Here is a 127,321-nt window from a genome sequence, read left to right on the forward strand (position 1 = left end):
GCCCTTTAAGGAATTCATTTGATTAATTCTAACTCAATTCTTATATGTTGAATTTAATTAATAATATTGCTTGTAATCTGTTGCCACAATTGTATTAAGTAGATAGAGCGCATTACTTTTTACAGTGTACAATCTGGCATTCCTCTGGGATCGATTTTGGTATTTTTTACTCTTTAACATTTACATTTTTCGCACTAGGTCAACTCTTAATCTGTAATAATTTCATTTTTATGCAGATGACACTCAGATTTACATAAGCAAGGTTTTTGTATTTTCCCACATTGATTATTGCAATGCTCTACTGGTTGGGGTTTCAAAAGCTACCCTAAATACATTATATATTGTACAAAATTCAGCCGCTAGAATCCTGGCTAGGACTGAACAAAGGGTTACATCACTTGGAGTCCTTGCACTGGCTCCCTGTCAGGTTTTGTGTTGATTGTAAAATTCTCATTTCTTACCTAAAAGGCTTTGCATGGTTTGGCTCTTCAATATCAGAGCTCTCATACACCCCAATGTGTGAACTCTGCTCCTCTGAAACTGGTCTTTTAACTAAGTTCCGCAAACTAATTTCCCTTCATTGTGCTCCAAAATGGAAATATCTGCCTGTGGTAAGCAGGGCGAGGCCGAGAGCCGTGGGAAAGGAACGAGGCTGATGAAATGATTGCTAATGTGTACCACGCTGGCCTCGAGTTTCTCACGGAGGAACTCCGGAAGGATAAAAGAAGCAGCGACAACAGTGAAGGACGAGAGAGTGCGAGGTCTGGATTTTATGTTGTTTTGTTTTGTTTTTATGCAGCAGTCGTCCATGAGGGGCTGCCGCTTTACTTTAGTTTTGTGTTTATTTTATGATTAAATATTATGTTGAACATTCGCCGTTTCCAGCCTCCTTCCCCAAGCCGTGAACTTTGTTACACTTCCCCTAAAACTAAATTTTTAGGGTATAGCTTTCATTTGATTACTTTGAAATAGTTTTTACTCTTCTTGAATTGTTGTATTGTGTATTAGAAAGCACTTCTCTTTCATGAATGCATTTCTCTTATATGAATGTATTTCTCTTTTATTGTTTTGTTTTCTTGTAAAGCACTTTAAGATGCAACTTTTAAAGGCACTATATAAATATATTATTATTATTATTATTATATTATCCTTCACACCACTTCCAAGTATTTCATGTTTTCCTCTTCAATGACACATTCCCTTTTCAAGTTTAAGGTAATACTATGTATAAAATGGTAGCCCACAAAAAAATCAGTCAAGGATCAGTGATGACTTTAATGTAAGCTGTATACAAATACTCAAATACATTTTGATAGTATTAGTACAGAAGGGCTGCCCAATCCTGTTCCTGGAGATCTACCTGCCGGCAGAGTGCATATCCAACCTTGATCCAACAACACACCTCTCTGTAATTATCAGGTGTTCCTGAAGATTTAATGAGCTAGTTCAGTTGTGTTTGATCAGAGTTGGAGCTGAACTTTGCAGGAAGGTATATCTTCAGGACTCTAGCAAGAGTTTGTTTCTAGCACAATGATATTCAGATATTTTCAACATACTTTTTGGAACCAAATAAAGAAATAATTTAATTTGTAGAGCATGAGATTGTTTAAACCTGGTTATCAGTGTGCTGAGTAATCATCCCAAATAAGATTATTATTATTTTTTTTTAAATAACTGCAATACCAGATATCGCTGACAAAACCCCCTGAATCTCAACAGAATGTCAGTTGTTTCATATACATTTTTATAACAAAAAACAAACAAAAAAAAACCTTGTCAACCAGGATTTGTGTTTTATTCCCAGACTGAAAGTCAGAGGAGCTGCACCTAATTCTATCTTTAGTAACAGCTTTGCGTCACAAGGTAATCAAAAAGTGTAGTCATTATTTGTGGATTATTAATCAAAAAGGATAACTTTTAAACAGTTCTATTTATAAAGTCCATTGATAAAGAAACCTTTTGTGAGAGCAGGAAGTTTTTATGCATTATTTATGAATGCTTATTGAGTGTGCACTTGTAGTGTCCATCAAAATTTTTAAAGTATATATTTTTAAAAAAACTACTTAATAAGGAATTAAAAACAGAGTATGACTGGAAATTATAAAAATTACATATAAAGATGTACTGATAGTTCAAAAAAGCACACTAAAAAGTTCAGCTAATTACATTTAATATAAAATTAAACTAATACATTTTCATTCAATTGCAATTAACATGCAATTAAATATCTGAAAATATTACAATCAGTTTACACTTAAGTATATTCTTTTAAAGCATATTATTTCTGTAATAAGCACTCAAAAGTACGCTAAAGTGTACATCTCTTTTTTTCACAAGGGCATATAGATGAATCACCTGCTCTTTTGATAGGTGCTTCAGGTTGCTTATGTATGTTTTTAACACAAGGATCTGTCTATAAGTCAAGATATTTTTATTATTATTTTTATGATATGTATTTTAGCTTAAGGGTATTTGTCTGTTCCTGTGTTTCTATATAACCTGAAGTCTGTTAAACATTTATCTTTCATTATGCATCTTTACTGTGTGTGTGTATGTTTTTGAGAAAACTGCGAAAAACTGAGCATTTGTGTCAGATGAATGGCATCGAGATAAACATGGCAATTATGAACTTGCTACACATTCTATAAGAAGAAACTGAAAATATATAAATTTTGATAAAATAATTAAAAACCTATTTATATTATTTTACTTTATTACTGTTATAATAGAATATAATATTATTAGCTGTAATAAATTCAATTGGTCTGCAATTAATTTTTAATAACCACAATCAGCACTTAAAACATACCAACAATTCAGTTTGAGAATGTACAATATCACATCAGTTTTCTATGTCACATTATTTCACTCAAGATGAAAACGATGATACAGAAAATCAAATCACAACTGATGATACAGAGTGCAACAATCAGAAAGCATCTGTAGGCAGATATCACTCTGTGCTGAAAAGGGCATTGTTTTATTAAATTATTTCAAATTATTAAAACTGAGATAAAGTACAATGGATTATAACTGTATAAAAAGCACTACAAATTTAAATTAACCACATTTTACTTTATACTGAATGACTATTCTCATAAAAATACTTATTACAATACTATTTTTTTTACAGTGTACACAAGGTTTCTGAGACAAGGCTTCCCTTTACACAAACTTCAGTTAAGATTGTGGTGACATTCACTAAACAGCTGCATATTTTGTGTATAATTAATCAGACTGTATTACCAACGAACATCTATAGTATTTAATTTATATATGTGTTAGTATTATTATGTAAGAATGTAGTGAGAAGTTGATTTGTTATATAATTAACAACCATGTTTCATGTCCCTTGATAGTTGATTGAGTGAAAAAATTGAAAGGTTAGAGGAAATAGTGGATCAAAAGCAGAATTAGATACAGTGGAAAATACATCTCCATTTTCAACCCAACTTGGGTTGTTTTCAACCCAGAATTTTTTAGAGTGTGGTGTCATGTAAACTAGGCATTCCTTGAATCACCATGACAATGACAACTTAAGGTATTCTGTAGGAGAAAAAAGTATAATATAATATAATATAGTATAATATAATATAATATAATATAATATAATATAATATAATATAATATAATATAATATAATATAATATAATATAATATAATATAATATAATATAATATAATAATAGGTCATCCTTTGTCAAAACCACCACGACAAACATCATTTTACTGCTATAAGGTTCTTTTTATACACTGAAAAGATCAAAATGTGAAATAAGAAACAATAATGTCACATTGTTGGTGCATAAAAGTGGTTTAATAAGACCATTCAGCACCTAAAATACACTTCAATGCACGTCAAACACAATGAGAATGTGTTATTACAATGTTACACCAATTTCTTTGATCCCCATCTAGTGGAAACTGAAGTAATAGCAGCATGCTTAAGATCACAATTAAACAATATGTGACCAGAACAGAGCAGAAAATATACAGATGTTGTGTAAAAGAGGTATGAAAGTACCAATACAGTGGATAAAGAAAATACTTTGGTTTGTTAGATCTGTAATAAAGAATAGTTCCTTGGATTATGACTGTGTTATAACACTTAACTTTATATGATGAATGCAGATACTAGTGAGAGACTAAAAAATGACATTCTGTGAGTCTAGTGAGTGAGTAGCATACAACATTTACAATTAGCTGAACTATTAAGCCTATAATGGTAATCAAACAACCCAGCTAACAGGGATTGTTCTTAGAACTTTGGCTAACATTCTCTCAAAGTTATGAACAAATAGAATGTTTGTACAAAGTTATCTGGTCTTTAATAACATTATGAAAACATTTGCATCAAAACAATGCTATTTATACATTATTTACCTCTTAGTACTGTTTCAGATGGTTCAGAGAACATTCAAAACGTAATACTTGCAAAATGATCAAATACAGTTAACATTCAATATTTTCTCTAATGCTCATGTAACCAGAAATTTTAAAAAACCAACAAACAAAAACAAACAAAAAAATAGACATTTTAAAACGAGAACTTAATGGGAAAGTTAGCAAAACGTTCCTAGAACATATTTTGTTAGCTGGGAAAGGGCCAAAAACGACACATTAAACCCCTATTCTAACTCTCTCCATTTGATCAAGATAAAAACATGGTCGAGACACGACCTCATCTTGGACTGAAATGGATTTTCAAGATTTACTAGTGTACTAGCACCAATGACGTCACATTAGGAAGTATACATCGTATGTACAGAGAACACATCCTACTGTTTGATATTACCTGGAGAGCGCAACTCTTTTTTCTTTTCTTTTAACAGAGTGTAAAAGATTAAACCCAACTTGGGTGTATATTATTCTGTTAAGATATTGTTACTATTTTTTTATTCTCTTGTGAGCATAGGAGTTCAAGACATTTAATAAAGTCTATCAGATTTACCAGAATACTAACACTGAAGAGGCCAAATGAATTGTGGGAGTATTTTGCAATACATTAACATATCATACAGAGCATTTTTGTTTGTTGATAAGTTAGCTCCATGTATTTATTATTGGAAATCAGTGGTAAGATACCTTTTCTCAATTACCACAATATTACCTGCAGTATAGTTTTTGACAGCTGAAAATGATTTATAACTGATATACAGTCTATATCTAAAAAATGTAGCATCCTATTTACAAACTACTTGGTAATAATGTCTTGCATTAAGCGGATCCAACTGTGCATGCTTGCATTGTTTAGATACATTTTTCCCTGCCAATTTTTTTTTCAATTTTTTATTCTTTGACCTGCTGTTATATTTACATCAATAATTCGGTGATCTTTAATATTAATATTGACGTTATTGTTCATTATCTTAACTTTTTTTCTGGAAGACTCGCATTGTATTTTATTTCCTGTAGAAATTAGCAGTGTTTGTAAGGCAGTAGGGGCTTTCGCACCGGAGGAACCTTTTCATAGTTCCTAGAACTATTGGCTGAAGTACCCGGATCTTGCAGTGTTCGCACCGCAGGAACTAGGAACGATTTTAGTTCTAGGACTTGGGGGAACTAAATTAGCTCCTACATTAGAGTAGGGTCTAATGCTGCCTTCGCGTGCTCTCGGAATTGTCGTAAATACAAGTTTCTTAGGTAAAAATTGCACATGAACGCGCCCTCCCATTTCGAAAGTTGAATGTGATGAGCTCATAATGACGAATTATCGAATTTCCGATAGCACGTGAAGGCAGCATAAACCAGACCTATAGGAAATATCAGTTATGTAAGTGTACGTTGATTGGTCAAACGCATCTCAAACACCAGAACCTGGCATTTTTAAAAAGCTGTGTAAACATTTAAACTACGGCATTTACCTGTCGTCTGCAGGGTTGTGTTCTCTATGATATGCAATACTGAAAGTTGTCATAGGAGATTGTGTCTTAGCCCCACTTTTTGCTTTTTCGTCACGTAGATTATAAGTTTACATTCCATCTTCATTATCACGAAACCCACGACACACAACAAACACAGCTCTGATCACGGCATTATTCCATGCCGCGCTTAAAGGCGCCACTGTCGGCCGCTTCAGAGTTCCTATTACCGGTGCGAATGCAACCAGGAACATGGTCCGGGGGAGAAATTAATTCCCAGGGAACTATCTTAGTGGCTAGTTTCTATAACTGAACTCCTAGAACTATTTGGTGCGAAAGCCCTAAAGCCGGGCACACATTTAATGACTAGCTAAAACATTTTAAGACTGTGCTCAACATACAGCGACTGTTTCCTGCTACTGAAGCAGATTTATATACTTACACATGGAATTTGAACACTGACTGTAATCACAGACTGAACGCAACTGGCTCTGACTGGACGCGTTTTAGCGCGATCAGTCATAAGTATCAATTTACATTCATAATCTGCCTTAAAATCGTTAAGTGTGTGCGCGGCTTAAAAGAATGGTTCCCGCGCCCTTCAATCACTGAATTTCAATGATTTTCCATTAATTCTCCAGTTGTTGATTGTTAGATTAAGAATTTATAAAAGTCATTTTATAGAGATTGCACAAAACAAACAATATCGTGCATGACTTTCCCTGTGTCTGTGGAAACCCTGAATATGGTTACACTTTTACTTAGTCTCTGTAAAATTTATTTCACACAACCAATGTCTAAAATCTAAACACAGATTTGGTTCAGTGTAAATGAAATGCTACATAAGACCTGCTTTGCTATTGAAAGAATAAACATACACCTTACATTGTAAATGCTTTGAATCATTAAATATATGCAAGAAAGAATGCAAGCATGCACCAATCACAATTCAATTTTCAATCAGATAGAAGACCAATCACAAATCATAATGCAAATGTCATGATGATGACTTTACTGCCAGTTAGCATTCAAATAATGAAGAGTCAATCACCATATCAATGGGAGATTTTCAAACTTATACTTAATTACCTTAATTTTTTTTTTTTTTTTTTTTTTTTTTTAAGGAAAGAAGTTAACAAAAATAGCCAACACAAGCGATGAAATTAGTGGTTCGGGATAAATGAACTATAGATGCTTAAAGGTGCAGTATGTAATATTGACAGCTAGCGGTTCAATTGGGTTCTGTTGTCAGAATTGTTTCCCCCACCACCTCCTCAATTGAGGATTGAGGACACAAAACAGGAACAAGTGCAATTGACAAACAAAGGCGATGATCTTTATGCTGTAAGTTGATTTAATGCCTAATACAAGCTTTTTAGATGGATGCTGAGACTTTTTAGGTCGGATAGAATCTGCGTTCTCTGACCCAGTTCATATGCTGGCTTCCATGACTGTAGTACTCTGTGTTTTCCACCAACTGGCAACTTGGGGTATCGAAATAATCCTATTGGGTAAATTGGCAGTGGGCAGGATCACACAGATCAAAACAAAAACAGACATTCTGACATGGAACGCACATTTAGAATAACTGGATGTAGCATTGTTTTTCAGAGAAACAAGTATGTGAACATGGCATGTATCCTGAATCTCTGCAAACATATTATATTTTTATGCTTTAGTACAGTCAAACAATTACATACAGCACCTTTAATATTAGAGTTAGGGGCTGAGTCTGAATATTTGAGGAATATGAGTAGAGTACTGCTTTGCAAACACTCGGCTGATAGACACAGAGGATCTCTGCAGCTTTTTATAAGTAATGTAATGGAACGTAATGAAAAGGTAATGCAATGTTAAAGTGATAGTTCACCCAAAAATGAACATTCATTTTCATGTCTTTTGAAACCCAGAACTTTAAAAAATATATTTTTCATTAAATGAAAATTAATAATAATAACATAATAATAGTAGAATGTTCCCCTTTTACAATGAACGCGAATGGTGACCACAGCAGTCAAGCATGATTTTTAATGAATGATATAAATGCCTGTTACTCACTCAAAACTATATGACATTAAAAAAAAAAAAAAAAAACTTAGTTAAACTTAGTTAATTGATTTTTGACTTTTTTTTGTCCTTTGTGGAGCTTGACAACCCCTGGTGCCCATCCACTTCCATTGTAAGAAAGTGTTAAAGGTTTGGAATGATAAGGAAGAAAAATTATGAAGATTTTTCATTTTTGGTTGAACCTTCCCTTTAAGCATAATGACATATTATAAAGCCCTATCGTGTCGATTTCATATACCACTAAAATATAAAAACCATTGCTGCTAAAACCTCACTGATCACCAAAGCCCCCCTACTTACAATATACATACAGATCACATGAGCATGAAGTGTCAAACGTCTGTTAAAGAGTCAATGGGGGCCACTTGAGGTTCAGTGGGAGGGCTGGGGATTTCTTCTATTGGCTCAGATAGAGGTTCAGGCATGCGCTCTGGCATTGGCTCCACCTCTGAGACCACCACCTCCACCTACAGGATTTGAATGGAATGAGAAGAAACAGAGGTTTGATTGGTTGACAGATTCTAGAATTAGAACAGAGTTAAAGCCCCTTAACACCAATCTCTTTCTTTTTTTTTCTTCAACAATTTGTTTTTAATCTCTATAATAAAAATGTATAATTCAGATTTTGATCTCCATATCCATTTACATATATTATATATATATCTTCCAAGGGGTTTTTTCCCTCCTAGGACTTTTTTCCCAGTGCTAGCACGCTGGGTTTTACTCCTAGGGTTTTTTTTCCACCCCTGGGAGTCAGCCGACATTGGCTTAATGTAGCACCATCTTGTATATGTTACATATTACCACGCTTGTGTTACAGATCCCTTGTTCTCCTAGACTCCATTTCCCAAGATCCTCCTGTTCTCCACACCTGCACTCACTTCCCTCGTCATCTCCCCATCATCACGGATCACCTGCACCTGGACTCTATTGTTAGCACTCCCTTTATATGACACTCACTCCCTGCACTCCTTGTCCGTTCTCTGTTGTGTTAATGTGTATGTTCGGTGAACTCTGCCTGTGTTTATTAAAGATCATCTATTGTCTGTGGAAATCCGTATCTGCCTCATCTCTGCACCAGCATACCGTAACAGCTTGTTTGTACAGCTTATTTTTAACCACTTCCCTTTTTTCTGTGCTTCTAATATGTAAAGCTGCTTTGAAACAATTACCAATTGTAAAAGCGCTATATAAATAAATTTGACTTGACTTGACTTGACCAAGAATGATCAATATAAAGATAATTATACCATGTTTTGTCATGAAACTCTAGATGGGTACTTATCGCAACCTACTGACAATCACATTGTTAACAACACGGCACAAGCTGATTGGTTCCTGTTGCATCTGTAGCCGACGAGCTTACTGATCAACATTTAAATAGCTGGAAAATGAAAGTGTAGCAGTTGCAGTGCGCTTTCACGGTTTCTCTGAAACCCTCCACCTTAACCAGCTCCACCTGTATAGATCTGCTATGGGTCATTTCATATATGCTATCATCTTACATGCTCACAACAGTGTGTCTATGTACTGGCATTATCAAGTCTCTATACTTGCTCTGCAGCAACAGCAGCAATAATCCATAGCAGCAGCAGAGTAGTAGATATATAATGCCAAGATCAAATACATTATTATTGTCATATCCATTACCATGCTAAACTTTTTCATGATAGAAATAATGAAAACTGTACCAGCATACACACCAACATTCTGAATATTATAAGCACACACTGCAGTTATGTCATTGCTTTAAATGCTTGAGCTGTTTAAAGTTGAGTGGATTCAGATTGGCTGTCAATGTTTCCAATGATATTGTTCCTCTGTGTCATTATCGTTATAGATGTGTGGACTTCCCTATTCTCAAAGAATTATTAAAACTTTATTGATGTCATTATAGTTATTGTTCTTGGTTTAAATGGGCCTTTTACAAATGAGATAGCAATGGCTTGGCATGCTTTAGTTTCTTATTAGGCTGTTTTGAACCAACTGAAGGTTGATTCCTAAATTAAAGCTCATAAGCAATGTAGGTGAATTTGGTGTACCTGAGGTTGGGTGACCGCCTCAGACTGAGATGGAGCTTCACGCTGTCTAAAACCAGGAAACTGTAGAAAACACAGAATTCATCACAGTCTTAAATTAGTTTATCATGAAAAGGATTTGATCAGACAGTTTTGAAGAGCAGATTACAAAGACCAAATAAAGAACACACATGCTGAATTATTTTAGAAAAAAAATCCCGTTTATACCAAAAGTCTACCAAATTTATTTGCATTAAATGGGTAGTTCACCCAAAAATGAAAATTCTGTCATTAATTACTCACTCTCACGTTGTTCCAAACCCATAAGACTTTTATTCATTTTCTAAACACAAATGAAGATACTTTTAATGAAATCTGAGAGATTTCTGTCCCTCCCACTCAGCCTTACTTGCTTGATGCGCAAGAACAAATCTCATTGGTTCTTGCGGAAGCTCAATCATGCTGGTGTAACACGGAATCCCATTGGTTCTTTACATTTGAGCTTCTGTTTACCAAATTGAAGTGCTCTATGTATTAGCCGGTCAATGTTTATATGTAAATAAAAGTTTCATATGGATTTTTTTTACTATCTCTTTATGAATGTTCTGAAGAATCAGAGTTTTGGGTCAATAGGCTTTCAATGGAAAGACAGAAATCTCTCAGATTTCATTAAAATATCTTCATTAATGTTCTAAAGAAAGGGGGTTTGGATCTAGTGTTGTAAACCATTAGAGTAAATGTAAATAGTTTCTGGCTACTTTGTAGTTTGACTGAGTATTAAAGATTACTTGACTACATTTTTGAATAAGTACTTTGTACTCTTGTACTCCAATACATTTGTGATGAGTAATGCAATTACTTGTTACATTTTGCATGGCACAATTTTTTTCTGCAGCAGTGTATTTCTGCAACAAAAGAAGGTAATATATCTTGTGAGTTTTACACCCAAACTTGTCAACGAGGCTACTTAATGTGAAAATGTGAGTGTATAAGCAGGTAGTTGTGAATCGCAGATGTTTTGTATAAGATGAGGACATGACTGCAGCCGGTGATGAGGCTGAAACCAGCATGTCCAGTGCAAGTAGGCATCGACTATTTCATTTTACTTAACATTATCTTATTTGTCCGTAATTTTGAAGAGACCTTTTTGAAGAATATTGGTTTACTTATGCCCTTTTTGCACACTTGAGCTTAACTGAGACTTGACACTTTCTAGACTTTTAAGAGGCTTTTGTGGTGATCTTGATTTGTTGCAATATTGAGGTGTTCATTTTATTTCAATTTTAGAAAATTAACGCGATTGCTCTCCTCAAAAATCAACTGTTTTTTTTTTTTTTTTTTCACTGAAATGTCTCTTAGGTTTGAGGTCTAGTGCATCTTTGAGCCTCCATTCAGTATGAGTAAAATATTTAAGTACTGTTAAGTACTGCTGAGTTGTTTCAACCCATGTTTGGGTCAAATATGGACAAACCCATCCGTTGGGTTTAAAATTTAATTTTAAAAATAAATATTGAAACAACGCAGCATTTTTTAGTGTGCGAATATGGTTTTCAGGTACTCTTTACACCTCTGTTTGGAATGAAATGAGGGTGAGTAAATGATGACAGCAATTTCATTTTTGGGTGAACTAACGATTTAAACACCACACAATCTCCAAAATCATCACATACTCTCTTTAACCCTCCTATTCTGCATATGATTAACTGACCTTCATGCCATCTTTAACCAGAGCACTGAGTCCAAACAAAATGGTTACAATACAGATCGCCAACTCCACCACCAGAAACAGAACCAAGGTGGCCAAGAAGCCATCAATCAAGAGCTGACAGAAACCAAAAGTGACAGAAAAACAACACAATGGTCATACAATTTACCTAAAAAGGCAAAATAGTTATTATAGCTATCAAAACTGATGTGCTTGTCCACATGATTGTAAGTTGCCAAAGAGATCAACTCAACCAAACATGCAGACAAGCAGATCAGTAAGACAGATATTGTTGTAATATTAAAAAAAATGGACTTAAGATGAGCAAGAGTGACCATCAGAGTTTTCATAGCACATCTGCAAATAATTAAAGGTATCTTTCATTCTGAAGCATTTTCAGACAACTGGCCCAAAGTGCAAAACTGACCAAATAATCTTCAAAATGACCCACACGCTGCTTCCGCATGCATTCACTCTCCTACAAATTGGAAACACGAATATACACAAAACTACAGATAATTTTTTGATAAAAACAATGAAAAATAAGAAGATCCTGAATTATAGGATGAATTCAGGCATTTTGGACCACTGTTTGGGAAGCTGTCACATTGGTGGCTCAATTTACCTGAATTAACATTAATTGTGTTGTGCTTGAATTGCTGCAAAATATTTTTCACCTTAAAAAACAACAATACCTATTTTAGGAAAATGTTATTTTCAATTAACCTGTTTTTTTTTTTTTTTTTTGTATTTTCAGCAAATATGTAAGCACATTCATGTACACAAAGGAAAACATAAAGGTAAGAATTACTTACTTTATAATTTCTCTCGACAGTATAAGTGCACTTCCTGAAACAATATTGTTGCTTTGGAAAAGCAGACACAAAAGACAAAATCATGTTGAATTTTGCCAAAGATCAGGTTCACTTGACAAATAGCTATAAAGCTACTATTCATATACAAATGTAGCTGCAAGCACACCCAATTAGTCAATTTGGAAAAACTGTTACAGTTTTTTGACTTCCTTGACAAACTACAGTGCCCTCAGAAAGGTTTTGGACTTCTGAGATTGGGACAAATCCCATAAATACCCATTAATTGGACAGCTATTATAAGATGTTTCTTCTGATTTTTTTCAGGCACCTTTCGAGTTTTTGCTTGGTGTCAGACAAAACAGAGTGTTAAGGTGGCTGGACATCACTGGACTTAAAGGAATAGTTAACCAAACAATGAAAAGTATCCCATAATTTACACATGCTCAAGCCATCCTAGGTGTATGACTTTCTTCTTTTAGCCAAACACAATCTGAGTTACATTAAATAAATATTCTGCCTCTTCCCAGCTTTGTAATGGCACTGAATAGTGCCCAAGTTTTTGAAGCTCCATAAAGCACATCAATCCATCATAAAAGTAATCAATCCGATTCCAGTGGGTTAATAAATGCCTTCTGAAGGAGGATTTTTTGTAAGAAAAATATCCATATTTAAAACTTTATAAACTATAATCACTGGTTTCCAGCAATGGCTGTAGTTGAGTTGAGTTCCAGTGGAAGGGTGACCTCTGACCCGAATAGACGCCTATCGTGAAAAACAACGTAACTCTCTGTGGATTATTTTTATGATGAATGGATGTGCTTTTTGGAGCTTTGAAATCTCAGGCACTGTTCAATGCCATTACAAAGCTGGGAAGAGCCAGAATATGATTATCTCTGATTGTGTTCAGATGAAAGATGAAAGCCTTACACCTAAAATGGCTTGACGGTGAGTAAATAATGGGATAATTTTTATTTTTGGGTGAACTACATGAGCAGCCTCAAAGCCTAAAATTTACAGTATCACCACTAACCCACCAGCAAAAATCCCCAAAACAATAAAATACAAAATAAAAAACACACACAAATAAATAAATAAATAAATAAAAGCAAACCAAGAAAACGGCAATATTCCATACCCTAATACCCCTTAGATCTGAATCATGCATGTTTAATTTCAGATCTAAAATATTTTTTGTGTGTAAAAAAAAAAAAAAAAAAAAACGTTAAGTGTTATAGTCCAAATACCTTGAAAGGGCACTGTTTTTATTCATTCCTCCAGCATCAGAAAAAGTCTGTACCAAGTGCAAAGGATCAATATCCATTACTCTATTCTGTTATAAATATATAAGACACGTTTTACATTACAAAGCATAAACAAATGAATAGGAAAAATGTTAACATATTTTGCTATATCTTATGTCAACAATTCATATCCATCTATATTTCTCAGCAATTATAAGCCAACTAATATTCTACCTAAAATAAAAAAAAAATAAATAAAAATTCAAGCAAACTGCTTAAATTGCTTTCCAATTTAAAGCAATTTAATAAAGTGTTATATATTCAGATCCACATCAAATTATAAGCCAGTACCCCAAATAACAACATTACATTTATATTTCATCCAAACACTTTATATTCATTCCAACAACATAATCCTTCACTTCATCAGGCCCTGGTTAAAAAAAAATCACATTGCTTAAAAAAAAGAATCACAAACTATATATATATTAATTTAAGAAAAACAAAATTGTACTAAAACTTCAGCTTCCAACTTTGAGAGCACTTCTTATTTCACTGTTTAAAGAAAGAAAAACACATACAGTTCTTTAACTCCACTACACTGCACAATCTTAAAAAAATCTTCAACCACCTGAACCACTTGGCCTTTTGACAGACAAACACATCATTGTGCTTTTTATTGAAATTTTTGAAGATGCTATGTTTTGCACTTCGGTACAGTCCTTTGAAAAGGCATCAAGGAAATTTCTTTAAGAAAAAACTGTAACAAGAAAGTTGATGTGGCCAGTTCATCACATCATACCCACTTTGAAGTGTTTCATCCTTCCCCTGCACCCAAAACACACCCACATGCATTTATCATCAATATACTGTATGTATACAGATATCTGTAGGTCTACATATATGTGCTAAAATACACAAACCCATCTTCCTATAATGCAAGCTGTGCAGTAATAGAGTAGCAGATCTGTGAGCTCACCACAGCATAGATCTCCAGTCTCCTACAGTGCTCACAGTGGTAAGTGTCCTGACGGTAAGGCAGGTGACGGGACAGCAGCCCAAGAACAGCAGTGGAAAACGCTGCACTGACCAGGTGAGCAACCAGTGTGGCTTTCACCTTTACACGATAGGACAGAAGTTACTGTACAGCTACAACTCACTTACTATGTAATTTATAAAAACATTATAAAATGAAACAGTACTGAGAAAAGACTTAAATTTAATGTCAGTCAAAAGTTTGTACACACTTACTTTCTTTATTATGATTATTTTCCACATTTGAATAATCAACAGACTATGAAATAACACAAATGGAAGTATGGGAATTATGTAGGGATCATAATAAATAAGCAGATCAAAACTTGCTTGTATTTGAGCTTCTTTTTTGTGTAGATTAGATTAGCTGCCAATCCCTCGCTATCTGCTCCAAAATAAAAAACAAAGCAAAAAGCAAAAAAACCTTAAACAAACAAACAAACAAACAAACAAACAAACAAACAAAAAAAACTAAATGAATAACAAACAAAAAAACAAAACATTTAAGAAAAACAGAAACAATTTATATATATATATATATATATATTTTTTTTTTTGCGAAACAAATTTCAATGGTTTATGTTCGGAAAAGGTTTTGGGCCAAGCAATAATAAAAAAATAAAATCATCGAGATTAAAGTTGTTAAATTTCAAGAAAAATCTCGTTAAATTTCGAGAAAAAAGTCTAAATAAAATGTTGAGAATAAACTCATTAAATTATGAGAAAAAACTTGTTAAATTTCAAGAAAAAATTTGAGATAAAATGTTGAGAATAAACTCGTTAAAGGGATAGTTCACCCAAAAATGAAAATTTGATGTTTATCTGCTTACCCCCAGTGCATCCAAGATGTAGGTGACTTTTTTTCTTCAGTCGAATGCAAATTATGATTTTTAACTGCAACCGCTGCCGTCTGTCAGTCAAATAATAGCAGTAGATGGGAACTTCAACTATAACAGTAAATAAAACTTGCTTAGACAAATCAAAATTAAAACCTGCGGCTCGTGACGACACATTAATGTCCTAAGACACGAAACGATCGGTTTGTACGAGAAACCGAACATTATTTATATAATTTTTACCTCTAATACACCACTATGTCCAACTTCGTTCAGCTTCCTGTTAGTGAGGTCAAAAAACGCGTTCTGAAGACGGAAGTGATGTCTCGCCCATATACTTCAATGAGCGCGAGACATCACTTCCGTTGTCAGAGCGCGATCAGACCTCACTAGCCGGAAGCTGAACGAAGTTGGACATAGTGGTGTATTAGAGGTAAAAAATTATATAAATACTGTTCGGTTTCTCGCACAAACCGATCGTCTCGTGTCTTAGGACATCAATGTGCCGTCACGAGCCGCAGGGTTTAATTTGGATTTGTCTATGGAAGTTTTTTCGACTCTTATTGTTCAAGTTCCCAATTACTGCTATTATTTGACTGACAGACGGCAGCGGTTGCAGTTAAAAATCATAATTTGCGTTCGACTGAAGAAAAAAAGTCATCTACATCTTGGATGCCCTGGGGGTAAGCAGATAAACAACATCAAATTTTCATTTTTGGGTGAACTATCCCTTTAAATTACGAGAAAAAAAAACGTTAAATTTTGAGAAAAAAGTCGAGATAAAATGTTGAGAATAAAGTCATTAAATTATGAGAAAAAAGTCGTTAAATTACGAGAACAAATTCGTTAAATTATGAGAAAAAAGTAGAGATAAAATGTTGAGAATAAACTCATTAAATTATGAGAATAGTCATTAAATTACGAGAAAAAAGTTGTTAAATTATGAGAACAAATTCGTACGTTTTTTTCTCCTAATTTAACAAGTTTATTCTCAACATTTTATTTAGACTTTTTTCTCGAAATTTAACAACTTTAATCTCGAGAAGGTTTTATTTTTTTATTATTGCTTGGCCCTAATCCTCTTCCGTATTTATGTATGAGCATTACAATCATTAGGAGAAAAAGTCAAGTGTGTCCAAACATTTGTCTGGTAGTGTAGGTTCAGGGTGGGTAGATAAATAGGTAGGTAGTTTCATTGATTCTGCAAACCTTTTAACGTGTACTCACCCAAAAGAGTGATGGGAACCTTCCAGCATGGATTAAAATTGATCCAGACACAAGCAACTGATAACAACAGGTTAATGAAATTATTTATGTTTGCAACATGCATAGTAACAACTTAATTAATTAATAAACACCCTGTTTCTCAATGAATATTAGTACATTCAGCTTACCTGAGCAACAATTACTACCACAACAATGACATCAGGAGAGAAGTGGACCTCTTCATAGAGCTGAAGAATGGTGACGCTCAGACACAAGCACAAGACAGCAATAATGATCTGAATGGACTGAAACAACAGAACAAGATAAACTTGGTATGTTTTTTTTTTTCCAATAAGGCCATTAGAAAGGTTGTATAACAGAAAATAATTATAAATATAGCTGCAAGCAGTAATTACGGGGCCAAGCACAAAGAAGGCACAACAAGTCATGCCAACATGGCTGGGAGCATCAGACCAACTGCAATAGTGAACAATTAAAGAACTTTTAAAGGTGCCCTAGATTTAAAAATTGAATTTACCTCGGCATAGTTAAATAACAAGAGTTCAGTACATGGAAAAGACATACAGTGAGTCTCAAACTCCATTGTTTCCTCCTTCTTATATAAATCTCATTTGTTTAAAAGACCTCAGAAGAACAGGCAAATCTCAACATAACACAGACTGTTACGTAACAGTCGGGCTCATTATTATGTACGCCCCCAATATTTGCATATGCATGATTGAGGCATTAGACAAGGGCAGCCAGTATTACCATCTGGATGTGCAGAGCTGAATCAACAGACTAGGTAAGCAAGCAAGGACAATAGCAAAAAATGGCAGATGGAGCAATAATAACTGACATGATCCATGATATCATGATATTTTTAGTGATATTTGTAAATTGTCTTTCTAAATGTTTCATTAGCATGTTGCTAATGTACTGTTAAATGTGGCTAAAGTTACCATCGTTTCTTACTGTATTCACGGAGACAAGAGCCGTCGCTATTTTCATTTTTAAACACTTGCAGTCTGTATAATTCATAAACACAACTTCATTCTTTATAAATCTCTCCAACAGTGTAGCATTAGCCGTTTAGCCACGGAGCACTATCAAACTCATTCAGAGTCAATGTAAACATCAAAATAAACACTGTACTTACGCGATTAGACATGCTGCATGACGAACACTTTGTAAAGATCCATTTTGAGGATTATATTAGCTGTTTGAACTTTTTTTTAAGTTGTTTAAGGCAAGCGCGAGCTCTTGGGGTGTGGAGCACGAGAATTAAAGGGCCACACACCCTGAATTGACTCATTTCTAATTGTGCCCCAAAATAGGCAGTTAAAAAAATGAATTTAAAAAAATCTATGGGGTATTTTGAGCTGAAACTTCACAGACACATTCAGGGGACACCTTAGACTTATATTACATCTTTTAAAAAAAGTGGCATCAATGTTCTCAGCATGACCCATGGAATCTATTAAAACCAGTCTCATTACATTAGGCCACATTTATATAAAGCTATTAGCATTTTTTAAAAATTATATCACAACGTTTGACCACAAGGTGACGCTGTCTCAAAACCTTTTGAGTACCTTCAGAGCATGGTGTCGATAGCACATACTGAGTTTCATAATGGTATACCAATGCATTCATAAAATATAGCATTTTTTTTATCATAACAGTGTATTTTAGTTAATGGCAATTTCATGTTTTGTTCAATCCTAGTCCTCAGGGTTTCCCCATACATGTGTGTGTCAAATTTGGTGCAAATATCTAATTTCGTTTTGGAATTACATACATTTATATGTATGAGAACATAAAATTTAACCATGGGCGAATTTGATTAGATTTTTTTGCCACTCCCTTTTAAAAATTTTGACATTTGGTATTATCACTTAGTTAACCAACTATGGGTCCGTGTTTCCTACGCTGGTTTCGTCTCCATTGGACTAACGGTTTCGAAGATATTTGCAAAAGTGTTTTAAGCACTAAATCGCCATGTTGCACAAACCATAAGGCGAAAACTAGCATGTTTGGTATCTTTGGAATCAGCAAGGATTCAGGAGTCCAAACAGATGACTCCCGTGAAAATAAGTCAATCGCATCCAAAATTATAAGCATATAAAAATTATTTTCTTCACTCGGTGGTGCTGGTCCGAAACTTCTCAGACTCCTTCAGGGCATCGTGCTGATGACCCATACCAAGTTTTGTAATGATACGCTAATGCGTTCATAAAATACAGCATTTTAGCACAAAATTCAAAATGGCCGATATGGGAAAATTGGATACCTGAATCTAACAAGACCACATTTATGATTTTTGGACAAACCCATCAGAAGTTATAAGCAAAAATAGCCTTTTTTTGTATCTCCGGATGGTAGAGCTGCGCTGAAACACTGCATGTTGCTTCAGGTCATGCTTCTGATGACACGTACCAAGTTTGGCCTGAATACGATAAAACATTGCGGAGATACAACCTTATGTCTATATTCGCAAGTGCTGTGTAAAATTCGTCCATGCATTTTTCAAAAACAGTTTGAGAAATCGACTTGAATTCCATAACTTTTTGTCAGCATGGTTTGAAGTTGATCTAGTTAAATTTTCGTGAAAATTGGAGCAACGGCCTAGGAGGAGTTCGGTTTTTGTAAAAATCAAAATGGCGGGAACATTTTTATGATGGAAAATTACGAATCGAATCGTCTTGAGCTAAAGAATCAGAGGAAAAAATTTAGTTTCTAGCCCTTACAGTTCAAAAGTTATTAGCATAACCGTGAGTGCAAATTTGGACAGCTGGTGGCGCTAAAGGGATTGAGTTAGAGACTCCAAATTTGCTATGGGGACAGTTCAGACTGACCTCTATCTGTGTGCCAAATTTCACAACTTTCCTACAAGCTGTTTTATGGGCTGTCAATGACTTCCAGAGCAGAAGAAGAATAATAATAAAAAGAACGCCAACGGATACAATAGATGCCTATGCACCTTCATACTTACGCACCCTAAATACTTTTATTTGATGTCCAAGATTCAGTTTTGGGGTATATTTTTTAACACTCTGGATAATTTTTCATTATAAACTAAGCTATTCTTTTTTCTTTTTAAATCCAGTCTTTCATATTGCAAAAAATTTGCTACAAAGTAGCTTGTGAAATAACTGGTATATAGAGATATTCTGCATTCAGTATCAGATTTGTTGCAATGTTGAATGTGACACTCACCCCCAGTGCCTTCGGCTCCACATTCTGAAATGTCTTCACCTGCTTTGGCATCAGATTTCCTGGAGGGCGGGTGGGGCCCTGACTCTCAATGCCCATGTCAGTCAGTTTGAGGCGTGGCTATGCTAATGTCAAGAAATACAGTTTGAGATCTCTTGATATAGCTGGTTATGAAAAAGGAACCTGAAGTAACAGAGAAACAGAGACAGATGAGAACAAAGACAGATGGAGGCAGTGCAGGAAAGAATGAAAAAGGGTGTGCTGGAAAAAAATATGGCTGACTGAGCAATAAATTACCCTTAAAGCAATAGTTTACCCAAAAATGAAATTTGTCATAATTTACTCACCCTTATACTGTTCTAAAACTGTATGAGTTTTTTTCTTCTGTTGAAGAATTTACTTAAAAAAACTGTTTGATTATCAGCATTATTTAAAATACCTTCTTTTGTATTCAACAGCTTTCTGGGCATCTGAAAGTGTTCATTATCTTGCTGGCAATGCAGGCCTCACTGAGCCATCGGATTTCATCAAAATATCTTGATTTGTGTTCCGAAGATGAACAAAGGTCTTATGGGTGTGGAACGGCATGAGGGTGAGTAATAAATGACAGAATTTTCATTTTTGGGTGAATTAACCCTTTAATCCCATCATAAAGGGGAGGATTTGAGGTATAAGTCCAAGGTACAAGATAACCCCTCCCTTATATATTTTTTTTCTTCTCCTGACTAGAGATGACACAAAATCTCATCTCAGTTTGATGAGTGAGCACTTTTGATGAATGGCTACACTATTTTAAATTTTGTTATATACTATCTGAATATCAACATTTGTGAGATTTAGTCAGTTTTGAAGTTAATTTATCTAATTTTATGTCTCTGTATAATAATGATCTATGGCATTGTATATGTTGAATATCAAAATTTTTTTGTCTCGTATTAATGAGGGAATTGTGGAGTAAAAGTTAGTTTTTATTTTGACGTAAAAAGATACACTTAAGACCCATGGGGAAAGATGACCCCCCTCCCCCATCCCAATATATTCAGTATTTGCATAAATTTGATGTACATCTTTGCTTTCTTTGGAATGAAATACTTCAATTAGCATTTGTAATGTTGCTGTTATGACATGTCCTCAAATAAAATATGGGTAATTAAATATGTAAATAATCATATATAAGTCACAGAATAATTTTACCTTTCAGATGAATCTCTTTTACTGGTATTCTGCTTTGTCTTTCATTGGTTATTCAATTACTATCAAGTAAACTGTCAAAATAAGATGTTAAATATAATAGTTTTAATATTTTACATAATAGCATATTTTTTATATATATATATATATATATATATATATATATATGCTACATGTTAATTAGAATATTCAGCACATACACTTATATAACCATCTTAAAAAAAGTAAATCCACAATGCTTTTAAGGGGGCATCTTCACCCATCCAAAAGGCCTACAGTTCGTTTGGGAATTGTGCTGCATGGGTATTACACATTGACATTGCATCACCACTACCACTTCCAATCTGTATTAGGTTTCTGGACATTTTAAACATATTCAAGTGCACATTTTTATACATTTCTAGAGTGGAAAAGTGTAGTCTTTATCATATACAGCGCACAACACCGTATTCCACATTTTCAATTGATGAGATATTATATTTTAAGTGGTTTCTTGGCCCCGAGGAAAGAGGAGCAGCCAAAAATAGACGTAGGGCAAAACGTGCAGCTTCATCACTGTCCTCACATCCGCAGTGCCCCGCACTATGACAGAACATGCAACTTTATCACGAGCACAATACCTGCGCCATGAATTACAGACTCAAAGCGACTCACCCCAGTGCTGAATTCTGGTTTACAAATCCTAAACGCGTGTAACCTTCATAGGTGGGGCCGCGCGCATGTAGGCTATGTCCTGTCCCAAATCGAGATTCATTCAAAAACATGTGTGTGATGTCACTTACCTCTGCAGCTCAAGCAAAACGCGTTGCTTTGTGGTTTTCTCTTTAAAGGCGAAAGTGCAGCATTCAGTTATTCCATCCGCGACGAGGTTGAAGGGAAACAACTAGTTAATTCGGGTGTGCGACATGCGGCTTACGTACAGTACCGCAGTGAGGAGGAGGCTGGAGCTCTGCGTTGGAATGGAGGCAGACTGAAAGTGATGCGGCGCTATGGCAACTTCCATAAAACTCATTCGCCTCACACGCGACGCGACGCGACGCATCAGACCCGACACACTAGAAGAGGGGTTTACATTATTTTCTACTCACTAGATTAGGTCTACAGTGCTGTACTGTAGATTATTTTTTAAATCAGTTTATTCAATTTAGTTAACCTATTTTTAAATTATTTATTTTCACATGTGTATAGTTTTTCGTCTAGGGAACATCTAACAATCATGCGAGCAAGTTAAACACGAACACGAAGCTGATTTTCAAAAGCCATAGCCTATGGCAAAATGTGATGGGTTATTGCTTTTATAACAGTAGTTAGGCTGTGCAGTTTAATAAACAATATCTGATAGATATTCTTATCAGCCTGACTTTTCTTTCCCTGTTTCTCCCTGTTTTCCCTCACCTGGTCTTCACGGGTGCAGGACGGAGACTGGTTGTTATGGTTTCGTCACAAATCTGGTTTTAATGTACACAATGTATACACAATGTATATGTGTGTGTGTTTCTTGGAAAGCAGCCAAGAAGGGTCCCTGCTTTTTAGGCCTTACTGGAGCCCAAGGCAGGCAGGGGCACTGGACCAGATGTTGACCATATTTAGACCACATTCCTATATCATGAAAGTATATTCTCATTGGACAATTGTTACACCACCCCCTGAACATGTTTAGAAGTCTGGGAGGATGTTTTGTGAACGGATTGGCTTCATGTTCATGACTCTTTCCCATAGGCCTATGCATTCAATGAGTGAAAAAGACAAACTGAGAATGAGGCACGAATCAGGACCATAAATGTAAGATTAAATATGAGATAAAAAAAAAATATATATTAAAAATGTAAGATTAAAAATGTAATATCTATTACATTTGTTTCAGGCAAAATGACCAGTTAGTTTATTTCTTTTCCAATTATACTTAAGTCCAGTTTCTAATTAAGTCACTTAGTCACTATAATGCTCAGAGTGGAACTTCACTGCTAAAAACGAATATCCTGGGTACCAGTTAAAGGATTAGTTCACTTTCAACTGAAAATTACCCCAAGCTTTACTCACCCTCAGGTGTATGACTTTCTTCTTTCTGATGAACACAATTGGAGAAATATTAATAAATATCCTGACGCATCCGAGCATAATGCCAGTTTACACTTTCTTCGTAACTTAAATATGGAAGGCGGTCTGGCAGAAGCTAGATATTTTACTTAACTTATACACACTGATGCTCCAGAAGGAAACATGATGCATTAATAGATGGAGGGTGAAAACTTTTTGAATTCGAAGATCAAGGTAAATTGTACTCAATTTGTCTTCTGGGAAACATGGAAGTATCTTCTGTTGCTTCCGAAGAGCAGTACTAAACAAAAAAACTGATATTTAACAAAATAAGAAAAAATTTAACTTCTTCATCCTGTTCAAGAGTTTTCACCCCCCGGCTCTTAATGCATTGTTTCTCCTTCTGTAGCATCAGTGAATGTTTGAACCTTTTTTAATAGTTGTGTTTGAGTCCCTCAATTGTCCTCAGTGTGAAAAGACGGATCTCAAAATCATACAGTCACTGCTGGAAAGGGTTCAAACATGCAAAAATGCTTGAAAACTGAAGAATCTGCAGGACTTGGAGGATTTTTCTGAAGAACAGAGCTCAGTTTAACTGCTCAGAACAAACAAGGGATTCATGAATAACCATCACAAAACAAAAACATCAGTCGTGGATCATCAGGTAACCACACACAGTATTGAGAATCAATGGTTCACAAACTTATGAATGGGGTAATTTTAATAAATTCAGCTATTTTTTTGTCTTGTGAATTATATGTAAACATTTTTATGTAAAATATCTTAATCAGGAAAGTACTAAAAAAATATCATAAAGTATGATCTCTCTTATTTTGTTAAAATTTTTCACATTTTCACAGATTCTGCAAGGGGGTTCACAAACTTTCAAGCGGCACTGTAATATATATATATATATATATATATATATATATATATATATATATACACACAATTGTTTTTACACAAACGCATTACTTAGCTTCAGAAAAGCTTGGGCTAATTTTCATTTAAAAGTGAACTAATCCTTTAGTCTCAATTGACAGCATTTGTGGCATAATGTTAATTATCATAAAAATATATATTTCTTAAAAAAATGGTTACAGTGCATTTACATTTGAAATATGAAAGGTGCCCTAAAACATCACCAGATGAAGAGCAATTTAAATGGCCTTTGTAGTTGTTACTATTGACTGTGTGACTGTCTATAGATTTTTACTTTTTGTATTCTGATGCCACCTAGTGGCAATAAAATCAAGTTTTTTTTTTTAAGGACATGAGATGTAAACACTTTAAATCAATATCTTTTATTTTCAAAACAGCCTGCTTTATAGGCTATAAAAAAATAAACAGAATCTTTCAAAAACAGTGGCATGCAGGGAAATGCATCTAGTCCTGTGACAGACTTCACATATTGGGCTTCGAGTGGACTCAGATATCCAGCTAAAGACCAACAGAAAATTAAACTGTTCCTTGAACCACTAGAAAGAACATGTTCTCCTTTCTCTGATTATAAAATACAGATTTGGCAATATCACATTTTACAAGTGATTTCCCCAGAATGAAGACTTCAAATCCGTACCGTTCAGTGACAAAATCACAGGCTGGGAAGGAAAACAACAAACAAAAGATTGGTTTAGGTCACTCCCATCTAGAAGTAGCTGCAATCAGGCCCAATATACCGATGTGCAAAGACAAAACACAGCAACTACCATTTAAAAAAAAAAAAAGAAAAAAAAAAAAGACAAGACCAAAATCAGGTCTCTTTGACTGCAATTTGTTCTGTGAAGGATTTGGTTTGGCTCAACTTTGCTCAATTTACGTAGATTCCAGTTTTGATGCAGTTACTGTGCTTTGCAGTTAGGGTATAGTGAAGTGGTCAATAATGAAGAGGTAACCAGGCTACACGGTTCTATAACAGGTCCAACGTACCTAAAAACACTTGAGTATTATTTTTCATATTGAGATATTTTTATGTTGAAATATAATGATAGAGATACATCTACCCGTACTTACACATGACTGATCAGCAAAAATTTGTAACGCATTACACAAAATACTCAAAAACAAACCACTTGAAAAGCATCTTTGAAAGCTTCATTTTTTGCATCGGTGCAAAGATAAAGGTACAAGTCTACCCAAAAATGAAAATTCTGTCAGCATTTTCGCACCCTAATGTTGTTTCAAACCTTTTTGACTTTGTTCTGTGGAGCATTAAAGATATTTTGAAGAATGTTGGTAAACAGCTTCGGTTCCCATTGACCTCCCTTACATTTTTTGACCATGCAATGCAAGTAAATGGGAAGTGAAATGGTTTGGTTCTCAACATTCTTCAAAATATCCTCTTTTTTGTTCCACAAAAGAAAAAGTCATACAGGTTTGGAACGACATGAGGGAGTGTAAATGATGACAGAATTTCCATTTTTGGCTATGAAAGAAAAAAGAAAACATACCTCGTCTTGACATTTAAAATTTGGAATTAGACAAGAATAAGGAATAAAGGCAAAGACTAAAAATGTGCGATATAGCGACTCCGAACAAGGTAGACAGAGTACTGGAAACTGAATGGTTTATGTGAAGGGACAATCTGAAATTTGCAAATGTTGCAGATAATCAATTTAGTTAAGCTGCCTCTCTTAGGAAATTTTAGTCATTTTAAACTTTAAGGTCCATTAAAAATTGTGATATAAGACTTCAAACTGAGATGAATTAAATGTTTCCCATATCAATTAAAAAGGTTGAAGAGATCAATGAAAATCTTAAAATGTCCATCTATATATTTCACTTATGATTTAAGAGAGGCATAAAATCTGATACACTTTAAACTGAAACAAACAATTGTCACATAAATTACAGCTTAAATATCAACAAACTGAAAATGTACAATAGTACCTAGAGTTAAAGATCTTTGAGTCTTACAGCTTCAAAAGGTTTGGTCCAATGTGCCATTTTTACCAGTTTTTATTTATTTATTTATTTTTCTGACTGCAAAGTGATCCTGCAAGTGGTTCAGCGAAAGGGCTTGATACAGCAGAAGCCCAGTTTGGCTCAGAAAAGAGGTTTACAGTGAGAGGGTACCATCACAGTGTCCGCCCTCAGATGGGTGTGTTGGGTAGGTGACCGTTAGAGTTGTTCAGCATACTGTTGCTCAGTGTGATGGGAGATTTGCCGTTATGTGCCTGACCATTGTGGGATTGTCCGTTAGGAGCTTGTCTGTTCCGCTTTTCCAAACCTGGCGAATGCCCTCTGAGAGACTCTCTCTCCTGGGGCGTCGCACTTCCTCCCTTTTCGGCATCCCTGCGAGAAGTAATTTGTGGGACTGTCTTGCTCTGACAAAGATGCCTGAACCTGTTAAACGCGATGGTTAACAAGGCACTGATGCACAGAGCTAACAGAACGGACACCACCACTAGCTCCTTCAAGTAGGTGGGTTTGTTCACTTGCTGGAGGTTTTCGCCAGGCTCAATCATTGGTGAGTTTTCCTTTTTCGTTCCAGACCAGTGAGTGAAGTTTCTTTTGCGGATCGTGACCGCCAGCGAATCTTTGTGTGTGACAGTAGTAGGATCCACATCTTCTGGTTTAGGTCTCGGCTCTGCCTGCTTGGTTATCATCCACCTAGGAGTGGAAATAGAGGTTTTATTTTCCATTTCGGCAGGTGGGGTGCTCTGCGGGCGGCTCGGGGAAGCTGGTAGGATGGTGGGGCTGCTCTTTTGTTTAACGTGGTAGACGACCAGTGTTTGGCTATAGCCATTCTCCACAGCCTGACACAGGTAGTGTCCCAGGGTGGACGGGGTCGCCACAAAGCTGAGGCTGCCGTTGTCTGGCTGAATGTAGATTTTGGGCGAGAGCTGGCTGTTAAGACGCTCCCAGTGGCGTTTGGCGAGGAGTGATGCTTTTGGGCACTGCAGGTGCACTACCTCGTTTAGAGACACAGACACCACTTCACCTGGAGGACACACAGCTGAGGAGGTCAGGGGTCAAGGGTCAGTATATGACACCACGACAGCAACACAGGCATGCAGTTAAACCAGTACTATTTATGACACTTTCCATGAGTAAATACTAAACCTGGCTTGAAAAGGTGTTTAACCTTTGAAAATGTGAAAACGTTTCATGTCAACCTTAAGAGGTCAAATTAAATATATAAATATGTATAATATAATGAAATATATAAATTAAATATTTGTATAATATATTCTGATATCGTTTTATATTTAACTTTCAGTTTTTGTATATATATATATATATATATATATATATATATATATATATATATATATATATATATATATATATATATATATATATATATATATATATATATATAAAAACATATAATTGTTGAATGCAATTGTGTGGAAAATGCCATAAATAGTATTGAACACACTCAAAGGTCCAAGTAAAAATGAGACAAATAAGAATATTTCAGGGACTTCTATTGAGTTACCCAAGTACAACATTTGAACCTGCAATAAATTAAATTAAGGGGCTGTTTACACAACACTGTTTTCAACTAAAAACTGAAAAGTTTTTATGTGTTTTGGTTGTTCATTTACACAACGATGGCGTTTTGGTGGCCTGAAAATGCAAGCTTTTGAAAACGGGTTTCAAAGTGCAAGTTTTTGAAAACAATACTGTTGTCACCTCTGTGTAAACTGCAAAAACACATATCTGTGAAAACGGTGACGGAATGCACATGCATATTCAAGTTAAGTCCATCCACCTTATTTTTCAATGCAAAGGTAATGTGTTTTCTGTGAATGTGTGAGACTTCCGATTTATTAGCCATTATAGGGAAATAACGAGTGCAGTAAACTGTAAAAATAAGGTGGACAGGCATGCACGTTTGGCGCGAGCGCTCTGTAAAAGAATGCGTTGACATCGCCATCGCCATCTACATCTGTCTGGCATGTGTAATACAGCGTTTTTAGGCATTTCTGTGGATCTGTGTGAACGGGGGTAGTTTTGATAACGTTGTCATCTGTACAAAGAAAAAACTTTTCTGTTTTTAGTACATTGTTGTCGTGTAAACGTACCCTAAGATTAAATTAATGATACACAATTAAAAAGGATAAAAATTGAGCCTCTTGGGATAGAAACACCTATTTATACACTGATATCTACACATTATAAAGATGTACACATTAACTGTACTCACTTGAAGGGGTTCGGGACTGGCCAGAGCGTGACCTGGGGGTCACATTTTTACACTGCTCCGAAACATTACCCCCATCTACATCCTGGACACTGTGAAAAGCAGTGAAAGGAGAGATTAAAAACAACGGACAGTGGTATGCTGATGTAACCTAACCAATGTGAATTCTGAAATCTGGAATACAAGCTCAATAAAACAACCGCATATTTGATTAGGGAGTATTTGTTAGGTTTGAATACACTTGGCTGTGATGAAACTTACAGTTGGTCCTGACTAGTTATGTCTGTGCAGACTTTCATCACAGGGTTCCAGCCACAGAAGGGGTCTCTGGCTAGAATACACTCAGCACAGCTCCAGTAGTAAGAACAGTTGGACACTGGTACTGACACCACTCCTTCTGAAGAGCCTATCAGCACTGCACCCTGGGGGAGAGACAAACTATTACAATTAATCACAATTTTTCTTTCCTTCATAAAATCCATTTCAAATACATTAATACATATTAAATTTAAACTACACCTTTTCAAAATAGACTAGTTGGTGTTAAGGAACCCATGTATATTCATTTGAATGGATAAGATACAATTTTTCATAAATAAATATTATTAAAATTATGCCATAACTGTTCATTTTAAAAGTCAGTGAAAAGGTACATAGCATACAGCTCTCAGAAAAGCCATGTGTCTAAACAGAACTGCTGTCTGCCTTCTAAATTCACTCCAATCTAAGTTTATTAGCATGAGGCTACTTAGGGGGAAATTCCTTTTGAACAAACGTCTACGCAAATAAACACTACACTAGAAAACTTCTCACACACCTCCATCTAACCCAATTACTGAAGAAATGTGACTGCTAAGGTCAGTACGTAAAGATTTACGTGACTTGTGGGTCAGTGAAACAATCCATTTGAACACTTTTATACAGTTTACTTCTATTTAACAAACAATTCTCAGAATTAAATGTATCTAATAATGACAGTGTGCTGTGAACAACTGTGCTCTAATTGGCTGAGCAGCATGAAAGGAGTGATCTGACCCACCATGTACAGCTGGCACACCAGTCACTTGATAGACTTGATGCAAAGAGTATGAAATTGTGTGTGTAGTGAGTTTTATTGTGTATTAAATACAGACACACATAGATGGTTGTTCTTTGAGTAAAGCTAGTAAATGACACCTGAAGTAACGGGTACCTTAGAGACTGAAAGCAGGATGTTTTTGACCAGCTGAGGTTGATGAAACACTTGGATCTCCTCAATGATGTGAGCTCCGTTCTGTAAGATCACAGCTTTGTGCAGGTAGCCCGACTCTACAGGAAACAGAGTTAAATTGATATCAAGATAGTTAAAAAAAAAAAAACTTGAGAGGGGAAAACTATTATAAGAAACAATAATGAAGTCACACAAAAAAAATAAAATAAAAAATAAAACAATACATGTATTTCTTTGATGTCTGGGAAAATATGTGATGTTCTACAGTCTCAAGGGGTTTTCGCAGTTATAGGAACTAGCCACCAGTGTGGTTCCCTGAGAGCTAATATTGCCCCCTGGGCCATTTCCTGGTTGCATTCGCATCGGCAGAGGGAACTCTGAAGCGGCCGACAGTGGTGTCATTTAAGCGCAGCAAATCTTACAAACGTCAACAACTGGTAAATGGAGGACACCGTGATTGGAGCCATTTTTATTGTCTGTCGTGGGTTTTGTGATAATAGAGATGGAAAGTAAATGCATAATTTACATGATTGAAAGAGCAAAAAGTAGGGCTAAAGAGATGTAATCTCCATCACAACTTGCAGTGTGACATATCCTCGACACTGAGAAAAGAACAAACCCCCAGACAACAATACTGTTTTGCATTCTCGTGAAATAAACATGTTTACATGGCTTTTTAAAAATGCAGAGTGCCGGTGTTTCATATGCATTTGTGCAGGAAATTTAGTGCAGAACAGAAATAAAAGGTTGCTTCAACTTTTACCTTAATCCTGTTTGAAATACAATGCATAATGATACTTAGAATCATTTAAGCAATCAATAAACCTAGTGACAAAGAAAAACATCTCCAATATCAGTCCAACTGTGATTTTTGATGATGACTGTGATAATGACCAATATTTACCAGTAAGCAGGTAAAGCACAGTGTAATATCTGCCGCGTGCTCCGCGCACTCTCTGAGCTGCAATGTTGCTGTAGCTCTTATCAGACGACACCATGGTCAGGCCCTGATTTACTGGTGGAACACTTTTATCAGCCAGGAAGTTGTCCTTAACAAAGCGCAGAGTGTTGTCCGATGCATTATGGAGGCCACACTGCAGAGATTAACAGCAGAAATTTGAATGGTTTGATTTAAGGGCATAAGAAAAAAGAAGAAGAAGAGAATTTGGTTAATAATAAAATAAAATAAAATAAATATTAAGTGTAAAAATAAAAATATTTTGGGTTCAAACAGTAAATACAGTAAAAACAGTATAATTGTGAAATATTACAATTTAAAAGAACTGTTTTATACTAAGTTGAATATATTATAAAATTTAATTTATGATAACAAATCAGAATTTTCATCAGCCATTACTCGTCTTCAGTGTCACATGACCCTTCAGAAATCATTCTAATATTTTGATTTAGTGCTCAAAATACTTTTCTTATTATTATCAACATTGAAAACAGTTGTGTTGCAGTTTGGTTAGTTCACAAAAAAATGAAAATTCTGTCATTTATTACTCACCCTCATGCCGTTCCACACCTGTAAGACCTTTGTTAATCTTCGGAACACAAATTAAGATATTTTAGTTGAAATTCGATGGCTCCGTGAGGCCTTCATAGGGAGCAATTTACACTTCCTCTCTCAAGATCCATTTATGTACTAAAAACATATTTAAATCGGTTCATGTGAGTACAGTGGTTCGATATTAATATTATAAAGAGACGAGAATATTTTTGGAGCGCCAAAAAAAATAAATAACGACTTATTTAGTGATGGCTGATTTCAAAACGCTGCTTCAGGAAGATTCGGAGCACAAATGAATCAGTGTGTCGAATCCGCAGTTCGGAGCGCCAAAGTCACGTGATTTCAGCCGATGGCAGTTTGACACGCGATCTGAATCCTGATTCGATACACTGATTCATTTATGCTTCGAAGCTTCCTGAAGCATTGTTTTGAAATCAGCCATCACTAAATAAGTCGTTATTTTGTCTTTTTTGGCGCTCCAAAATATTATCGTCGCTTTATAATATTAATATTGAACCACTGTACTCACACGAACTGATTTAAATATGTTTTTAGTACCTTTATGGATCTTGATAGAGGAAGTGTCATTGTTCCCTATGGAGGCCTCATTGAGCCATCGGATTTCAACTAAAATATCTTAATTTGTGTTCCGAAGATTAACGAAGGTTCTACGGGTGTGGAACGGCATGAGGGTGAGTAATTAATGACAGAATTTTCATTTTTGGGTGAACTAACCCTTTAAAGTGCATATTGCAGGTTTAACATTTTTTTTCGAGATGAATATATAACCTTGTACAAAAATACCATATAAAAAGGTACTGCAGGGTTTAAAAATGTTTTGCGAGACATAAGGGCATTAATTTAGTAGATAAAGTGACGGTCTCTGTAAAAAGAGCGTCGCATCATTTTACGTCACTACAGGGAGATGTTCGCAGAGCTCTGTGTTGATTCAGTGCAACAAGAAAAACTACGCTGCCATCTTCTGTGCCGGGGTTTGTTTTGTGCAGGTGAAGAGACGGGGCTTCACTTCTGCATCTGCGTCGGAAAACGTGTTCATTTTAGACTGGAGGATGATCATCCTGGCGATATGATGGGAGTTCAACATTGTAATACTTCTGTAAATGATTATATTAAATTAATAAACTTACACACTATGCTTCTTCACCGTTTTTACTTGAATCAATTTCAACACTGATAAATACAAATTATGTACACATGCATACAGTCTCACACTTACACAAAACAGTTTTGAATGATGTGCTGGTAATGTAAATACTCCAATTTCATGCATGCCATGTATGTAAACTTTTATATACATAAGTTCACACAACTACATAATCACGGCGTCATACATCCTCACCTGATCCTCACACTATCAGTAAATGGGCACGGAATAAACTCATAACACAGAATTAATGAATAAAGGATAACATGAAATACATACAGTAAGTTAACACTATATGTTTGGCCGCCGGCGGGAGACATGATCACGGATCCGTCAGAGATGCAGCTCGATGAAGACTTACGGTGCACATTTTAAGTTTTGTGTTTATTACATTTGCTAACTACCAAATCAGTCGTGATGAGAAACGGCTATATCACGTAACGTAAGTGTGGACGGATATTAACGCGTGTGACATACGCCTGATCAAGGTTTATTAGTTTCTGTTATTAGTAATCAGTTAGGCCTACTCCTAGATGACCAATAGCTTTGCTATTGCCTGATTCATGATAATAATCTGTACAATATTGTGATCTGAGCACATGTCGTTAACGTTATATCTATAAGCTAACACCAGTCTCTGTCCTGTTCTCCACTGCTTCTCTTCACACAACAGCTCAATTTGTCTCTTTTGACCGTTATTCTGTCTAATTCTGGCCTGTCCCTGCTCTCTTGACCACATAGCAGGCTAATTGTATGGCTGTGATTATTTATACGAGTATAAATAAGCATTTACAATTTCCTCAGCATCCGAACTGTCATTGCGATCCATTGTTTTCCTATAGTTTATATTGATCGCATTCCCTTCAGTGACGTCACGTCCGATTTGGCATTTTTCAGATGCAGAAGTAAAATTCTCTCACAAAAAACGACTCCAGAAGCCTATGTAGCATATTTATGCATGTTTTTTCAAGAAAATCTATTTCATACATTATTTTTCTACACATTGAATCACTAAAGCTCTAACCTGCAATATGCCCTTTAATATACATGTGATACATTTTTTTAGGATTCTTTGATGAACAGAACATTCAAAGGAACAGAATTTATTTGAAATAGAAATCTTTTGTAATATTATAAATGTTATAAACTGTCATTTTTGATTAAATTAATGCACCTGTGCATTCATTTCTTACTGACCCTAAACTTCTGAACGGTGTATAATAAAATAAAATGACAAAAAAATAAAATAAAGACACTAACCTCTCCAGGGTTTGCCATTTGCTCCTGTACCCGTGTGCTCCATTTCAAAGTGTCCCGATTCAGAACCTTGTAACGTCCTGCAAACACCTTTTTAATATCTTTGAGGCTGAAAGCACACACAGCTGAACGACCCAAGTTTACTTGCCTAACAAACAAAACAAACATTGAGATAAGCTTTTTAAAGAAAAACAGCAAAATATAAAATATATCCAAACTCAGAATAATAAATTATGTTTCCTCACCACTGAGAACTGAAAATCCCATAGAATAGAGTTTCGTCCTCAGATGCGCCCTCCAGTGGTGGAAGGCTGACAATGTCCTGTAGGACGTTGTATGGCAGCTCTTGGTTGGCATGACATAGTAGCTGAGCCTTGGCAAAGGTGGTCCAGCGTTTCTGAAGAGTACGCTGCCCACCCACATCACTCTAAAGAGAGATTAACACCAACTGAGAATGACATTTTTAATAAAACCATTTCAAATTAAACAATTAATCATTCATATGAAATTGATGAATCTGTAAATGTGCTAACTAAAATGCCATGTTAAAAAAAACAAGCTCACAAATGCAAGAAACACATCAATAATCAACACTTACTGTACAAACTTGTGCAACACGAGACACCGTAAACTTGTCAATGAAGTCGTACTCTTTTCCAATCTCACTAAAGAAGAAATAAACCTTTTCCTCACTGGGAGCATACATGGAGCGGATGAAAGTAGGATCTGGAATTGTGTAGTGAAAAAGAAAGCAGTATAGTTATACAGCAAAGCAAAAGCAAATTCAGAATCATTAAAATCTCTGCCTCTCTCTTTGCTTTTGTGGCAGCATTAAAAACAAAGTTTTCTTACCTTCTAACCAGCCAAGCGTATCATCCAGTTTCAGATCAACATGGCTGCCTTCGCTCAAGTAGCGTGAAATGACAGGTCGAGTTCCCCTGTAGTCTGCCACTGTTCCTGTATACAGTTCTCCATCTGAAACAAATACACATGGCAGACACATCTTTATCTCACCTAAGCATTCATAATTTCAGTCGTTACCGTCAAGCTAATTTGCTTAAAATACAAGATCTCATTTGTGGTTTTAGAAAGTCATATGAACTCCTTTTATGATGCTTTTTGGATATTGGTGTCTTCCATTTTGCTTGTGTGGAAAACGGGGGGTTTTCACAGTGAACATTTTGGCTTCCACAAAGAACCTCTCAGTAAATAATTCCTAAAAGAACATTTATTATTATTATTATGAAGAACATTTTGATAATCAGAGGGACCTTTTTTTCTGCTATAAAGAACCCTTTGTGCAATGATGTTAAAAGGTCTTCATGGAACTACAGATGCCAATAAAGAACCTTTATTTTTAACAGTATATTATAAGCACACAACAAACAACAGTGTGTGCTAAGTGGGGTTCATGCATGGATTTAAACAGGCCTGTCCGACTGATGATGAGGTGAATGTGAAGTGAACATTCTCAGGCCTCATGTCTGAAGTCACATGTCAGCCACCCAAAGATAAGTAGATCAGGACCAGGATTTACGAACAAGAAGATTACCAGTGTCTGTTCACTGAGAGAAATCTGCTTGTCTCTCTCTTTTTCAATCTATTTTTCATTATAACTAGGCCAATTTCACACCACACACATAAGTAGCGTGTAGGAGAAGCATCAGCAATAACTACAGCGTAACTTTTCACACTGACTGTTTTTGCAACATAATGGAGATGATGCTCTATATGGAAAATGAAGTAATTTCTGGGTTGCTACTTTAAGTATTTCCTTTAATAATCCATAAATTATTAAATGATATGGGTGCTCCAATTGATCGGGCACAGATCGTTATCGGAAGATAACAGCTTTATAATTAAAGCTGCTGTCACAACTTTTTTTGTGTTCAAAATTTACAAAAATTATATAATGAGAATGTACAACATGAATCCATTTTCCAAACCGTGTTTTTGCTTACCCTGAATCATTATGGTACACTTATAATAAGTGTTTATATTCTGACTATTTCAGACCGGACTGGTAGGACCCGCCGCAGAGTATAACAGAAACTGCGTGACTCGACATAGACATAGACATACATGGAGAAAAGTAGTTCCAGCTACAATGTTCTTCCACAAGACGCGTGCAGTTCTGTTTATTAACCGCTAGAGGGCCAAAAATCACGGACTGCAGCTTTAATATAAATAATTTGGTGGTCTCTATGAAGGCCGATCAGATGACGCAAAACACGCAAGACAATTTTTCTATGAACAGCTAAAATTGCTTCACTACACTCACTGATCTGCCGGTTCAACCAGGTGTCTGAAAACATTTGCAACATCTTTGCAGAGAGCGGACACATTGCAATGACAGCCACCCTACGGCAATGACAACAAGAACCTAGAGCATTTTAGTGCATTTCTTTCCTTCACAGTGGAGCTTTTTCATTCGACACTAAAAGCCCAATCTTAATATCCAAATCAGCTAGATCAGTGATTGTCAAAAAATACAGTCAATTCAATAAAAAAAAAAACATTTATTAAAACTGCATTGAGCTGTAAATGTGATACTGTTCCTCACGCAGCTTTCTGTGCACGCGCTCTGAGACGGAATGGGACACGGACAAGGAAATTGAACTTTGAGCTTTGAGTTTGTGTCTGAATGATCAAATACACACAGAAATATGTTAAAATGGCCAGCTTGGTGAGCATTCGTTTATAACATCCGCCGGTTATGTCTTAAATGAACATAATCAGTTAGGAAATAAGTCACGTGTAACAGTATATTGTCGTCGGTGTCATTAATGCTAATAAAACAACAAAAGGTCAAGTGAAAAATCACTCACTGCTCTTTAGTAGATTTAGTAGGATTAATCTATATTTATAGAGTGAAAATAATGCAGTGTTGTTTTACATTACATTTTTACTTTCTGTTGATGAAGACTATTCTGTTTTTATTTATTTACTAATTTATTTCACAGGAATAAGCTCTAAGATGTTCCTAATCACTTCTAATAGAGGGAATGTAGTATGTTGCACATGTTGCTTGACAATCAGTGAGTTGTTAATTCACGATACTTTCTTATCTCTTATTTCTTTTATAATTAAAGTACATTATTGTTAAGAATGGTTGGCCTATTATCTGTGATCGCATCGGCTAATACTGCTTTCAGTGATCGGCCCGAAAAATACTAAATCGGAGCACCCTTATTAAATGATTATCGGGAAGAGATGTGTTTATTACAATTATTTTAACTTTGGTCATCAAGTAGTCTAATTTAGGATGATGACCATATTTAATTGCATCAAAATTAAATAATTTAAACATAATGGAACCCAAACCCAAAAGTGTAGCAGAAAAACTGCTTAAATCATCTGGTTTCAGTCAGATTTACTGAACACAGGGCTTCACTATAGAGGGTGCTGTCATTTTCTATTCACATATTTTATGCTTAAGCTGTGTTGGTACCCAGCGAATCACTATCAAATTCTCTACTAAAATACTTTATCACTTTAACTTTTATTATATATTTTTTTATTCACTTTTCTAAATTCTTTAAAATATTTTTGCGCTACTTGTTTGTATTAATAAAGTGTCAGACCAAACACAAGTCAAGCATGGAGTGCCACAGGGCTCAGCTATTTTTTATTTTACTTTCCCTTTGGGGAACATTATCAGGAAACAAGACTTTAGTTACCTCTGTTATGCAAATTAAACTCAACTTTATATTTCCTTCAAACCTGAGCCAAGTTAGCAGAATGTTTTTGTGATATCAAAGACTGGATGATTTCCTTTCTCTCAGTTCTGACAAAACAGAGGTATTAGTTACTGGACCAAAAATCTCTGCGCATAGAATATAATGATAATGATAATAGTTATATATAATGAAGTTTCATACAAGCCTATCATACAAGTCTATTGCAAAACAGTCATGAAACTCTAGATGGCACAGGCAAACGCATAATTTACTACATGGCACAAGCCGATTGGCTTCTGCTGATTATGCATCCAATAAGCTTGTTTGCGCAACATTAAAGTAGTCTAGTTCAGTGTTCACTTTAAGCTAGTCCTGCTATCAGAGTTCCTCTAAAAACCCTTTACCTCCCCCAGCTCCACCTGCCTAGATCTGCTACAGGATTTATGTATGCCTATTCATGTAGCAGCAGTAACATGCTCACAGCTGTGTGTCTGTGTATCTATTTGCAGAAGCATAGTTCATACTTGCTCTGAAGGAGCAGCAGCATAGTCCATGCATAGTCCATGAAAACCAAATGCATTAACAGTAGGCCTGCACGATTCTGGGAAAAATATTAATCACGATTTTTTAGCTTAGAATTGATATCACGATTCTCTACAACGATTTTTTTTCTCATGAAATGTAATGTTTATAGCACACATGAACCATGACAAAACAAAACAAATTGGAAGTAACGTACCAAAAATATTTGTTTTGGCACCTATAGAACATTGCACATCACCACAAGCCTGTAAACATAGAGGCTTCAATGAATAGAACTACCGCGCTCGCTCGACGAGTGAAACACGAGACTAGCGTTCACACCAAACGCGAATAGAGTCAAATTCGCGTCTACCGCGTCTAGTTTGCCACTTGAACATTTTGAATGCATTCGCGCGTCTAGAGCGAAATAGACGCGCGTAAAAAACAAGCGTTTGAAGCGAAATTGACACGCGTCCGAGGCGAAATCCGCTTCTTGTGTGAGGGGCAACTGCTAGGCGGTTGTCTGTTTGCAAGATGGCTGATGTTGATCGTGCGTTCATCGAGAGAGCCACCGCTTTGTATTTGCTCTGGAGAGCAGAACAGCGGCGTAGGGGTCAGCGTCGCGGGAAGGCTGCGGGTCGATAAACTTGTACGTGACTCAAAAGTGAAATGTGTATTTACAACTTACCAGGTAGCCCAATCTCCTCACCGACACTCTTCCAAGCGAGCTCCTTTTTATTCCTGTCTGAAGTATGAACTTGTGTCATAAATCTCTGGCTGACGCGCGAATGAGGCGAATTCGCGTCTTCCGCGCCGTGAGACCTCCAGACGCGCGTAAACGCGTCTTTACATTGACTTAACATTGAAATCATTCGCGCCAGACGCTCTATTCGCGTTTGGTGTGAACAGGCGCTTTGTCGTTGGCTGAGGGTGAAGCCCTGTGAGAGCGGTCCTTTCAAAATAAAGGCTGATTTTTTATTTTTTTTAAATCGAAGTCATTTAAAAATTAAATCGTGAACAGGGTGAATCGAGATCGCGATTTTATAACGATTTATCGTGCAGGCCTAATTAACAGTCATATCCATTAACATGATAAAACAATTCAAGAGTTGTCATGATTGTAATGTGTTTACAGCTATGTGTTTTCACAGTCTCAGCCACGAAATTCAACTTCCAGCTTTGCGTGCAGTGGATGCTGTTATGGACACTGAAATAAACACACACTACTAAGGTATGCTATGTGAAACAAGCCAGATAACCTATGCCAGCTCATTATGCTCATGGCAGTGGAGGGATTCTTACCCACAGTTATGGCAGTGTTCTTCTGGTACGGGTCGTAAGGGCAGCGACCTCTGCCTTCTTCAGGCTTACCGCTGGGGCCTGTAGTCATGGCCAATGACTTCGAATTCTGTGGTGGTGAGCACATAAAGCATATGAGCATTAATACAATGATAAACTTGAGGAAATTTCAATTAGGATCATTTGTACACCACACTTTTGACTTGCTGATTTTTAGGGCCGGGACAACATCGATTCTGATATTTCCTCTCTCAAATAAATTCTGAGCTTAGTTTTACCAGCAGATGGCGCTAGTTTTTAACCTCACATTTAAATTCTCACAAAGAAGAGTGCTGGACTGCGATCGTGCATTCGCACGTGCATATGTCATCCAAGATGTTCATGTCTTTCTTTCGTCAGTCAAAAAGAAATTAAGGGTTTTGATGAAAACATTCCAGGATTATTCTCCTTATAGTGGACTTCAATGGTCTCCAGACGGTTGAAGGTCAAAATTACAGTTTCAGTGCAGCTTTAAAGGCTTTAAACGATACCAGACGAGGAATAAGGATAAGACATCTAGCGAAATGATCAGTCATTTTCGAAAAAAATTCAACTGTATATGCTTTATAAACACAAATGATCGCCTTCTATTAGGGCTGCAACGATTAATCGCGATTAATCGTTTGCAAAATAAAGGTCTGTGTTTACGTAATATATATGTGTGTGTTCTGTGTATAATAATTATGTATATATAAATACACACACATACAGGTATAAAGTTTAGAAATATATGCATGTATTAGAAATATATATATATTTATATATATTTTATATTATATATAAACAAATATTTTATTTATAAATATAACATTTTTCTTAAATATATACATGAATGTGTGTGTATTAATATATACATAATTATTATACACAGAACACACACATATATATTACATAAACACAGACTTTTATTTTGCAAACAATTATTTGCGATTAATCGCTGCAGCCCTACCTCATATGTGCTTCCGCTTTCCGTATTCTTCAAAACGCTTACGCTGTATGTCCTACACCTTCCCTATTCTAGGGCGTAGGACACACAGCGTAAGCTTTTTGAAGAATACAGAAAGCGGAAGCACGTACAAGGCAATCATTTGTGTTTATAAAGCATATACAATGTTGTGTTTTTTTTTTTTAAATGACTGATCGTTATTAATCGTTATGATTAATTATTATACACAGAACACACACATATATATAACATAAACACAGACTTTTATTTTGCAAACGATTAATCGTTGCAGCCCTAATACGAGGCGATCATTTGTGTTTATAAAGCATATACAGTTGTATTTTTTCGAAAATGACAGATCGTTTCGCTAGATGTCTTTATGTCCTTATTCCTCGTCTGGTATCGTTTAAAGCCCTTTGAAGCTGCACTGAAACTATAATTTTGACCTTCAACCATTTGGAGTCCATTGAAGTCCACTATAAGGAGAATAATCCTGGAATGTTTTCATCAAAAACCTTAATTTCTTTTCGACTGAAGAAAGAAAGACATGAACATCTTGGAAGACATGGGGGTGAGTAAATTGTCAGGAAAATTTAATTTGAAAGTGAACTAATCCTTTAAGTGGTGTGTATAAAGGAACTGGAAGCAGGCAGAGTACGGGTGTTTTCTAAAGCACATAGTGCCATCTGCTGTTAAAAACTAAGCTCAGAAACAATTCGAGAGAGAATCGTAAATATATCGTGATGCATCGAAAAATATCAGAATTCTTTGTATCACGGATCAAGAATCAATGCACTGTCCCAGACCTACTGAATTTGTTTAAATCTGATATGAAAAAGACATTAAGAACAGTAATAAAATCCTTGATAGTGTGTGTGGTGCTTTCATTCAGCAGGTTTGCTTTTTGGCATGCACATCTCCCCTGATACACGCACACACAGAGAGATGTGTGAAAGCAGAGTGAGGAAGCAGCTCTGAGACCGCTGTGTTCGCATGACAGGATCGAAGAATGCTCAATGGTATGTGAAGGACAGTCACGCACGTTTCCATCTTAACGGTGTATAAGCCCAGAACATGTTGTAAACTAATAAAATCTGTAACTATAAAGCTAGGAGTAATTTAACATACACACCAGGGTTATGAAATATTTTAATATGTCATGTGACTGATGCTGAGACTAAGGCTATAGACTGATGCTTAAAACACAATAGAGGTCAGTGCAGAAGAGACTCTGATATGACTCATATGAAAGGAAACTACATAATCATTGGCCTTCTGACAGTAAAGCCACCTTTCCCACATGTACATAAAATTGTTGCATTTTGGCCCTCGCACAGAACTTTCAAAAGGGTTGTGAAGTTACCGTGGTAAAAATGAATAATGAGTATATGATTATATTCACACAAAACAGACCACTGCCGATATGTCTCAAAGAAAATAAAGTTTTTTTAGGGCTATAAATGTAAATAATTATAAAATAATTTTTTAATACATAATTATTTATAGCCACCTATTATGCTTACAAGAATTAAACAGAGGACCAAAAGAACTGTGAAAAGATGGATGTGCTCTGACTTACGATGTAGATGCAGCGGGGACTGAAGGCATACGTTCCACAGGCGTACATATGGGTGGAGTTCAATTCTTGCAAAACCCTTACAAAGTTATGACAATCCATCTGAGGGTGAATGAGGGAGTTAGGTTAAAGGCCAGCTTATGAAGACAGATATCTGCACAGTTTAACATAAGGGTAAAAAAGGTCAGATTGTTTAGCACTTAAAGTGGTTGTTTTTTTTCCCCTACCTTCATTTTGCCTTTCATGGAACAGTCATCAAGGTCTTTTTCTGAGGGAGACCAGTCCAGCTGAAATTTGAGAGTAAAAACAGGGTCAGATTCATCACAAGCATATACCACAGCAGAAAGAAAGCTGAAAATTGTTTATTTTACATTTAATTAAACTGTGAAACTTACTAAACAAGAAAGCAAACAACAAACCAAGACATGCAAAATTATTTACTTCCTAAAATAGTTTAATACATTTAAATGAAATAGATTTAAAATGATAAATAAAATTAGCTTTGAGGCAAAATGATTACTTAAAGGATTAGTCCACTTTTAAATAAACTTTTCCTGATAATTTACTCACCCCCATGTCATCCAAGATGTTCATGTCTTTCTTTCTTCAGTCGAAAAGAAATTAAAGTGAAAACATTCCAGGATTTTTTTCCTTGTAGTGGACTTCAATGGGCACCAGACAGTTGAAGGTCAAAATTAGTTTCACTGCAGCTTCAAATTATTCTACATGATCCCAGACGAGAAATAATGGTCTTATCTAGAGAAACCATCACTCATTTTCTAAAAAAAAAAAAAAAAAATTTAATTTTATACATTTTAACCAGAAATGCTCATCCTGAACTAGCTCTCTTCTTCTTCTCTATTAGAATTCCAGCAGTGTAGACACTGCTGAGCGTAATACTGCCCTCCACAGGTCAAAGTTTGAACTAATTGTTATATACTACTGAACTAGCATATTGCATATAAACATTTGTTCAAAACTTTGACCTGTTGAGGGCAGTAATACGCTTAGCAGTGTCTACACTGCTGGAATTCTAATAGAGAAGAAGAAGAAGAGAGCTAGTTCAAGATGAGCATTTCTGGTTAAAATGTATAAAATTATTATTTTTTTATTTTAGAAAATGAGCGATGGTTTCTCTAGATAAGACCCTTATTTCTCGTCTGGGATCGTGTAGAACAATCTGAAGCTGCAGTGAAACTAATTTTGACCTTCAACTGTTCCCATTGAAGTCCACTATATGGAAAAAAAATCCTGGAATGTTTTCATCAAAAACTTTAATTTCTTTTCGACTGAAGAAAGAAAGTCATAGACATCTTGGATGACATGGGGGTGAGTAAATTGTCAGGAAAAGTTTATTTAAAAGTGGACTAATCCTTTAAACACTATGCATTTAAGCTTACACATAAATGTTAGATAATTTATTTAATAAACCATTTTTTTTCTGTGAGGAAAAAAGCTAATACATATTGACAAAATTATTGTGATCAGCTCATTGTATTCAAGTAATAAGGTATGAGAGGTCCTGCTAAATTTTGAATATAGTCACAGGTAAAGCGCCTTATTGTTTTTATAAAATGTTTAAAATATTATATAAAATAAAAATATGGACACACATTTTCATTGAATCACTGAAGCCCCTAACATATCAAAAGGTTGCTATGCAACATAAATAATCATCTGCTATGGAAGCTGTTCCTTAGTCTTGAAATTTAAGGGAGATGGAATGCTGTATATTGTTCAATCAGCATCCAGGGACAATTTATAATTGCTTTTTTCCCAATGTTTCCATTATTCTAATTTATTGTGCTGACAAAATGAATTTCTAGGTTATATCCTTCAGCTAGTCACGTACTAAATCAAAAATCACACTGACCTTCTCCTTCATGGCCATAGTGTCAGTCTGACTGACATCAATTGAGAGAATGGCATCACGTGCTCCGACGAATAATGTGCCCTCATCATTGCTAAGCAACAGTGTGGTGGTGTTATAAACATCAGGGTTTGTGAAGACAGTGAGGGAACGACCTGGACTACCTGTGACACAGCAGAAAAGAAAAACAGCAATGAAAAAGCAGAAACACAAATGGAAAAATAATTCATCACAAATTACAGTCTTACTGTAGAGTTCCCAATAATTATCCCTATTTTTATTTCAATTGATGGGTGAATGAAAGGGTTGTATTTCCCAGAATCACAAAAGAAAAATATAAGAAATTATATTTAGCCATTAGCATAAAGAAAAAGTATTTTTAGGATCATTACACAAGAGATTTTAAGATTGACATTAATTCCATATTCCATTAATGACAGATGGGGTGGGGTGTGCATGTGATAAAAAAATAATCTAACAGGGAAAAAAATAAAATTAAATAAATAAAAAATGTATAAATAATAATAAAAAAAATATCCTAATTGTAATAATTTATTCCTAAATGTTCTGGAATAAAATCACTGACACCAGGGGGCAGCTAAGCCTCCACAAAAATATTAAGAAAATCTAAAAGTGCTAATTAATTGTAGCTAAAGAAAAAAACAAAACAAAAACAACAGTAGTTCTCATGACAATGACATAAATGACAGTGTTTTGGTGAGAATTTGACCCTTCAGGTGTTTTTGATGGAGAGATTATTAGTTTATTGCACACATGAAATGGCTTGATGTATCAAGTGGGGATGTGATACATGCCAAGGTTTAAATTTTAGAGGTTTGAGCAGAAACAGTAATAGTGATTGCCTACTTAGAAGATGTGAAAGAAAAAAAAATATTATTGTGGTTTTGTTTCAGCACAGCTGCTGTTTCTGAAACACCTGAGCAATGAATAGCCATGTCTGACACTAAAAAGAAAATCTTTAAATCTCATGTTAAAATTCAACTTATTGGGGAAGCATTTTAGAAGCATGAAATTAAACTACACAGAGGAAAGACAGTGTAATTTCGGAGAAGCAGGTTCTTGAAGCATGTGAAGACAACAGCAACTTCCTGTGCTTTTTTTATGCAGAATAGACTGCCTGCCACACGTTTGCTTGACTTTTATTAGACTTACACTGTTGCAGCGGTTTTTGTTTCACCAGATAGATGGATGGTTCACCTCAAGCTTGATGTATGTGTGAATTTCTGTGAGCAAATTTAAATGTGGTTGGTGTCATTTTCCCAGAGCAAAAGGCTGCTATAGAAGCTGATACCTATTTTCTGTACCATGAACTTCCCTCAAAAACCACACTATATCTCTGCTCAATCAGGTTCAGTTTAGACTGTTGAGATGGCGGCATTAATGCGTCTTCAGACATCCACCTATCATTCAGCCTCATGTGACTATGATTTCTTAAACACTCATACAAACACTGTATTATAAAGATGGTAGGTAAACCACGATGCACACCTTTGTAAACAGAACAATGAGAATGAAGACCAAAAATGAAAGCTGTGTGAATTATTGATTGTGCTTTAGTTTGGATGCCAGAACAATCAAACACAATAATGTGTGCCAGGGTGATCTACATGCCATGATGTACAGTCAGAAACAAGCATGCATGCATGCAATCAAGTAGTAATTTTGTGCATGGGTTGAGCATGTTAACTTCTGTATGTTGTACAGTTCTGGGTAGCATTTCCCAAAAGCATCGTAAGCTTAAGTTGATCGTAGCTCCATTGAAACGCTGCCCTGTATGTTGTGCAGTTTGTACGGGAATAGAGCATGTACACTACCGTTCAAAAGTTTGGAGTTGGTAAGAATTGTTCATGCTTCTTATGCTCACCAAGGCTGCATTTATTTAATTATAAATAAAGTAAAAACAGTAATATTGTGAAATGTAATGTATTCCTGTGATGGCATTACGGTCATTACTCCAGTCCTCAGTGTCACATGATTCTTCAGAAATCACTCTAATATGCTTATTTGGTGTTTCAAAACATTTCTTATTATAATCATAGTTGAAAACAGATATGCTACCTAATATTTTAAGAATCAGGATTCTTCATTTATAATTTGAACAATATAAATGTCAGTTTTGATCTATTTAAGGCATCCGTGCAGAAAAGTTTTAATTTCTTTAAAAATAAATAAATAAATAAATAAATAAAAATAAAAAAACAGAGAACCTGATGTACTGTATTCATATAAAGTGTCATGCAAAATTTAAAACTGTGCACAGCTTAATTATTAAAATATTGCTTGTGTAACTTGTTTTTTATGCAAAACAGCAACAGTGGCTCTTAATTTGGTTTCATTTTAACTGATCGCATGAAACTTTGTTAATATTTAAATCAAGAGAAACTGTTATGATGATGATGAGAGCCAAAATATGTACTCCAAATGGCTTGTGAAGAATATACAGGTCTCAGAATAAACAACTGTGTTATGTAATTCTCAAGAAAAGAAACTGTAAGTGGTTTGTTAAACAATGAATACCATATCTAAAAATGATCTCTCAAAAGCCTGTCTTATTCTGAGAGCACATCTATGGGTAAAGTCTACATCTACAAAAACAAGACACATGAAACGATAGCGACTGTTTCTCTGTTTGCATCCGGCACCATGTCCGCTCTGACAGGAAACTTGATTGGGTCAAATTTGAACACGGCAATACCTGAACTGAGAACATCAAACCAAAGACTTGAAAAAAACAAACTACTTTGGAAAGTGTTTTTATTCTAATCCATTAATATCTATGCATTAAATATAAGATAACAGGGTAATAATAAATGTAAGAATAATAAAAACTACACCATTCTTGAAATATTCACCTACTTTCCATAATTATTTTTTAATATTTTATTCCTTAAAGGTAACTTGAGAACTTTATAGCTAGAGTTAAACAAAGTATGCTCCGGATTGGTTAATTCTTATACTACTTAATTCTTAGTTGAACAGAGTTCAGCACTCTCTAAGAGCAAAAAAATATTATAGGAAAAATAGATGTCAGAACTGTGTGGATCCAACAAACTGCTTTCATTCACATTCTTCATTACAGAACGAAGAGAAAAAGAGGGGTGAGGTGGTGTTACGCAACTATTTCAGATCTGAAAAACTCCTGCCAATGCTTGCAGAAACACACCGCTATTTGGACCTTCACCGAGTGTTTGGAAAAGTGCCGACAGCAAGTATAGTGAGGTCATAAAGGAAGCTCTAAGACAAAGAAAGCTTATCAACTTCTAAGTCACATTAAAACATTAAAATCAACACATTTTTGCCCTAACCGCAGTTCTTATTCTGCTGAGAACACGTGAACAACTTCTCTGTTAGCTGTCATGATCCTGGGAAGAAAACACTCGGCTCCGTGGGGAGGCTAATCCTAAAGCTGAGCCGCAGCATACCAGCTGTCTTCTCCCAGCAGCCCTCTGAGCGAGAAGAACGTCAGCACTACTTTTCCTCCTCCTTCTCCACCCTTTTCCACTATGTATCATTCACATGACAACTTCTGTGTAATCATAGCTTTTCTTAGGAATAAACAGCCCGACGTGCACCCGTAGATCTTCACAGAAATCTCTGCAGAATTGCACAGAATTCACACCTCCTGCCCCTGGGTGTCAAATAAGTTTGTTCATGTGATAACAAAATTATATATATAATGCTGTTTTCGTACCAAGTTTAAAGATTTCAGACCACAGATTTCAGATAGAGTTAGCCCAGTAAATGCAGAAAATGTCTGCAAATTTGCAACAAAAAAAAGGAACAAATAAGCCGATAAACAAAATAAGGTCTTTAAAAATGTTCTAGCAAAAAGGGGGAAGGGGAAGGAAGAGAAATTTCCAAGAAAATCGTGGCTTATTAGCAACACTTAATGGCAGTTTTGGCCTCATAACCATTTCACTAAAGTCCTATAATTCCTCATATGAGCTGCTTTCTTGTCTGTGAGGCCTGTAAAGAATGTGGATCTGACAGTCAGCACGCGGCTGTGAAATTATGCAACCCCAGGGTACATACTCACAGTACAGACCAGAGAAACTAAAGCAGCGCTTCAGTTCATTTGTAAAGACCCAAAAGCTTGAAACCTCCTTGAGAATGTAGAAAAATCAAAGTCTTGGAACTGTAAATGCTCCACAGACACTAAAAAACAAACACAGAGGTACAGACTGCAGAGGAAGTTTGCTTGACTACTTACCCATGCTTCCTTATTCATGATAATGTAAATTAAGATTTTATTTACGGCCAATTCACAGCGCAGACAGACGTCTAAAAATGGCAACAGGCACTTCTTAGGGTTGTCAAATCAGTTTGTAACATTGGTGTGTGTTGCTGTTGGTCTGTGCTTGTTATTACTAACTGAACATACTGAATCTGCGTTTGTCGGGTCTTGGAATGTCCAAGAAGTGACGTACTGTAATCTGGTGATTGGTCACCTGTCAGTGCAGTGTGAATAGTCCTTAAAGTGCCCCTATTATGCTTTTTCGAATAATACCTTTCATGAAACGTGTAATGTAGCTGTCTGTGAATGTAAAAGTTCTGCAAAGCTGTGCAGCTGAAAGTGCAAGATAAATAAAGATATTGTCTCTCAAAAGAAAGTCGACTCTGAACAGCCTGAACGAGTCGTCAGGACCACTTCCGTGATGGCCCTCAAAAACTGAAGCTGCCTGGTTCGTGTACATATCGAGAAGACGTTGTTTTTTGCTCTTCAAAAGCAAATTCTTATTGCAAACACTTCCAAAGGGTTAGGATATGAAGAGACAGTGGTTACAATTACCACAGCAATACAACAGCAGTGTAACCTGTTGATGATTAACTAACATTAATATAGATTAATAAATACTATAACATGTATAGTTCATTAACTAAAATTAACTAATAGGACCTTATTGTAAAGTGTTAATCTTTATTTTAAATATATTTTAAACATACTTCACAACTTTCAGAACTTAAAAAATTTGATCAACTCCCCAGAGTAAAAAGACCATTTTCTGAAAGTAAGCAGCCAAAATGTCTGGTTCTGAGCATCTACTAACAGAATAATAGACAGACCATAAAAAAAATGCTCAAAAAAACTAAATTATAACTATGGCTCTAAAATGTGATGCATTTAATATAAAATAAATTGAGCAAATTACCTCTAAAATGTCCACAACTTTCTAAATTACTGATGTAAATTTATCTTGCATGCATTTTGCGGAAGAACATTGTTTTGGTTGTGCTTCGGCTCTGCGTGACTGTGCGGATGAATATGGTTATCCTACTGCTCATAACAGATTCACTACTAGGCTTAAGAAATATACCTACAGTAGTCAACATTTGAAGTGGATCAAAAAAGTTGTCCTAAGACCTAACTAACTTTGATGAAAGGTTTTGATGCACTTCAAATGTTGACTACTGTAGTTTAGATGGAAAGGATCACAAGCCGACTAGCTGAAAACATTACTGTAGCTATACCTATATACAAAACATCCTTGAAAATAAATACCAGTACAGCACTACAACAACCATTATGAAATTACCCTTCACAATAGATAATGCTTTACAATGAACTCTGTTAGAGAGCTATATGGCAATTTATCGGTTCAGTAATGTACATTATTCACCTGTTGAGTAATAAAAAAAAAACATCTCAGAGTTGCTTTTACAACATTTCAAGTCAACCTTTCTAGCTCATTGCGACAACTAACCTATGCCACTCCCACACCATACCAAAGACTTTAGATATACAAAGACAGTGCAATCATATTACTTATGAATGGAAAAAAATCGCAATGCACAATATGGCGGAATAAGTTCCGCCTTCAAAATAAAAGAGCCAATCACGATTGGTAAAGTCACTGCAGCTGCTGTTAGAAGATTCGGTTGCTATATAAACATTCAGTGCTCAGAGACGTGCGCTTATGACTGCACATGTGCATCATTGGTGATTTCAAGTATGAAATTTAATCGTAAGCTTGGTCAACAGCTTGGGATAATTTGATGTTTCCCCATTCAAAGAGATAGGAGCTGCAAGTCATGCCTAAAATAGCAGTCTGAGAGGCGTTTCAAAGATGGCCGCCGAGTGAAATGACTTGCCTTAAAAGGAACTTTGACTATAAACATGTCAAAGTGGCCTGAGCAACTTTTCTCTATTTACGGATATGACGAGACACACATAGACATAGACACACAGAGTGACGTATGCATGTAATTTCCAGCGAAAACCATCCTGACAGGTCTAAAATATGAACGCTTATAATAGGCTTACCATGTTTGATCAGGGTGAGACAAAACACATTTTGGAGGAAGGATTGATGATGTATTGACTCATTACTTAAATTTGTTAATTTTGAACAACAACAACAACAAAAGTTACATAGTGTACCTTTAATTTTGCTTCAAAAAAATATAAGAATACAGAAAGCATATTGAAGCACCATATTACTAATTTATCATACTACAACAACGACAGCAGCAATTATAAGTTTGCATATGTCATCATCAAATCAGGCTCAAACACCTGCAAAAGTGTGATCTGACTCATTCTGGCATCCGCTGTAATTGGTACTGTTGGGAAACAGAGACTCAGAGTCTGAATTAAGCCCTGTAATCTTCACAAACTCACATCTAGTCATTTAACAAGGTGAGTGAGTGAACAATCACAGGTCAAATGACTGATACTGAATCAGCAAAGGTGATGTATCTGCATCGTACGTAGCACCGTCTCTCAATTGTTCAGATAAACACGAAGATTATTGTAACTGATTTATGTGACTCTCACTGAAAAGCCATTTGCCAGGTCAGCCTGATTCTACCCTGCTTTGCCAATTCATGGACTGACCTCGTCTTATCAAATAACTGTGGTTCAGAGAACAAGGGCCTCCATTCATTAAAAAAAGAGAAACAAAATAACCACTTTCAACTACATCAGCAGATTAATCAGCTTACTTTCTTGCTTCTCAAAAGTAGACAAATTGAATTTCCTTGTCTGTGACCTAAATTTATTACCCTTTTTTTTTTAATCCCAAAAAAAAACAAAAACAAAACAAAAAAAACAATACTAAATCAATATAGAATATTTTTTATTTTATTTAATTTTTTTCAGTTTTTAGTTTTTGTTCAAATATTTTTTTTTAAAAAATAAATTAATAATTCAGCAAGGATGCATTAAACTGATCAAAAGTGATCATATATATGTGTGTGTGTGTGTGTGTGTGTGCGTGTGTATATATATTTCAAATAAACGCAGCCTTTTACAGACTGGTATTTTCTTTTAGAAGTCATGTTTTTTTTTTTTTTGGCCTTATCTTTTAGCTGATACTGTGGCAAATGTTGTATGTTATACAAATGGCAATAAAGAATTTGAAATTAAAAATTCAAAACAGTAATGTGCGGCAAAAATAATAATCACAATTATTTTTGGTCAATACTGAAATCATGATACGATTTATGATATTTATAAATTTAAATATCAGTGAAATTTCACAATTATCGATACAGCAAAAACTAATACTTTACTAGATTAACTATATTGTAAGAAAAAGGTCCTCAAAATAAATGACATAAGACAAGTAAACAATCAGCAGTTGTAAACTAATTACAAACAAAACAGACAAACAAATACAGCAGAAGGAAAATACTAATTAAATGAACAGTGTTTTCAGTTTTTCAGGAAGATGTATTAACAGGTATTCAGATAAGTAATAGCCTACAACAAAAATTAAATAAAAATAAAATGCTACTACTACTAATAATAATCAAATGTAAAATATCACTGCCTATTACGCTGCATAGTCTTACTGTACACAGCAAGCAGCACAATAATCATTTTACCTCAATTATCTTATTTTCCAAACCACTGGAAGCTAAAATCAATTACAATTAACTGCACAGCCCTAGCAGCAATGCAAATAAATAAGAACAATATTATTCAAAAGAGACACATCAATGACAATTTTATATGGCAATAAAGTTTGCTACAAGTTCCTAGATTTTAAGAACTTGAGAGAAGAACCTTGTTTATGTAAGTGAGGGGACACAGGAGAAATGAAACCTAATCTAGAAGTTTCGGAAACATTTCAAGAAGCCATTATAGGAGGTTTGCATCAAAGCTCCCATTGAGGTGAAGGACATATGCTTCCTCATAAGAGAATCCAGGCAGGATCTTTCATTCTTATTACATTTTCTTTATTCAGGGCAATAAACATGATCTACATGGAAAGATATTTGTTGTAATGATCTCTCTCTGCTTGTTATCTTTTCTTGTTAGTAAAAATAACTTTTTGATGCCCTGAAAGTTCTAGCCCTGTTGGTATTTAAACATACACAAATGATTAAAGTAGAGAAACATTCTGTACAATCGGAATCTGTGCAGACTCCAAAAGTTGTGGACTTTGTTGTGGACAATAACCTCTTAATAAAGTAAATAAATAAGGTCTCAGAAATAATGTATTCTTGATCATTTTTAAATATAATTTACTTTTTTTATATATTTCTACTAAACCAGTCACTCTAATGGAATGATTATTATGACGTTATGACAGTCACATAATGCTTAAAGCAGTGTATTAAAAATATTATTTTTTCATAATAGCATTATTAATAATAATAAAAAACAAATAACTTGCATATTGCATATATGTGAAAAATAAAAATACTAGCCGGTAGGTCTTTGGCATACTAGGACTTTGGCATAATCACAGCTAAGCATCTCATCTAATCAAAGTCTTTCAATAAGTACCTGTACCAGTCACTGCACTGCACAGCTAAACCAAGTCCACTAGGGTCATTCGACAACTGTGCAGGCCATTTCGTTTGTCTTGGTTTTCATTTTAAACAAGCTTAATTCCCAGTACTTTGTCACACATTATTAAAAAGGTAATAATCAGCAACACTGACAATGTCACACTAATTTCATGATTCAACAGGAGAGTATTAAAAAATGCTAGCATTTAGATAGCTCCAAACTATTTATGATATTAATTAAAAGCTATTATAATTTGATTTAAAAAAAGACTCTTTTTAAGTGATATTTAATGAAATTGCAGCATGTTGACCCTATTATTTAGTGATTCATGTTTTGAAAACATTCGTATTAAATTAGTGTCTAAAGCATTGACAAAAAAATCTTATTTTTATTAAGCTTACTAAAAAAAAGCTTTTTTTTCAAACCCAATTTGAAGCAATGTTGTTATTGTTAACTAAAACCAAATCTAATTGAAATTTATTTGAAATAAAGGCAAAATAATATAAATATTACATGAAAAACATAAAAAAATTATTTCAGTTAATTTCCAAGGCAACATTTCTAATTTGTGTAAGTACTAAAATTACTAAAACATAAATCATCATTAGTCGACTGGAAGAGGCTTAGTCGGCCAAAAATTTTATTAGTCTGTTAGTCAGAGAAAAAAAAAAACTCTTGGAGAAGTCACGCAGTCGGCGTGGGACAGAGTTAACGGCAGGTCCTTGTGGTAACTACAGTATGTCGGGTAGGTAATCCAAACATTCGCCTGTCATCAATCGACCTCAAATATGGCTTACCATTTGAAACATGTTAATAAAGAAAACAAACATAATGCGCTTTCTGCTTTCTTGGTCTCTGTGAAATGAGCAGCCCTAATAAAAACAAAGCTATATAATATTTAAAAAAAAATATATATATATACACAAAAGCCCATACTAAAGCTTAAACTAGAATTTAAATTAATAAGTCAAAATACTAATAAATACTATAATAGTATAATATAATACTATACTATAATAGTATAAAATATTAAAATAGTAAGGGTATATTTTCATGCTATTACAAGATATTTACAAATACAATTATTTACAATTTACAATGCTGATATGATATCAACAGTGGAGTACAGTACAGTATTCCAAGTATATGTCTACTTATGTTTAACTCAAGTGGCACAGAGGTTAATCTCGCTATACTTGATTATGTAATTCAACTTAATTCACCTTCTGTTTTTTTTTTTTATTTACCCTAAAAACAACTACAGGCAGAAGGTAAAGAGGACAACAGAAGTTTCTTAAGCTATTCAAATAACTAATAGTATTTGAAAAACAACTTCTTGCTCTAAATTCAGTTCATAAATCTTCAAAAGTTTAAAAAAAATGACTTACCCATGGGAAAAGAGAGGCGGGGGAGGACATGAGAATGACAGCTGAGGACAGTCAGAAGAGACAGACAGGCACAAAGTGACGCTGAATGCACCATCCTGTTGGAAAACCAGGAGGCCACGGAGTACAACAGATGAGCTAAATCCAAAGACTGGTCTATCTGTCGCTGTCGGGTTCTGCGCTTGTCCTTTCAGCACCGAGCAGCCCACAAGGACACCACTTCAAACAGCCAAAAGAGTCTGCCGTCATCTCATCTGCTCAGAAAAATTAAGAACGTGTTAGAAATCGGAAGGCGAGTTCTTTAAGTCATCACTTCCTCTGAAGTCGCCTCTTCCTCTTTCAGAATTTTGCATACGTTTAAGAAACACAGTCAAAGGACGACATGCATCAGCACATGATGTCTTCATTTGTGATTGGGGAAGGGGGATTTAAGTTCCATTTTTACATTCATATTTTGGAGACAACAAAGACTGACCACCATGCAGAGAAAGTCTGTGTGCAAAGAAAAAATGTAACCTGACCAGACTATCAGTGGTGTGGAGTGGAAACTGGGCAATATGCTTTTTGCTAAGTACTGTTATTTTTTTTCTATTTAATATAGCCATATATCTTATGGCCTAGATATTAAAAATATTTTAATATATATTATATTAATATTTTAATATATATATATATATATATATATATATATATATATATATATATATATATATATATATATATATATATATATATATAGTAAGAACTTTACAGTGATTAACTGGGCGCAAATGTTGCTTTGGCACAAACATGGAGTGGGGTTTCTCTCATCAGTCAGTGTAGAGCAGGAAATGGAAAACTGAAATGGAGTGGATGAATTTTTTTTTTTTTTTTTAGAATAACATTGAGTCATGTCTAATGACTATATGATGGAAATCCCTGTGACCCAAAAACAGAAACATGGTGACTAGTGTCTTGTGCTTGGACAACCATGATTTACTAAACACTTGTTGATGTGGACTGCTCTCTTGGCCATCAAAAAAAAAAAAAAAAAAAAAAAGCAGTTTTCAGTTCTAAACAATGTCTTACGTGAAGCTCACAGGTAAAAGGATTGTATAAAGTAAAGTTTATTTTTTAAATTCTGAAGCAAACAAGTTTTACCCAAGCAAAACTCACCAATGATGTAGGGATGTTGCTATGAAGTTGCTAAGGTTATCTTAATGTTTTTACTTTTGTATTTTTTTAGCAATGGGCATGTTATGTTATGTTGTTGTTGGGGTGTTATGGTCTCTACAATATTCTGATTTTTAGATAAAGCTTGGGTACATCCTATTTTTTTCTCACGTTTTTTATCATCTGCCTGTTGAAAATTACAAGTCTGTACATGCAACACACAAGTCACTTACATAAATAACAGACCTCTCCAAAACCAGCTGCACGATCTGAGGTATTATTCATGTACGCACTACACAGCACAAATGGTGAGTTACATGGAAAAGTTTAACACAAGCAATCAGTGGTGTAGTCTAGTTTTTTGTAGTGAGTATACTGTGATTTTTTCCCGTCCCAGAGCGACACCCATAAGTGCCGCCACAATCACTAATGCATATAGTATTGTAACGAACGTAGGAAATGATAGACTCACTTAAACAGGTTAGTCTTTTTTTATTAAGGTGAGCACTGTTTGGCCAATGCTCCAGCAACATTTTGGAACATTTTCCCCAGAACCCCGCAAAAAAATCCCACGCAGGCTCTTCCTTCAGAAGAACACCCCACCCCTTTAAGCCCCACACAAGCCGAACACATAACACAGGAAAAGAACATACATGCACTTAAAACACTCTTTAGACTTACTAAACTAAGTTATAATAGGCCTACTAACTTTAAGATTATTTCTACTCCAATTCATTTTTTGAGAAATAAACTTTTAAATGATGGCTGTCATCTTGACAGATTTATTCAAACATGCATTATAGGCTATTGAAGAACAATAAAATATATAATTAATATGGTGCATATACTCCGCTTCGCATCGTGCCTAACAACGCCCTTCAGCCGTGACTTATTCACAATACAGCACAGCCTCTCGTACCTTATTGCTTACTTAAATGCTTCCCTCTAGAGTTCATTTTTCTAGCTGACTAACGAGTTTATGGTCACTGAAAATGTTTGTTCTGAGGTAAATGTGATGTTACGTGACATTTTTACAAGCTGTTTTATTGACGTCTTTCCACGGTTGAAACACTGATTCAGCGATTACACAAGACATGATATGAATTTCGTTAAGTTGTACTATCTTTTAACATACCTTTAGATGTTCATTCATGTTTATTTCACGCTGTAACTTGTATTAAAGCGGAGGAGAGGATCAGTTCGCACACTCTTCACGCTGCCGCTTCTCTTGAACTACAGCAATCTGTCACTACACATTAAAGAGCGCCAAAACTGTATTTATGTTCTATTATTTCGAAGTAAAATGGTCAGAATTTAAAATATGAGACTTTGTTTCATGTCAAAAGCAACAAACTACAAAGGTTATTGTGATTTATTGGATGGTTACGTATCCTTGCGCCTTTTTAAGTGGGTATATGGAAATCCTTGACCTTTCTTAGTGGGTATATCTGCATATCTACACCACTACAAGTAATATTAATAGAGTTTGAACCAAAGTAGTAGTGATGCTTGTCTTAGCAGGTGTCCTTCACTAGTCTTAGGGTGCAACTGAACAGTAAATTAGTTTACAATATATACAGCACTAACCCTGCACAAGCAACAAGACTTGAGGGATACTTGTTTCTCTGATCACAATACACAGTTCAACCTTATTTTCTGCACACTACTTCGCCCATCATCAATAAACAAACCCAAATTACTCATTCATAATTTCACAAGTTCGCACTTACATAAACCAGATATAGTATAGAACATGCGTATTAGATGTGCGGTCCGAGGGGAGGGCTCCTTTAGGTAGTGTGATTAGAAGAGATTTGTAAGCCTTTCCATCCTTTTATATCCGGCCTGTGTCATTAATCGGAATAACCATATAAGAATGCCTCAAGCATTAGTTCCTTAAAAAGTCAATGATGAAGTACCAACGACGGTAGTTTCAGTTAGTCACTTCCGACTTGAATCATGTCACAGCACCAGATCATAAGAAAACAGTGTGACAGCCGTATAAGACAGGACTTTTTAAATATTTTTGTTGCAAAGGACCACCTTGCAGGAGACCTCCTTCCTAAAATGTAAAAACTAACTACATGTACATATTTTGATTTATCAAATTATACTCTTTGAGAAAAATACTAAGCATAATATTATAAAAACATTGTTTATTTACTATTTTTACTTTTCCATTTGGATGGAGATTTGAAACTGAAGCAGTGTTGGATACTCCAGTGTTGATCCACCACATGTGACACTCAGCTGTCTAACAGTGCAATGGGATTTCAACATATGGTAATGGAAGTCAGTCATATCTTGACTTCTATCATGTGACATCAAACGATGAATATTACAACAGTGGCATTCACATCTGATTAAGCATAATGTTATCGTGACAGTTAGTAATCCACTGTCTGAGAACGGGACAGATCATGAGTGCTTCACAAACTACTGAGGAGTGTGAAATTACAGTAAGGCCACTTGTGTGACAGAATTACACAGAAGCTCTACAGGGGTTCCTGTTTTGTGCTATCCCATTCATCTCAATGGCAGTTGTTTGGCTGGCACAGAATTTGAAATTCTACCATCTTTACTCATTTGGGGCCAATCACCTGAGCTGTTAAACACGGGTGATTAATAGGGGTGTGACGAGACAGGTATGTCACGAGACGAAATGAGACTCGAGATTGAGTTCACAAGATGAGACGAGACAAGATTTTTACACACATTTTTGAGAAATCCTCAATGGCGAAATACATGACTAGAAAAAAATATTCTGCAGGTGTATTTGAAATGTTTTAACTAATCATCTTATAACGAATGTCATTTCAGTTCTACTTTCTGAGTATGAATTATCATATGCAGTAAATGACGACAATACTCAAGCACTGTAAAAGGTTTTGCCACAAACTCAACTGACTGACTTCTCTTCTGTATGATTTCAGTCTCTTCAGACCTTACTGTACATGATTTATGAGCTTCTACAACTTTTGACCTTCTAACTGATCTCCTTTCCACAAACTGATCATAGAAATAAAAACAGTATAAATAAAAATGTTAACACTTTACAATAAGGTCTAATTTATTAACATTAATGTATTAACCAACATCAACAATGAGCAATATCTTTGCTACAGTATTTATTAATCTTTGTTTATGTTAGTTAATAAAAATAGTCATTCATTGTTAGTTCATGATAGTTCACAGTGCATTAACTAATGTTAACAAATGAAACCTTATTGTTTGTGCTTAATAAGATTAAGAGAAAACTGTTATTCATTTTTATTGTAACACTTTACAATAAGTGCAACCATAATCGCACGCTATCAATATTCAAAGTGCAAATAAGACCAAGTTTTTTTAAGAGATGGTTACAACTACACTGCCCAGCCTAAGATAGCTTTCATATTTAGAGATATTTGCATTCATCAGGGAGCTGCTTTCAAAATGCGTGGTATTGAAATCATGTTTGAATGCGCGCTCACGTTTACTTTCACTTTCGTGATTGTGCGTAACTCTGAATATGGAGCAGCGGCCACCGTTATCCAACTGAAATAAATGTTTTTTATTTAAATACAACGGCAGTGGAGGCGTAATGTAAACGTAGCGGTGGCATATTCTTTCCTAATCATTTTAACACTCTGTCATGGCAATATCACGAGACTACTTTTCGCCTCGACGAGAAATCTCGTCACATTTTAGTATCGCGAGATCTCGTGACACCCCTACTGATGAATTATTTTAGAGCAATGATTATTTTATTTATTTTAAAGCCACTATTATTTTTATTATTACAACTCTAAGCGGCATCATAATAACACAAAGTCCATCACTACCAGTTAGAAAGTATCCTGAGTTTTGATGTGATAGGCAGTAGAAAAGGAACAAGTCACAACATCACAAGTGTTGATTCTGTCCAAAAATGTAACGATATTTAACACGCAACATGAGTGTGAGCATGAGAGTGTTTTTGACACAGAATACCGCAACGAGTGTTGCAATACTCACAATGCTGATCACAGTTCATATACAGAGCAAAGCAAGGGTGTTTTAATATTTTTATGGACATATTTCATATACACTATTGCAGGGATTCTCAACTCTGGCCCTCGAGCTCCATTTTTCAGCAGAGTTTACCCCAACCTTGATCAAACTCACCTGCCTATAACTTTCTAGTAACCCTTAAGACATTGATTAGATTGTTCAGGTGTGTCTTATGAGGGTTGGAGCACAACTCTGGAGGAAAGTAGACCTCAAGAGACAAACATGAACCAGCACCATGTGTGTGCACATATTCTGATGAAGTGTGATCCAGGGAAGGCAAACAAAAAATTGTGATGTGCAAACAGGATTCGAGTATAAAGATTAACACAGTTTAATAAATTATAGATACATTTTAGCAATATCTAACAATCTATAAATTATTACAAAATAAAAAATAAGTTGCAACAGTAAATAAAATTTTGAAATAAAATGAGAACATATATATTTCTTCAAGGTACTATCTCTGATGTGTGACTAGTGAGTATTAAGTATTTCTTTCTCAACAGATGAAGTTCAAAGAAAAAAAAGAATAAGTTGAAGGTAAAGCAAGACAAGGTGTGCCTTAGGATGGGAAATCTAGTATGGAGAATGCAAGAAGTCTGAAATGTTGCACTTTATAGGCTAGATTGCGTGACAGACAAGAACCTGCTGAAATTTATAATTTATTTGAACCATTACTGGAACTTTTTAAAGTTCATGTGAATGTCAGGTGACGGTGACGTCAAGATGTGGGATAAACTTGATGAGCTATTGTAGTTTTGATATCTTTTAACAAGTGATCACTACCGAGGCAGCCCTTAAGCATCTGTCCATGAACTGATCTTAGCAGAAATATAACCGAAAACACAGAAAGGGGGAACCTTATGCACAAGTCACAGTCACACTTTCACCGGAACAGGTTCAGACACAGACAATAGACTTATGCTTAAATGTGGAATAAGCATGCAAACTCAAGAACACACATATATGTTAAAAAACAAATAGAATAAATAATTATAAATAAAATAAATGAAATAATATAAATTATTATAAGGTAAATGATCAACTGATACTTAAATATGAAGAGTAATATGATGGCTATATCTGATTTCTTTTTTTCTACATACACGTAGATGCAACTGCAAATAACGGCACTGTTACGGCAATACATCTGATCATGAACACAATAACGTGACTGATTATTCAGAACACGATGTAAACTGAAAATTCAAAGCAGAACGGCTAAAAAAAGTAAATGCCTTCATTCTTTCTGTGTTAAACTGGTATGTGACATTTGTTCAGAGACTGATGTGCTAGTAAAATAAATGAAAATATTATTAATCTTTTAAATGTTCTTCCTTATTTTTCACATAGACCAATAACTCTAGAAAGCTATAATGCTTATTTTCTAAGAATGATTTATCAAAACGTATTTGATTGTCTCCCCTCTTCTCACGTCACTCCCACTTAGGGCTGGGCGATAAAATAATAATGTTAATTACGCACTAGCATTTCTGAGACTATGCAAATAAAGCTACAAATGCGTGTTGCAGACCTTCGCACTGGTGACAGTAACATGAATACATTTTTTTTTTATTAAGCTATAACAGTTTTTCTGTATTTGTATTATACTAAATGTCTTTAGGCTACTGTTTTACATAAATACCATAAAAACAGAATGTTGTGGTCAACATGATCTAAATCCTATGAACGACCAAGTTTTATCCTGTAAAATTTTACTCTGGGAAAATGAGGTTGTCTAACTTTTTTCTACAACTTTCATTCAGAAGCAAAAAACAGCCTTTAAAATTTGACATTTATCATAATTATTGACTTATGAAACATTTTATCATGATAGTTATTTTTTTGGCTGTATCGCCCAGCCTTTACTCCCACTTTTTCATAGGTTTACACACCCATTTCTTGATTTTTATTTTTTCTTTAACAAATTCGAGGTATGAACGAACAGTGCCAAACGGGGTTTCATGACATTTTAACACAGAGATTGTTTGTTGAGCCAAGGGCAGGATCAGACTGGTACAAAAGTATCTACACCACAGTCAAATTAGGGACAGTTTTGACATTTTTTTTCTGGTAACAAGGAATGTCCTTACAAGCAGTACATTTTTCAAATTTTTTAATTTTTCAATTTCAGCTATTATAATCACAAATTTGCTTAACTCACAAACTTTAACCAAGAAATTAACCAATAATTTATACTCAGGGCATCTATAAATCTGACACTCTACTGCTGTTATAAGCAAACTGGGCACAATTTATAGGCACTATTTATAAGAAACTTGCAATGTAACATAGGATGCAATCATAAGGTACAGTCAGCTTAATATAAAATGCATATTCATTAGAGAATTGAAGTCAGCTCAACAGCCAATGACACGTGCAGGAAATGCCTTCAGCTACTTGATAAATAATACACAGCCTCCACGTCAAAATGTTCGTGTCAGGAATGCCTGAAAGATAACACCTCTAGTGTAGGAAGTCACGCAATCCTGATGTAAACACAACAAACCTTACATCACAACCTGCCAGGCCTTTCCATACATAGCCATAAACATTCAGAGACATGTCTGTCATACTATACAGACTCTAGATTACAAGCTTCAGGTGCAGAAATGCACACATGTTCACCAGTGAAACTGCAGTGGCCCTTTGTACTACTTGAGTCAGATCGAAAACTACAGAGTTAAAAAGAGTTTTAAGATAAAACAAGACTTCATTTAACTGAGTATGTTCCTCTTCTTGTTTACTGTAAGATCATTTGCCACTTTTCATATCCGTTTGTGGTTTTTAAAAAAAAAGGAGATGTAGACTGTACAGCCACTCACCCATTACTTGAAGATTTTGTTTCACATTTTGTAAACTTCCCATATAGTTCCTTTTAAAAACACTGATTTGAAATTTATTGATATTCATGAATCAACATAATTGCCAATCTAATGTGGTATTTTTCTGTTACATTTAATTCTGCCCCAAGAAACAAACAGCTTTTTCATATTTATATACACTTTACATTAAGGTCTCATTTGTTAACATTAGTTCATGTACAATACATTTGTTACAATATTTATTATTCTTTGTTAATGTTAGTTAATAAAAAAAAGTAGTTTATTCTTAGTTCACGTTAACTAAAATAGTTAACTAATGACACCGTATTGTAAAGTGTTACCAAAAAATGTCTAGCTAACAGTAGAGGCTTTTGCACTGGAGGAACCTTTACATAGTTCCAAGAACTATTGGCTGAAGTACCCGGATTTTGCCATGTTTGCACCGCAGAACCTAGGAACGATTCTAGCTCTAGCAACTCCTTTTGGGGAAACTAAATTACCTCCTACTTCAGAGTAGGGTCTAAGCCAGCACTATAGGAACTATCAGTGACACAAGTGTACGTTGATTGGTCAACGCATGTCAAACATTGGCATTTTTAAAAAGCTATGTAAACATAATTACTATTCACAAACATAGAAAACAGCGATAACGGCATTTACCTGTTGTCTGCAGGGTTGTGTTCTGTTCTCTGCCTCAATGATATGCAATTACTGAAAGTTGCTTAGCCCCACTTTTTGATCCTTCAGTCATGTAAATTAAGCGTTTACATTCCATCTACGTTATCACGAAACCCACAACACACAGCAAACACAGCTCCAATCATGGCATCCTCCATTCACCGGTTTTTAGCATTTGTATGCTGTGCTTAAAGACACCGCTGTCGGCCGCTTCAGAGTTCCTATTCCTGGTGCGAATGCAACCAGGAACATGGTCCAGTGGAGAAATTAATTTTCGGGGAACTATCCTAGTGGCTAGTTTCTATAACTTAACTCCTAGAACTATTCGGTGCAAAAGCCCCTAATGCTAAAAACATTATTATAGACTATTCAAACAGGGACATTTTCCATTGAAAATGTATTCAAGGAAATACCTGAGGACAGTAATAATCAAAGCAGGTCTGACTGTTTAGGAAGAATGACCTTTTGAAGAAGAGCAAAGAGTAGAGACTAAATGAAGACATGATGAAGCACAGACTTTTGAAGCTGAGGTCCCAAGGGGCAAAGGTTCCCTGTTTTTTTTTTGTTTTTTTTGAGTTCTTAAATCTCAGTTGCACGTAGACAAATGAAACAAAAGCGAGAGAGAAAAAGAGAACAGAAAAGAGCCATCCTCTATTAGTAACTAACAGAGTGGAGACAAAGTGATCCCTCTCTGGCAAATACTCTGTATCTATCCAGTTCACACAACTGTATGAAGTTTAAATGGTTAGTTCACCTAAAAATGAAAATTCTGTCATTAATTACTCAACCTCATGTCTTTCCACACCTATAAGACCTTCATTCATCTACGAAACACAAATTAAGATATTTTTGATGAAATCCGAGGTATCCAACTCCTCCACAGACAGCAATTTAACCACCACTTTTAAGATCCAGAAAGGTACTAAAGACATCATTAGAATAGTCCAGTGGTTCAACCTTAATTTTATGAAATCACAACAAAAACAACAACTTTATTTAACAATATCTTCTCTTCTGTGTCATTCTCCTGTTTATGTTCAGCACTTCCAGGTTCTTTGTCAGAATGCTGACTCATTACTGGCCAGCTCCTGAGTCAGCATCACACACATACGTTGTGCTGCTCACATGAACAGCATCGGCCAATACTGAGCCGGCGTTCTGACATAGAACCTGGAGGCGCTGAACATAAACAGCACAAATAGCGTTTATCATTATAATAATGATAAATATTATATTGCAAAAACTATAAATTTCACACACACATACAAAAAGCAAAATACAGTGTGAAGGGAAACAGCCAATGGCACAGAATAAGCCTTACGTGAAGAAGCAGCATATATATCTGCCTCTAGAAGAGCATTCAGCGATACCCTGAGGAAAAACGGTGGTGGCATTTGCGTGCAAGCAGGTAACACGTCTTAGTCCATGGAGGGAAAGCGATGAGTCAGTGAAGGAGAAGAAAATTGCTCTCCTAGTGAAAGCTTCCATTCCCATGTGCAGTTGCCATGACTACAGCTGATGTGATTACCAGGCAGCAGTGGAGTTATGATGAGGTGCGTGAGCCAGTGGGCTGATGCACTATAGTATAATACTAGTTGTCACATAAAGGAACAGTTTGAGAAAGCCACATAATATTTTAAGCATGTCTGTTTAATGAATAGAATCCAGCAAATAAAAAACAGCCAGTGATCCTATGCCATGCAGGCTGTGATTTAAGGTTTGTTGTGTTCTGAGAGAGAAATAGAAACACATGAAGGAAAAACAGAAAAAAAAAAAAAAGAAAACCCTAATCCCATCACAATCTGCAGACTCTGGATAATGTTTTGAGGACAGACAGATTTGACCAAGATAGTAGATGCATGTTCTCCTCAAGTTCACACAGGTGTCTTAAAGGGTTAGTTCACCCAAAAATGAAAATAATGTAATTTATTATTCACCCTCATGTCGTTCTACACCCGTAAGACCTTCGTTCATCTTCGGAACACAAATTAAGATATTTTTGTTGAAATCCGATGGCTTAGTGAGGCCTGCATAGACAGCAATGGCATTTCCTCTCTCAAGATCCATTAATGTACTAAAAACATATTTAAATCAGTTCATGTGAGTACAGTGGTTCAATATTAATATTATAAAGTGACGATAATATTTTTGCTGCGCCAAAATAACGACTTATAAAGTGATGGCTGATTTCAAAACACTGCTACAGGAAGCTTCGAAGCGTTATGAATCAGCGTATCGAAATAATGATTCGGATCACGTATCAAACCGCCAAACTGCTGAAATCACATGACTTTGGCGCTCCGACACACTGATTCATAAAGCTCCGAAGCTTCCTAAAGCAGTGTTTTGAAATCGGCCATCACTATATAAGTCGTTATTTTGTTTTTATTTGGTGCACCAAAAATATTCTCGTCGCTTTATAATATTAATATTGAACCACTGTACTCACATGAACTGATTTAGATGTGTTTTTTGTACCTTTATGGATCTTGAGAGAGGAAATGTCATTGCTGTCTATGCAGGCCTCACAGAGCCATCCGCAACTACAATATCTTAATTTGTGCTCCGAAGATTAATGAAGGTCTTACGGGTGTGGAACGACATGAGGGTGAGTAATAAATGACAGAATTTCCATTTTTGGGAGAACTAACCCTTTAACATAACCACAGGTGTAGTTAATCACATAATTACAACAATAACAGCATTAATATCAACATGTAATATTTTTATATTTTGTAAACTTCTGTATTAAAATAATCAGAACTGCCTTTTAATGACTAGTAATTCACTATCAGTATAGACTGCATTTTGATCTCAGTTAGAATACAAGTGTGCATTTATGTACTTCACTGCAGGTCCAGATAACGATGCGCACGAAACCACCAGACTGATATTCAGATAGATAACACAAGCAGCTGATATACAGGGTTTTAAAAAGGAAACGTGAATTCAGCCTTTCAAAACAAACATGATGTGCTGTTGATAGATGTACCTACTCAAGACCTGAACTTTCTGAGTTTAAGAAAGCAAATAAAAAAAAAAAAAATGCAAACTAGACTTTGCAATCACAGAAATGTTCAACGTTACAACAAAACCACAAAATTAACCAGGAGAAAAAAAAAACATCCTGCTTGACGCATACAGTATGAAAAGCACGTGTCTCTCTCTCTCTATTTTTTTCTTTTTTTTTTTTTTTTTTTTTTTTCAAAGTTTCTACAGTGTTACTAAACATATTTTATTAACCCATAGCAACATAAAAGTCAATGTTTGTTTCAGGCAAAAGTTTACACTGTACAAGCATTTGAAATCTGCATTTGGATTGATATGGATAACCGTTCACGCTCAGCACAAACATATACTATAAATTATCACCCACCTACAGCAGTTTAGGGATTTGCCCAAGTCCTTCATTCTATCGTCAAATACACGACGCATTTATTGCACTTCATAAAGCTCTGCAACGATTCAACGTTTGTACTCACATGAAAATGTGCTTCTCTGTGATCTGTTATGCTCCGCTCCAGTGTTGATATGATAGTCCCCAGTCCGTGTATATTACCGTTTCTGAATTACGAACAACCCCCAAACTGACGTTACTACTCGAAGTAATCGAAAATCTGAAACATAGGGTGTGTGTTTAGTGACAAAATTCTCCCCCTTTTTTTTTTAAAGTAGCTCGTATTCATGCAAACGCTCGTCTGTCTCTATCTATTGTGTCCACGCTGTTGATAAGTAAACGCCGTTTTGCCCAAGGGGAGATCAGGTCAGCGACACTACTCTACAACACCGCTACACTATACAATGGCGCCATCTGGCCGTAAGATACGGAACAACATAATAAACACACTAAACTTTTTTTTTAATAGTGAAGGCCTAACCTGAAAGGGTTAGTTCACCCAAAAATGAAAATTCTGTCATTTATTACACACCTATATGCCGCTCCACACCCGTTAGACATTCGTTCATCTTCGGAATGAGTGAGGCCTCCATAGGGAGCAATGACATTTCCTCTCTCAAGATCCATAAAGGTACTAAAAACACATCTACATCAGTTCATTTGACTACAGTGGTTCAATATTAATATTATAAAGCGACGAGAATATTTTTGGTGCGCCAAATAAAAACAAAAATGTTCTCGTCGCTAATATTGAACCACTGTACTCACATGAACAGATTTAAATATGTTTTTAGTACACTGTAAAAAAATCCCAGTAAAATTTACGGTAAAAAAACGGCAGCTGTGGTTGCCAGAACTTTACCGTAAAAAATACAGTAGCAACGTAAAAAAAAAAATCTGTTAAATTGACGGTAAAATAACGTATTTCATTAACTGATATAATGTTAATTTACCAACCTAATGAAGTCCTAATATCTGTTTTGTACCTTTATATTACACTGACAGTCACCAAACACAGTGGTGATAAGAGTCACATGATGAATCAAAGTTCATCACAAGCAGCTTTTCCACAAGCTGAGAAGGACAACACTAACATATATAAGGTGCACACAGTGTCATTCACACACAAACTTAACACCATCATGGTAACATGCATGAAATTTTAAAAATGCAATAAACATTAATTTAACAACATTAGATGTAACATAAAACCCTTATGTAACTGATTAGAAAAAAAATGAGAAAAACTAAGAAGAAACAGTTATTTCAACAAAAATATATCAAATGTGAAGTGTCACGCAGGGAATTGTGGGAATGTCAATTTACGTTTTTTCACTGTACATTTTTACAATGAATTGTTATTTTTCACTTCCAAAAACTGTGAATTTAACGGTATTTTACCGTAAAATTACATTAAATGTACCGTTAGATCTATTACAGTTATTCACCCTATATAGTACAGACACTTTCTGTAAACCAATTGACAGTTTTTCACCGCAGCATTTTTACAGTCTTTTACTGTTAAAATCACGGTCATTTTTTACAGTGTACATTAATGGATCTTGAGAGAGGAAATGTCATTGCTGTCTATGCAGGCCTCACTGAGCCATCGGATTTCAACTAACATATCTTAATTTGTGTTCTGAAGATTAACAAAGGTCTTACATGTGTGGAACGGCATGAGGGTGAATAATAAATGACAGAAATTTCATTTTTGGGTGAACTAACCCTTGAAGGAGTGTTTAGAACCTCACATCTAATTTTGGCTAACAATTTGCAGTCAAATTCATCTTAATCCTATAGTTTTCTTTTGTACTCCACACACTAAGAACTATAAACTTTATAGTTCCTTAGTAAAAACTAAATGATATTTAATCAAAGGTGAGTGTTCGAGGTGCAAAAACATGAGGGAGGGGTTTTCAGTCAGCTGTGGGGAGTCAGCTGTTTTTCTTTTTCAAGACTCAAACATGGCATACTGTCACATTTTCACCATATCAGAACGTTCTCAACAGGAATATGTCACGTATTAGCCAAACCAGTAAGGCCTACATGACAAGCAAAGGCTTTGTTATAAATTCTGTGGATAATTGCCTAGGGCATTGTGCAATATACTGTCAATCTAAAATACACACACACACACAAAAATATATATATATAATATGAACTTAACTGCTACTCAGAAAAGAATATGATTGTTGATTGGATAAAAAAGTGTGCAATGTGATTAATGTAAAATCTGAGTCAACATGTAGCCTAATGAATAGAATTGAAATGTTACTTATTATACATATACAAATGCATATAAATATAAAATCATGTAGCCTACTTACCTGACTTTTTCAAGACAACAAATTCGCTGTTCCAAATTCCTTGACCTCAGTTTCTCTTTTGCTAATCAAAGGGTCATTCAAAGGTTTGAAACCTCAGTTTAGCGTTCGCGGTCTAAACTAAAACACATAGGCCTATAAAAGCACATGTGTTATCTCGAAGCAACACTAAAACTAGCCAAACCCGTGATAGCGAATGCTTATTATCAAATTTGCCCACTGCAGCAACAGGCTCTTCGTCCCTCAAAGGAACTGAAAGGCTAGAGTTGTCCTGTCATCGCACCTGCCCGTCTGTGCATTCCGTGTGGATTTAAGCAGCCTTAATGTAGATCTTATTATTCACTTGAGAACCAGGTGATTACTTTTTAGCTCTCTGAAATTCTGTCCCGACTGGTAGGTATATGCTATTCAAACAACATTTGCTGAGCAATTTATTCAAGCAATATGTTCAATAATCACCAAGACTGTCGTCTCAGGCTTTCACTGATTTAATAGGTAGGTCAGGAACGAGCATGACAGGGGAGCAGGTAGTAAGATTATAATATGAGCAAAGAAGATTTGAGGCTTAGAGTCGACCTCAAAACCGGCTTTTGCGCGCAAACGGTTGCTCGCGCGCTTCTCTAAGCGCTCGAACGCGAACGTGTAAAAATGTGAATATTTTTGCTAGATGTGTAGTGTTTTTATGTGTAGTGTTTTATTAATGCCTTAAAAATATGTGTATGTGAACAAAACTGTTTATTTCGGCTACATGATTTAAACTTAAGTCCTCTTCAGGTGATGTTCACTCTCAAGTTGTTGGATAATCGAACAGACCGCGGTTGGCAAGTGTAATAAAATCAAAATTCTTTGGAGTTGTAATTGTGACAGTCATTATCAGAGGTAGGACTAATGATAACGTCTTTTTATTCGTGTCTTTACTCACTTTATCGTTCAGGCACAAGCTCATTGTGCTCATCTTGCCGAGGAGTCGGCGCGCATCCCTAGCCAGAACTCCCTTTCTCGCTGTGGAGGCGATCCCGTTTGCTTACTTTCGATGATATTTTTTTTCCACAAAAACGAATAGAATTCTTCCTTTTTCTTTCGGAGAAAAAACTGACACTACAGCTGTTATGTTTGAGGAGTGTTGTGCTTGGACACCAGAATATTTCAGAATTGCGAAATGAGTTTGAAAGTAGACTACTGGGCTGCGAACAGAAATTTAGTTTGTAAAAGGTAGGCCTACGTGTGACGTTCTTCAATTTCTCAATTTTCTCGATTGAAATTGATTTATTTATTTAATAAATACAAATAGTAGACTATTTTAATTTCTTACAGAATGTCAGTGAGTGAATTAATTCATAAAATATTTTATCTATCATTGAAAGACTGCGAATTACAGTTTGTGATAGTTTTGTTAAATTACATTTCACTTATTTAAGTTGTAAATGCCATTTTGACTCGTGTCAAAGCATGAAAACGCGGCAGAATGGCAACCAGAATGAGATGAAAACATGGAAACTTTAAAGGGTTAGTTCACCCAACAATGAAAATAATGTAATTTATTACTCACCCTCATGTCGTTCTACACCTGTAAGACCTTCATTCATCTTCGGAACACAAATTAAGATATTTTTGATTAAATCCGATGGCGTAGTGAGGCCTGCATAGACAGCAATGGTACTTCCTCTCTCAAGGTCCAAAAAGGTACTAAAAACATATTTAAAACAGTTCATGTGAGTTCAGTGGTTCTACCTTAATATTATAAAGTGATGAGAATATTTTTGTGCACCAAAAAAAAACCCCAAAATAACGATTTTTTTAACAATATCTAGTGATGGCCGATTTCAAAACACTGCTTCAGAGCTTTACGAATCAAATCAGTGGATCGGAACGCTAAAGCCACGTGATTTCAGCAGTTTGGTGGTTTGATGCGCGATACGAATCAGTGATTTGACTCAAAAGATTCATAACGCTCTAAAATGATCTGTTTTAATATAATTTATAACGCTCTAAAGTACCATTGCTGTCTATGTAGGCTTCGCTGAGCCATCGGATTTCATCAAAAATATCTTAATTTGTGTTCCGAAGATGAACAAAAGTCTTTTAGAACGACATGAGGGTGAGTAATAAATGACATTATTTTCATTTTTGGGGTGAACTAAACCTTTAATAGGTTCAGGTTTGTAGCATGCATTTCCCATGCTTAAAGAATCAGAGAGTGAAACAAGTGGCATAGACTATGTTACCTGTCCTACTTTGACCTGGATCAAAATAATCCCTGCACTGATGTGGGTGAAGCAGTAAACAAGTGAACTCTGAAAAATAAGAAACAGGCTGTAACAAAATCTACCATCTATTCCTAATAATTCAACTTCTTTCTTTTGTAGCAAAAAAAAAGGTCATTAAAAAAGCTGGTAAACACTTTTATTAATCAAAATATATTTGAGATTTTATAGTTGAGATTTTGTTAATGTGACGAGTTGAAAAACCACAATGCATGCCGACAAGACAATGCGTGGGCCTCTTGCTGTAGCCTTTCTGCTGTCATCTGAGCTCGTGTGGTTAGACCAAAGTAAAGAGGTGCAATACAGGATGTTAGAGATGAGGGTCTTATGAAAAAGACTGCTTACTTTCACATTCAGCTGTCCATTTACAATGACGCACAACACTGATATAAAACATTTCACAGATACAAAATATTTACACAAATGAAATGCAGCAAACATAATCCTTTATGTACTCTCATCCTTAGATCCTAAATATCCAAATCGCTGGTGTTATGATTAGAACATGCATTTTTGACCATAAATATACACACAGAATCAATGATATTGTGTGATGTATGGATCTTTTTTTTTTTATTATTATTTGTTCATTTACTTATTTACAGACTTAAATAACTTTACAATCTGGTTTGTAAAAATCAGTATGTTTTGGTGAATATTTTTCATAGGATGAAACTCTTAATACTCAGGACACATGCATAATAAAATGATTTGTTTTAATCTAATTGAATGATTTTTTCTATTTAAAGACATCATTTATATTTATAGAATGGAATTTTAACATGACATTGCACATATGAGAGTGTTTGAAGTGCAGGGTGGAGAAAGTGCAGGGTGAAGCATTTGAAGTGCAGGCTGGTTTCAGACTCAGTTGCAAGCAAAGGTGTGGGGGCGTTCAGCATGGGCCGTTCTTCTCTCACCATGCTGCTCTTTTCATCTCAAACCCGTGTGGTTAGATCAAAACAAGTAACAGCATCCAGAATGGCAGCAGACTGTCGGGCACAGTAGAGTCAACCGACAAAAAGAACACCTGCTCAGTCGGCATTGACCTTTATGGGATAAAAATCTGTAGATTTGTGCAACACGGAGAAAGCCACACCAATATGCAATTGTGACTTTATGGATGATATCTAAAATATATGAACCTGAGACATCCAACCTCTATCACTTATGAGCTCTTGTCTATGTTACTCATACCACACCTGCACAATTTCCTTTTTGGCCCTCTGAGTTCATAAAGCTCATGTCTTGGCACTCAGAACATCAGTAATGAAAAGTGACAGGCTTTTGCAGACTGACATACTGACTGGAAGTTTATTTCTAAGTTAGTGAAGTAGCAGTCATTTTAGGACAGTGCTTCTCAAACCTGTCGGACCCCACAACCACTGCAAATTTTGTGTCTTCCGCATCTAACATACCTGATTCAATTCATCAGCTCATCATTAGTACAAACTGCAAGTTTGATTAATTGGGTGCGTGTCTGAAGAGGGAGACATCCAAAATGTGCAATGGTGGGGGTCCCCAGAACAGGTTTGAGAAGCGCTGTTCTAGGAGGCCTGAGGAAGGTGATGTGGTTCCATTGCCCTATTTCCTGAAACACCAAAGTGAGTAGTAAAATGCTATTTTATCTTGGCAACATGTTTCTCTAACTAGCACCTTTGAGGGCTGCAGATCGGGGAAAACTGTAAATAGGTCTTTCCATCAACAATCTAGGTGTTGGTTTTGCACAAGTGATTTATAATAAAGGCCCACCCACTGAAGACTTGTAAGGGATTCTTTCTTTCCTTATTTTGTTTCTCCTTGCAGGCCATTTTCAGTCACACTGGGTGGTGTTTGATTTTAAGAGTGTTAAAAGTGATACATCTAACATTCTTTCAGACCTTTGGACCTGCAGACATGAGCACCTTGACGCATTGTTGGAGGCTGTTATATTTTTGCATGTTTGCTTCACACAGTAAGTTATTTTACATTTTTGCCTGCATTTTCAGTTGAGAACATTCTGTCATCAAGAGCTTTTTAATTCTAGTCATAATATAGTTTTATTCTAGTCATAATATCAGAAAAATGTAAAACTTTTTTCTTTTCTCTCATTTGCAGCTACTTACTCGTTCCTCATGAGTCAGTCTCCGAGCTTCACACACGTCTCAGTCGGTGATACTGTAAAATTAACATGTACATTTGAGCAGAAAGTTTCTTACTGCTATACTGCTGCAACATGGCAAAAGTTGAACCTGCGGACTGGTAAACTCACCGCGGCGAGGTCTGGCTCTCACTCTGATTTACTTCAACATGATGTTAAAACTTGCGTTGTTAGTTTTACAAATGTAACACCGAACGATTCAGGTTTGTACTATTGCATTAGCCATCACAACTCAATGGTTATTGTCGGCAGTGGAAGCAGGGTGATCGTAACAGGTAAATCTGGAGTTAAATCTCATCAACACTTCAATGGCTTATGGTCACTGTTACAGATTACATTTTGACGTGATGATCTCTGTTGTAGACTCCTCTTTTGTGGAAGCAAAACTATCCATCTTATACTCACCACAAGAACCTGACTCATCATCAGTACTTCTGCAGTGTCTTGTGACCGGAGTCGTCCCGTCTCAAGTGCGGGTGTTCTGGATGATTGGAGAGAAAGTCCATGTTGGATGGACCGAATCAGCCTGGACAGACGCCACTGATTCAGCCACAGAATTCACTCGTGCTCATCTCTCTATTCCTGCGGAGGAGTGGACTGAAGATGATGAAATCCAATGCTTTGCTGAATATAATGGCAAGAACATCTCCAAAACACTAAAGCGATATGGTGCGTATAGCCCAAATGGTAAAAGTCTCAGAGAAACATATCAGGAAAAATAACAGGTCTACACCAGTTCACTCATTTTCTTAGAACACTAAAAGTTCGTTTTTAAAATTTAATGAAGAACTTCACACCGGAACTCTGAAAACTCAAGAAATCAAGTAGAAATGATAAGATTGTGACAAGTTAAATGAATGGAAACAAAATGTTGTAACATAACATGATGAAAAAAATGAAAGTAGAAACACTTGGAAAACTGCTCAATGTTAAAGCATTACACTTTTACTTATTAATTAATCTATAGCCTACCTATATAGTTATAATTACTGTTGTCATTATATATTTCAGAAACCAAACCAATCTACTCCTGGCTTCTGTACACTGGATGTGTGGCAGCGCTCCTTACCATACTTGTAACCATCATTATGTCTGTCGGATTATACCATGGTAAGAATTTATCACTTCTGATTTTGTATGTCTATAAATACTAAGAATTGCAGTATATTTCCTAAACAGTTATTAAGGTTTAAATGTCCAAAGTTCTCAACTGCCTCTAAAATGAGTAATGTTTTGCTGTGCTTTAGTCAGGTTTGTTTGATTGGACATTAATAATGAGTACTCTGACAAACAATATAATATAAGCTAATCTGTTAAACTGTAATGTTGATTAACATGACAGTACAAGGGAGAAATGTTAATGTATGAATATCTCATTTAAACAAGCATGTCACACTTTAAAAAAAAAAAAAGAATTGTAGGTTTAACTTTAAAAAGTAAGCTACCTGGTTGCCTTAAAATTTTGAGTTCATTGAAATTAAAATTTGAGTTAATACAAAGCGATTCAGAATATTATGAACATAATATTTTGAACAGAAACTCAAAATATTATGTTATCTGAACCACATTAATTATCTAAGTTGATTTGACAAAAGAAAAAATGTGTTAACAAATCATGAAAATAATTTTTTACAGTGCATAAGTCTTTTGAAATTCCACATCAGTAACCTTGGTAACACTTTACAATAAGGTTTGTTAGATAAAATTAGTTAACTACATTAGTTAACATGAACTAATAATGAACTGCAGTTCTACAGCATTTATTAGTCTTTGTTAATGTTAATTTCTACATTTACTAATATAAAAATCAAGAGTTGTATTTGTTAACATTAGTTAATGTACTGTGAACTAACATGATATTAAGCTTTTTTTATTAACTAACGTAAACAAAGATTAAAAAATACAGTTACAAATGTATAGCTTATGGTTAATTCATGTTAGTTAATACATTATGTATTACATTAGTTAATATATACTGTAACCTTTATCATAGTTTAGTCTGGAGGAAATATGTATAAATATGCAAAATTCATAAACAAATGCAGAACAAAAATTATTTGGATATGAATTTTAAAACTAGAATCAATCAACAATTTTGCATGAATTAAAAGACAAAGGTGTATGCTTTGGTGAAATTGTCCAGCTAATGATAGATATGAAACATTGTGTCAAGTTTTTATAATAATTTCAATCATACGTTTAATTTTCTTCATTACAATTCTCAGATATGTCGATGAACAAAAAATCCAGAGGGTCAGTATTTCAATTTATACATTATAAACTTCAAAAGTGAACTATACAAATGTAATCTAAGCAACTGAACCTAGCTGTAAATGTTTTTTTTCTTTTAGGCTCACAAGAAAAGATGCTCACCGCAAAATTTCATATGGTAATTTTACCTTTCCAACTTAAAAGTATGTTTGTATGTATGCTGTATTCAATGCATATAATATATGCAATAATAGCTAAAAACTAATAGGAGTCAGGACAAAACTGCAAACATAAAATGAATGTGTCTATTTACCCTTTAACAGGTAAACAGAACAAACTGAGAGGAGAGAGTTCATCTGTTATAAAAGGCACAGAAAATTCTGAAGACTGAACTAAAATTTTTACTGTATCTGTGTTTTCAGAAAAAAGACTGTTTTTGCTGTTTCAAAACAACTATTTAATGTGCCCTATTTAGAACATTTACAGAGAGATTTTTGTTTATGGTTTTGTTTGTTGCCAGAAAGATGTAAATTGACTTTTTTTTTAATCAAGAGACACAATTCTAGTGAGACGAATTATATGAACAATACTTGTGATAATATCAAATTATTGTGGTTGTTACTGAAGTTTGATGGAAATAATTTTTGCCCGAAAGTTTGTTATAAAACTAATTTTGCATTGAGGGGAGTGAGCTCTTATTTGTTATATTGGTCAAAGTTTTAGCTTGGCAGTGGTCACTACGAATGTCATGGAATGGAAAAGAGCTGTGTGCAGATTCTTTAAAAATGTTCCTTTGTATTACATGGCTTTCTAGATCATTTGATTCTGATCAATTGTGGCACTGAGCAATTAAATAATGACCAGTAGACTATTTGATGGTTGACCGTGGCAACATAGCTGTGCTGCTTGCAAGTTTCTTCTATTTGTCCATCTCTCTCTATTCATACTAAAATAAGTTGGAATAAATCATCTTGCATCTCAAAACAAGCAAACTAAAAATGGTTGGAGAACTTATGTTTTAATTTGAATATTTATGCAATGCTATAATAACGTAACTACAGTTGGATTTGGAATGACATAAGGGAAAAAAATACTCTATTAAACAGTAACACGCAACATAAAATAATTTGTGTGAGATAGAGTGAGAAAGTCGCTACATTTTTTGGAAACCCAGCCAACTGCCGTGATTGCTGTGTGGCAAGACAAGACTAAAAAGTAGATCAATAAGAGAGAAAGGTTGTGATGGAATTTTATGAAGTCCTCACTGTGATTTACTCCTTTTTGTATGTTAGATATATTTTCTGGTGGTTTTTAACTAATAACACATAAACAAAAATTTTACATATTACATATTTGTTGCAACAAAACTATGCTTTTGAAAACTTTGTACCAAACAAATCTTGTACTACCTTGTAAAAATTCAGCCAACATTTTATCATTTCAAAAGTTTGTCCAGTGTTTCTCGGATCCCATCAGTCATGAACAGGACGTGTGTCCCTCAAAAGAATTTCTAATTATATGTATTATGTGAAACAGCAAAAAAATAACCCTTGTACGGTACATTATCACATGGATTTGAATTCTTCTTTTTTAAAGGGTGCTAGTGGGAAAGATGTTGGAATATTCTAATTTAAATGTAAAAGTTAAGAAATAAATCATATTGTCTTATATTATCTGTTCTATGTCCATGATCATAACTATTTATTAGTTAGAAATTGTAGGTTTCCCTATATAGTTTCTCTGTATTCTGTCCTCTTGAAATTGGATTTAATAATACCCCCTCTGGAGGATATCACACACTTTCCAGACCACTTTCAAGAGAAGTTCGTATGATTGTGTGAAATGTTTGATAAATTATAATTGTCCAAAATGAAGACAGGCTCATTATAAATATCACCTTTAGTTCTATTAAAAAGGAGGACATGAAAATGAGGAGAGCGGAGCCAATATTGCCTTACGTTTCCTAAAATAATATTAAATGGTAAAATGCACTCCAGTTTCATTTTTCTTGTCAGTCTCATGCTTGCATGTTTGTATCTTATATGAACCATACAAAAAATATGAAGAAGAATATTAAACACGACTGACTCTGTGGCAGTGGTCACACCTGAACCGGCACATCTTCACCAATAGATACATACATAAAAATTGCATTGTAAAACGTGAGCCTTATTATTAACATAAACCTCTAAGAAAAAATCAGTATGTTGAGTTGAGGGCTAATCTATCATGAGATTCCTGTTATATTTGTGCAACACAAAAGAGCAAAACGGTGTCCTCACCTCTTCTTTTTGACAGAAACTACTTAAAAAAAAATGCTCATAAGGTTGACATTAGGTCATATTCTATTATTTAATATTATTATAGTTTCTCAGACTGTACTTTTTATTATTAATAATAAAACTGGTTACATTAGCCTGTTTGAGATTTGTAATGTATGGATATTTTTATAATGTATGCATATTTTTTGTGATAGGTTGAAAAACCTCAGTGCTTGTAACAAGAAAATGTGGCCTCTTGTAGCCTTCATACTCTCAGTTGAGTGCTTGTGGTTAGACATAAGTTGCATAACAGGATGTTAGATGAGAAGAGGGTCTCATGAAACAGAACTGCACACCTGCTTTTACTGTCCATTTTTGCAGCAACTCCACTGACATCACTTATGCCTAGATTTGAAACAGTTCATGTTGGACCTTAGGCCTTTGTATTGATATAATATTATAATTTGTCATCTCTAAATAATCTAAATAACAACATTAATGGTGATATGAAATACTTGGACCGAGGATAAATAAAATAAGACTGTAAATCTGTATTCAAGTACTCAAATATATTTTGCAATATAATGTAAAATAGTTAATGATAACAGATTAGAGAGCAAAATTGTGAAAATTACACCAGCCACCTTTGTTTTTCTGTTTTGCATTATGTAGATTTAAAGACCTTGTGAATTGCAATACTACTTTTTTGTGTATTAAAGGTACCCTAGATTCAAAAATTGAATTTACCTCAGCATAGTTAAATAACAAGAGTTCAGAACATGGAAATTACATACAGTGAGTCTCAAACTCCATTGTTTCCTCCTTCTTATATAAATCTCATTTGTTTAAAAGACCTCCGAAGAACAGGCAAATCTCAACATAACACCGACTGTTACATAACAGTCGGGGTGTATACCCCCAATATTTGCATATGCCAGCCCATGTTCCCAACATTATGAAAGGCATTAGACAAGGGCAGAACGTCTGGATCTGTGCACAGCTGAATCATCAGACTAGGTAAGCAAGCAAGGACAATTGCAAAAAATGGCAGATGGAGCATTAATAACTGACATGATTCATGATTACATGATATTTTTAGTGATATTTGTAAATTGTCTTTCTAAATGTTTCATTAGCATGTTGCTAATGTACTGTTAAATGTGGTTAAAGTTACCATCGTGTCTTACTGTATTCACGGAGACAAGAGCCGTCACTATTTTCATTTTTAAACACTTGCAGTCTGTATAATTCATAAACACAACTTCATTCTTTACAAATCTCTCCAACAGTGTAGCATTAGCCGTTAGCCACGGAGCATAGCCTCAAACTCATTCAGAATCAATGTAAACATCAAAATAAACACTGTACTTACACGATTAGACATGCTGCATGATGAACACTTTGTAAAGATCCATTTTGAGGGTTATATTAGCTGTTTGAACTTTTTTTATGTTGTTTAGGGCAAGCGCGAGCTCTTGGGCTGTGGAGCACAAGAATTAAAGGGCCCTACACCCTGCAAATGCGATAAGATTCATTGAATAAAACAGGAGTTTTGGTGCGAGTCCAGTCACTGATATACTTGCGCTGTTAGCTGTTTGATTGACAGCTTCAAACGATTGCAAAGGGAGCTTTCTTTGATCGCTTTCTTTATATATTTTAATCACCATTTAAATAACAGATTATTTTCATCCTACTAAGAGAAACAAAGTGAAGTTGACCGTTAGTCACTGGTTTACTGACACACAGAACATGGCTGTACATGAATCATTACATATCAGATCAGGCATTAAGAACAGTAAGGAAAAGTTACTCACTTGTTTTTGCATGACTGCCACCATCGGTCTGTATGTTTTCAGGTATAGAAATGTAATAAAGTATTCTAATAAAAAAAATAACACTGCATAGTCTTCATCCTTTTTAAATTTCAAGAGCAGTGAGTGCTTTTTCCCTTTGTTGTTTGGTTAACATAAAAAACACAGAGAGCAGAAGGATTATTTAGGATGCCGTCATTTTAAGAGCAAATGCACACACAGATCAAGCCTTTTCTTTCTCAAATGAAGACATAACCAACTATGGGCATCCTTTGACATAATTTTGTTTGAATTTGTCTGTTCAAGCACAGGAAGGCATGAGAGAGAGCTCAACTTCATATTTGCGTGCTGTCTGAGATGCGGATTTCAGGGCGTGCGATTCGGATGTTTCGGAATTCAGATTTTGAACTTCCCACAGCGCCCCATTTCTCGTGTTCTAGCGCTTGAATATTTCATTTAGAAGGGATTACATTTTTGTGATGATGCAGCACTGACCCATCAAGTGTCCTGAGCATCATTCACATTTGTTCACTTTCATTTTCTCATAACACTAAATTGTTAGAATTCATAAAAATGTTACTGGCTATCTGGTGACTGACACAGTTTCATATACTCACCAACACCAATTTTTAATCGCATTTGGCGCTTGGCGAGTGTTAATTTTAGTGTAAATATACTTTTCTCAGAAATAGATTTTTCTGTCAGTATAACTCAAGTATACTGACAGAAAAATCTATTTCTGAGAAAAGTATATTTCTAAGAATTACATGAAAAGTAGACTGAAAGTACTTTCTTACTTTTTAGTTTAAAAGAAGTATACTAATAGCACACTTGAATAAACTTCTTTTTTGTATGGCTAAAACATTGTTTAATCTTTCTCTCGTGCCATTGCAAACCTGTATGACTTACTTTCTTCTGTGAAACACAAAAGAAGATATTTAAAATATTTTAACTGTTTTGTCCATAAGAGATAAAAAACAGCATTGCATTGGACAAAAAAAAAAAAAAAAAAAAAAAAATTCACTGAAGAAAGTCATGCAAGATTGGAGTGTTTTTAATTTTCATATTTGCATTACCTATTTTGACACACAGTTACATAATTTATTAATTCAGTATATTTACTAGCTTGGCATTCCACATATGTATCTGAAGTACAGTGTGGAGAAATGGTATTGTCAGTTTGTGAGTGAAGGTGTGGGTGTTCAGCATTGACATACCATGATGCTCTTTTCATCTCACACCATGTAGTTAGCTAAAGACAAGTGAAAGTATCCAAAATAACAGCAGACTGTCAGAAAGAGTTGACAAGAACAACTTCTCAGCATTGATTGCTACACAGAAAAACAAACGTATCCAAGACTCATAGATGATACAGTGAAATATACTGAGTGTACCTGCTGAAACATAAGCAGTCTAAGTGCTACTTTGCAGCTTGTTTGCTTAAATCATTATTACCTGAATAGTAAAAGTTACCTTAACTTCTTAAACCTTCTGATAAGTTATAGAAGTGTAATTTGCAACATAAAGAGATCTATTTTTTCAGTGTATGCTTTGCAACAGTGATTTTTAAGTGCTAGGAAGGTCCACCCACTGGTGAGTTTTTTTTTTTTTTTTTACTTTTGTACTGGCATCTTTTGGCATTAAGATTGTGACTGTTAAAGGAGACATTAAAAGGTGCATCAGAGCCTTAAAACAGCTAACATGAGTACATGGATGTTTTTTACAAGAACCATCATAACTCAATGGCTGTTGTCGGCAGTGGAAGCAGGGTGATCATAACAGGTAAATAAGTCTTAAGTTAAATCTCATCAACACTTCTGGGTCATGGTCACTATAACAGATAACATTTTGACATGATGATCTCTGTTGTAGACCAGTCTGTTGAGGAACCAGGTTTATCCATCTTATAGGCACTGCACTGCAGTGTCTTGTGACCGGAGTCGTCCCGTCTCAAGTGCAGGTGTTCTGGATGATTGGAGAGAAAGTCCATGTTGGATGGACTGAATCAGCCTGGACAGACGCCACTGATTCAGCCACAGAATTCACACGTGCTCATCTCTCTATTCCTGCGGAGGAGTGGACAGAAGATGATGAAATCCAATGCTTTGTTGAATATAATGGCAAGAACATCTCCAAAACACTAAAGCGATATGGTCCGTATAAATGATGAAAGTCTCAGATACATCAGGACAAATGTTATGCAATATATGTTCTCATTTTATTTACTTTGTATTTTCAGAATTCAGAGACTAGATTAGTATTGCTACGCAAGAAATAATTTACTTGAGTACAAGTACTGAAAAATAATATTACTCAAGTTAGAGAAGCCTAAATAGGCTAAGTAGTTGAAAAACTGAAAAACTAGGCCCTACTCAAATTACAGCGTTACAAAGGAGCTAGCCTACTTTAGTATTTTTCTATTTTTACCCAAAATGAGGCGATGTGAGCACTAAACTCTTTCTAAAATGTCTGTTTCATTCAATAGTATCCAGCTGCTGAACTACAGAACCAGCAGTTTTGGAACCGCATCCACAGATCCGGAAGTGAGGGGCGGGGCTTAAACAGACATAGTTGCACTACCCATACACGTAATTTTCTTTTATGGATTTTTATCGGATCTATGTCTACAATATTTAACAACAATACTTTTAAATAAAGTGCATTTTCTGTTCATTTATGCATAAGATATCATGATGTTGTAACGAATGGAGACTCAGGCAGAGATCCATTTGCAGCTTTATTGAAGTTAGAGTGGTCGTACAGGCAGGGTCAGACAGGAGCAAACAGGAATCACAAGGAACAGGCAGAACCATGGTCAAAATACAGGCAATGGTCAAAGGCAGGCAGATATCAATCACAGAACAGGATAACAAGGCAAGGGTCAAAGACAGGAACAGACAGGAAAACAGACAGGAAAACAGACAGGAAAACAGACAGGAAAACAGACAGGAAAACAGACAGGAAAACAGACAGGAAAACAGACAGGAAAACAGACAGGAAAACAGACAGGAAAACAGAATAACGCTTGGAATTGACACACAGGGTAATCAATACTTTGCGGTGAGGTGGTGTGAGTGGAAGTCCTTTATAGTCCTGATAATGAGCAGCAGCTGGGTGTGGTGAACAGTGTGGTGTGATAGGGTGGATGTGGCAACAAGTGATTGGTGTGATGTGAACATGTGACTGCCAGGGAGGATTGTGGGAAGTGTAGTCTGGGAACTGACAGGAGCAGACGGTGATCGTGACAGATGTACAATGAGAATTTTTTTTATTAGCCTACCATGTTAACAGATAATAGCCTACAATCTATTTTGTTAGTTCATATGGCATTAACTAATTTGCATAAATTGAGAACAAATACTTTTAACCATATAATTTTGAAAATGTAATAAATGTGTAAATAAATTATTAATAAATGTGTAACCATAGTAAAATGTCTCCCTTGACTGTATTATGTGATAATATTATTTCCTTATGTTCATGTGATGAACTTGTGAAGTCGCCTAAAGACACTGAGGTATGTGCTTTAATGTCAAATATAGGCCTGAATGTATTTAATCACTGCAAATCCTTGAACAAATGACACCTGCATTTAAGCCAATGAGACATTTGACAGCAGAAGCATGATGAATACATTATGTCATGATATTGGTGAACGAATAGGCTATAGCCCATATTAAGTGTTTATCTGCCAAAATATTAAATCTGTTCACGTCTTTCACATTGTATAGTTAAAGCTTTTTTTGTATTTGTCAAAAGATACTATTCATGTTAATATTAAGTTTTAATATAACAATTTAATATTAAGTTAATAAAACTGAAGTTTTTCTGCAGAAATGCCATGATATGGGCTTAAAGAGTCAACAGTTTTTGTGTTTTAAGATGATTATTTGTTGTTTGCATGTTTTTATTTTTATTATGAGCTATTTAAATACGTTTTAAACCTATTATTTTAGGCATATTTTTAAATATCCTATTTGTTTTCATACAAAGGAAAACACGCTACTTTCCGCCTCTGTGATTAAGTGATTAAGAATTGGTCTAGTATGAAAATTAAATTTAATAATTCTGTTCTAAAAATTATAATTTAATCTCTGTTGTGAAAACAAAATAATACATTGTTTTACATTCAAGCAGGATAGAACACCAAAGGACTGAACCCCAATCTTCACTATAGAACACTGTATATTAACACTAAATATTAATTATTAATATTACTGTGATGGAATTGTGAATGGATTGTGTGAAACACAAAATAATAAAGTTTCAAGCACAAAAGCACGGTGACGGAGACTCGGCAGATGGATCCATGGGCACAGAAGGAGAGCTGATGAACTCTAGTGACATCGCTGGCTTGGCAGACCTTGGCGATGCCGCGGCACGACTGCTGTACACGGAGCCAGAGTACACAAGGGCTGCATCAGAGCCAGTGTGATGGAGGACACAAGTGACGCCAAGGGGAAGGAGGAACCAGCTGCAGCCGTAGGGGTGGAGGGACGGAGTGCAGCTGATGGCCTGCAAGTCCGTGGTGGAAGTGGTGTGATGACTGACCAAGGGGGAACCGGCAGGACGAGGGAACCTGGAGAAGCGGTCAGTCCGAGGGTCACCAATGGAGCCGCAAAATGGGAGGATCCAAGATGGAGCCGACAGGCCGAGATGGAGCAAAGAGGTCGAAGGTGGGAGCGGAGCCACAGGATAGTCTCGCACGGTCGCTGCAGGTGGATGCTCGACGTCACAGGGACTCCCAGGAGATGCCGCAGGGCTATGGACATCCAGCAGTGGTGGGACTGGAGGACTGGCTGAGCTTCACTGTGACGTCAGAGTCGACAGAGCAGCGGTAAGGAGGACAGAGTTCATGCAGATTACTGCAAGGAGGAAATCGTAGTCCATATGGTCAACTGTACTGTCCATAGATAATGATGATTATGATACTGGGTGGGACAGGGTGGGAGTTATTTCCTCGCTGAAGTTGATCTGCCAGTCCTCGTTCTCCGTAGTCATTCCTCCCTCATCCGCTGATGTTGTGGGCTCATGCCCCTGGTCAGACGTTTGATGAAGTTCCACATCCGGGGTGAGGGTCGCCTCTGTCCTCTTGGTCTCGGGCTCTGGCTGATGCATTGCGGCAGGTGGTAACTCTCCATCTTTGGGGGGTTTGCACAAATACTCTGTGGTAGATGGAGGTGATTCAGGCTCTGGGTCTTGCTATGTTCTGGACCGGGACGTGATGCTCACCAGACACTGGATGATTGCTTCTCTCCAGCTCAGTCCGGTGGTGTCTGGGAGGTCCACGGGATGATGGTAATTCACCCTGATCCAGAACAGTGACTTCAGGGTCGTCGTCGTAGGGGCAGGAGATGGCTAGATGAAAAAACTCTGTGGAAAAGCAAACAAAAACGTGTCTCAGAAGAGCTTCTTTGCATAATCCATTTCTAGGTCCGGTGTTATGTCACGTAGTGCTTTAGGAAGGCAGACAAGGAAGACGAGGGTACAATCCAGTAAGTAGTTTTAATGAACAGAAGATCAGACAGGCGAGTTGGTGTGAGGATCGTTAGTGTCCATGGTGACCGATGAGTGGCGGTAATGTGGAACAGGGAACGTTAGATAGGAATGATAACAAACTGAAAGTCCATGAACAGAACATAATGGTGTCAACATACCTTATTAACATAAGCTTCTAAGAAAAAAAAATCACAATATGATTCCTGTTATATATGTACAACACAAAAGAACAAATTGGTTTCCTCACATCTTTTTTTTGACTTAGCAGAAACTGCTTAAAATGCTCATAAGGTTCACATTAGGTCATATTATATTATCTAATATAATTATAGTATGGTTTCTCGGATTGTACTTTTTATTATTATTACTAAAACTGGTTACATAAGCCTATGTTTGAGGTTATGTTCATAATGTATGCATTCTTTTGTGATAGGCTGAAAAACCACAGTGCTTGTGACAAAACAATGCATGGCCTCTTGCTGTAGCCTTCATACTCACAGTTAAGAACTTGTGGTTAGAAAGAAGCTGCATAACAGGATGTTATATGAGATGAGAGTCTCATGAAACAGAACTGCACACCTGCTTTTACTGTCCATTTTTGGACAACTCCACAGGAATTACTTGATATGAAACTGTTGGACCTCACGCCTTTATATTGATAATGTTCTCATTTGTCATCCCTACATGACCTAAACAGTGACATTGAGGGAGTTATGAAATACTTAGTCTGAGGATAAATAAAATTGGACTGCAAATCTGTATTAAATCACTATCAATATATTTTGGAATATAATTAAAAAATAATGGTAACATGTTAGAGTTGAATTATAGCAAAATTGTGAGCTAGTTTTCTTTCCTGTTTTGTATTATGCATATTTACAGATCTTATAATGTCAGCCCTGAATCAAGAGAGAGAGAGAGAGAGAGAGAGAGAGAGAGAGTTTTTGTGTAGACATTTTTTTTTCTTTTTATTATTTCCAATAGTTAAATGACAAGCTTAAGTGAAAAATGAAATTTCTGTCATAATTGACCATTTCTCTCATGCCATTCCAAATGACTTCTTTCTTTTGTGGAACAGAAAAGAAGATATTCTGAAGGTCAAAAATGACATTGCATGGACAAACACCCAACCGCCCGATAAGCAGTCTAAGTGCTACTTTGCTGCTTGTTTGCTTAAATCATTATTACCTGAATAGTAAAAGTTACCTTAACTTCTTTGAGCTTTTGATACGTTATAGAAGTGTAATTTCAACATAAAGAGATCTATTTTTTCAGTGTATGCTTTGCAACAGTAATTTCTAATTGCTAGGAAGGTCCACCCACTGGTGAGTTTTTTTTTTTTTTTTACTAAAAAGTAAATGAAACTCATGTACTGGGAACTTGTGTCATTAAGATTGTGACCGATAAAGGAGACATTAAAAGGTGCATCAGAGCCTTAAAACTGCTAACATGAGTACCTGGATGTGCTGTTGGATTTTATGTTTTTGCATTTCAGCTTTAACAAGTAAGTCATTTATGCAAGTTGAGAATGTAATCACATTTTTCTCAACTCATTAATATTTCATTATGTAGATTATTTGTTGTAAACTTACATTTATTCTCTTGTTTGCAGCTACTTACTCGTTCCTCATGAGTCAGTCTCCGAGCTTCACACACGTCTCAGTCGGTGACACTGTAAAATTAACATGTACATTTGAGCAGAAAGTTTCTTACTGCTATACTGCTGCAACATGGCAAAAGTTGAACCTGCGGACTGGTAAACTCACCGCGGCGAGGTCTGGCTCTCAGTCTGATTTACTTCAACATGATGGTAAAACTTGCGTTGTTAGTTTTACAAATGTAACACCAAACGATTCAGGTTTGTACTATTGCATTAGCCATCACAACTCAATGGTTATTGTCGGCAGTGGAAGCAGGGTGATCGTAACAGGTAAATCTGGAGTTAAATCTCATCAACACTTCAATGGTTTATGGTCACTGTTACAGATTACATTTTGACGTGATGATCTCTGTTGTAGACCCCTCTTTTGTGGAAGCAAAACTATCCATCTTATACTCACCACAAGAACCTGACTCATCATCAGTACTTCTGCAGTGTCTTGTTACCGGAGTCGTCCCGTCTCAAGTGCGGGTGTTCTGGATGATTGGAGAGAAAGTCCATGTTGGATGGACCGAATCAGCCTGGACAGACGCCACTGATTCAGCCACAGAATTCACTCGTGCTCATCTCTCTATTCCTGCGGAGGAGTGGACTGAAGATGATGAAATCCAATGCTTTGCTGAATATAATGGCAAGAACATCTCCAAAACACTAAAGCGATATGGTGCGTATAAATGATGAAAGTCTCAGAGATACATGAGGATAAATGTTACACGATATATCTCCCAATTTTAATTACTTTGTATTTTCAAAATCCAGAGACTAGATTAGTTGTCGCACTAAAAACCTGTTGTGTGTACAAAATAATACATTGTTGTACATTCAAGCAGGATACATAGGTCTATATAAAGAACACAAAAGGACTGAACCCCAGTCTGCACTATAGAACACTGTATACATGCTAAATATTAATTATTTATATTACTGTGATTCAGGACTGAATCAAAGAAATCTCTGGCTTCTGTACTGTGTTTTTGTGGCAGCATTCCTGACTATGGCTGTGGCCTTCTCTATTTGTTTATGTCAAGGTAAAGATTTAAATCAATCTGAAAATCTGTTTCATTACTAGATTGACTACTAATTAATTGTATTAATTTTTATTTATTTTATAACAAATTAATCATTTACAAATATTATAATTAACTAACATACTTAAAAAAGCATCTGATTAAAATTATTCCCAATATTCATATATGGTTTTATGTGTTATATAGGTAATATGTGTTAAAAGTGCATAATTCTCAGTATATATATATATATATATATATATATATATATATATATATATATATATATATATATATATATATATATATATATATATATATATATATATATTGTAGAAGTTTTTTTTTACAAATTATTTAAAATTTGAAATGGGTAAAAGCACCATGAAATTGTCAAGATAAGATTCAATCATGGATTTTTTATTGCAATTCTCAAGGATGCACAAAAATATGTATTTGGACTTCTAAGGACACAATAAAGGAATTCAAATTAGAAGCAATGGTAAGTTAAAATAAAATTCAGACATAAAGGATAATATTTACCCTTTAACAGGTAGGCAGAGTGCAGTGACTGCAGAAATGTCATCTGTAATGGTAAGTACAGTATAATCTAATAATTATGGACAGATAAATATTCAGATATGGTAACACTTTACAATAAAGTTTCATTTGTTAACATTAATGTATTAACTAACATGAACTATCAATAAGCAATACATTTGATAATCAATTTATTAATATTTGTTAATGTTAGTTTATACAAATACAGTTGTTCATTAGTTCACAATGCATAATGTTAACATACAACTTTTGATTTTAATAATGTATTAGTAAATTTTTAAAATGAACATTAACTAAGATTAATAAATGCTGTAAAATTATTGCTCATTCTTAGTTCATGTTAAATAAAGTTATCTAATGTTAACTAATATTTTAAAGTGTTATCGATATTATTTGTGTTTGTTAATTATTTGCTTTGAATGGTAGTTAGTGAATCTATGAAAACCTTTTTTTAAATCTTGACAAAAAATGAAATGATTTGTTAAGGACAGTCAAGCTTGAATGGCATATTAATCTTCTATTTTTATCTAGTTTTACCCTGTGGACCCCATCAATTTAGGACAGAATTTAATTCCAACAAAAAAATAATGGTAAAAAGAAAATGTCTGTATTATTTTTAACTGTAATTATATGAATTATGTGAAATAGTATATGCAGTTTCTTCAGATAATCTTTCCTTTTTTTTCAGGGCATCAATGGAGATCAGAAATTGAAAAGAATGTTTGCTTATGCCAAACCATTATTGAAATGAAAGTTAATTCATATAAATTTGCATCTTTCTAATGGTTCATGATGATGAAGGTCTGGTTCATTCAGATGCTTACTATTTATTCTCTGAATTTGCTTTCTTTTGTACTCTGTGGGTGAAAAAGCAGCTTGCAATTTTATTTATAAAGCTGTTAAGTTAAAATTATATAAATAATTCACATTATTGCTTTATTATTGCTTAATGTCTCCTCTTGGTCCCAAATAAAGATATTTTTACTTTTTAAAAACTGGAATTTCACTTTTATGCATTAGAAACAGAAATTGCTTTCTGCATTCAAATCCTTTGTTAGGAAGCCATAGGAACTGAACTTTCATTATGGTGCAAAGAATCTTGAGTTTCAGTGAATAACGAACGACTTATATTTCACTCTGTTTATAGGTGGCTTGAAAATTAACAAAGATATTTGCATTTCCTCTCTCATTTCAAAAGAGCTGTAGGGAATGCGAAGGCACAGAGGTGCTGATAGCTATCAAGGGCTGTAGGCCAAGATGTGCATACATTAGGGGAGGGCTAATTACACACCTTTAGTACGACGGGGGAAGCTGTAATCTGCTGATTGGTCAATTTGAATGTTTCATATTTGGTTTTAGTCACATGATTAAGGAAGGGATAAAAGAAGATGACTGTTGCTCTGTCTCTTTTTCTGAGCTCTCTTCTCTCTGATGCTGCCTCTCTATCCGAACTCTACCTTCCTGGGCAACTGGGTTAAAGGCCATAGGCTGGAGTCAGGTCCTCGATGGCATCTCTCTTTTTCTCTTTCCTTTTTAAAGCTACTCTCTCTCTCTCTCTCTCTCTCTCTCTCTCAGGTAAAATGTCACATACACTCAGGATACAATTAATGGTATCATATCATGCATCTATTTTGTAACTATTTCCAGTTAGCCATGGTAATTTATTAAGTAACTATTAACCATAAGCCATTACTGTTATTAAAGCTACAGTCCATCAGTTTTGCCTCTTTGTCGCCATCTCTGTTTGAAATCTGCAATTGCAGTTATTTGCGGAATTATCATTTTTACGTGGGTTGTGGATGGGCACGGCTCCTCAGCGTGGAGGAATCTAATGTTTGCTGTCAGTCAACACACCGGTGATACTGTACTTCAGAATCACAGATTCTGCATCTTGGAAGTATGACCAAAATGAGAATTTTCACCAGAAAATGTCCTCTTTAGCAGTAAGTAACAAATCTGCCACTTTTGTTCTGACCAACGGAGAAAAAAGCATAAATAGTGCTGCCATTGGTGATTAAATCTAATGATTGCTTAGCTGGGATCACGCCAAACCATGCAAATTATTATTATTGTAATACTTTGTTCTCAAATTGTTAATGTTAACAACATCAGCAGTGCTTGACTATGTGTGTTTAGTGTGTATTAGCATTACCTATAGATTTCAATTTCTGTAGCCACTCCACATTCTGAAGTCTTTTGCTTTTGACCATGGCTAAATCTTCAGTTGTCACTGATGATTGTCATTTGGACCTTTCTAGATTACAATCCACCATCAAAATGATAAATTTAATTATTCCAGCTGCTGTGAAAAAAAAGGCTATGAATGATCCACTAGTAGCATTCTCACATATAGCCTAGCTGAAACTAGTTCTTTCTATTTACAGACGTCAAGTGATGCAAAGACGAACATGCTCGAATTTCCCGCAGAAATCCACCAGTACCGATTTTATTATAAAACATTATTAGAAGCTTACTGTTGTGAATCAGCCTGAGGTGAGGAGATAGTTTTGAACACTGGCTGATTAAGTACTTGCTCAGAAATTTATTTTGGATAATTTTTAACAAAAAAAAAAAAAAGGTTATGGATGGCTGCAAAACCTTTTCAGTGTTACACCATAATGTTGATAATGTTTCTTTAGTTATTTAGAAATCCTGCAGCCTGAACCACTGTAGTGAAACTACTCCTTTCCTTGTAAAAAATTAACTCGACATTCAAAAGTCAATGAATTTGCAACAGCTGAATGTAAATTGCACATGACACAATCCTTAGGCCCATGTCACAAGTTTTAGTGGCACATAATCCGATGGCATATGCCAATGAAAACTGGACGTGCCACCACCTGATGTGCCACTGCACTGCGGCATGTTGTCAATGGCTTCTGTGCATAAGTTGCCATGCCACTTATATAGCTGATTTTAATACCACGGTTCTGAGGTCCGAGCAGCTTCGTAATGTGAGTGAGAGAGCAGCATCATTTTTTAAGAGTTCTGAAGCAGCACTGTAGCTTTCAAACCTTTTGCTAAATAATAATAATAATAATTAAATGAGAAATATACAATTCTAACAAAATAGCATAAAATGTATTATTTTTGTTTTTATAGGATTTCTGTTATTGAAATTAATATTTTAGATGCTTTATGTGCTATTAAGTGCATGGTTTTCTGAATGCGTGAAATGCTTTTTTTAATGCATGGAATACTGTTATTATTTTTTTATTATCATTTATTAATTTTTCCCCTGAATGTAGCACACTATGTTACTTTGCAAACATTCTGTAGTACTAGTGTAGGACACGAGGGGGCGCCCAAAGTTAATAACATTCGTGTTGGTCAATTTCTTGGGTTCACCACACGAGGGCCCTTCACGAGTTCTAAACTCTGGTTACTGAGAACCAAGTTTCAGCCACAGCCCAGTTCTAGTACTGTAGCTATTACAATAGCAGTAATTCTGATACATTTTTCAATGTTCTTCTTTTAGGATAGAATAATAATAAGGTTATAAAGGTTAGTGAAACATAAAAGATATAAAGTATAAAGGATATTGGAAAAGAAAAAAAAATATGGACAATTTTCCAGGCAGGGTTTAAAATAAGACCTAGGCCTATAGGCCTTAATCTAGAATAGTTAATCATGTCTTAAAATGTTTTTTGAAACACAAGTTAAGTATAGATTACTAACACATGGACTTTGGAGTCTTGAACTAAAATAAACAAAATTAATTTAAAATAAGATGTGCTAATCTGAATTAACACCATCGAGGTTGCCTATAAAACATGGAATGAACCAAGAAAAGCTTAAAATTGTTTGGAACTGAGAGGCAAATGCAGGGAAAACAATGGCAGAATTAAAAAAAAAAAAAAATCAATAAAAAAAACAGCAAAAGAAAACTATTAAAGGCAAATAGCAAAGAAAAGCTGCACACATCAGCTGTGGGGAAAAAAGAAAAGAAAAAGAAACAAGGAATGCCTGAAAATCTGTTTTTAATTATTTAGAAACAAATGCACACATATCTACAAGAACAATACAACAACTTCAGGTAAGATTGAATCATCTGCTTTATTATTTTACTGTTTTGTGAATCTGTGGGTATAAGATCAATATCTTTACATAGTCCAAGTAACCCATGTGTCTTCTAAGATCACAACATTAAACTGAAGTTAAACCTGCCTCCTGGAAGGTTTAATTTAAGCCACAGTATAGTTCTGGAATAGCTCTTTATCTTTCTTCAGGAAATCAGCTTATTAAACTCTGGACTAGACTAAATATAGGACTATTAAAAACAATGACAGCGAAAGCTGTTAATCTGGTTTAAAAGGTCATTAAATTCTAGGACTAATCTCTGTCTGGGAAACCACCCCATTGATATAAATGATAATGAAACATAGGTGTACTTCTACATTAATTACAATAGCACCATTCTCAGATGATTGATAATTGATTTGTATAGCTGGGCATGGACAGTACAGGGAGATGTCCGTAACAGTGTCCAGAAATCATATTTGTTTTTTCCACATGTGATGTATATGAACATATTTTTATTTGTAATTTCTTTACTTTCTGCCTTGTTGCATTTTCAGAAAATCATTTGGCAAGTACTTACTTAATTAATGATAATTAATTAATGATCTTGGTGCCTATATTTGTAAGGATATTTTTTGACATGACATTCAAACTTAAAAACCTAAGCTGCGTATTGCATGGGTCTCTATTGATTAAATAAACTCCGAAATTGGATGGCACATTAAAATGTTTTTTATTAAAAGTTATAACTTAAGCTATGCAGAAAATGCTCACCCATTCACTATAGTTTTACCTGTCACATTTGCATAAAATGTACTCACATTTAAACATACAGTATAATTAACCTAAAGTTCATTTATACAGCAGCATGTGTCTATAGCATGTATCCCTGCCAATATAAAACCTATGCAACCTATGCACTGTTGATGCACATTTATTTATTCGCAACAAATCTATTTTATTGTTTGATGTTTTCAGGCCATATAATCAAATACAAAATTCCTGTGGTTTAGAAGCGCTCTGCTATTAATAAGGTTGTGAAAAAGAGTAAAGCGGTGACAAGTGCAAAAATTCTAGCAACACTGACGAGAGGATAACAAGTGTCCTGAATATCTGAGGAAAAGAATAAAATGGAAAAGCATTGTGAGAAAGGAATCAAAAGTGTCACAACATCCAGATTTAAGATCATTCAAGAAATCATATGGTCAAAATTTTGGACAGATAATAAAAAATGTCCTTTGTTATCTTAGTGAGGATATAGATTATGAAAAGTTATTTACCATAATGATGAAGAGTTTTGTTGAACATCCATCCTCCAAACCTCACAACACAGGTGTACTGTCCTTCTGTCTTCCACTCCTCAGCTGATACTGCTACATAATTCTGAGTTTTCACAGAGTTCTCTTTGCCTTCTTCCCAAACAAAAAAAGTTTGTCCTTTTTCTTTTCTACTCCCTATGAGCCAATATACATGGACCTGTGATGGAACAAATCCCCTGACTGTACACTGAAGAGTAAGGTTGAGGTAGTTGCTGCTGGCAAATGCCATGACATCAATAGACGGCATAACTGTGCTGTCAGCTGCAAGAAGAAAGTTAGATGTCATTTAGTGCATTTAATGAGATAAAATAACAGACTGATACATAATCATATAATAAAAACCTGAGTTTTCTTATCAGCACAAACCATGTTCTAATACAGCACCTTGTACAGTAACAGCTGTGCCATTCCCAAGGTACATATGCTCACGGTCTGTAGCGATGCAGTAATATGTCCCAGAATCCTGTACCGATGCGTTGTAGATGGAAGCCTGACACACTGTGCTTTCCACCTGATCTTTAGTCTCAGGAGGGATGTTTGAGTGCTGCAGAATGTCTATTATTAGACTCACTGGATGTACTCTTACCCAGGCCACTGTGTGACAGAACGACTGCACCTCATTGAGTTGGCAGTGCATAGTCACTTTATCACCCGATTTCACCTTCACTGATGGGGGAAACTGATAAACTGTACCTGCCATCGCTGCAAAGGGATTCAGACCTCAAAATGTGACAAATTAAACAATATCATAATAAATGCTACTTTAGCCTTATCATTTACACTAGTTTTAGGTACAAATGTATTAATATGCATAATTGAAGATTAAAATACTGTTGTAGCTTACCGTGTGGTGAAATTAAACAGAACAAGATAAGAAAAAGGAGGTCGTGCCGCATGCTGTCTGAAGACTTTACAGGCCAAAGCAACTGAGAGAAATGTGCCGAGTCTGACAAATCACACACCTTTTCCTGTCTGTCCATGTGTGTTTCATCAGCTTCTGAGGTAGACCTGAGAAACTGTTCCTTTCTTGTGTTTAGTTTTATTCATGATATAACTCTACCTATTACAAAATTGCATAGATTGACCCCAGTTCACACTTACTGTTATTAAGGCAGCATAGCATTTACCACCACTAACACCCAAAATCGAAGGAAATGAAAACATCAATTAAGCTCTTATATCAATTTATTTCGTTTTTATAGCAGTAACCAACTCTATACTATGCAACTCTATAATATGCAGTTATATACAGGTAGGCTATATCAGTGTTTCCCAACTTTTTACAACATGAAATATAACATAAATGCACAAGCAGGCATTGCAATGCTTCAAATGGCATGTTAAAATGGCACATTATATTAGTTGAATCTGAAACTTGAGCTTGTTTTGATGAACTCAGAGATATCCTGGCTGGAACTGACGATCAACACAGATCTCATGGTCAACTGGCCAGTCTTCCTCTGTTTTTGTTCTTTATGCAAGTAAGAGTTTAAATCAAAGCTTAATGTCTCTACTGCTAAAATGACACACTACCACAAAAAATGAATAATTCTTCTGACTCTCGCACGCTTTTCAAAACCTTCTCTTCTCTTCTTAATCCTACTCCTCCCCTGCCTTTGTCAAACTTAATAGTTGATGACTTTGCCACATTCTTCATAAATAAAACAACAACCATCAGCGGCCAATTTTCCACACCACAAACTGACAAACACATTTTAACAGCTAACACACATATTCTCCCCTCCTTCTCTCTGCTCTCGGAGGCAGAAGTCTGCTAACTCATTCTTTCCAATCACCCTACTACCTGTCTGCTTGATCCTATCCCCACTCTTCTTCAGTTGTACCTGCACTCTCTCAAATCATCAACACCTCTCTTCACACTGGTACTTTTCCCACTGCACTTAAAGGGTTAGTTCACCCAAAAATGAAAATTATGTCATTTATTACTCACCATCATGTCGTTACACACAGGCCTTCGTTCATCTTTGGAACACAAATTAAGATATTTTTTGATGAAATCTGATGGCTCAGTGAGACCTCTATTGCCAGCAAGATAATTAACACTTTCATATGTCCAAAAAATGTATTAAAAACATATTTAAAACACTTAATGTGAGTACAGTGGTTCAACCTTAATATTAAAAAGTGACAAGAATACTTTTTGTGCACCAAAAAAAAAAAAAAAGACTTTTAAATAGGGACTAATCAGTGGTTCGGAGCGTGTATCAAACTGCTAAAGTCACATGAACTATTGAAAATGCGAAACACTTATGACATAACAAAGTCTCATTTACTGAAATCATGTGACTTAGGCGCTCTAAACCACTGATTTGAAACAATATCTTAATTTGTGTTCCGAAGATGAACGAAGGTCTTACGGGTTTGGAACGACATGAGAATAAGTAATAAATTACATAATTTTCATTTTTTGGGTGAACTAACCCTTTAAGCAGGCTTTTAACCCCACTGCTTAAAGGTCCCGTTTTTCGTGGTTTTTTGAAGCTTTGATTGTGTTTATAGTGTGCAATATAACATGTGTTCATGTTTCGCGTGTAAAAAAAACACAGTATTTTTCACATAATTTACTTATCTGTATACCGCTGTTTCCACTGTCATAAAAACGGGCTGATGACTTCCTTGTTCTATGAAGTCCCTCCTTCAGAAATACGTAACGAGTTCTGATTGTGCCAGCGGTTCCTGTGTTGTGATTCGACAGCAGCTTAGCGCTCCTTGCCCGGAAAGATCATGCCTCTTACCATAACGTGAGCTGCACATAGTTTTACATGCGGATTATTGTGGTGTTGTGCCGAATGAACACAAAAGACAATAATTCCCGAGAGACTGAACTCTTTAATCTCCACAAGCAGCGACAGAAAATGTACAACGTTAGCACTCACTCAGAAGAGAACCTCATACGGAAAACAGCCATATACATAAACATAGTCCCCTCTTGTGGCCATTATGTGCACTGAAGTCCAACATTAACTATTGCAGTAAGGATACCACAATTATAATTTTCGGGAACGAGTTAAACATAAATTGTAACCATTGATCTCTAAGTACAGCGTCCCCGGGAAGGCCAAACAAAGGTGATTGGACTGCGGGATGAAAATAACACCGTTTCGACGACATGAAGACAAACACACTCTACAAACGCAACTCTTGTGTATTCCTGTGGGCGGAGGTTGGTCAAAAAACTGTTTTAGTGACGTCATTAAAGAAGGAAGTAGAGGGATGTAGTCCAAACTGGCCGTTCGATGTAGGCAACTTCTGTTAAATAAAATATCTCGCTTGGCATTGAACTTTGAGCTTTAAAATTTTTCAGATTTTATTAATACTCTAACAACAACATTACACACTAACTAAAGTTTGAAACATGGGATCACGAAGAACGGGACCTTTAAGAAACCCACTCTAAATCCAGCATTTCTAGAAAATTACAGACCAGTCCCTTCTTCCATTCATTGCTAAAACACAAGTTTCTACCTTTCTTGCACAGAACAACCTCCTGGACTGCAATCAGTCTGGTTTCAATAGCTGCCATTCAACTGAGACTGCCCTATTTTCAGTTATTGAGGCTCTGAGACTGGCCTCAGTACTCATCTTGCTGGATTTGTCCGCTGCTTTTGACACAGTTAACCACCAGATCCTCCTTTCAACCCCCATGAGGAAGGGCATCTCGGGAACAACACTCCAACGGTTCAATTTTTACCTCTTAGGTAGGTCCTTCAGGGTTTTGTGAAGGGATGAGGTGTCTAAGTTGAAAAATCTCGCTATACTGGGGTGCCTCAGGGCTCAGTGCTTGGACCACTTTACTTCTCCATCTACACGTCATCACTAGGATCTGTCATTCAGAATCACGTTTTTTCTTATCACTGCTATGCTGATGACACACAACTGTACCTCTCATTTCAATCAGATGATTTGACGGTAACTACTTGCCTCTCAGCATGCCTGACAGACATTTCTTGCTAGATGAAAGACCACCACCTTCGAGGTGACAGAACTTGTTATTTTCAACTGCTTACACATAAAATCCTTACTTGTCACACAATTTCTGACACTCAAACATCAGAACCACATGCCAAATCTGCAAAACCATATACTAATTCTCGGCCTTTGACTCCGTTTTCAATTTCATAAAGCACTTTTTGCAAAACACAACACACAATTCTCTATATAACACAAAAATCTATCAGGAAGTATCTTGATTTCCTTTTTCAAACACAACCATTGTTTCTGTCCAACTACACATGGTTAATGTGTATTCACAACCACAAATGCTTCAGTCTTCACAAATGGTTTCAATCTTGCGTTAATGTTTACTGTGAATCCTTCAACATCTCTCTGCCAATTACTTTCAATCTTGTACAGAAATGTACATAGGAGCTCATGAAAGAAGAGCTTTAGGTTTTGAATAACTGTGTGTATACGATATATCCAAAAGTAGAATATTATGACAAAAAGGTGTTCGCAACGTAAGACGAATGTTTGCTTTTGAGATGTGTTTGTGATATTTTGAATGCAGTGCTTCATTTTGCAAGAGATGTGAGGCATTTTGCATTTTGTGTGTGCAATTCCTGGATTTGTGTGTAAAGTTTTGACTGTAATAAAACTGTTATACTAAAACTTACTATTATCAATCTTTTTTTAAAAAGTGAGCTGCTCTTGAATGATAGTCCATTTGGTTTGTTCTTTGCAGATTAGCTAAATATGTCTCTCACCAAAGGCTTTGAATGAAGTTAAAGGTGCCATCGAATGTTTTTTTACTAGATGTAATATAAGTCTAAGGTGTCCCCTGAATGTGTCTGTGAAGTTTCAGCTCAAAATACCCCATAGATTTTTTTAAATTAATTTTTTTAACTGCCTATTTTGGGGCATCATTAACTATGCACCGATTCAGGGGCTGCTGGCCCTTTAAATCTCATGCTCCCTGCCCATCGAGCTCGCGACTCTATAATACAGTGCATTTACAAAGTTCACACAGCTAATATAACCCTCAAATGGATCTTTACAAGATGTTCGTTATGTATGCTGAATGCATGCTTCGGGTCATGTGAGTACAGTATTTATTTGGGTGTTTATATTTGATTCTGAATGAGTTTGATGGTGCTCCGTGGCTAAAGCTAACATTACACACTGTTGGAGAGATTTATAAAGAATGAAGTTGTGTTTATGAATTATACAGACTGCAACTGTTTAAAAATGAAAATATCGACGGCTCTTGTCTCCGTGAATACAGTAAGAAACGATGGTAACTTTAACCAACAGTAGCCTACATTAGCAACATGCTAACAAAACATTTAGAAAGACAGTTTACAAATATCACTAAAAATATCATGATATCATGGATCATGTCAGTTATTATTGCTCCATCTGCCATTTTTCACTGTTGTTATTGCTTGCCTACCTAGTCTGTTGATTAAGCTGTGCACAGATCCAGACGTTACTGGCTGCCCTTGTCTAATGCCTTTCATAATGTTGGGAACATGAGCTGGCATATGCAAATATTAGGGGCGTACACCCCGACTGTTACGTAACAGTCGGTGTTATGTTGAGATTCGCCTGTTCTTCAGAGGTCATTTATACAAATGAGATTTACATAAGAAGGAGGAAACAATGGAGTTTGAAACTCAGTGTATGTCTTTTCCATGTACTAAACTCTTGTTATTCAACTATGCCAAGGTTAATTAAATTTTTGAATATAGGGCACCTTTAAGGGGAGATAAAAAGATTTTTTTTTTCAAGACTTTTTAGGTGATATAATGACCTCACAAAATGCTGCAGTGCTGTCTGAATGTCCAGTTTGGGCAAGAGGAAACTTTTCAAGAGTGCCTCTTTCCACATGTTGCCAAAATGCAAGCTTTGCTCTGAATCCATGCAATTTGTCTGTGCTTGTTAGCAAATTCTCATTTTTCTTTCCATTCATATGTTCAGTTCATTGAGGTATACAAAGATGTCCGTCATGTATGCCAGCTTTGCACACCATTCATTATCTGCCAACTGTGATTTTTCTGCTGTTAGGAAGGTTTTCCATTTATATGTGACAAAATATTACCACGGGACAGCCACTGGACTTTTTGTTACTCTCATTAATGGATCAAAATCATGCTAGTCTAAATATCAGCACAGCTGTGAACCCATGGCCTCGTACATACATACGGAATGACAGCACTCTTGCTTGTGCGATATTGTAATGTAATAAGTGGATATCATGGTTTTTCAAGGCATATTTTAAACCTGAAAGAATTTCACATGAGAGCTGCATGATTTCTGCATGGTGGGTAAGTAAAGTGGTAAAATCATGCAATCTCTGTTGCACTCTTGATGCATAACATGAAAACTGTCATCTATTTAACATATTAAGATAATAACTACAAAACACATGAATACAATCTAAGACTATGTGGCACGTCCTATTTAATTTCAACAAAGTCAGCAATTCTGCTCTTCCACCAAAGACTTCAGGGTTGGAATTATGCATCTCTGAGGTTTCACTGGCATACTTTTGAGATTGATATTTTTCCACTGACAAAGCAAAGTGTGGACATTAACCAATATGAGATGAGGTCCACATCACCATTTTGCTCGTGTGGTGCATGAAACCACACGATAAAGAGGACACAGAGAAACAACAACACTGAAGAAAAGAAAAAAAAATCACTTCCTTTCTGTGACCCTGCATGCCATAACCGAAGTCACATAAGGCACAATATCTCTTGATAGCTGGTTCTTTATTCCTTATAATTACACTTGCCATTCAGGCACACATGACTGACACTTTATATGCTATAGGTAACAACAAATACCATAATATATGATATTTTATTTTTTCTTATTTGAGATTATTGGTAAATATTCATTTGATTTCAAGAAAAAAAATGGGTCAATCAATACATTTGTATATATATATATATATATATATATATATATATATATATATATATATATATATATATATATATATATATAATCCATCAAAAAGAGGGCTAATGGTGACTTTTCGATAAGGTTTTAGAGAACACTAAGGGTTAAAAGGCATACTATAGGCCTATATATATTTTAAAATACTCATATATTTTTAAAAAAGTGGAATAAACAAAGTTCAGCACAGATTGCATGAAAGTCTGAATTTATCCTTTTAATTAACTTTCACAAAATAACACATACTATTAAAAAAAGTTCTGCAAACATCAATAAAAATCTGAAATAAAAAGATCACAATAACTCATGAAACATGTTTCCTGCAAATAGATGAAAATGCCAATATATTTTAAATATTAGTAACTATTGTCATCTTTCATCTGATGTACAGCAATGCCAAACACCAAAATAAGTTTGAAGAATAACAATTTGTCAAAGCAAAATATAGATAAACTGAAACTCTTTGAAGCTATATGTTTTTGCTTAGACACATCATCACAAAAGTTTTTCGTCCAAGTTTATAAACAGTCACTGTTATCAGAAGCAGGACACCAAAAATTAAACAGAGAGACAGATATATGTATTTTATAGCATAGCACACATTTGATGCATCTGCAGAGAGAGAAAATATGAAAAAGTAAATAAAAAAACAGAATATTCAATATAAAGATGTTCATTAGAAAAAAAAAAACAATGAATAAAGAAATTAATTATACAATACTGTTCAAAAGTTTGGGGTCAGTAAGATTTTGTTCTGTTTTTGACAGAAGTCTCGAAGGCTGCATTTATTTGATAAAAAATTAAATCCAGTGAAAACAGTAAAATTGTGAAAAAATATTACAATTTAAAATAACTATTTTCTATTTTAATATATTTGAAAATGAAATGTATTCCTGTGATGGCAAAGCTGAACATTATTCCAGTCTTCAGTGTCACATGATCCTTCAGAAATCATTTTAAAGGGTTAGTTCAAACAAAAATGAAAATTCTGTCATTTATTACTTACCCTCATGCCGTTCCACACCAGAGAGACCTTCATTAATCTTCGGAACACAAATTAAGATATTTTAGTTCAAATCCGATGGCTCCGTGAGGCCTTCATAGGGAATAATGTCACTTCCTCTGTCAAGATCCATAAAGGTACTAAAAACACATCTAAATCAGTTCATGTCAGTACAGTCGTTTAATATTAATATTATAAAGCGACGAGAATATTTTTGGTGCGGCAAAAAACCCCAAAATAACTTATTTAGTGATGACCAATTTCAAAACACTGCTTCAGGAAGCATCGGAGCACAGTGAATCTGTGTATCGAATCTGCAGTTTGGAGCGCCAAAGTCACGTGATTTCAGCCGTTTGGCGGGTTTGAACCGCGATCCGATTCATGATTCGATACACTGATTCATAAAACTGATGCTTCCTGAAGCAGTGTTTTGAAATCGGTCATCACTAAATAAGTCGTTATTTTGTTTTTTTGGCGCACCAAAAATATTCTCGTCGGTTTATAATATTAATATTGAACCACTGTACTCACATGAACTGATTTAGATTTGTTTTTAGTACCTTTATGGATCTTGACAGAGGAAATTACATTACTCCCTATGAAGGCCTCACAGAGCCATCGGATTTGAACAAAAATATCTTAATTTGTGTTCCGAAGATTAATGAAAGTCTTACGGGTGTGGAACAGCATGAGGGTGAGTAATAAATGACAGAATTTTCATTTTTGGGTGAACTAACCCTTTAATATGCTGATTTGCTGCTCAGTTTGCTGCTTATTATTATCGATGTTGAAAACAGTTGCACCCATTAAATTTTTGTCGAAACCATGCATAATACCTTTTTTCAGAATTACTTGATTAATAGAAAGTTCAAAAGAACATTTATTTGATATAGAAATCTTTTGTCTTTACTGTCACTTTTCTTCAATTGAATGCATCCTTGATGAATAAAGTATTCATTCTACTGACCCCCAAACTCTTAAGTGGTAGTATATATTTTAGAGATATTGTTATACTGCACCATGTCGCTGAAGGGTCTTGGTATAGAGCTGTCCTCCAAACTCCACCACACACATGCACTCCACCATCCTGTCCCACTCCTCAGCAGTAATCAGGATTTGGTTCCTGGTGATCTGGATGGCACCATCATTCCCATGTGTCAAAACTCTCTGTCCTTTCTCTTTTCTCCCCTCTACAGCCCAGGACAATTGAACCTGAGAAGCCTCGACCCCAGTCACAACACAATGAAGAGGGACTAAAGAACCGTTTGGGATCAGTGGTGTAAAAATATCAATAACAGGAAACACAGTGTGTTCTGGAAAGAGATTAGGAAAAACATTTGGTCATAATGGAAAGAAATACTAAGCGACAAAAGACTTTTTGTGGCAGTCTTAATGTTGCTGTTCAATGGGTTTTCTGTAAATCAGTGGTATTTAAAGTGTGAGGCACATGGGCTGCACTCTTAAAAATAAATGTTCTTTATTGGCATTGATGATTCCATCAAGATCCTTCAATATCAATGGAATCTTTCCATTGCAATAAAGGTTCTTTAAAGTGGAAAAAGGTTCTTTGGGTTATTAAAATCTTCTTCATACTGAGAAAACATTGGTTCTTTTAAGAAATGTTCACTGAAAGGTTCTTTGGGGAAGTCAATATGCTGTTTCAATTGCACCACTATACAACCCCCCCTTTTGGAACATTTATTTATAAAGTGTATAAACGGGAGCCATGGATAATTCAGAGTGTAAAAACAAGAATGAAATCTAATGAAAATTAGATTCAAAAACTGCATGAATATTTAATCTCGGATATAAATGCCATGTTAAATCTCAGCTATAAATTTCATGCTATAGTTACCATTAATTTCTATGGAGAAAATGAAAAAAAAAAAAAATGCAATAAATTTGGCTTTTTGTCTTTATTTTTCTTTCTCTTTATTTGGTAAAGAAAACATTCTTAAAAGCAGTTGTGTGTTGTTTTGTACATTTGGACAGCCCATTGGCTAATATTTGACCCTGAACCACAAAACCAGTCAGAAGATCAATTTTTTTAAATTGAAAATCTGAAAGCTGAATAAATTTTCATTGATGTATGGTTTGTTATGATAGGAGAATATTTGGCAGAGATACAACTATTAGGAATCTGAGGGTGCAAAAAAATCTAAATATTGAGAAAATCGCCTTTAAAGTTAAATAAAGTCCTTAGCAATCCATAGGCTATCCACTCACAAAAAAATACATTTTTGATATATTTATGGTAGGAAATAAACAAAATATCTTGGAATATCATGGAACATGATCTACTTAACATCCTAATGATTTTTGGCATAAAAGAAAAATCAATAATTTTGACCCATACAATGTATTGTTGGCTATTGCTACAAATATACCCGTACTACTTATGACTGGTTTTGTGGTCCAGGGTCACATATTTTGCAAAGTCCTAAGTTGACCTGATGGTGCCACCAATAATGACTAATTTTGTCTTCTGTACTTGTAGTAATACAAACAAAATAATGCATTAATTCACAATAAAGAGATTATTACTATTATTTTTTTATTAGAACAGATCTCACCTTTCACAATAACCCTGGATCCATTGCCAATGTGAGCAAAGCGGCTTTGCACAGCTGCACAATAGTACAAACCGGAGTCATGCACAGTTGAATTGGTGATAACAGCAGAACAAATACTGGTCCAGTGGTTGGACGAGTGATTAGGATCGATTTGAAGTCTGTCAGTGAGGCTGATTGTTGCATTCTCAGGAATGACTCTCAACCAAGCTATCGTGGAACATGCAGAGTACAACTCCACAATGTTGCACTTTAAAATGACGTCCTCTCCGACCATCACCTCAGCCACTGTCGGCCACTGTGTTACAATGAACAGCTCTTTCGCTAGATGAGAAAGATTGTAATGTTTATGTTATTGTGTTAATACTACTGACTCTTTCCTACTTGTCCCACTTTATATTAGATGGCCTTAACTACTATGTACATACATCAAACAATAAGTACAATGTACTTATTGTGTTCATATTGTATTGCAAAACTCTTTTGCTGCTGTTTAAGGGTGGGTTAAGGTGGGTTAATTACAAATGTAATTCAAATTAATGTTAATGTAGGTATTTCTTAAAATTTAAGTACAATGTAAAAACATGTATGTACACATTAAGTGCATTGTATTAAATGATTCATTTAAATGTAAGAACATAGTAGTTAAGTCCACCTAATATAAAGTGGGACCGGGCTTTTATACAACAGATTTCTGAACAACTTAAAGAAGCATTTCATTTTTAATAGTTGCAAAATTATCATTCCGACCAGCCTACCAATCTTTACTAAAATCATACAATACTTACAAAATACAAATATGCAAACAAATATAAATATATATGATTGAAATCTATCAGATTAAATCTTAATGTAAATCAGTGAAGCACATTAGTACATTTAAATAAACTTGATGGTTGTGCGCACTTTAGACATTCTACTAACTATACTTTGTAACTACATGCCAACCAACTCTCATTCATTTGCAACTTCATGTCAACAAACACTCTCAGTTTTAGTACACTGTTAGGTTGGGGTTAGGGTTAGTAGAATAAGTTGACGTGTACTTGCAAAGTTACTTATAGTCAATAGAATGTCTGTTGGGAGACCGTCAAAATAAAGTGTTAGCAGATATCAAGAAGACAGTCTACTAATAATAGTTGATATGTAGTTGTAAAGTTACTTATAGTTAGTAGAATGTCTAAAGTGGATATTGAAATAAAGTGTTACCAACTTGATTTTTTGTATAAATTTACTAGTAAATTTCTAGAATTAACAAATTGCTTCATTACAAAATGACTAAAATTTGTTTACCTGTTCCCACAGTGAGAGATACCCAGATCACCATCAGCCAGATACTCATCTTTTATGTCTGACTACCACTCAACTGAATCTAGCCTTTATTTGTCTTGATCAGCAAAAACCTTGTCTTCCTTTCAGCCTGTGTGATAGGTCTCCTTATAGTAGACTACAGAAAACACAAGATACTCAAAACTATGGGGCGTCTATGTTAGTATTAAAATCATCAAAAACATAGAGGGGGTTTAGTGCATATGCATAATGATTTCTAATACCGTTTGATTTTATTAAAGTCAAAGAACAATTCTTTGTAGAATTCATTGTAGGAAACAAAACTGTATCTTCTATAGTGATGGAGCAGCTCTCTATTGCATGTGCAGCTTAAAGGGATAGTTCACCCAAAAATGAAAATTGTCCTAGATGTATATGACTATTTTCTTTCAGATGAACATAATCAGAAATATATTTTAAAATATCCTTAGTCCTCCAAGATTGTGAATGGGGGACCACGTTGTAAAACAAACAAACAAACAAACAAACAAACAAACAAACATACAAACAAACAAACAAAAAATGCATACATCCATAATCATTAATAATTAATATGCTCCAGAGGTACGGTGGCTCAACGCACTGCAAATGAAGAAAACACATGCAAATAGAAAAAACACCAGCAAATAAAGAAAACATATTCATCAGTTTGACAACACATGTGCTGCAAAAGTCCACAACACTTAAAAAATATACAAACGCGCTTCAAAAGTCCACAACACTTACAAATAGAGAAACGTGCTGCATAACTATGGAAGGCCAAAAGGGCCAAAAACGTGAATTTTAACACGTCAACAACACATTAAATACGTGTATTTCACACGTATTTAACACGTATTTCACACGTTAAATACGCGTGAAAAATCAACGCGCTAAATACGTGTATTTGACGTGTTGTTGACATGTTAAAATTCACATAGTGGACTTTTGCAGCACGTTTCTCTATTTGTAAGTGTTGTGGACTTTGGCAGCGCGTTTCACTATTTGTAAGTGTTGTCGACTTTTGCAGACCGTTTCTCTATTTGTAAGTGTTGTGGACTTTGGCAGCGCGTTTAACTATTTGTAAGTGTTGTCGACTTTTGCAGCACGTTTCTCTATTTGTAAGTGTTGTGGACTTTGGCAGCGCGTTTCACTATTTGTAAGTGTTGTCGACTTTTGCAGACCGTTTCTCTATTTGTAAATGTTGTCGACTTTTGCAGCACGTTTCTCTATTTGTAAGTGTTGTGGACTTTTGCAGCACGTTTCTCTATTTGTAAGTGTTGTGGACTTTTGCAGCACGTTTCTCTATTTGTAAGTGTTGTCGACTTTTGCAGACCGTTTCTCTATTTGTAAATGTTGTCGACTTTTGCAGCACGTTTCTCTATTTGTAAGTGTTGTCGACTTTTGCAGCACGTTTCTCTATTTGTAAGTGTTGTCGACTTTTGCAGCACGTTTCTCTATTTGTAAGTGTTGTCGACTTTTGCAGCACGTTTCTCTATTTGTAAGTGTTGTCGACTTTTGCAGCACGTTTCTCTATTTGTAAGTGTTGTCGACTTTTGCAGCACGTTTCTCTATTTGTAAGTGTTGTGGACTTTGGCAGCACGTTTCTCTATTTGTAAATGTTGTCGACTTTTGCAGCACGTTTCTCTATTTGTAAATGTTGTCGACTTTTGCAGCACGTTTCTCTATTTGTAAGTGTTGTCGACTTTTGCAGCACGTTTCTCTATTTGTAAGTGTTGTCGACTTTTGCAGCACGTTTCTCTATTTGTAAGTGTTGTCGACTTTTGCAGCACGTTTCTCTATTTGTAAGTGTTGTGGACTTTGGCAGCGCGTTTCACTATTTGTAAGTGTTGTCGACTTTTGCAGACCGTTTCTCTATTTGTAAATGTTGTCGACTTTTGCAGCACGTTTCTCTATTTGTAAGTGTTGTGACTTTTGCAGCACGTTTCACTATTTGTAAGTGTTGTGACTTTTGCAGACCGTTTCACTATTTGTAAATGTTGTCGACTTTTGCAGCGCGTTTCACTATTTGTAAATGTTGTGACTTTTGCAGACCGTTTCACTATTTGTAAATGTTGTGGACTTTTGCAGCGCGTTTCACTATTTGTAAGTGTTGTGACTTTTGCAGCACGTTTCACTATTTGTAAGTGTTGTGGACTTTTGCAGCGCGTTTCACTATTTGTAAGTGTTGTGACTTTTGCAGCGCGTTTCACTATTTGTAAGTGTTGTGGACTTTTGCAGCGCGTTTCACTATTTGTAAGTGTTGTGGACTTTGGCAGCGCGTTTCACTATTTGTAAGTGTTGTGACTTTTGCAGACCTTTTCACTATTTGTAAATGTTGTGGACTTTTGCAGCGCGTTTCACTATTTGTAAGCGTTGTGGACTTTGGCAGCGCGTTTCACTATTTGTAAGTGTTGTGACTTTTGCAGCACATGTTGTCAAATGATGAAGATGTTTTCTTTATTTGCTGGTGTTTTTTCTATTTGCATGTGTTTTCTTCATTTGCAGCGTGTTGTGCTCTCTCGGCCACCGTAAAACGAGAATTTCTAAAGACAAATGTCTTTAGAGAAGAGGAGCTTGAGTTTATTGCACAGCCCTATTTGTTTGAACCATGAGAGGCATCTAAGCAGAAGCTAGTTATTTGAATTTATAAAGTATTAAATATGGATATTTTTCTAACAAAAACGCATCCCTTCGCTTCAAAAGGCCTTTATTAAAGGGTTAGTTCACCCAAAAATGAAAATAATGTCATTAATTACTCACCCTCATGTTGTTTTACACCCGTAAGACCTTTGTTCATCTTCGGAACACAAATTAAGATATTGTTAATTCACAACCATTATACACCTTGAAGGACTAAGGATATTTTAAAATATATCTCTGATTGTGTTCATCTGAAAGAAGATAGTCATATATGATGGCTTGAGGGTATGTAAATCAGGGGACAATTTTTGGTTGAACTATCCCTTTAAACAACTCTGTACTGCAGGAAAAGACAATATTTGTCCATAGAAAATAGTATCAAAATTATGATAGAACAGTATCAAATTAAAATATATTTTGTATTGTGTTTTTTTTTTTTTTTTTTTTCTCATTTTAAATCATTTCAATCATCTTGAGGTCTCAGAAGATTGCTATGGTCCATTGGTTAAAAACAGAAATATGCATGGGGACACATTGTTGAAAGGATAGAAACGCCCCTGGTTGAAGCGGATTCAGGGAGAGTCATTGCTCAGTGATGTCAGTAGTTATGAGATATTAAGGCAGGGCAGATGTAGAATCAGCACAGGTTTGAACAGGATAGGGTATTGTGACATTGGCATCAGATTAGGCAAAGTAAATTCGTAATCAGTCATGTTTCAACCCTTTTTGAGATGACAGGGAACTAATCCTATGTGCTCATGGTTTCCTGCTTATACTTTTAAATATACAAACTGAACAGGTTGGAAGGCACCCTGATATCATTTCTTAAAAGACAAGCAGTTTGAAAAATGGATGGATTGATGTTGCTAGTAGGTTTAGCAAAAAAACAAAACAACAACAACAACAACCATAAGCTCTAGAAATAAATTATAGTCCACATCAAAGAGCTACAAAATTTAAATTGATATAAAATTGGCCCTACATTTTTTATGACATATTGGTTCAGCAGTCTTCCCCATTAGTGTGGTTTCAAAGATCAAGAGATACCCGGAATTTATACTGTAGGGATGGTCATTTAATGAAACTCAAATGTAAATATTCTAATATTTTGAGATACTGGATTTTGGACTTTCATTAGCTGTACGCTCTAATCAACAAAAAAAAAAAACTTTTGAAATGTTTTACTTTACATGTAGGTAATCTAGTATAAATGAAAGTTTCATTTTTTTTTTTAATAATTTACAATAAAAAAATGAACTTTTTCATGATATTCTAATTATATGACCAGCACCTGTATAAGAGTAAAAAAAAACATGCACAGACAAATCCAAATTAAACCCTGCAGCTCGTGACGACACATTGATGTCCTAAGACATGAAACGATCGGTTTGTGCGAGAAACCGAACAGTATTTATGTCATTTTTTTACCTCTAAAACACCACAATGTCCAACTGCCTTGAACATCCGGTTGGTGAGGTCTGAAAATGCATTCTAATGATGGAAGTGATCTCTTGCGTGTATATATGTCAATGAGTGCGAGACATCACTTTCGTTGTCAGAGTGCGTTCAGACCTCACACACCGGATGTGCAAGGCAGTTGAACATAGTGGACATAGTGTTTTAGAGGTAAAAAATTATATAAATACTGTTCAGTTTCTCACACAAACTGATTGTTTCGTGTCTTAGGACTTCAATGTGTCGTCACGAGCCACAGGGTTTAATTTGGATTTATCTGCGCATGTTTTTTACTCTTATAGATGGAATTCCCATTAAAGATTAAAAATTTTTAATTAAAGTTAAAAATAATCATTTGTGTTCTACTGAAGAAACAAAGTCACCTACATCTTGGATGCCCTGGGGGTAAGCAGATAAACATCAAATTTTCATTTTTGAGTGAACTATCCCTTTAATATCACTATATTCAAATGAGGAACATGACAAAGAGTTCAACGTATTGCCTTGTCCTCCAAATACCCCTGATCTCAATCCAGTTGAGTGTCTATGGGATGTGCTGGACCAACAAATCCAATCTATGAAGGCCCCACCTCCTAACTGGCATGACTTAAAGGATCTGCTGCTAATGTGTTGGTGCCAATTACCACAGGACACATTCAGAGGTCTTGTGGAGTCCATGCCTCAATGCATCAGAACTGTTTTGGCAGCATGAAAGGGGCCTACAACACAATATTAGGCAGGTGGTTTTAATGTTGTGTATATATACGCATGTTGAATATATACACTGATCAGCCACAACATTAAAAACCAACAGATCCTTAAAGGGTTAGTTCACCCAAAAAAAATATTTTTGTAATTACTCCCCTTCATTTTATTCCAAACCCATAAGACCTTCGTTCATATTTAGAACACAAATTAAGATATTTTTGATGAAATCCTTGAGCTTTCTGGCCTCCGATAGACGGCAACGTTATTACCACTTTCAAGGCCCAGAAAGGTAGTAAAGACATTGTTAAAATAGTCCATGTGACTACAGTGGTTCAACCTTAATGTTATGAAGCAACAAGAATACTTCTTGCTCACAAAAAACAAACAAAAATAACAACTTTATTCATCATATACTGCTGTTCACAGATTTCAAACTTCTTTTTAACCCAAAGAGAAGAATGAAAAAGAACTTTCTTTTCTTTCTTCAGTCAATCGGTCATATTAAATAAATAAATATGAAAATGCTGTGTGGAGTCAACCAATCAAAATACTGCATGAACTCAACCAATGAGCATGTTCAGTGACCAAGTCCCACCCCTGAAAGTTCTGGAACTTTGAAAAAGTACTACCTAGCGAGCAGGTACTCTCTGAATGCGAATTTTTTTCCCCGGCACTTTCATTTAGACCCTGGTTCCTGCAGTCGAAACATGCTGAGTTGCCCATTTTCCTGCTTCCAACATTTGAAATTTAAGAACTGACTGTTTACTTTGTGCCTATATCCCACTCCTTGACATATATAATCAATGTTATTCACTTCACCTCTCAGTGGATTTAATGTTGTGGCTGATCAGTGTATATTCTATTGTCTGTTTAGACACCATGAGAGGGCAGCATCCATTGAAGTACCTCTAAGGCAGATGATGATGACACACTCATGAGCAAATACTTGACACAGAACTCTGAAGCATGCATAATCTATGCATCACAACCATACAAGCATGAACAGGGGTCTGTATACGTAAATTTGTTCTCTTTGTGAGTATGTAACATTTCAGGTAGGTTGCAGGTGAAACAGGCAGTTTACAAATGGCAGTTTGCCATCAAAATGTGGTATGTGAAGAATGTAGACTTGCACTGAGTTGAAACTAATATATGCAGTGAGAAACACTGCTGTTTGTGCTCACAGCCAAAACATATACAAATGCTACAATATATAGCAAGGAAAAAGATAAATTGTGACCATTTACAATTTACTTGAACATGGGGCCATGATGTTTTCAAACCAGTAACAAACCAGAATCAACATTCACTAAAGACAACTGACAAATACACTTAATAAGACAGAAATCTGCAGATAGAATACTTAAAGATAGTCATGACTGCTTCTTAACACTCAATACACTTTTAAAATGTTCACTTTGTAATAATATTAAGATATGTTTTTCATTATAGTACATTTTAAATCATGTTTTAATAATAATATAACATACTAAAGCACATGTAAAGTATATTTTAACTGTAAATTTTAACCGTAACTATAGTTAATTTTCATTTAACTGTGAATAACATGAAATGAAGTGTCTAAAAACAATACATACAGTTCAGTCTGAGTATGTGTATCTATGTGTTTTGGTCAAATAAGTCTCTGAACACCTGAAATATTCATATGATGATTATAGTGTGACTGTGCAATGCTGCCTGCGTGAGTCAGTTATACAAAGCACACTAAGTATCAATTACCATTTTTAAACTTGCACAATATGGTGGCGCAACTGTTTGAAGATAAGGACAGGCTGACTAATTCATTGTTCAGTTTGTTTATGTGTAAATCAACATCCTTATACACCTGTACAATTCTGTCCTATATTCTGTACGCTGCTGTAATGCTGTCAAAGGAGTGTCATGTCTCATAATCTCAGAGCACCCACCCAAAATGCTGAGCATGCCCTTGCCTGTGCATTACCAGAACTCTTCAGAAAACAAGGAGAGGACAGCCAAAGTCTGTGAATTTTGAAATCTGCACCAGGACACGCCTTATTCAGTGGGGATCCCACTATACAGTATCTTTGATAGCTTATTGGAAAGAATCTCATAAAAAAACATACAGTTAATGCTGACCATAACTGTACATTGTATCTCTGACAGCTTCTAACTTCTCAGTTCTTTAAAACAAAAAGGATTAGGACATGCCACAAGACTAGGCAAACCTAATAACACACTTAAAACCGTTCTGAAGTAGGGCCCTGTTGTTGCGCAAAAGAATTTTTATTCTGAGAGCTTCCAGATGTGTTCCCAAAGGAGCAGCAAGTCTGTTTTCCAATAGTTTAATCCATCAACAAGAATGTGTCATACGGAAACCTGGTTTTCCAGAGTTTTTCCAGAGTGTGGAGCGTATGAAACCCGATCGTCTCCGCCCCGTGAGGTTTACTGTCCTAAAGCATCAAATTACAGGAGACATTTTTCCCATAGCGGTCACTGACAACGAAGGTGGGTTTAGTTTTTTTTTTTTTTTTTTTTTTTTTTCCTAAGTGGGAGGATTCAGGATGTCAGCCAAGATGTGACAGAAGCGATGGGACGCTGAGAGTGTAAAGTAAGGAGTACAGCACAACGGGAACAGTAAAGTTTATCTAGAGGCAAGAAAATTAAAAAATTCACGTCAAATGGCACAGACAGAGGTATGTGGTGTACGTTATATTATAATAGGCCTATTTGTGATTGCTTATTAACATTTACGCAGTTTACGAGTGTTTTACGTAAGCTGCGCTTCGTCGGTTTGTTCTCTTGAAACTTCGTGTTTGTCAGTCTCGGTAATCTTCCGCACTTGACCGAAACGTTGTCAAGATGCTGTAGAATGTTGTTGTCAAATGAACTAAAACAAGAATACTTGTTTCTATAAAGGTTATTTAAGTTTTTTTTTAATAGTTATTTGCTTCTGTTTTCATTTTGTATGAGCCAGTCAATAACTCCAAGTGCCACTGACGCGGTACCTCGTCTGTGCTGTTTTCTGTTTGTTTGTTTGTTTGCTTGCTTGATTGTTTTTATGCGGACATGTCGTTGTTTCACTGTTATTCATGTCTCGTGTCAAAGCCATTGCGTTTTATAGGACATTTGAGAACTTTGAAAAACCCTTTTTCGAGGCCGTGCGTTCTTTGACATCCCGCTGCGCTAAATCAAAATGTTTTTGAATACAAGAACGCGTCCTGTGTGAATAGTGCTTAACAAAGAAAAAATCTTAGAAATATTGGCAATGACAAGATAATTCAAGCCATATGAGTCGAGACCTTCGCTACAATGAAATGCAATTTTATTTACGCAAACGACACAATGGTTGTGTGTCAAACCTAGTGAGATGCCTGCGTTCCTACCCTAACCACCCCCACCGCGCCTATGATGGCCAAAAAATGCTGTCTAAGCAGGCAGCTCACTAGGTTTTGACATACAGACATTGTGTAGAAATGGAAAGCACGGGGAATTAATCAGACTCTTTGCGTTGTTGCGCTTTGCCAGAGAGGCCTTAACATGAAGATTGCCTCAAGACTAGAGACTAGGACTAGGGTGGATAGTCAAGGCTGCAATTAGGGTTAGATATTAACCCTTTTTTATTATTGTAGCCACAAGATTTGTATGTATTATTTCAACATAGTACAGTAAATGCATTTCAAACCATAACAATGAAACCCTAACCTTTTGTCTTAACAAAACAGGGAAATGGTTTCTGCCATAAAGGCTCAGCTTAGATAAATAATGCACAGAGGGCGGGCTATCCTGGCCTGACATGCAGGTATTTCAGGTACTGTAGATAACCGTGTGAGAGTGAGAAAGGTTTGAATACACTCAGTTTACAGACTCCATTGTTAGTGCTCTAATAGTTTTGAAGAGAGTAAAGAAAAGCAGAAGCTTATGGATCTTTAGAGGTGAATGATCAATATAAAATCAAGCGCATATGATCGTTTCAGTCTTAAGGTTTATTGTGCTTCATTAAAAAAGACCAGACGTAACAGATTTTAACAGACCAAAATTAATTATTTCCAAACAGGCCTACGGAAAAAAGTCATCATAGCATTTTTCTGATGTTGTGAATGAAAAGATGTTTTTGTCTGCATTACATTTGAATAATGATAGACACCAGAAGATCTTTGTTTCTAGGTTTTTTTAATGTGCTAACACATGGGTGGCTTTCTAAAGAACTAGAGAAAAAAACGTCTTTGTGAAACTTAAACAGGATCTCCTAAAACATCAGACTATATTAATTGAAACATTTTTAAGCAGTAGAACCTCCACCTATATTATTCTTCTTACAATTATCTGTCTCTATCTGTACACAACATCTTGTACTCTCTTAATTCTGCAGTATTCTGACCTTGAGAAGGCCATTAACACCTTGGTCACAAACTTCCACTCTGCTTCTTCTGATAATCGGCCTACGCTGAAGGTAGATGAGTTCAAGAACCTTCTCTCCTCCCAGATGCCAAACTTAGTCAAGGTAAAAACCCACGTTGCTATTCATTCCAGCAGATAAGAATGTGTAAAAACTGTTATTACTCATGTCCGGTGAATGTGTTAAACTATGCTGTTGTTGCAGCTTAAATTGATAATCATTTTCATTTCCAAATACGATTTTTATTAAGCTGTTAGCTTATGGTATCAATAATGTTAGGCCTATTTTATAAAAATAAGATTTTGCTGTTTTTAGTCTGGTTGTGTTTGCGTGTGTGTGTAGTGCTCTGTCTTTGTTATTACTGGCCCCTGAGCTGGAAAGGCCAGTTTTGCAGCTAACATGAAGGCTTTAATTATGATTATCTGTCCATTTAACTTATTTCAGTTAGGTACAGTGTATGAGTTGGTGTAAAAAGCACACCTTTCCATAATGCCTGTAACCATATTAATTATAGAAAAGTTCTAACTTTTTTTTTTTTTACCATAATTTAACATTTTTCCATTGTAAGTTTTTTTTTTTTTTTTTTTGTTAAGGATTGGTTGGTTTCACTGATAATGTTTCCCATAGTTTGTTGCCTAAGATAGAGGCGTGGCCTGATTACACAGATCAGTTTGAACTCAGGTTGAGCCAGCGAAGGACACTGGGTGTGGCTCCATTCAGGGAGCAAAATGGTGGCTGCCGTTGATCTGAAAGATAAATAGTTTCTCCTGCTCTTCAGTTACAGTCGGTACCAGATCATGTTATGGCAGGCCTTCTACAGCTTGAGGGAGAAATTGTGACATGGAAGATTTTATATTTCTTTTAGTTGAATGAATAGTTAAGATAAATGATACTGTAACATTTTAACAGTACTTCAGTATTGATGTAATTGTGCTCACATGTTTGTAAAAGAAGAAAAACGATATAGACTGTCACTGCAGAGATTTAGAAAACATACTTTGCACAAAATTAATATCAATCGTGTATGATTATGCAAGCATTGCAATGTTTTTTAATTTGATATTAATATAATATATGATAGTCTATTATATATTTAAAGATTATAACCAAAAGTTTGAATCTACTCACTGTATTTGAAATTGCAGAGTGATTAAAGAACATTAAAAAGGGGGGAAAATGGACTCCAACGAATATTACTGAGCAATACAGACAAACCAGCGCCCACACGAGGGCGACAAAATGCTATTTTTCAAATGTAAAAGAGATAAAAAAAAATTTTTTTTTTTTTTTTTTTTAAATGGGTTACATTTTGACAGAATACATGAACATCAGTGAGGTTTTCCACTTTTTCTTTTTTTTATTTTTTGCTCTAGTCGGATCATTTTGGAGAAGTGCTGAAGCAAATGGGTGTGAAAGATGGGGAAGGCATCAGCTTCAAACACTTCTGGAGCCTGATCCAGAACTTGGCCACAACCCAGCATGGTCTGCTGAGCCACGAGAAGTTGTCCAAATGCACCTGCCTGTTACTATGAGCCGCAGTCTTCAGCTGCATCTGCCACCAAGATCTGGTCTCTCTGCATCTCTGCATTTATCCAGAACCACTCATCTCCAAACAAAACACTAACTTTCCTTTCTAAACATTACAATAAATTGCTGCCAAAATAAACATCAAGATGTTATTACATAAACTGTTAGTTTGTTTGAGTTTTCACTTGCAACTAAAGTTACAGCTTCCCACACAATTATACATTTAACATGAATTGAGAGGGTTTTTTTGTTTTGTTTTGTTTTGTTTTTTTTGTGATTACACTACATGTAAACTTACTGCCATAATAGTCTAAAGTATGTTCATTTTTGCACGCAGACATGTACTGAGTGGTTTTGGCAAACAAAAATAACATCAACATCCAAAAACTTTTATTTATATTTTCTAATAATGTTTTGTATGGCCAAAATTCAATAACACCCTGAATTATTGTTTAATAAAATTCACATCAAACACCGTGTTTTGTTTTTGTTTTTGTTTTGTTTTTTGACTGAAATTTATAAATCTCAATGTTTTTAACCTTTTCATTTAGAATCAGCTGTCACTGTGCAACACAAATATTACTAGATCTGTCATGCAACTAATCAGGTCTTTTAATATTGTTATTTTTGTATTAAAGAGTTTGTTCACCCAAAAATGAAAATTCTGTCATTAATTACTCACCTTCATATCATTCCACACCCATAAGATCTTCGTTCATCTTTGGAACACAAATTAAGATATTTTTGATGAAATACGATGGCTCAGTGAGGCCTGCATTGCCAGCACGACAATTAACACTTTAAACACACAGAAAGCTACTAAAGACATATTTAAAACAGTTCATGTGACTGCAATGGTTAAAACTTACTGTTATGAAGCAACGAGAATACTTTTTGTGCGTCAAAAAATAAATAAATAATGAATGAATCTTTTGTTTCGAATCAGTGGTTCAGTGCGCATATCAAACTGCCAGAGTCACGTGATTTCAGTAAATGACGCTTCATTACATGATAATTGTTTTGAAATTTCAATGGGTTACCATACAGGCCTCACTAACCCATCAGATTTTATCAAAATATTTTAATTTGTGTTCCAAAGATAAACGAAGGTCTTGCGGGTGTAGAACGACATGAGGGTGAGTAATAAATGACAGAATTTTCATTTTTGGGTGAACTAACCCTTTAAGAACTGTGCTGAATAAGGTTACATGTAAATATATATATATTGTTTTTTATCACAGTGTAGGTTTTCATGAGAACCTTGTCTTCACCACATAACACTTTTTTCTTCACCACATATACTGTCAAAACAACCCCACATAATTAGCATTTGATCTGTGAACGTTTATCTTATCATAGCCTATTTGAATAAACACTTTTGCATGCTTTTTTCATCCTGCACTCGCCAAAATCTATGTACAGTGAAAATGGGCCACATACTGTACAGTCTTTAAAGTAATGTATTTTTTAAGGTAAACACCCTACATTAGATATACAGTAGTGTGTTGCCCAAAACCACTATTCTGATTTAACAATAATCATTGATTTTGGTCAAATATAAGTGGCCCAAGTAATTATTGCCAGTTTCCAGTGCAATACATGCGTTTATTCATAACTTTAATTTGTCAAAAATGGGGGAAGCTGTGCACTCTGATCATACAGATCATCGTCTGCTGTTGAATAAGGTACATGGACGTCCTTTTGAGAGTACTGCCTCAGTAACAAGCTGCTCTTCCCATAAAAGTAAAATTTTTACACTTTTCTTGAGTGTCTTATGTACAATAAATAAACACTAAGACATTATACAAAATATCTACAGGAAAAACATGAGGGTGAGTTCCTGTAGCTCAAACATTAACATGTTGACCAACAGAGATAGAGCTAGACCAGTTGCTCTAGTCGGATCATTTTGGAGAAGTGCTGAAGCAAATGGGTGTGAAAGATGGAGAAAGCATCAGCTTCAAACACTTTTGGAGCCTGATCCAGAACTTGGCCCCAACCCAGCATGGTCTGCTGAGCCATGAGGAGTTGTCCAAATGCACCTGCCTGTTACTATGAACCACCAAGATCTGGTCTCTCTGCATCTCTGCATTTATCCAGAACCACTCATCTCCAAACAAAACACTAACTTTCCATTATAAACATTACAATAAATTGCTGCCAAAATAAACAACAAGATGTTATTACATAAACTGTTAATTAGTTTTTTTCACATTGTCAAGCATTACATTGATTGTCTCTCTTCCAATCAAGTACACTATATTGCCAAAAGTATTGGGACACCCCTCCAAATCATTGAATTCAGGTGTTCCAATCACTTCCATGTCCACAGGCGTATAAATCAAGCACTTAGGCATGCAGACTGCTTCTACAAACATTTGTGAAAGAATGGGTCGCTCTCAAGAGCTCAGTGAATTCAAGTGTGGTACCGTGATAGGTTGCCACCTGTGCAATTAGTCCATTCTTGAAATTTCCTCACTACTAAATATTCCACGGTCAACTGTTAGTGGTATCATAACAAAGTGGAAGCAGTTGGGAACAACAGCAACTCAGCTATGAAGTGGTAGACCACATCAAATCACAGAGCAGAGTCAGCACATGCTGAAGCGCACAGTGTGCAGAAGTCACCAACTTTCTGCAGAGTCAATAGCTACAGACCTCCAAACTTCATGTGGCCTTCAGATTAGCTCAAGAACAGTGCGTAGAGAGCTTCATGGAATGGGTTATCTTAATTTGTGTTCCAAAGATAAACAAAGGTCTTAAGGGTGTGGAACGACATGAGGGTGAGTAATTAATGACAGAATTTTTATTTTTGGGTGAACTAACCCTTTAAGAACTGTGCTTACAGGTTACATGTAAATACTTTTTTTTTAGTCACAGTGTAGGTTTCCATGAGAACTTTGTCTTCACCACATAACACTTTTTTTCTTCACCATATACTGTCAAAACAATCCCACATAATTAGCATTTGGTCTGTGAACGTTTATCTGATCATAGCGTATTTGAAACACTTACCCTAAAAAAAAAAAAAAAAACATTGAGTAAGTTCCTATTGAGTTCCTCTAGCTCAAACATTGACATGGTGGCAGTTACACCAAAGTCATGGGTTTAATTCCCAGAATGCATGAAGTGATGAATGTAGGTGTCAGTATCATAGCAGTGGTAGGCAGACGCATGACACAGATAATCCAAATATAAAGGTCTAATATACACAGGAGAATACTAGGAGATAAATAAATGCTAACCACACTTCAAACAAAGATGAGAACTGACATTGTACTGAAAAGGGTATAAATACACAAACGAGACACAGGTGACAATAATCAGTATCTGGAATTCCCGTGTGGAGCCTGGCCGCCGACTGATGGAGATGGAGCTAGACAAGGTGGAAACCCCAGACGATGGCCTGAGACTACATCGCAGGCCCAGAAGTCCAAGGCAATGCCTCCTGCTTCAGGGACCAAAGCAGTAATGGGGGCCTGGCAGAACAGGGTGAGACCAGCGGGAATGAGGACACCAAGGCACACTGGAAGACCAAGTTCACAGTGAAACTACAGTAAGATGACGAGTGACTAAGGTGTAGCTTGAGGGATGAGGGAACCTGGTGAAGCACGAGTGATGGCGGACCACGGCAGAGCTGAGGGAGTGCAGAGCCAAGGCGGAGCGGAAGGGCTGACAGGCACAACATTAATATCAATCTTGTATATATGATTGATTATGCAAACATTGCAATGTTTAATTTAATTTTTGATTATATTTATAGATTATAAGTTTGAATCTACTCACTGTATTTGAACTTATTTTTGATTGAAATGTATAAATCTAAATGTTTTAAAAACCTTATTTATAACCATTTGTAATTTTTATTTAGAATCAGCTGTTACTGTGCAACACAAATATTACTAAATCCATCTTACAGTAAAGAGTAAGGTTCTTTCTGACAATAAAAAGTAACTACAGAAAGTTGATGAGGTCTTTTAATATTGCTATATCTGTCTTGAATAAGGTTAAATACTTTTTTTTTAATCGCAGTGTTCTCATGGGAACTTCAAACCCAAAGTTAAACCACACAAAACTAGATCAGATCAAGACTACACAGTCTGAATGCATTTCCTTTTCTCCTGTTTTGTAAAATGCCTATATGCTGTAAAGGCAGTTCAACACTTCTTCTTTGAGTATAGACCTTCAGATGATGAACTGAACTGGAGGATTCCTTTTTGCAACTGTTGCTAAGCCTGATCTGTCTTAATTTGCATTTAGACATTCAGCTACAAAAGGTGGTCACAAGCGAACAGACCAATGATTTCTTGTGCTGAACAAATTTGCCACAGTAAATTTTCACAGTAGGAGTAGACACTCACAACACTTTTTTTTTGTTCACCACATATACTGTCAAAACAACCCCACATAATTAGCATTTGATCTGTGAACGTTTATCTTATCATAGCCTATTTGAATAAATACTTTTGCATGCTTTTTTCATCCTGCACTCGCCTAAATCTATGTACAGTGAAAATGGGCCACATACTGTACAGTCTTTAAAGTATTGTATTTTTTAAGGTAAACACCCTACATTAGATATACAGTAGTGTGTTGCCCAAAACCACTATTCTGATTTAACAATAATCATTGATTTTGGTCAAATATAGGTGGCCCAAGTAATTATTGCCAGTTTCCAGTGCAATACATGCATTTATTCATAACCTTTAATTTGCCAAAACGGGGGAAGCTGTGCACTCTGATCATACAGATCATCGTCTGCTGTTGAATAAGGTACATGGACGTCCTTTTGAGAGTAGCTCAAGAACAGTGCGTAGAGAGCTTCATGGAATGGGTTTCCATGGCCGAGCAGCTGCATCCAAGCCTTACATCACCAGGTGCAATACAAAGCGTTGGATGCAGTGGCGTAAAGCACTCTGCCACTGGACTCTAGAGCAGTGGAGACGTGTTCTCTGGAGTGACGAATCACACTTCTCTGTCTCTCAATCCTATGAACGAGTCACAAACAAGACACAGGTGACAATAATCAGTAACTGGAATTCCTGGGGGCCGACCAATGGAGATGGAGCTGGAAATGGTGAAGACCCCAGAGAAACCGAAAAGATGTCACCCCCAGATGACACCCCCAGATGACATTGCAGGCCCGAAAGTCCAAGGCAATGCTTTCGGCTTGAGGGACCGAAGTAGTAATGGGGGCCTGGCAGAACAGGGTGACACCACAGGGCTGACAGGCACAAAATTAATATCAATCTTGTATATATAATTATTCAAGCATTGCAATGTTTAATTTAATTTGATTATAGTTAAAGATTATAAGTTTGAATCTGCTCACTGTATTTGAATTTATTTTTGAAAGAAATGTATAAATCAATGTTTTGAAAACCTTAATTATAACCAATTTAAATTTTCATTTACAATCAGTTCGTCACTGTACACATTTAGAAAACAATCTTTGCACAAAATTAGTATCAATCATGTACGATTGCAATGTTTAATTTAATATTAATATAATATATAATAGTCTATAATATATTTAAAAATTATAACCAAAAGTTTGTATCTACTCACTGTATTTGAAATTGCACATTAAGAACATTAAAAAGGGGGGGAAATGGACTCCAAAGAATATATATTAATGAGCAATACAGACAAACCAACGCCCACATGAGGGCGACAAAATGCAGTTTTTTCAAATGGAAAAGAGAACAATTTTTGTTTAAAAAGGCTACATTTTGACTAAATACATGAAGGTCAAAGAGGTTTTCCACTCTCTTTTTTTGCTGTAGTCGGATCATTTTGGAGAAGTGCTGAAGCAAATGGGTGTGAAAGATGGGGAAGGCATCAGGTTCAAACACTTCTGGAGCCTGATCCAGAATTTGGCTACAATCCAGCATGGTCTGCTGAGCCATGAGAAGTTGTCCAAATGCACCTGCCTGTTACTATGAGCCGCAGTCTTCAGCTTCATCTGCCACCAAGATCTGGTCTCTCTGCATCTCTGCATTTATCCAGAACCACTCATCTCCAAACAAAACACTAACATCTCTTGTTTTGTTTTTGGACTGAAATTTATAAATCCCAATGTTTTTAAAACCTTATTTATAACCAATTGTAATTTTCATTTAGAATCAGCTGTCACTGTGCAACTAAAATATTACTAAATCTGTCATGCAACTAATCAGGTCTTTTAATATTGTTATTTCTGTCTTAAGAACTGTGCTGAATAAGGTTACATGTAAATACTTATTTTTTATCACAATGTAGGTTCTCATGAGAACCTTGTCTTCACCACAAAGTTATAACCTCACAAAACTAGATCAGGTCTACACAGACCAAGTCTGAAATCTTTTCCTTTTCTCCTGTATTGTAAAATGCCTATATGCTGTAAAGGCAGTTCTACACTTGTGCATTTAGTATAGATCTTAAGATGATTAATTGAGGCCCAGAGAATTGTTTCTTGCAACTGTTGCCAAGCCTGATCTGTCTTAATTTGCATTTAGACATGCAGCTAGGATGGTAGTCATAGGTGAACAGACCAATGTTGTGCTTAACAAATACACCACAGCAAATGTTCACATTATGAGTAAACACAACACTTTTTTTTCTTCACCACATATTCTGTCAAAACAACCCCACATAATTAGTGCATGTGCATAGTGCAGAGCCAAGGTGGAGCGGAAGAGCTAACCAGCACAAAATTAATATCAATCTTGTATATATGATTATTCAAGCAATGCAATGTTTAATTTGACTTTTGATTATATTTAAGGATTATAAGTTTGAATCTACTTACTGTATTTGAACTTTTTTCAGGACCAGGAACAGGACCAATGATTTCTTTGGTCAAATTCGTACATTTTCACAGTAGGAGTAGACACTCACAACACTTTTTTTCTTCACCACATATTCTGTCAAAACAACCCCACATAATTAGCATTTGATCTGTGAACGTTTATCTTATCAAAGCCTATTTGAATAAACACTTTTGCATGTTTTATTTTTCATCCTGCACTCACCTAAATCTATGTACAATGAAAATGAGACATATATTGTTATATTGTTTTTAAAGGTAAACACCCTACATTAGAAAATACAGGAGTACATTGCAACAACCACTCTTCTGACTGAACAATAATCCTTGATTTTGGTCAAATATAGGGGGCCCAAGTACTTATTGCCAGTTCAGAAGCAAACAGACCAATGATTTCTTAATTCAGTACTGTGCTGAACAAATACACCAAAACAAATGTTCAAATTAGGAGTTAACACAACACTTTTTTCTTCATGTGAGAACTTCCTGTTGTGTTCCTGTAGCAGTAACAAAAAGAAAAAAAATCAATTGTAAAACAAAGAAAATCAATTGTTTTTTTTAAAGCATATAAGTGGACCAGAAGTCCACAGTGAAACCAGGACGACTAGTGACCAAGGTGTAGCTGGATGGATGAGGGAACCTGGTAAAGCCGAATTATGGTGTACCACGGCAGAGACGAGGGAGTGCAGAGCCAAGGCAGAGCCAAAGGGCTGACTGGTCGAGGTGGAGACAGGCCTGGAGGCCTGAGATATAGCCAGGGGATCCGCCTCACAAAGTCAAAGGCCTGAGGCAAATCTGGAGGGAGTCAGAGGTAAGGGGGGAATCTTAGGAGCTGCAAAATACTATTTCAGATCATCTAACGTGTTACTTTGAGTGAGTTCAGGGGTGGAGACAAGGGTGGGAGCTGGCTAATTAATAAGCCAGTGCTCTTCAACTGGCTCAGGAGTGAAATGACCCCAAGGCGCAGACTCTGAGATGGACATGGTTGTGGGCTCCAGCCTCGGGATGGAGATGGCTTCCGACTCTAACTCCGGGATGAAAGCATTGACTGGCTGTGGCTCCATGGTTGGAGGGGGCTCTAACATGTGATTTGTGGCAGGCATTGTCACTTGGGCTCTGGCTCCATGGCTGACTCGGGCATCAACATTAGGTCTGTGCTGGAGGATCACTCATGACTTCTGGGTCAATGAACCCTGTCCGGAGGGGGCAGTGAGATGGCTGCAGGAGATGAAGGTGCTGGGAGTCAGGGATGATCTTGTTGGTTATTTTGTCAACATAACTCAGACACAAGAATGAGATGAGAGTTTAGAAGACAACAATGGTAAATTTTATTCAAATGCTGCAAGAACAGTGAAAAGCAGGCAAGTAATAACTTTTAGTAGAGAGGCACAAACAGCATGGCCCTTCTTTCCCTCTGTGGAACTCATTTGCATAATCTAAAGAACACACATGTCTTTAAAGATTTGACAGTGCATTACTCCCTTTCCAAACCACCATCAGAATACCTTTGGCAAAATTTACATCAGTTTTAAGGTTTCCAAATATGATAATGAATGGATTTGGATGAATTCTTGTGGCATCTCTTTGTTTCAGCCACCAATCTATTGAGTTACCTTCATCTGATTGATTTTTGAAGGCAGCATAGATATATCCTTCACTGCCTTTTGCATCAATCCTGTGCGTTCCATTCATTGAAAGTTTAGCGTTGTGCTTCGTGGTCAGTTTGTGTGTAAATGTATGTTTTTGACCAAGGTTTTCCACTTTTAGTGTCACTTATAGTGAGAAATTATTATTGTAGTAATTAAATATTTGCTTTATTAAATATTAATTAAACATTAGTTTCCATTAGTTGGATCATGAAACCATTACGCTGCCATAAGTCTGTCCGAAATCAGTTTCACAAGTTTACACTTACATATATTTAAGTAGAGTAAAGGTTATGCATATTTGTTGTGCTGTCCAGAGAGAGGGCTCCGAACTCAGAATTTTGGCCAGAACCCAGAGTACTCCCCCGGGTTGTGATAAGAATAGTTTGGACTAGAAGTGAGGAGATGGGGTGGTGAAGGGATACTGATAAACTGTCAACGAATGTAGGTAAGTCTGCTGTTTATACTGCCCTACAAAGGCAAAAGGCAGTAACTTCATTTTTGGTCAAAAAATTAGTTATTGATATTTTTGGAACATTCAAGAAATATTTTATCATGTGGATAAGTATCTTGAGTCATTTATGTTGTTTTTTCGAGAAAACTTCCAAAAGTCGAGAAGAAAGCAAGGCAGAACACCGCAACACCAGTTACCAATCTTTGTATTTGTTTTAAAATGCTCAAATTGAGTTAGGGTACTCTGCTATTTTTGTTTAGTTACTGTCCAGCCTGGAGCTGGTATTCTGTTTGACTGCCTGTTAAAGACTGGTGCATTTAAATTACGGTGTAGCCTGTGTCATACATCTGTCACATCAGACATAGATAACTAAACAAAAGTGTAGATAAAATAAATAGCACCCCCGGAGACCTGAGAGCAGCAGGGGAGGAGCTTTTGGAACGCCGCCCCTTGCTTATGGGCTTCCTCAGACCTCTCAACGACTGTGTTAACAGCATCACCGAAGAGGCCAGGGGGCGATAAAGGGGCGTCCATGAGGAAGCTCTTATGTTTCTCTTTAATTGAACTTAGGTTTTCCTGTCTTTCCGTGGCCATCAGGGCTGCTATAGCACGGCCGATGGTTCTGGCTGTCTCCTTGATAGCCTGAAGAGAAAGATCTGTGGCCCAACCCACCTCAGCAACTGTGTCAGGGCCGTTTCCCCTGTCCTCATTAAGGTCTTCAAGCACATCTGCCTGGTAGGCCTGCAACACATCCATAGTATGAAGGAATGCTGCAGCCTGACCAGCAGCAGAATATGCTTTGCCCACCAAAGCCGAAGTTGTTCTGACTGGCTTGGTGCGCGGTGTCAGGGTCTTTAGGGATGATGCAGACTGATGGGACAGATATCTTGCAAGCATCTCTTCCACCTTAAGCACTGCCCAATAACCATGTTCTTTATTGCCAACTATACAGGAAAAGTGAGATGTCTGTCAACTATGCACTCTATAGCAGACTGGATTCTTCCATGATCTTGACACCTTGGTGTGGAGATCAGGAAAAAATAGAAGACCCCAACATGGAGGTTGCGCTTTTGGATGAATGTCCTGTTCTCAGCTGGCCAGTTGTTTAATCTGGCAACAGTGCTAGACACAACCTCCACCAGTTCCTGATACGCAGGACAGTGAGGTGCTGAATCCTTAACTTCTTCTGCATCAATGCTTTCCACATCCAACTCCTCAGAGCTGGATATGTGCCGCATTGGTGCCTCACTCAGTACGGAAGGAACTGCAGGGCTGAGATAAGGCAAGTGTCATCTCAAACCCCTCTGACAGATTCATTTGTGAACCTCACAATCTAGATTGTGCCTCGGCAGCAGCAGGACCCGAACCAAGAGGAACCTGAGCTTGAGCGCCCTTCTCAAAGAGCGCCAGGCGGAAACTGCTCACGATGCACACAGCTAGCACCCTCGAGCGCTGACTGTGCAAGCTCTGTACCCAAACAAACAACACAAAGATCATGTGTATCCCCACCTTTACTGAAACAAGGGTGGGGATTAACACACGGTCTAAACTGCAGCTGCTTAATCAACATTTTTATATCTATGTATATATAAAGAAGGTGGACAGACATCACCAAATATGACAAATGATATGGGAGCCCCATTGGCTCTATCCTACAGACTAGTTTAACTATTAGGGCAAGCTTGGTACTCCCCTCATCTGAGGTCATCTTACAAGTCTGAGCATGGGAAACCACAAAGTCATACAACACTAAGGGAAAGTTTCAACCACATCACGATATTTCCTGTCACCAAGGCAAACAAAAAAATGCACAGAGCACAATGGCACCTCCACATTTCAATTTCTTGCCCAAAATTATAATAATTTAATAAAGGAACTGCCAGAAAAACAAAATACTGCTGCACTTCCTGTTTGCTGCTGTTTGAGTTGGGAGCTCCATTGTCTGTATAGCCTGTTTTCTTCTTAAAATCAAATTTATAACCTATTATTTTCTCTTTTTACAATGGGTGAACATATCCCCATAATTATTCTACATCAAAAACAATTGGTTCTCAATATTGCTGCGCAGGTACTCACGATCCTGAATGGTGACGAGAGCATCGGAGTAAAGGTTTATGTGTAATAAGTTGCGAAAAAACAACAACAAAAAATCAATCTGACACTTTTTACGAGCAGTTTGAGAGGTGGCTGTGTCCTGTGTGCGCGTGCATTGGCTGAGAGCGTGCTGACAGAAGACCGTCTCTTGATAGCTTGCAAGGACTTTAAAATGGCTTGAATTTTGGATTAGCATGACTTAAAATGACCTGCAAGTGCCAATTCACCCAACTGTCTGAGACACATGCTAAAGTCTTGTATTGCTGTGTGCAGCTTGCTTGCAGAGCAAACTTAATGTGGATACTATGGATGTGAAGCTATTTGCGCATTTTGAGAGAGAGGGAGACTCGGTACTGCTGAATCACTCAAATTGTTTGTGAAACTATATCTAACAGAAAGTTTAAAAAAAATGATCTGCTCTAAAAATCTGTTTGGATTCAATCTACATGCTATATTGTCTAAAAGTTTGTTGTAATTTCCTGCTTAATAATCGCAAAACCTGCGCAAATGTGTAGAATTACACTTAATACATGCAATCCCACACCGAAATTCAGGTCCCGATTATACTGATGTGTTTTGAAGATTCAGTGTAGTGCAGGGGTCCCCAAACACATTTCTGGAGCCTCCCCAACACTGCATGTCTTCCATGTCTCCTTAATCAAACACACCTGATTCAGATCATCAGCTCATTAGTCAAGACTCAAAGACCTGAAATGGGTGTGTCAGACAAAGGAGACATGTAAAATGTGCAGTGTTGGGGAGGCTCCAGGAATGTGTTTGGGAACCCCTGGTGTAGTGGCTTGTGATTTATTGCAACTTCAGCAACATCTGCTGCTGCCTTTCATTTGCGAAGCAACAGATGCGTGATCACACTGAATCAGCTTCAGTCCTCCACGTTGATTGGCCAGACTCACAACTCCCAAAAGATCAGGTGGGCATTGGGCGGAACTTGCTCTAGGCCAAGTCAAGTGGCCAAGTGGTAAGTTCTGACAGAGGTGGCTGCATCAGAGCAGTTTTGAATTTTTTTAAGAGAATAA

At 35.8% G+C, this 127,321-nt stretch overlaps 7 protein-coding genes across 13 annotated transcripts; 3 read left to right on the forward strand and 4 right to left on the reverse strand.

The window, feature by feature from the left end:
• Positions 1 to 16,719: 16,719 nt before the first annotated feature.
• Positions 16,720 to 22,149, reverse strand: si:dkey-81h8.1 (uncharacterized protein LOC100034657 homolog). Its single transcript, XM_067361740.1, has 4 exons — positions 21,973 to 22,149; positions 20,003 to 20,182; positions 16,972 to 17,088; positions 16,720 to 16,861 (listed from the first exon to the last, which is right to left on the reverse strand). The coding sequence occupies exons 2-4, from the start codon at positions 20,096 to 20,098 to the stop codon at positions 16,790 to 16,792; spliced, it is 285 nt and encodes a 94-aa protein (XP_067217841.1). The 5' UTR covers positions 20,099 to 20,182; positions 21,973 to 22,149; the 3' UTR covers positions 16,720 to 16,789.
• Positions 22,150 to 24,512: 2,363 nt separating this feature from the next.
• sema4ab (sema domain, immunoglobulin domain (Ig), transmembrane domain (TM) and short cytoplasmic domain, (semaphorin) 4Ab) lies at positions 24,513 to 69,659 on the reverse strand. Of its 3 annotated transcripts, none has more exons than XM_067361730.1 (15): positions 69,563 to 69,659; positions 53,606 to 53,856; positions 43,460 to 43,620; positions 41,814 to 41,873; positions 41,590 to 41,688; positions 39,029 to 39,134; positions 34,377 to 34,499; positions 34,123 to 34,250; positions 33,770 to 33,951; positions 33,528 to 33,672; positions 30,494 to 30,683; positions 29,572 to 29,687; positions 28,641 to 28,801; positions 28,383 to 28,471; positions 24,513 to 27,185 (listed from the first exon to the last, which is right to left on the reverse strand). In XM_067361730.1, the coding sequence occupies exons 2-15, from the start codon at positions 53,697 to 53,699 to the stop codon at positions 26,320 to 26,322; spliced, it is 2,520 nt and encodes an 839-aa protein (XP_067217831.1). In that variant the 5' UTR covers positions 53,700 to 53,856; positions 69,563 to 69,659; the 3' UTR covers positions 24,513 to 26,319. The 3 variants fall into 3 exon arrangements, with proteins under 3 accessions (XP_067217831.1, XP_067217832.1, XP_067217830.1); XM_067361731.1 differs by lacking the exon at positions 69,563 to 69,659 and adding an exon at positions 65,772 to 66,016 and having other exon boundaries at positions 24,513 to 27,170; XM_067361729.1 differs by lacking the exon at positions 69,563 to 69,659 and adding an exon at positions 65,772 to 66,016.
• Positions 68,034 to 76,567, forward strand: LOC137002213 (immunoglobulin kappa light chain). 2 transcript variants are annotated; one of them, XM_067361733.1, is made up of 8 exons: positions 68,034 to 68,367; positions 72,156 to 72,231; positions 72,375 to 72,692; positions 72,781 to 73,086; positions 73,429 to 73,527; positions 74,643 to 74,670; positions 74,769 to 74,806; positions 74,952 to 76,567. In XM_067361733.1, exons 2-8 carry the CDS (start codon positions 72,174 to 72,176, stop codon positions 75,017 to 75,019), a joined length of 915 nt encoding a protein of 304 aa, XP_067217834.1. In that variant the 5' UTR covers positions 68,034 to 68,367; positions 72,156 to 72,173; the 3' UTR covers positions 75,020 to 76,567. The 2 variants fall into 2 exon arrangements, with proteins under 2 accessions (XP_067217834.1, XP_067217833.1); XM_067361732.1 differs by lacking the exon at positions 68,034 to 68,367 and adding an exon at positions 70,250 to 71,881.
• Positions 76,568 to 84,480: 7,913 nt separating this feature from the next.
• On the forward strand, positions 84,481 to 88,488 carry LOC137037594 (immunoglobulin kappa light chain). Of its 3 annotated transcripts, XM_067411695.1 has the most exons (7): positions 84,481 to 85,703; positions 85,812 to 86,129; positions 86,218 to 86,523; positions 86,795 to 86,887; positions 87,420 to 87,460; positions 87,959 to 88,017; positions 88,116 to 88,488. In XM_067411695.1, exons 1-6 carry the CDS (start codon positions 85,649 to 85,651, stop codon positions 88,013 to 88,015), a joined length of 870 nt encoding a protein of 289 aa, XP_067267796.1. In that variant the 5' UTR covers positions 84,481 to 85,648; the 3' UTR covers positions 88,016 to 88,017; positions 88,116 to 88,488. The 3 variants fall into 3 exon arrangements, with proteins under 3 accessions (XP_067267796.1, XP_067267795.1, XP_067267797.1); XM_067411694.1 differs by having other exon boundaries at positions 87,959 to 88,488; XM_067411696.1 differs by having other exon boundaries at positions 86,843 to 86,887; positions 87,959 to 88,488.
• A 3,090-nt stretch (positions 88,489 to 91,578) lies between these two features.
• On the reverse strand, positions 91,579 to 94,923 carry LOC137002032 (immunoglobulin lambda-1 light chain). 2 transcript variants are annotated; one of them, XM_067361473.1, is made up of 4 exons: positions 93,611 to 94,923; positions 93,151 to 93,468; positions 92,728 to 93,027; positions 91,579 to 92,560 (listed from the first exon to the last, which is right to left on the reverse strand). In XM_067361473.1, the coding sequence occupies exons 1-4, from the start codon at positions 93,744 to 93,746 to the stop codon at positions 92,457 to 92,459; spliced, it is 858 nt and encodes a 285-aa protein (XP_067217574.1). In that variant the 5' UTR covers positions 93,747 to 94,923; the 3' UTR covers positions 91,579 to 92,456. The 2 variants fall into 2 exon arrangements, with proteins under 2 accessions (XP_067217574.1, XP_067217573.1); XM_067361472.1 differs by having other exon boundaries at positions 93,133 to 93,468.
• Positions 94,924 to 100,159: 5,236 nt separating this feature from the next.
• LOC137037172 (uncharacterized) lies at positions 100,160 to 104,605 on the reverse strand. Its single transcript, XM_067410989.1, has 4 exons — positions 104,557 to 104,605; positions 103,267 to 103,587; positions 101,713 to 102,006; positions 100,160 to 100,302 (listed from the first exon to the last, which is right to left on the reverse strand). The coding sequence occupies exons 1-4, from the start codon at positions 104,603 to 104,605 to the stop codon at positions 100,160 to 100,162; spliced, it is 807 nt and encodes a 268-aa protein (XP_067267090.1).
• Positions 104,606 to 111,894: 7,289 nt separating this feature from the next.
• s100v2 (S100 calcium binding protein V2) lies at positions 111,895 to 115,778 on the forward strand. Its single transcript, XM_067411883.1, has 3 exons — positions 111,895 to 112,052; positions 113,729 to 113,860; positions 115,129 to 115,778. The coding sequence occupies exons 1-3, from the start codon at positions 112,038 to 112,040 to the stop codon at positions 115,285 to 115,287; spliced, it is 306 nt and encodes a 101-aa protein (XP_067267984.1). The 5' UTR covers positions 111,895 to 112,037; the 3' UTR covers positions 115,288 to 115,778.
• The last annotated feature ends 11,543 nt before the right edge of the window (positions 115,779 to 127,321 follow it).

Source organism: Chanodichthys erythropterus, chromosome 15 (genome assembly GCF_024489055.1).
Source record: "Chanodichthys erythropterus isolate Z2021 chromosome 15, ASM2448905v1, whole genome shotgun sequence".
NCBI classification, from domain to species: domain Eukaryota; kingdom Metazoa; phylum Chordata; class Actinopteri; order Cypriniformes; family Xenocyprididae; genus Chanodichthys; species Chanodichthys erythropterus.

Coding starts and splice junctions, on each gene's coding strand:
- si:dkey-81h8.1 (XM_067361740.1), bottom strand. CDS start 20,098: ATGGGCATTGAGAGTCAGGGCCCCACCCGCCCTCCAGGAAATCTGATG. Junction 17,089..20,002: donor TGGAGCCGAAGGCACTGGGG/GTGAGTGTCACA, acceptor CTGTTGTTTCAG/TCCATTCAGATCATTATTGC. Junction 16,862..16,971: donor TGGTAGTAATTGTTGCTCAG/GTAAGCTGAATG, acceptor TGTTGTTATCAG/TTGCTTGTGTCTGGATCAAT.
- sema4ab (XM_067361730.1), bottom strand. CDS start 53,699: ATGGTGCATTCAGCGTCACTTTGTGCCTGTCTGTCTCTTCTGACTGTC. Junction 34,251..34,376: donor TACGCTTGGCTGGTTAGAAG/GTAAGAAAACTT, acceptor ACACAATTCCAG/ATCCTACTTTCATCCGCTCC. Junction 28,472..28,640: donor ATAACTAGTCAGGACCAACT/GTAAGTTTCATC, acceptor TGCTTTTCACAG/TGTCCAGGATGTAGATGGGG.
- LOC137002213 (XM_067361733.1), top strand. CDS start 72,174: ATGAGCACCTTGACGCATTGTTGGAGGCTGTTATATTTTTGCATGTTT. Junction 73,528..74,642: donor GTCTGTCGGATTATACCATG/GTAAGAATTTAT, acceptor TACAATTCTCAG/ATATGTCGATGAACAAAAAA. Junction 74,671..74,768: donor ATGAACAAAAAATCCAGAGG/GTCAGTATTTCA, acceptor TTTTTCTTTTAG/GCTCACAAGAAAAGATGCTC.
- LOC137037594 (XM_067411694.1), top strand. CDS start 85,649: ATGAGTACCTGGATGTGCTGTTGGATTTTATGTTTTTGCATTTCAGCT. Junction 86,130..86,217: donor AAGCAGGGTGATCGTAACAG/GTAAATCTGGAG, acceptor TCTCTGTTGTAG/ACCCCTCTTTTGTGGAAGCA. Junction 86,524..86,794: donor CAAAACACTAAAGCGATATG/GTGCGTATAAAT, acceptor ACTGTGATTCAG/GACTGAATCAAAGAAATCTC.
- LOC137002032 (XM_067361472.1), bottom strand. CDS start 93,746: ATGGACAGACAGGAAAAGGTGTGTGATTTGTCAGACTCGGCACATTTC. Junction 93,469..93,610: donor CTGTTTAATTTCACCACACG/GTAAGCTACAAC, acceptor ATCCCTTTGCAG/CGATGGCAGGTACAGTTTAT. Junction 92,561..92,727: donor CAAAACTCTTCATCATTATG/GTAAATAACTTT, acceptor TCTTTTCCTCAG/ATATTCAGGACACTTGTTAT.
- LOC137037172 (XM_067410989.1), bottom strand. CDS start 104,605: ATGAGTATCTGGCTGATGGTGATCTGGGTATCTCTCACTGTGGGAACA. Junction 103,588..104,556: donor ATCTCTCACTGTGGGAACAG/GTAAACAAATTT, acceptor TTTCTCATCTAG/CGAAAGAGCTGTTCATTGTA. Junction 102,007..103,266: donor ATCCAGGGTTATTGTGAAAG/GTGAGATCTGTT, acceptor ATCTCTTTCCAG/AACACACTGTGTTTCCTGTT.
- s100v2 (XM_067411883.1), top strand. Junction 113,861..115,128: donor AGATGCCAAACTTAGTCAAG/GTAAAAACCCAC, acceptor TTTTTGCTCTAG/TCGGATCATTTTGGAGAAGT.